Raw genomic sequence first — 144,179 nt, 5'->3', positions numbered from 1 at the left:
TGCTTTCTAGTCCTTGATACATATAAGTATTAATAGGAGATTCTTGACACATAAGGTAATAGAGGTGAAGTATTGAGAGTACTTGAGTATTGACTCTAAGATCAGAGTCACCAGTATTATTAGATATTGCTTCACAAAAACCGATACTTACTTGCCCTAGTCTTCCAATTAATTCCTTGACCTATTTGCAACAAAGCTGCATGAGGACTTCAGGTTTATCTTGAAGTACAATTGAAATAATTATACCAAATGTAATCCTTTTTTGTCCTTTTCAGATTACAAAAGCAATGCATGTACTCCTTGTATTAGTTAGGTTAGACTAAGGTGGGGCAACAAATTTCAAAATTTCAGTAGCGTAACACACCAGAGTTTATTTCTTGTTCATATATCATTGTAGTGCTCCTCTATGCAATAATTCAGGACTGAGTTTCCTTCCATTTTATAGTTTTATCACTCTCATCAGCCTCTTGCAGCCTCTGGAGGCAGCCAAAACTAGAGGAAAGAAATCATGGAAGAGGCCCACCCACTCTTGTAAAAGCCTCAGATGAGAATGACACATTTCATTTCCATTCACATATTTAGCCACCTAACTACACTTTAACCACAAGGGAGTTAGGATTATATAGTCTCAACATATTCATGATGATAATACTATTAATACAAAAGGAGAGAATGGATTTTTGAGGAAAGTAATAGTCTGTTTCACAGTTATCCAACATTGAAACACTATAAAATATAGTTTTAAAAGTAAAAATATCCCTTAAAACCATCCCTCAGAGATAACTACTGTAAATATTTGTTATATATTCCTATGATTCATAGTGTTCATATGCTTAAATATATTTTAAATGAGCCCATATCATGCTTAATAGTTTTCAAATTTACAATAAAATTTAAATTTTTTTACAGTATGTTGAGACAACTAATAGACTTTATCTCCCTCTCCCTCACTGCACACCAGTCACACAGTCTTTTCTTCTGTTTATGGAACATTCCCATTTACTTTACAGTTTTCTTTGCCTGAAACCCTGCAATTTGTTGCAGCAATGGAGCTTTCTCATTCTTCAAAAGTCATTTCCTCAGAGAAGTCTTCTTCAACATTGATCTTAGACAGTGTCTTCCATTCAGTGATCCTATCTCATCAACATACTTAATTCCTTTTTATCTTTTACCACTGTCTGAAATAATTTCCTTTATCTTCATCAAGAGGTAATCTCTTGATGAAGGACCTCATCTGTCTTGTTCAACACTGTTTGTCCAGTGTATACAATGGTGTCTACTATGCAATAGGTGTTGAATGAATGAGTGAATAAATGTTTCTATGGCTGTGTAACAAGCCAACTGAGAATTTAGTGATTTAAACAACAACGATTTTCTATTTCTCATGTCTCTGTGGATCAAAAATCCACAGTGCTCAGCTGGGTGGTTCTTTACTCTCCATGATATTGGACAGGTTTACTTATCTGCAGCTGCAGTTAGCTTGGAGCTCCTTTAAGTTGGCTTCTTATAATGCAGTGTGTCTCTATGTGGACTCTAATCATTGAATAGTCTATCCTGGACTTCTTTACATCATGGCTGCTGAGATCCAAGGAGGAGGAATAAAAGTTGCATTATCTCTTAAGATCTAGTGTAGAAATCCCAGAATGTTATTTCCACTGCATTCTATTGATCTAAGCAAATCATAGTCCAGCCCAAGTTTGAGAAGAGAGAAGAAAATAGACCATATTTCTTGGATTTTATGCATACACAGTGAAGGGAAGAATTATTGAAAGCCACTTTTAATAACCACATACACCAATCTCAATATCTCTGTCAGTTAGGTTTCAGTGAATCATTAATAGTTAATACAATAACTATAGAATAAATTATAGAATAGTTATAGAATAAAATAATTTTATATAGGAATTAGAAATTAAATAATTGTGGGAGAAGCTTGAAAATCAGAGTCTGAAAAAGGAAGTCAGAGGATCAGAGAAGTCATCAACAATCAGTCTGAGAAGCCACACAGACTGAACCCACGAAAGCAGGACCAAGAAAGGGGAGCAGGTTGGAAAATCCATAGAGAGCTTTGTGGGTTCACATCCAGTAGTTGGTAATGGGGCTACTGTTGGTCACTAGGGCCAACAGTCTGGAGAAGAGCTAGACAGAGACTGGAGCAAAGCCAAGGTAGACCCTACCAGCATCTATTTACCTACAGTCCGGGTTTTAAGCTAATGGTCAGCAAGGCCAGCAGTCCAAAAGATGAGCTGAATACACAGTCAAGGAGCATAATGACAAGCTAGAGCCCAACAGGCATCTATATATCTGTCTGTAATTCCAGATAACCATAACAACCTTCAGAAAGTGAAGCTGCTGCTTTGCTTCTGCTTTCCAAATCTCCTACAAATTATTCTTTTGGCCAACTATAACATGAAACCATACATGAAAGGGATGGGGAGAATATAATCAAATTTACACTGCAGAAAGCTCAAAAATGTACTTATTTTTTTCATTGGGCAACATAACTTGGGTATCTTTCAAAATCTATGCATGTATATCTTCCTCATTATTTTTAATAGCTGTACAATTTCTTTCCAAGTTCTGCTATTGCAAACAATGCTGCAGTGAATAGCCTTGAACAAGAATCTATTCACAACTGTGAAAGGGTTTTGGAAGAATAAATTTCTAGAAGTGGAAGTGCTGGTATAAAGGATATAAAAAAATTAAAGCAGATATTGTCAAATTGTCTGCAAACAGGCTGCAACAATATTGTTTTGAAGTCTGCCATAATTGGGTCAGCCTCCCTCCCTTGGATAGATCATATTGTGATTCTCATAATTGCAATAAAAAGGCAAGTGCAAGGCACAGAGGACCAAAGCTAAATTGAATGTCTTCACCTGCTTTTTAGTCCTGATTAAGCATAATGTACCTAAAATATTTGAATATGATCCAATCTAATTTGGTCTTCTCCCTGAGTCTAAGAATCTGCTCCTTTGAAGGGTCCCAAGCTCCAGAGATATTAGAAGGTAAATAAGGGAAAAGAAGGACAGATGCATTGATACATTATTATTTTCCCTGAACAGAGACTGATGTCAATGATGAAATCTAGCCAGCATCCCAGGCTTATTCTCTTTAGGCCTCTACTCAAGCACAATCTCTTTAGACATGCTCAGATAAGATATAAAATCCTTTTCTTTTCCAGTAAGGTAAGTTGGCAAGTTTGCCAAACACTAGAGTGGGCTTTAGATATGTTTTCCACTCTCCCTAACAAGAAAGGTAAAGATAATTACGATGGAGATCTCAATCTAATGCATCTTAGAATCCACTGGGAAGATTTTAAAAATTAGCAATGTCTATGCCCCAGTTCCAGAGATTTTGACCTGATTAGTTGGGATTTTCCAGCATTGTTATTTTCTAAACAATACCCACATGTTTCTCATATGCAACCAGAGTGAGAACCTTTACCTTTGGAAAAAGGGTTGAGTGACTATTGGAAGACCTCACTTACAAACGTTATCTATAGGATTTTTTTTCTAGAAATTAGAAGAAAAAAATATACAACTGGTATTAATTAAAGATTTCCCTAAAAATTTCTCCATAGTGAATGCTCTTACCCAGAGTTTGAAAGTGTCAGTTTCCCCACACCTGAACAACACTAGTTACTAGTAATTATTTAATATTAGTTATTTTCTTTGTTTCTTTTTGTTGAACTAAGTGAAAGCCACCACTTCAAAATTGTTTCAATCTGTACCTCTTGAATTAGTGCTGAGATTAAACATCTTTTCCTTAGTTCATTAGACATCATGCTTACTGTTAATTGTTTATATTTTTGGCCATTTTTTGTTGGACTGCTCATTTTTCTATTATTTATTTGTGGAAGCTATTCATGCAGATATTATCCATTTGTCTTTTATATGTGCTATATACATTTTCCCCAGTTTTTCACTTTGTTTGAGTTTCATATGGTGATATTCTTTTTTCCATTTAGTGTAGTCAAACCTAAAAATGCTTTCTTATTTCTGGTAATGTTAGAAAAGACACTCCTAATCCAATATTTTTTAAAAGACTACCTTTTCTATTGTGTTTATGTTTTAATATTTAATTCTTTAATCTTTATGAAATTATTTTAGTGTAGTGCAAGGAAAGTAGCCAATTACATTAATTAGGACAACATAATTCATTAAATTATTACAGCACAGCCCCATTTTTAGATGCATTTTTTACAAGTTATAAATGTTTACAGCCAGATCATCTAAAATAACACATGTTGATTTTAAGAATCTTAAATGGTTAAATATGGATCATCCTGGCTATCGTCCTGTGACACTCAGAAAAAGAATTTAAGTAAGAAGTGACTTATAATTTTTTCCTTCAGACCGAAATATATTCATTATATCTGGAACTTTTGACACAAGTACATTTTAGAGATATTTCAAGTCCTCCAACTTTGGATTTCAGATTTGAAAAATCAGAAACACCACATTCCGCAGCCATCAATTCTGTACAGTACTAAGGCGATTATCACTGTGATTCAATTATACAAACAAACTCCAAAAGCAGAACATAAGTAAAATGCTATTTTAACTAAAAAATAAAATTTTATAAAAAACAAATACACATTATAATCAATTATACATAATTACTTTGCTTTTTAATTCTTTAGATAAAGACTGATGCTGAAAATATTTTACTTGTGATAAGGCAACCTGACCTTGGCAAAGGTCTCGATTTCCTTATCTCTAAAATGAAGATATATCATAATATAGATTTCAAAATGTTGTTACAAGGATTTAATGACATAATACATGAAAAGTACTTAGCACAATGTAGACATAAAGCTAACTCATTGAATAATTGCTGTTTTTATTTGGTTAGTGGTATCACCTACTACAAATATTATGAGACACATTACCTTTGAATCTTTTTATTGTTTTCATAGTGTTATATGAAAACTCAGTCTAGTCTGGCTTTGTCCCCATTACTCCATTGGTACTGTTTATGTCAAAATCAGCAATAACTTCATGAAACCAAACCCCATGTTCACCTTTTTGTTTATATTTTACCTGTACTTCTGTCTGCTTACCAGACTTTATTCTCCTGCCCTCTTACCTTACTCTTTGTTCTGTCTTCTTGCTACATTGCTATTTCATAGACTTTTCTTCTCTATTGAACTCTAAGTATTGAGATGCTTCGAAGCTCTATTTTAAGTCACTTTCTCAATATCCTCACAAGGTAGTATTTCTATCTATTATAATGCATGGCTCTAAATACCAAGGGCCCCAAACCCTGACTTTTCTCTGGAGCCCTAGAAAACTATTTTCCACCTGGTATCTTGACATGGATGTCAAAAAAATATTTCAGACTTAAAAAGAACTCTTGATACAGCTTTCTAATCCCACTACAACTACTGTCTAACTCCTCCTCACCTCATAATCTAGCACTACAACTTGTTAAAAATAGAAATTAGATCTTGTTTTATCCTTCCTTAAAACCTTCCAATTGGTTTCCATTGCATTTTTAAAAATCCAAATCATTTTCATCAATTACAAAGAACACTCTATGGTCTCCTTCTTCAACATTGTCTAATAACCTCCTTCTCTGGTCCTCTACACTTACGCAACATTGGCCTTATTTGTGCCTTCAAACCCAACATATTCAAGTTTGTTCTAGCTGATGCTGCGTCCAGTTTTCATACACTAGCTCTTCCTGGTTTTTTCTGTCTCAGATTATTTGTCACAACTTCAGACAGGCTTATTCTAAAGTAGCTGCACAGTCACTTTAACATGAGCCTCTTTATATTCATATGAATTATATATTTTTTAATTAATTGCATATTTATTTGTTTGTTTCTTCCACTAATGCAAGCTCCATAAAAGTTGGTATCTTCTAGCCTAGGTTCATGTCTCAAAGAACAAAGCCTAGTAAAGTAAGTCCAGTAAGCTGAGTACAGTAAGTTTTTGTCTTTTTTTTTTTTTTTTTGAGACAGAGTCTCACTCTGTTGCCTGAGCTAGAGTGCCATGACATCAGCCTAGCTAACAGCAAGCTCAAACTCCTGGGCTCAGGCGATCCTCCTGCCTCAGCCTCCCAAGTAGCTGGGACTACAGGCATGCACCACCATGCCTGGCTAAGTTTTTCTATATATTTTTAGTTGGCCAATTACTTTCTTTCTATTTTTAGTAGAGACGGAGTCTTGCTCTTGCTCAGGCTGGTCTCGAACTCCTGACCTTGAGCAATCCCCATGCCTTGCCTTCCCAAAGTGCTAGGATTACAGGCGTGAGCCACAACATCCGGCCAGAATTTATTGAATGGATAAACATATTATCACTCTTTACCAAAGAAGAACTGAAACTAGCAGAAGAGCTAGTGTAAAATATTTCTGGAGAAAACAAGATGAATAAGCACTTTCCCTTTCAATCAACTAATGTTTAATAAATTACTAATTAAGTACAATCTGGGAACAAACAATAAAATATTAGACATGATCCCTTACATCAGTAAACTTTCAATTTAGATGAAGAAACAACTGGATGCATGAAAAGCTAAGTAAATACCAGACAGCAAATGTTAGATACTAGAAGAATGATTGATACAAATAGGAATAAGGAGATCTATACAATATTCCGATATATTTATTTCACAGAATAATTACTGGGAACATTTATTTTTTTTTTCTTCATTGTTGAAATGTAATTGTATTTTTTTAAAGATTTTGATGCCTGACTGGGTATATAACCTGGTAATAAAATTTTAAAAAACTCTAAAATAAACTATGTTAGACAATTCGAGAAAAACTTTTAAAAATATAGATAATACTAAGAAAAAAAAATTAAATTGAAGCTATTTTCAAAGGGATTAAGTGTCTGGACAGACAAAAAACTGCCTTGAGTAGAAATTGACATATTTGGTTGCTCTAATATACATATTTTGGGAATTATTTAGAAGTTGATTATATGTTTTATACAGTCAGAGCAATGTTTGTTTTGTTTTGTTTGTTTGTTTGTTTGTTTGTTTTTGAGACAGAGTCTCACTTTGTTGCCCAGGCTAGAGTGAGTACCGTGGAGTCAGCCTAGCTCACAGCAACCTCAAACTCCTGGACTCAAGCAATCCTGCTGCCTCAGCCTCCCAAGTAGCTGGGACTACAGGCATGTGCCACCATGCCCAGCTAATTTTTTCTATATATATTAGTTGGCCAATTAATTTCTTTCTATTTTTAGTAGAGACAGGGTCTCGCTCTTGCTCAGGCTGGTTTCGAACCCCTGACCTAGAGCAATCTGCCCGCCTCGGCCTCCCAGAGTGCTACGATTATAGGCATGAGCCACCCCGCACGGCTATAGCAATGTTTTAGTCAATGACAATTCATGTATGATGGCATATACAACTATGGTCCCACAAGATTATAATGCCATATTTTTACTTTTTATGGTGGCTTTTTATGGTGAGATATCCTCAAATACACAAATACTTACCATTGTGTTACATTTGCCTGCAGTATTCAGTACAGTAACATGCTGCACAAGGTTTGTAGCCTAAGAGCAATAGGTTATCCCATATAGTCTAGTTGTGTAGTAGGCCATACCATTGAGGTTTGTGTAAGGACACACTATGATGTTCACATATCAACAAAATCTCCTAACAATGCATTTCTCAGAATGTGTCCCTGTCGTTAAACAACACATGACAATAGGTGTGATTTTAAAATAAACAGTTCACTGTCTATTTCTAACTGCAGAGATATCTATCACCAGTGTCACTTCCCCCTCCAAAATTTTAATTTTTTTCTTCTAATGCAACGCTCTCTAATAGTCATGATTTCTGATATAAGTCTACATAATGCAACTCAAATATAATAATATGATTTTTAGAAAACCATAGTGTGGATGGAATTAACAGATTCACTTATCCCTTGTTTCAAAGTTCCGAGGTAATATAAGGTCATAAAATGTCTGGAGAAAATGAAAGATGCTGTTACTTGGGAAAAGGTCACAGAAAAGAAAAATGTTAAGAAGATAAATGTTACCTAGTTTATGATTTTGAAAACAGGCAGCCTGGACATCCACCAACAGCAAGGTTCTGTAATTATTCTGAGAAGAAATGGCAGGGAGGGTCAAGTTTAAGAAGAGTCTATCAGCAAAAGACAACACTCCTCAATTGTCCCTGAAAACAACTAAGATGTAGTCTTGAAGTCATCCTGTATGGCCATATCACCATGGTAACCTCCAGCTCCGACTACTTGATGTCTGCAGAGCAGTAAGAACATTCCTTTAAAGAGAAAAGAATGCATGTAGGTCACACACACACACACACACACACACACACACACACACACATACAATGATGCAAGAGTGGGAAAAGATTCATTTATAGGGAAGTGCAAGGCAAATACTATAGGCATTAAACATTTGGACAATAAAATTGGGAGTATTACTGATATGGCAAGAAGGAAACAACCATAATATAAAATTTTTCTGGATACATAATATAGAAAATCATTTTCCCTGCCTAAAACTAAATCTGGACAAATTTCATTTCTCTATTTCTGGAAGTACAAAATACCTTTTTCAGAAGCCATGCACATCTATTCCCAAGCATGACTGCAAAAGGCATTAGTGAAATATACTCACATATCTGGAAAGCTACCACTCACTCATTGCTAAGAATGCTTGTATCTCTGTGAGAAGTAAGTACAGAAAAATTAACTATAATATTATCAGATACTTGTATAGTGTTTATTTGATAGACACGTCATATGTATTCATTTTCCTAATTCTCTCATCATCCCTAAAGTATAGGTACTATTATTTTTCCTAAATATAGATGAAGAAACTAAAACACAAATAGGTTAAGATATTTTCCCAAGGCCACAGAGCTAATGAACAGCAGATCCAAAACTGAGACAGTTTGGCTCTAGAGTCTTTCATCTAACCACATTAGCAGAATTCCTTTTTCTGTATGTATGAATGATAAAATGCCTCAAGTTTGCTTTTGCATTAGTTATCTATTGCTACATAACAAATGGCTTAAAATGATAAGCTTTTATTATGGAAAAGTTTCTTTGGATCAAAAATTCAGGAGTAGCTAGGCTGAATAATTCTAGCTCAAGGTTTCTTATGAGGAGGTAATTAAGATGTTGGCTCTGACTATAGTTATCTAAAGGCTTGACTTGGGCTGAATAATCTGCTTCCAAAATGGCTCCCTCCTAGCTGTTGGCAGGAGACCTCAGCTTCTTATTGCTTACACTTCTGCATATAGCTGTAGTGTGACCTTACAAAATGGCAGCTGGCTTCTTCCAGAGTCAGAGCTTCTCCTAGAAGACAGAGTAAGGCAGTAGCCAAAATGTCACATACTATATCCTATCACTCTTTAAACATGTCCTATTTGTCACACAGAATGGCATATATTTATGAAAACCATGTAAAGACACATATACTAGGAGGAAAGGATCACAGGAAACCCTCTGGGAAACTGACTACTGCACCTGTATTTGAATTTCTTTGATAAGTTCAAAGCAGTGCTGGGACCAGGGTGAGGAAACTGAGGCATCTGGGGGACAAACTGAGGAAGCACTCATCTTCATGTTCCAGCTCTGAACTTGCATGACCCAGAGAATGAGTACCTCTATATATTTTGTGCCTTAGGCATCTTGTTTGCTGTATACTAGTCCCAGCCCTGGTAAAAAGGATAAACATTTTTCCATATTTTACCTTACTATTTCTTCTTTTAATTATTACAAAATAAGAATCATCACTTATTTACATATAGGAGATTTTATCTCATAATATTAATTGTCTTTAAATTTTAAAAATACTAAGCCTATATTTTTGTCATAATTTTACTGGCATATGTCATCTTTTTTTCTGATACTCATACTTCTATAACTTGTCTTAGAGGACTAGAATACAAATGCTTTTTTAAAAGTGGTCTTGTAACTTGGGGTCCAATGGGCATTCTACATGAATACACTAATATTGTGATATTTGTGTTATATTTATGTCAATTTTTCTGGGGTAATGGTCTATGATATTAACAAAAAAGGTTTTAAATCTCTTTTATCATCAATTATATCATACTTGCAGACTTTGATGTGTTTGCTTTCATTTATCCTATAAAACTTATTTGTCATTTTTAAATATAGGACTGTGACTTTCATTTTTAATTATTGCTTGGCAATAAAAATGAAGACTAGAATTCAATTCTTGAATTTAATTTTATTTAAGTAAACTTTATTTAAAAAGAAGCAAAAATTTTAAGTAAAATTAAAGTTTATATTTATCATATAATCAATAATGTAAAGACAATGCCAAAGGAAAGAATGCATACCTACTCTAATATATCAACTTCTTTTCTTAAACACTTTTTCTCTTATTCATGGTTTAGTTGCACACAATAAGTCATAGTAGAGATACAGTTTGTTTTGTTTTTCACTCATATTCTAAATACTCTATCTGTATGCACCTTGCCACACAATGCTTATAATTTCACATTCTATTTTTTAAAACTTTCCCAGAAAATGTAATCATATACAAATACAGAAAGATTAGTAAAATAATCCATCACTTAGCTTTAACAATTATCAGTCACCTCCCTATCAATCCTAAATCAAAAAATGTGTTGCTGAGGTGTGCTTCACCTCTTCAAACCTCATTAAATTATGGGCCTAGATCTTCAATTTGTGACTTAAAATATGTCAAGCTTTTCCTAACTTCATGAGAGACTTTCACTACCTTTCTGGTTCATTTTGAATAGCATATATCACCAAGGAAGGATATTTTTCATGCATCAGCACTGACAATAGAAATAAGAATGAACCAAACATATTTGAGTTTCCCAAAAGACTAGATTGTATTAGAAAGTTCCACATTATAACATATTTTTAATTAGATGCAAAAGCATATTAAAAGAGTGTGAAAATATTCCCAAGTTGATTTAAAAATAGCAAAGCCTCAAGAATAATCAATTAATGGTGAGTTGTTTATCCGTTTCAATTGCTTTAATCATTGTAAAAACAAAAAGTTATTTTAAAGAAAAAAATACATGTTTGGAAAAAACGATAAATCTGGAGAAAAAACAAAAATAAAAAAACAAAATGTATTTCGTTATCTGAGACCTGGGGAGAAAAGCTATTGACCGCTGAGTTCAATTAAGTTTCAGAGAAGAAAGTCAGAATTAGCAAATCATTAACAGGCCACTCTGGCAAGAAATTAATTTTTGATTAAATAACATGATTATAGAGTGAGGCAGTTTAATTCATAGGGAGATATTGGATGGCTTCCAAATATATTACTTATATTTCTAAGAATTAAAAATACCTTAAAATCAACATTAAATAATATTTTAAACAGCATCAAAATAACAACTTAAAATTGGTAGCAACTAGTGATCTCTGGTTAATACTTAAATATTATGTTGTGTTCAGCAGTGTATTCATACTAGTAATGATGAAGCCTATATTCCGAAAAGTGTTGAAGAAGTAATAGAAAGAACACTGGAAAAGAGCTTAGTAGTCAGGACTACAAGTAAAAAGCTGAACAAACTGAACAGTTAACAACAACCCTTCTTAGATCTGTTAGAGAAGTGGGATCATAAGGCAAACCACTGCCCCCCTCCCCCAATTGGAGACAGGTAGATGTGGAGAGCCACAATTTATTAAGCAGAAACCACCCAGAAGAAACCTCCATGGGAACCAATACTGGGGTAAGAAAACTTGAACTCAGATTGACACATTTCTGGAGGTGGACAAGTCTGAGAGTTAAATTCTCCCAGTGACAGGTGTGCCTCCTCCCTTTTGTGAGTTTTAGCTCTAGGAGCTCCACCAGGTCCTCACAGTGACTAGTGGAGAAAAATCCCCTTGTGCTTTCCACAACGGGAGGGGGAAAAGTAACCATTCTGAAATACACTGGAGCATTCTATTCTTCTTAATAATTGTGTGAGTGTAGGGCAAACAGAAGAACAAAAAAGTGGCCCAAGCAGGGGTTCTAAATAACAGATCAAATTCAAATAAAAATATTGCAAATCTAACACAATTCTATGTATATGAATATATTAGTCAAAACAGATTTGGCTATACTGAGATAACAAGCATTCCTCAAATTCCAGTGACTTAAAACAATAAGTTTTATTTCTGGCTCCATTGAGGGATGGATAGGGACCTTAATTTGCCTTATCTTCATCCAGGAACTCAAACTAGTAAAGCAGACATTAACTGTAACATTGCTGATCATCAGAGCAGAGGAAAAAGCACACTCCAGAAAGTCTCTTACTAATATTTAAATGACACACATCACTACTACTCACACTTCATTGACCAGAATAAGTCACATGGCTTCATTCAACTATAATGAAGTTAGGAAATCCAATCTTATGTCATATGCTTGCAAGGTAGAAAGAAAGACAGAAATATTTGGTGAATAGCATTACTGATGATTACCACAGTGTCAAAGTCAAACTAGTAGAGTATTTTTATCAAGTACTTAGAATCTACAGTCAGAGACAGACAATCAAGGTTGACAGAACATGCTGATATAAGCTCGGTATCTGTGAATAATCATTTTCCATAATGGATATGGAGAAGCAAAAGAAACCAGTTAACAAAAGAATTAAAAAGTGAGGCAAATGTTTAGGGAAAAAGAAAAAAGGACAGATTATAGCTGGGAGTCCAAATGACTTTTTTGATCTTGACTCTAGTCAAGAGAGGTCCTGCTGCCCTTGAGTTCCACTGCATAACTCAACATCTATCATTAAATTTTCTATTTTTATTAAACTCATTCAAGTTGGTGTCTATTGTTTGCAATCAACAGAGTTTTAATTAAGGCAATGACACTAATTAATTTCTTACTATTTCCCTATCAGGTGAAATACAATATAGGTTCTAACACAATATTGAAGTAGTTTCTCTCAAAATTAGTAAGTCTTATGTTATTTTTCTTTCATATAACATTGATACAATTTTAAATTTGGAATTACTATCACAATATTAGAGAAAAGAAGATTATGGTGATAGAGAATTGGGATATTTTGGTTAAAATACTGAACACTATTAATCTAAGTGAATGCCAATGAAAATTAGTTATTAATTTTTTAAAGTTGTTTGCACAAAGTTTTTTGTCCAAAGAGCAACAAAGAAAAACTGGGAAAATTTGATAGCCATATAGAGAAGACTGAAACAGGATCCACACCTCTTACCACTTGGAAAAGTTAATTCAGGATGCATAACAGACTTAAACCTAAGGCATGAAACTAGAATCCTACAAGAAGACGTCGGTAAATCTCTTATAGATGTCAGCCTTGACAAAGAATTTATGAAGAAGATCCCAAAGGCAATCACAACAATAACAAAAATAAATGATTGTGACCTGATTAAATTAAAAAGCTTCTGCACAGCCAAGGAAGCAAATAGATAACCTACAGAATAAGAGAAAATATTTACATGCTATATATCCGATAAAGAGCTAATAACCAGAATCTACAAACAACTCAATTGAAGCAGCAGGAAAACATCAAATAACTCCATTAAAAAGTGGGCAAAAGGCTGGGCGTGGTGGCTCACGCCTGTAATCCTAGCACTCTGGGAGGCCAAGGTGGGTGGATTGCTTGAGGTCAGGAGTTTGAAACCAGCCTGAGCAAGAGCGAGACCCCGTCTCTACTATAAATAGAAAGAAATTAATTTGGCCAACTAATATATATAGAAAACATTAGCCGGGCATGGTGGCACATGCCTATAGTCCCAGCTACTTGGGAAGCTGAGGTAACAGGATTGCTTGAGCCTAGGAGTTTGAGGTTGCTGTGAGCTAGGCTGATGCCATGGCACTCACTCTAGCCTTGGCAACAAAGTGAGACTCTGTCCCAAAAAAAAAAAAAAAAGTGAGCAAAAGACATGAACAGAAGCTTTTCAAAAGAAGATAGACTAATGGTCAATAAACATATGAAAAAAATCTTTAAGGTCTCTAATCATCAGGGAAATGCAAATCAAAACCACAATGAGATATCACCTAACTCCAGTGAAAATGGCTTTTATCAAAAAGTCCCAAAATAATAGATGCTGGTGTGGATTAGAGAGAAAGGAACACTCATATACTGCTGGTGGGAATGCAAATTAGTACAACCTTTATGGAAAGTAGTATGGAGATACCTCAAAGAACTAAAAGTAGACCTACCATTTGATCCACCAATCCCATAACTGGGTATTTACCCAAAGGAATAAAAGACATTTTATTAAAAGGACACTTGTACTTGAATGTTTATAGCAGCACAATTCACAATCACAAAGATGTGGAAACAGCCCAAGTACCCATCAATACATGAGTGGATCAACAAAATGTGGTATCTGTATACCATGGAGTATTACTCAGCCATAAGAAAACGGTGAACTAATACCTTTTGTGACAACCTGATGGAACTGGAGACCATCCTTTTAAGTGAAGTAACAGAATAATGGAAAAACAAAAACCGTATGTATTCATTACTAAATTGAAACTTATAGATCAACACTCATGTGCACATATAGTAGTAAAATTCAATGGAAATCAAGCAGGTGAGAGGAGGCAAAGGGGACGGGTAAATTCATAACTACAGGTACAATGCACACTAACTGGTTGATGGACATAATAACAACTTTGACTCAAACTGTACAAAGCAATTCATGTAACCAAAACATTTGTACCCCATAATATCCTGAAAAGAAAAACAAAATAAGTATAAAAATATATAAAATGTTCAAATTCAGAATGAAATTTAAATTATCTCCAGCAGAAAAAGTGGAATATTAAAAAAAAGTTCCTAAAGTCCTTAATGTGATTCTTTCAGGAATATACATGTCTTTGAATAAAGCCATAATGTTTCCATAAATTCTCAAATTGCAAAGTAACAATTGTAGGAAATAACCCTCTTTTGGTAATTCTGTATACAAGAAAATCATTTGGTTCACATTGTGAAAACATTAGACAATCATGGATGAAGACTGTCAGATAGTCCAAACTGTCAGTTTGGTTTGAACATTTCTGAAAAGAGGAAGTAATTTGCTCAGAAATGCCAAAAATATGCCAGTCACTTCAGTGCATGCTTGAATAAACATGAAACAATATTTGTATATGCTGATTAAAGATAAGATTTTGTAATGGGTTATATGATTCCATTAAAAAATGTTTTCTATTAGTAGGAAAGCCAATAATGCCTTTAAACAGAAAACAAATACTGAAATCTGTTTCTTAGAAAATGTCACATAAATAAGAGTATGATATTAATCACACAAAGGTTAAGTTTAATGATCTACAGTAAAATATATATTGCCTACCAAACAATTGTGATTTAGCAATTTGTCTCCCTACATAATCTCATAATTTTCAGTAGCAAAACATACCCTTCAAACACAGGGTATTTTTCTTTTCCAAATAACTAGAACATTAAAATTGTAAATTTTTTTCTCATTTCTATTTTCTAGTCTGAAGCAGTTTCAAAACTACTGACCAGTGATAAACACTAGCAGACTGAGATCCAGTGGTGAGTTGGCTCTTTGCAATGAGGTCTTATTGATCTATTTTAAAAATAGTTGAATGTCTACTGGGTGCCAGACATTATTTTAAGTACTCAGGATTCATTCAGCTGGGAACATGGTGGGCATGGTCTCTGCTTTGGTAAATGTCATTAACTAGTGAGAAAATATTTTAAAACAAACAAGTAAATATGTGATTAAAGTGCTCTGAATAATAATTAAATCAGGTAACATAACAAAAATATAATGTAGCAATATCCCTTGCCAGGACTCAAATTGGTTGTTCCAACAAACTCTTTCAAGCTTATTTCATAACCTCAATGTTACAGCATTCATTTACCTACACTTAGCATGTGTACATGGTAATTATTTTCCCACACAGTACCAAAACTTAAAATATATATATTTAGTAGCATTAACCTGTTTTTTCCTTAAAATAGAGCAATAGCAGCTTTTTAAAATATTTATTTTACAAATGGAGAAAATGAGCGTCAGGGACCTTGAAGAGCTGGCCCAGGTCTATACACAATGGGACTTGAACTTAGGTACATTTAAGAAAATTTTACTGGGATTCTTTGATATGTCAGGCATATGATAGATATTATAGAAATGAAGATGGTATAGCCCTGACTTGCAAATGTTTCACTGAGAATATGATTTATTGTTCTTAATCCCTGGGTAGCAGCAATCACTGTTCTAAAAATAACCTAGGGGGGAAAATCAAACTCTTAGAAGATGTGAGACTGGAGTCAGAGGCTTAGTGTCAGTCATTCTTCCTTCTGTTTTGATGAGTCCCTCACCTTCTGAAGCCATCGGAGTGGTTGGGCAAAATATTTAGGTTGCCTAGCGTAAAACTTAACCTCCTCTTTTATAATTTACAAAAGTCATCAAAGATGAACAGAAGAACCAAAGGGTGAGATCAAGAGAGAACACTGGCAGGGACTTGGTTGTTTTCTCACGTGTGACTGACATGCTCACATTTGAAGGCTGAGGAGCAGGTTCCCCACAGCCCCAGTGGCCATCAACAGAATGTGCACGATAGAGGAATGACTCTCTTCACCAGTTTAAATGCAATCTGATAAAAGTAGCTTCTCCGGATCACTGATGTGGTGCTAAATGGCTTTCAGAGAATTGGACTTAGAAGGCTAATTGAGAGACAATCCAATAGATTTCCCCAGAGGTGCACTAGATAGATTTTAAAAGTAAAGAGTTGCTGAATTCCTGGAGGTATCATCTTTTGAATGAGATTCAAAATGGAAGTGTCCATGTTGGGGCTAAAAGGCCTAATACTGGCTAAAGTCCACAGAAGGACAGAACAATTAGCAAATTTAGGAAATTGTTCTCATTTATGCCTACAATAACATAGTTAATGTTTACAAATCAAGTTCTTCCTGCTTTAAGGAATTCATTCATGTTTATTAATAAATATAAATATATATTTTTAAAGTATATTTGACTTTATTATACACTATACTTCAGGCAGATCTCTCACATACACATCACTAGATAATCACATAAAATAATATTTACCATTAGAATTAAAAAGGGAATGATTCACTAATTTTTTATATTTATTCTGTATCTCTATCCCCAGTCCCAGAATTATCTAATGGATATAGCCAAATAACTTGGAGAGTATACTTCTACACAGTTATTTTGCACATAGGAATGTGGTCAATGTTCAGATAAATGAGAACATGATCCAAGGATCTCTGTGACAGTTATATTTACCACAGTTCCCTCCATGGCTCCCATCCAATCCTAGCACAGACCAGACCCACATGTGGAGCCTACTGTGCTTGGGGGAAGTATACATGTATGTGCTATTCAGCTGGTACACAGGGGAGACTTGGTTTTGAGACAGCCCAAATGCAAGCCCCCTGTGTAAGCACCTGCTCTCATATTCACGACTAACATGCTCCTCAAATTCAAATTCAGGCTCACTGGTTAAGGCAAAAGGAAAAAGGAGGGGATGGGGGGAAACACTGAGTAGTGATACTTGTTTAATTAACTTGACAATCAATTGGGAAAGTGGAAGAATCAAAAAAGTGAGAATAATGTCAAATTTTAAAAGCAGGCAAAAGAAGAAAAGATGAGAACTTTTAATTTAATTAACATGCTTTTGATAAATCATAAAATGTGTACAGCCACTTGGGAAAACAGTATGGATATTTTTCAAAAAGCTAAAAATAGAATATGATTTGCTCTAGGTATTGCGCTACTGGGTATATATCCAATGAAAAAAAAATCAATATATCAAAGGGATACCTGCACTCATCTATTTATTGTAGATTTGTTCACAATAGCAAAGATAAGGTATCAACCTAAGTGTCCATCAATGGATGAATGGATAAAGACAATGTGAGAGCTAAAAAAATTGAACACATGGAGGTACAGAAAGGAAATAGATAACAGAGCTGGGAAGGGTAAGTGGGAGAGAAGAGGGAGAATGAAGAGAAGTGAGTTAAAGGGTACAATATGATAGAATGAATAAATTCAGTGCTTGACAGCAGAATAAGGTGACTATACTCAACAAAAATGTACTGTACTTTGATGACTTTCACCCTGACTTGATCATTATGCATTATACACATGTAACAAAATTTCTCAGGTACCCCATAAACTTGCACAAATAAAATTTTTAAAAAAATGTGTAATATGCGAAAACTGGCAAAATCATAAGACTGCAAGGGAGTCCAAGAGTGTGTCAGCTCTTCTTCTTGTTTTCAGAAAGGTGAATTTCTAAACTTCTCAACAGAATGGCTTTCTCATCTTTTCTTGAAAAATCTCTAGGGAAAAATGACTTCATAGCCTCCAGAACAGATTGACATAAAAATTTCATGAGGGTAAACCTGATGGTGTTAGATATAAAAGAGATGATTAATCACTGTGCCATTTTGAAACTTAATTTTTCTTAGTTTCCCAATAAATCATTTATAAGGGCTATTTCTATTTAGTTTTTATTTTTCTCATAGTAGAATTGTGAATATAAAAATTAAAATCTATTTTCCTTATAGAAATTTTGGAAAACACTAGAAATTATGAAGAGAAAAATAAATAGTCCATATTACTACCAACCAGCATAATAGCATTAGACTTTCTTTAATATTTTGGTATATTTTCTCCTGATCATTATTCATTCATAAATTTTAGTCAAAATTCGGATTATTTACTCTGTGTTGTATGTGAATAGAGATATGCCTACACACACATGCATATACAAGTAAAAAGTTTTGCATCCTGCTTTCTTAATTAAACATTACATCATGAACATTTCTAAAGATTTTAAATAGTAACCAAACTAAGATTTTTAATAGTGCTATTATATTATATATAATATATATATTATATATAGTATATATATAATTATATTATATATAGCATATTATAATATAGATATATATAATTATATATAGCTATATTATATATAGCTATATATTATAATTAATAAAAGCATATTATATATAGCTATATAATTATAATATAATTATATTATATACAGCATATTATAATAGGTTGAACGGTGGTCCTCCAAAATATATGCCTACATGGAACCTGTGAATGTGACCTGGTTTGGGAAAGAGTCTTTGCAGATGTAATTAAGTTAAAGATCTTGAGATAAGATCATCCTGGATAAGAGTGGAACCCAAGTCTAATGATAAATGCCCTTATGATAGTACAGAGGTGTAAAGATAGAGAGAAGGTGATGTGAAGATAGAAGCATAGATTCCAGTGATATACCAAAAATTGTCAGCAGCCACCACATATTAGGAGGCATGGAACTAACTCTCCCTCGGAGCCTCAGAAGGACCCAACCTTGCCAACTCCTTGATTGAGACTTCTAGCCTCCAGAACTCTGAGAGAATGCACTTTTGTTGTTTTAAAGCGCTCATATTGTGGTAATTTGTTATGACAGTCCTAGGAAAGAAATACACATGTAGCTAGATCATGATTTACTTAACCATTCCTGGACATGAAGAAATCTCTGTTTTTCTTTTCTTTTGCCATCATAAATGATTAACATCTTTGACATTTATTCATTCAACAAATATTTATTATAAACACCAACTACATGCCAGATAGTCTTCCAGATAATTGGAGAAACAAGACATTATAGAATAAGAGAAGGGCTCAGGTCTTGTTAAGCTTACATTCTACTAAGAAAGACAGATTATAACCAACATACACAATAAATACATAAAAAATTAACAGTATGTTAGGAGATGTTATGTGTTAGGAAATAAAGAAAAAAAGCAGAATAAGGGATTTTAGGCTGGAAGGATGAGATTTGCAATTTTAATAGATTAGTTAGGGAAGGCCTTATTGAATGGTTGACATTTGAGCAAAGATAAATGGAGAAAGCAGTGGCAAGTTTGCCATGTAGTTGAGGAAGAGCTTCCCGGAAAAGGCAAAAGTCAATGAAAAATGCCAAAGAATATGTCTTTAGGACAAATTCTCAGAAATGTAATTACCAGGTCAAAGTGTGTGTATATGTTTAAACCTTTTGATGAATATCAAGAAATTGCCCAGAAGACTGCATTAGACCAGACAGCACTGAAAACTCACTTCCCCAAAATTCAAACTACATATTATCCTTGGCTTTAATTGCTATATTGAAAGACAAAAAACAAAAACAAAAAACTTCATTGTTCAAATTGGCTTTTTCTGATTAGAATGCATCTTTTTCATGGATTTAGTAACCATTTGTATCTTTTAAGAAACATCTATACTTTGAAATGTACACTTTTTAAAAATATTTCATTAGGAAGTTTATTCTGTGAAACAAAAAACTTTATTCTGTGATCTGTGATCTTTAATATATTTTACACATTTTTTTGTAGGTTGGAGCTTGCCTTTTAAGTTTGCTTATGTTTATTTTGATATGCAGAAATATTTTTAAGTTTATATACTAAAATATATCCATATTTTTTCTCTCTGATTCACTTTGAGATAATGCTAGATTATTTCTTAACCCCAGGAAAAGATGGAAAATCAAATATATTTTTTCTAATTGTTTTATAAACCTACTTTCAATTGAGAATATTTTATAAGAATACTTATAACTTTTTGTAAAGTATGACAAGGATTTTAAAAGTAGTTAAATTTGTGTTTTCTAGAAAAATTCAAAATTGAATGATCATTTTGTATAAAATATTTTGAAACAGAGGATGAAAAATTCAACAATGATAAAAGTTTATATATAATTCTGGATATTTAATTCAAAATTTAATTATGGCTGTAGTACAAAGAGCATATATTTGAGAAATTTTAGTTTTAAGATAAATTCAAAAACTTTTCTCAACACATTGTTGTCCTTTTCAATATTTCATTTTATTTATATGTTCTACTTCATAATATAGATTACATGTAACAATATCATCAATTTAAATATATCTGTATAGGCATAGCTCAGAGATATCATGGGTTCTGTTACAGACCACCACAATACAGTGAATATCACAATAAAGCAAGTCACACAAATTCTTTGGTTTCCCAGTGCATATGAAAGTTATATTTACACTATAGAGTCATCTATTTCGTGTGCAACAGCATTACATCAAAAAAACCAATGTATATACATTAAATAAAAAATATTTTATTGCTAAAAATTGCTAGTGATCTTCTGAGAGAGTCATAATCTTTTTGTTAGTTAAAGGTCTTGCCTTGATGTTGATGACTGCTGACTAATTAGGGTGGTGGTTGCTGAAGGTTGGGTGGCTGTGGCAAATTCTTAAAATAAGGCAATAACAATGGAGTGTGCTACATTGATTGACTCTTCTCTTCAAGAAAAAATTATCTGTACCATGCAATGCTGTTTGATACTATTTTATCCACAGTAGAAGCACAATAAATCGAAGTGCGATAAAACAAGGTATTTCCAAGTGTTGTTTTTTTTTTGTATGTGTATAGATACATACACACACACACAACAGATAATATATATTGACAACAAACATAATGAAAATATAGAACAAAAATGAAATGGATATATCAAACTCAGAGTAATAGAGTAACTCTGACAGAGCATTAAATTTAACACTAAGCTTCCTGACTTAAAAAATACTTGATACAACAAAATCAGGTCTACCTCTGCTATCACATAACAAGTCACCCACAGGGCTTTTGTAACCTTTGCTTGATTGAATTACTGCCACTGAGAGGTTCAGTGAAGCATTTTCTACTTCATAGCAGACTCCATCATTCTAATATTTATAAATAGCAAAGAGCAGCAGGCTGCAAACAAAAACTACCACTGGAATAACGCAGCTTTCTTAAAATATCCAAGATGAGCCCATTTATAAGTTCCTACTAAATTGTCAACCCCTTTCTAGTTTATCATGTTTTCATCATTTTCTAATTTTCAACATTTTAAAGAAACAAGCACTTTAAAATATTGAAGTTTTATTTAAGATTTTCTTTATATGTATATTCTTGCATTAGAAACTGTGCTCATGTGATCAAATATGAAAAAATGGTATATATTTAATAGCTATTCTATAGTCACTTTCACTGAATTTTTCCTGACTTTGCTTTTCAAAAATAAGTAGGAATCACATTTAATATACTCCATAAATCATTTCATATCTGCATTGTGTGCATAAGCTAAATTTATGCCAAAAATTTCCCTCATTCAAAAGGAAATCCCTAAATTATTTGACTTTTAGAGGGTATAAATATTTAGGCACATTTTGGGGATTTTATTGTTCGTTTGTTTTTTCCTTTATTCACAGTTTTAATCAAGCTTTGATGCTAGACAAGTATTATTATAATTCTATGATACATTTTTCCATAGAAATATCTATATATGTTCTTTCAATCAAAGCTGTACTCTTTTCCTTATTTTAAGATTTAAAACCACTATATATATTCTTTCCTTTGGCAATTCTTTATAGTATTTATATTACTTTCTCTTGTACAAATAGTGTCAGGAGTCACAGAAAACTCAGATATTAATTTAATCATGATAAATAGCTAAGTTGTATTATTTCATTTTAAATAAAGTATAAAAGACAGTGTTTTTTTAAACTTATAATAGCTTTACATTTTCTTAACAAATCTCACAAGATATTTTAAGCACATTTTGATTATATAGGCATAAGCTTTGATTAATAAAGATATCTGAATATTTTGAATTCTTAAATTTATTGCATAAATCAGTAAAAGAATACTATATTTTTAAGCAATTTATAATTCCTCACTAGTAAAACAGTGCTTTGTACTCCCTCTGCTGGCTTTACAAGGGTAGTTTAACTTTAAAAAGACATTTATATATATGTATAATAATTTACCATAGAAAAACAGAAACACTTAGAAAAACATTAAATGTTGCATAATGACTTCAACTATAATAACAATTCAAGTTAAAAACATACTTATCTCCTTTCGGTCCTAAAAAATACAGTTCACATCATAAAGAGTGAACATTGAAAGGTTGTAACAATAATATAAAATCGGAGTAATCAAAACATTGAGGCAGGCACAGGAAAAGATCAATGTAAAGAGTAGAGAATCCAAAAGAGTGTATTAGGAATTTAATAGATTACAAACATGACAATTTAATCAAGTTGGAATGAGGAGTTTATAAATAATGTACACTGACATAATTGGTCATATGTCTGAAAGAAAACAAAAATATACCTCTACCTCATACTCTAAACAAAAGCAAATGCCAGATGGAATTTTGGAACTTTAAATCAAAATAAACATTATAATAATATTTTGAAGACTTTCCTATCTGTAGATGGGAAAGTTCTTTCTAAACAAAATAGGAAATTTAGAAGTCATAAGGGAAAAGAAAGTCATCTTTAACTACCCATATATTTTCATGAAGGGAAAAGATCATAAACAGCATCAAAGGTAAATGATTGGGGCAAAAATTGCAACAGATATAATAGACAAGGGCATAAATTCCCTAATATACAAAAATCTTCTGGTAAATTGGTAAGAAAAAGAAAAAAGGAACACAATAGAAAAATAAGCAAAGACTATGGAAAGGAAATTCACAGAAGAAATTTAAATAGTCAACAAGCATGCAAAATGCTGTTCATCCTCACTAGGAGTAAAGGAAAATGAAAATGAAATGCACAGTGAGGGTTACAGACCATTAATAAGATAGTTAACTTAAGCCTGTGCCAACTGGCAAAAAATTTAAATACAATAATATCCAGCTGCTGCAATCTTTTGGTAATTGATAAAAACAATTGAAAAATTGTGTGTGTGTGTGTGTGTGTACTTGGTAATATCAATAAATCAAATACACACACACACACAATTTTTGATTCTCATTTGGAAAATCTATCCAACAAAAATAGTGCCAATATCAAAGAGCATGCATCTAGTGACACTTAATATATCTGTAATGACAAAAACCAGGAAACAATCAAATATCAAAAATAAAATATGTGAATGAATTTTAGTACAGTCATTCTATTATACAATTATTTGAAGAAAACATAATTAGATATATATCTATTGATTAGAAAGAAACATGTATTGATCATGATGAATCATTATGATAAATCTTTAGGAAAAGCAGTCACAACAATATGCTATTTATATCATTTTTCAAGTTTAGGTGAGCATAAAAGAAGTTGTGGAAGAAAAGGACTAGGCCTTTTATAGTAGCTATAAAGCAGGTAGGCATGAAAAGGGTGGGATTTTAATTTTAACTTTTTATTTATATACATCTTTGAATTTTATACTAGTTAAAAGTGACTTAATATTTTTATAATTTAGCATCTTAAAAATAAAATAAAATTCAAAGATAATAGTTTAAATGAAGTATGCATGTCTTTCAGGAGATAAGGATATTCTATACATTTTAGGTCATAGGCTCTATCTTAATTCCTCTTTGTCTTTCTTTTATTCCCTGACACCCCCACCACCATCCACCTTCGAAGGTAAGAGAAATTTTAACCACTCAGCAGTAATGTGTCCATGAAATCCAGGTAGGGAGAAAGGAGAAGTAACTTGGGAATTTCCAGTGGGGAGTAGGAGGACAACAATGCTCCAATCACACATACCTGAAAATCCCCACAAGGATGTTGAAAACCAGCCTTTCTTCAACCCCCGTAAGGCTTATCTCCTGTTGACAGCCACCAAGCTTTACAGATTAGGTATAGAAAACTTTTTCCCCACTTGCTTTCCACGTGTTTCACAGTGCGCTGGCTGTGATCATAGGGCCCAACAATCCGGATGCCCAAAATAGTTTCAAAATTATTTCAGAAAAGTAGTGAGGTATTTTTTTCCTCAACTTTAGCTGCATATTAGAATCAAATAGAGAACAACAACAACAAAATAGTGTGCTCGAGTTGACTAAATCGAGCTCTTGGAATTAAAAATTGGTTTTCCTGTGCTAGTATTTTTTAAAAGCTCTTCACGAGATTCTGAAGCACAGTGAGAGCTGAGAACCGTAACAGGGTAAGTGCCTCAAGCTTGGTGCTAAGGTGGTAACTGGAATCTATGCCATGCCTCAGCCAGGCAGCCTGAAGGACAGGAAAAGATAATTACATTATCTCTGAGAAAAAAATTTAAAAACCTGCATCTTTATACCCATGGGTGTATTTTTTTTCTTTCCACACTATTTTTAACCACTTCAGTACGAGCGTCCACTACAGTCGACAGCCACAGAAGAATGCACACAGAGGAGCGTCGACATTTATCAAAATAAAATTGTGAACATTTAAAAGTAACATAATGAAAACATATATGCATATGTTACCTATTCTGATTTACAAGTATAGCTGCCTGTAAAGTAAAACAAGCTTTCAGTGCTTTAAAGCTTTCCTCATCACACAAGAGCAAAACGGATTCGTCGTCCATGCACAGCACAAACTAGCATCCAGACTATGAGTGCCGGCTGTGGGCAAGGTTTCCAGGCCGGTGAGCGCTGCACCAAAGTGATTAATAGCTTTATTGAATTATAGTTTATATACCACACATTTATCTATTTTAAATGTATAGTTTGATAAATTGTTAATAACTTTATGCAGTTGTACAACCATACCCCCAATCAAGTTTTAGAACACTTTCATCACCCTCTGAACAGTTTCCTCTTGTCCATTTATAATCAATCCCAGCCCCCACATCCTGTCTGAAACACCCAGTGATTTGCTTTTTGTCTGTATGGTTTTACCTTTCCTAGAAGTTTTATATCGGAATTATACTGTACATAGTCTTTGGTATCTGGTTTATATTATATTTTTAAGGGCTGCATATTTTTGCATATAACAAAGTATTTTCTTTTTTATTACTGAGTAGCATTCTACATTTTATTTATTCATTCTCCAGTTGAAAAGCAGACTGTTTCCAGTTTGGAGCTATTAGGAAGAATGCTGCCATAAACCTTCACATGCAAGTCTTTACATGTATCTATGTTGTCATTGTTTCATTAAGTAAATACTTAGGACTAGACTCACTGAGTTCCATAGAAAGTATATGCTTAAGTTTCTATAAAACTGAATAATTTTGACAAAGTGGCTATACCATTTTACATTCTTACCAGTAACGTGTAAGGGTATTAGGAGACAATTCTCATGTCTTTCATGGTTCTGCAAATTTTGCAAGTGGAGGAATTAACTAATCTTTTGTTTCAGACTATCTTTTTTTAAAGAATATTTGTATACTGAACAGCCTTGAGAGAGCTGACAGCAAGTTTGTTTACTATCTAAAGTCTATAACGTCTCCTTCTGAGGCAATGGTCAGGAAAATTACAAAAGATTCAGAATCACTTAGCTCAGAGCTCCTCAGCTACGATAAAAACTCACTGTGTTCATAGCGTCCACCTGGCTGTCAGTGCATCACCCTGTGAGAATTAGAGTTCAGGGAACTAGTGCAAAAAAATAATACTCTGGCTACTGCTATTGTTGTAAATGATAAAATCTTCTTTGTCTCAGAGTCAAGAATCTTGGGTCCTCTGTCAATGTCCATAAAATGTGGAAGCTAACTTGTTAGCTTACAAGTAGAGTAAAATCTCAGACCCTTTACAGTTCTTGATAGAGAGTTCTAATTTTTCCATATCCTCATCAACCCTTGGTATTATCCATTTTAACCATTATAGTAAGTACGGTTTTAATTCACATTTCCCTAATGACTAATGATAATGGGTATCTTTTCATGTGCTTATATCCATCCAAATATTTTCTTTGGTGATGAGTCTATTCAAACCTTTGGTCTCATTTTATATTGGATTGTTTGTTTTCTTATTATTGAGTTGCAAGCATTCCTTATGTAGTCTGGACACAAGACTGTTATCAGATACATAATTTGTATCTGCAAATTCTTTCAGTCTGTGGTTTGTGTTTTCATTTTCTTAATGGTGTCTTCCAAAGAACAAAAGCTTTTAATTTTGATGGTCATATTTATCATTTTGTTGTAATATCTACGTAACCCTTTCCTAAGCCAAAATAACAAAGATTCTCCTATATTTTCTTCAGAAGTTTTACATTTTTAGCTTTTACATTTAGGCCTGTGAGCCATTTTAAGTTTTATACAGGTCAGGATTTTTTTTTTTTCTACATATGATTAACCTTATGGATTCACCACCAAGTATTGAAAAGATAATGCTTTTTCCTATTCAATTATGTTAGCAATGAAAAAATTGATCAATTTTATACAAGGCTCTGTGTCTGGACTCTATAATGTTTCATTCAACTTTTTGTGTACTCTTATGCCAGTATCACATTGTCTTGATTAATGTAACTTTGTAGCAAATTTTGAAATCAAATGGTTTAAATTTCCAATTTTTTTTGTTTTTCCAAATCATTTTGCCTGTTCTAGGTCCTCTGCATGCTATTCTGTTTTAACAGAAGCAGCAATAGGTCAGTTCAGGATTGCAGGTTGAAGTTAAAGTAGGAATGATGTTCAAAAAGATTAAATAAAAAGAGAGGTCATAGAGTATGTTGGACATTAAGACAGGGAACATGTGTACATGAATCTGGTTTGCATAGGGTCAGTAAGTTATATCCCAGTTGTTACATCAATGAATAGCAATCTGGTTTTATGGCCTGATCTCAGAATGGTGTCCTCTCCTCTTTCTGATAGTTTTGGTTGCTCTAATAAATTAACTACTGCCATTTGGTCTTATGAGCAACTGATAATTTCCTATTTTCTTTCAAGTGTTCTTGAAGGTTCTCCTATATACTACATGCAAAAAATTAAGTCAGTCTCAGAAATTCATTGAAAGAACTGTACCAGGTAATCATTCCAGAAATAGACTCATGGATACAGGCTTTTGACACTGCTCAAATTTCAGACTGCACCAAAAGAGTGAATTATGATTTCCAGGAATCATTTTAGCCCAGAAGCAAAGGTTTCAAAAACAGATCCAGAAGCATAGGAATTACATAGAATCAAATACACTAATGAGGTGTATTAATTGTGGTTATTTCTTTTAGCATATTCTTGGTATTATTTCTAGAACTCTATTTTCTGATGGACTTTTAAGGAAGCCTTTCCCTTTCTTATTAATTTATCTCTAACCCTCAATTTAGTGGACTATGCTTTTGTGAACTGAAGTGAAACATTTTTTAAATATCTGATTCTTGATGACCTCTGAAAATTCAGAAACAAATGCTTTCGCTGAGCCTTCTTACTATTTATGACAATGCATTTATTTCATAGTTTCAATAAGAATACATCTTTCCTTTTACTATAACACATTTGACAAATTGGGAGTGCAAGGAAAGTCATACTAGATAATTATACTTGATAGTAAGTTTCTACATCTCACCTTTAAGGAATAAGTGTTTCACTTCACAAATAGAACTAATACTCACAATATCCTCATACCAAACTGGACTACTGCCTTATTATATGACTTACAAAGTCCCAGTCCCACAAGCGAGAGGAAAAGTCACTTCCTGATAGGCCAGAGATCTTAGAATATTTGGGTGGTCTTGAAGAGAGAAAAATTCACCCAAATTTATAGACATTGCAAGAAATCTTACACAAAAAGACCTTTGTCTTTCATTTTCTAGACTCAAAATAAAAGAGCAAATAAAGAGAAATTTAAAAGTCCAACTCTATATTCCTACTGAAATTTCCAGACTAAAGTTAATTTTCTAACCTTTATTTTCTCAACCCTAAATGCTCTTTGAGGCTTGAATTAATTAGTAATTATCAGTGTACCTATGTAAATAATCAAGTCAAAACATTATGAAGCCAGATATTTTTGTGACTTGGAATAATATTTGGAGATTACTTACAATCATAAGAGAGGGACACTTAAAGAAAAATCACCCAAAGTTTGCAAATAAGGCAAAGAAAGAGCACCATATCTTTTCAATGTCATATTGGGACATTGTTTAATAAATGAACCCAAGAAAGATTTATTTATCTAAGGGAATCAGTAATTCTCTTTTTTCCTTAAATGATTATCTGCTACTGATTAAAAAACAGATTGCATGATTTTACATGTTAACTTGTATATTTGTATCTGATATTTTCTTTCTGTAGAAAATATAACCCCAGAAATTATGGTTTAGTATGGTACATGACATTAACCAATTTTGTATCAAACTGGCAAACTCATTCAGTATTATTTTCCCATTGACAATAAAACTCTTATTCCTTTGAACTAACTTAGTTTTCCTGCTAGTTACCTCACTGAGGAACTAAATAAATTTTGACAGCTGAAGTGCAGTGGCTATTCACAGGCACAATCATCGCACCCTACCGCCTGGAACTCCTGGGCTCAAGCAATCCTCCTGCCTCAGCCTCCCAAGTAGCTGGGAGTACAAACAACCATCACTGTGCCTGGCTGATAATACATTTTTTTTTCATAATTAAAAAAATATACTCTGACATATCCATGGTACAAATCTGTTAAGAAACCTTCCTATAGCTAATTAAGAAACTCATAGAAATCTGTCTGTGGAATTGATAACTGAAATGCATTCATTCATTCATTCAACCAGACAATCAAAAAATATTTATTAGCATCTACCATGCACAAGGCTCTCTTCTAGACATTATGGATAGAGTGACAGACTATTTCCCTGCCTAAAGAAAACTGATAATCACCTGAAGAGGTATATAGCAAACAAAATAAATAAGATACATATCAATTAAATTTGTTAAAGGATGATAGGAGATGTATATAGAGAGAAAGGATCACAAGTTTACTTATAATAATGATGACTGGTGATCTTTAATAAAGACTTTAAGTGAATTAAGAGAGTGAGCTATTTGACTACCTAGTATATGAATGATCTAAAACACTAATTCTCAAACTTTTTGATCTCAGTACCCCTCCTCTTTAAATTCATGATGTATTAAGAAAAAACCTTTTGTGATGCACACACATATCCCCCTCAATATTTACTGTATTATAAGTTGAACTATACAATTTTAAAAATATTTATTAAAAATAACCCATTACATAAAAACATAATATAATTTATGAAAAATAACTACATTTTCCAAAATAAATAATACATAGTAGAAAGGTAAGATAGCTTGAGCCTAGGAGTTTGAGTTTACAGTGAGCTATGACTGTATCACTGCATTCTAGCTCTGGTGACAGAGCAAGATTCTGTCTCCAAGAGAAAAATGACATTGTTTTACATTTTTGCAATTCATTTTCTTTCCGTTAAACTTTTTTTAATTTCAATATTTTTAGGGTATACAACTGCAGTTTTGTTATATGGATACATTATATAGCAGTGAGGTCTGAGTTTTTAGCGTACCCATCATCCAAATAGTATATGTTGTACCCAAGAGGTAATTTTTCATCCCTCCCCCACCCCCAGCTCTTCCATTGGAGTTCCCAAAGTCTATTATTCCACTCTGTACAACTATGCATAGGTAGCTTAGCTTTTACATATGTGAGAACATGTGGTATTTGATTTTCTATTCCTGAGTTACTTCACTTGGGATAATGGCCTTTAATTCCACCCAAGTTGCTGCAAAAGACATTGCATTCTTTTTCATGGCTTAGTATTTCATGGTAAATGTGTGTGTGCATATACACACACACACGTGCACATATATACACACATTTAGTATCCATGTACACTTAGGAAAGTTAAATCAACTTAGGTTGATTGCATATCTTTGCTATTGTGAATTGTGCTGTGATAAATATATGAGTGCAGGTATCTTTTTTATAGAATGACTTTTTTCCTTTGGGTAGATACCCAATAGTGGGATTGCTGGATTGAATGGTAGGTCTATTTTTAGTTCTTTGAGAAGACTCCATACTGTTTTCCACAGAGGTTGTGCTAATTTACATTCTCACTAACAGCATGTTAAGAGTTCCTTGCTCACCTCATCTGTGCCAACATCTATTGTTTTTTGACTTTTTAATAATGGTCAGATTAGAGTAAGATGGTATCTCACTGTGGTTTTCATTTGCATTTCTCTAATGATTAGTGATGTTGAGCATTTTTTCATATGTTTGTTGGCCATTTGTATATCTTCTTTTGAAAAATGCCTGTTCATTTCATTTGCCCACTTTTTAATGGGGTTTTATTCTTGCCAAGTTGCTTGAGTTCCTTGTAGAGGCTACATATTAGTCTTTTGTTGGATACATCGTTAGCAAATATTTTCTCCCATTTTGTAGGTTGTCTATATACTCTGTTAATTGTTTCTTTTGCTGTAAGAGGTTTTTAGTTTAATTAAGTCCCATTTATTTATTATAGTTTCTGTTACATTTGGTTTGGGGGTCTTAGTCGTAAATTTTTTGCATAGGCCAATGTTGAGAAGAGTTTTTCATAGATTTTATTCTGGAGTTTTTATGATTTCAGGTCTTACGTTTACATCTTGAGTTAATTTTTGTATATGGTGAGATAGAAATTCATTTTCATTCTTCTTCATATGGCTGTCCATATGGCCTACTCCAGCTCCATGGCCTGGGTAGGCAGACAAGCAATCCACCTCCCTATCTCAGCACTATCCAGGGATTGTTGACTTTTCAGTTCAGATAGACCCTGTCATTTTCCCTGGGCCCTTAATGTAGCAGAGAGCCATGGAAAATGCTTGTCCCACAGCTGTCTGCCCAGATGGCCTCAGGGCAAAACTTCTCTCAGCCTGAAACAGACAGCTTTTCTGCTCACCTGTGCTCCTCTGCAGGAAGCTGCCACTCCTTAAAGGGAGAGACCTGGGCTCTGCCCTCTGTGCAAGCCCAGGCATAGTAGTCATATTGCCAGTAGGTTGCAGCCATTCCTAAATGCCCCGGAATGACTGTCCCCTGGAGCGCCAGTGCCAGCCCCCTGCAGGTACAGCTGCAGCTGCATTGGCAGCGGTGGGCAAGGAGGAGAAGGAGAAATCACTATCAGTAGGTCCATCCCCAGGCACCTGTGCTACTTGGTCGCTGGGACGAACTTCTCTTCTCGTGTACAGAGCCCAGCATTGCCCCGCTTCTCCACTGGGAGGAGTGCAGACGCCATCACACAAGCAAAGAATTCTCAAATGGAGGAGAGTATGCACCCTGGTGTCTCCTTTGTCCCAAGGGTTACCCTGGCATCCTGCACTCTCATCTCCCCTATAGGCAGCCTGCCCTAAGTGTTAAAACTCTGGGAATCCTGCAGTCCCCCTGGGACCTTCTGGCCTCTTGTGGCTGCTGTAGTCCAAGTGGGTGCTGGGGAAGGTTAGTGGGATATATAAGGTCTGATATTCCCTAGGCATTTTTGCAGAGCAGCTGCAAAAATGCTGCCTCTCTGGGTAGGAGGGGAAATGGGCATCACGCTCCATGCAAACCTGGGCTCAGTTAGCACAGTTAGTGGGGATGCAGCCCCACTGGCCATCCCTCAGCACACCTGTGCCATATTCCCCATGGGAACAGTCATGTCTACATCTGCAGTAGTGTGTGGTGTGGGGAGCAGAAGTCTCCGTCTCCACATCCCATTCCATCCCACCCCTGCTTCTTGTTTTCTAAACCTTCGGCTCACAAGCTGGGAGCTCTCTGGCGAAGGAGGGCTGCATGCACTCTGGTTTCCTTTGTCGCAGGGGGTGCTCTGGCACGCTGTACTTCCCCTTCCTCTAGGGGCTGCCCTCCCTCAGGGTAAGAACTCCAGGAATCCTGTAGCTCCCTGGGTCCCCTTGTGGTTGTCACAGTCCAGGTGGGCGCTGGGGGATGTTTGTGTGGGACCAGTGATGAAGAGACAGAATGGCCGAGACTGCCCGGGCAGGACTGGGGCTCACAACAGGCGCCCGGCTTGGGTGTGGGGGCAGGGCAAGCACCCCGCGCGGCCTGGCAGCCTGGTGCTCTGCCCTTAAGAGGTTCCCAGATTGCCAACCACTGCAGCGCTTGGGCTGGCGAGGGTAGAGGGGCCCTAGAACAGTGTGGGAGAAGCAAAAGAAACACCTCCACCTACCTTTTCCGCCGAACTCGAAGCTCCTCGGGGATCGATCTTTGCCCAACTCTTTCCTTCTTGTTCTGTGCTCCAGCTTCTTCCTGTGGGTCCTCCAGTAGGTTCTGGCACTCCTCCCTCAATATTCCACTTGGGCCATGCTTATTATTCTGTAACTTTGGTTCTTCATTCTGAGGAGAACCGGTGCCCGGTGTCTCTATTCAGCCATCTTGGAAAAAAGCACAACTGTCTTTAATGTCAGGCTCACTGAGAGACCGTGGGAATTCCACATACGCACCTGCATTCAATCTGTTGAAATACGTTGTTTTGGTTGAAGTATAAGGAGAAATCTCTGCTTCAGACAGGTAGCTGGGAAAAGAAGAATTATTTTTATAATAGTATTTTCAGATAATTCGTTTAATTTTTAATGATGGCTTTATTTAGCAACCAGTTTTCAAGATCCCACACCTACCAGGATGGTGACCTCCTCAATGACATATTTCTTAGTACCTTGAGAAGAAGTAGTCTCAAGTATCCCTCTTTGTGGGATAGTGAAAAGAGGTTGAGCAGATTCATTCCAACATTTTTATCTTTTTGAGCCTTTGGACTTCTTCCTTTAGGGAATGCCAACAAAGTTCAGACATTTCCACTCTATAAAATGTGGGTTGATGAGTCCAGGCTTGGGTTAGCTAACTTATCAGGTTATTGATGTCTTCCCCACGTTCATAAGCTAAAACATTAAATTCCATACTCTGGGTGGATGCATCCTGACAGTGAATTCAGCCCAGCTGCACTCTACATTTTATCCTTGGTCTAAAATCCACTCCCACACACATTCTCTTACTAACACAGATTGGTAAGGTGGTAAAATCCCCTGGGTGTGTGGGCTATCTCCTCCTGGAGAAATCCTTGGACTACTTTTTATCCATTCTAGGTTTGAAAGCAATGATAGGTGGGTTGTGAGAAGAAACAGTTTGTGAGGCAAGTGCAGTCATTCGAAGGCTTTTTACAGAGGAGCTTCGTTCTTTTTTTTCCTAAATGTCTTATATTTGAGAAAATCGATGGTGAGAGTAGGAAGAATATCAAAGTTCTTAGCCTCATACATGCTACTCAGACATCCCTGTTTTGTGGGATGGTGCCCCCCACACACACCCTGTGTAGGATGTCATTTTACTATTTCTCACCAAATATAAATTGGAGAATAATCTAAAATTCTCCCTTTTCTACTGCATCCCACTTCAATTAATTAAATACCAAGTACTATTCCTATATACATCTAAAATATCTTCTCTTTCCTGAAACACTGACTGCACATAGTGTGGCATCATAGCTCAACATACGTTAAATCATAAGTATTTTAGAATAACATAGATTGTATATATAGAGAAGCAGGAGAGGAAGTTGGAATAGTAAGAAGGATACAGGTCATGGAGGTTCTTTTATTTCATAATAAGTTTATTTTCCTTTAATTTATAGCAAAAGAAAAAAATAGAGATACCATAGCCCTTTATATGTCCATATTATTTCTGTTTTTCATTTGAATGCTCAGCTTGAGAAAATGCATAAATTAATACAACATCAGTACAAAAGACATGAATTTTAATATACAGCACATCCAGTTACAGCACAACAAAGAGAATTAAGAGAAAAGCAGCTATAAACATTCAGCTGCAGAGTGTAAGCAACCTCATGCTGTACCTTTAAAGCAGTGGTCCACAACCTTTTTGGCACCAGGGACCAGTTTCATGGAAGACAAATTTTCCATGGACTGGGAAGCAAGGGAGGATGGTTTCGGGACGATTCGAGTGCATGATATTTACTGTGCAGTCAAACCTCTCTGCTAATGATAATCTGTATTTGCAGCCACGCCCCTACGCTAGCATCAGTGCCTCATTTCCACCTCAGATTAGCAGGCATTACATTCTAAGGAGCGTGTGCAGTTTACTGCAGGGTTCCCACTCCTATAAGAATCTAATGCCACCACTGATCTGACAGGAGGTGGAGCTTATTCCTTATGGGAGTGGCTGTAAATACAAATGGAGCTCATGCTCACCTCCTGCTTTGCAGCCGGGTTCCTAAAGGGCCAGAGACTCTTACAGGTCCCCGGCCAGGGATCTGGGGTCAGCAGCTTTAAAGAATGCAAATTGTAGGTCTTCATCTCATTTTAGAAACCAAAATTCATTATATTAAGGCTCAAGTCCAGGCACAGTGGCTCACCCCTGTAATCCTAGCACTTTGGGAGGAGTTTGAGATCAGCCTGAGCAAGAGCAAGAGCAAGAACAAGACCCCCTCTCTACAAAAATAAGAAAAATTAGCTGGGCATGATGGCTCACACTTGCAGTCCCAGATGCCTGGGAGGCTGAGACAGGAGGATTGCTTGAGCCCAGAAGTTTGAGGTTTCAGTGAGCTATCATGGACACCACTGAACTAGCCCCAGCCACAGAGCAAGTCCCTGTCTCAATTTAGGGGAAAAAACAACAACAAAAAAAAACCCACTGAATCTATATTATGACCTGGGAATTATAAACTTTAACATGATTCAGGAATCATGTGGACTTGTTGAATTCTTTATTTTGATTAGCATCACTGAGGAAATGTTAAACTCCATTACATGAGATGGATAGGGCAAACATATCTAAAGGTTTCTCTACCTGAACTAGTGTACCATTTATTGACTATAAGTGTCAAGGTGAAGTATGTCTATAGTTCTCTCTACCTATGCTGTATTATCTATGTATTTTATATTAACTATAATAAAATACATTATACATAGTACATAGCTTTGTATTAACTATAAAGTGTGAGGGTGGAGTATAACCATTGGTCTCCTATCTGGGTGGTAGTAACAGTTATTAATATAAAGTGTGGATTGCTGCATTATTTACAAATTAAATGAGTTAATTTCATGGATCTTGTTCTCTTTTATCACCTGAAGAGATCCAGAAAGTATCATTTTATTACACTTTATTTTTAAAAATAAAATATGATAAAAAGTAGCCTTCTGTGAGAACTCTATGAGAAAAGCAAATATCTGAATAAACTGTATACAAGATGGCCCACCCCTGAATTTATTTATCCTATTTTTCTTCATTCAGTATCATACCTCTAGCTCATTTACATTAATTCACAAACGGAAGGCATACTTCTCTTTGAATAATAATCTGTACTATGGGATAGAACAGACAACTCATGATGATACTTGTCACAAGCTCACTCTTCACTCACTTTTCATTGTTCAGTTGCTAGAAAAAAATAGGCCTTGGAAACTTTAGCCTTTATAAAGCAATATAGAATAAGAAATCTGTAAAACAAGAATAGATGCTAGGTAGAATGATCACTTTGCCTTTCTTTCCTAAGCTCCATAAAGGATTCTACAGGCCAGACAGGTTTTAATAATTGTCTAGCTTTGGTTCAAAGAGACCGTATCTCTTAGAAAGAATAAATGTCATGTGTTCTAAGAAAATGATTTCTTTTTAAATGTCAGGGTAATTGCTGGAGTTTTCTGCTACTCTGAAATTAATCACTGCATTGTTAATGTTTCTTTACATGCACAGGAAGGGAAGAAAAGAAAAAATACATAGTCTAGGGCCCCATTTTCCCGATAACCTCTGCCCATGAAGCCCACATTCTTGGGTTCCTCAATATGAGTTTCCATTTTTTTTTTTTAAGACTTAAGGCACTTAATCCAAAATATCATCTTGAGATCTAACACTAATCTCTTTAAATAAAACAAAAAAGTATTTTCTAAAAGAAGATTTTCTTCCTGGAAAATCTGGATAAATAAAATAAAACCCTGTATAGAACTGAAAGTTTCTAGAAGCATACTATCACATATTAGACATTACTGAAAAGGAGTGTGGAAATTATTTTCCCTCAAATTAATTAGGAAATAATTAATATTATTTCTCTTAAAAATAATGGAAATCACTGTAGCTTTTTGATAATGTAATTAGGCATTTTTATCTTTCAATAAAGCTACATAAGAAAAGATTGCAAAAATAATCATTTTTTTCACTTTTTCAAAACTACACAGTACTATTTTTCTACATTTCCTTTTCACTGACATTATTTGGGCTATCCAAGAGAGTTTTTTAAAAATCTCAAAAAGAAACACTTTGCAACATCTACCTGGTATATATTTATGGTGATAATTAATATGATAAAGCTTCCCAAATACTTAGTTTAACATGAAATGTGTTATAAATTTCCTTAGTGATATCTTGCATGAAACAGATATATGTAAAGGGAAATCCATTGGAAAAAATGTTTAAACATTTATATACACAAATTTCATTTTTTTTTTTTTTTTTAAGAGATGGGGTCTCACTATGTAGCCCAGGCCAGGCTGGCTATCCACAGGGATGATCTTAACTCATGATAGCCTTGAATTTCTGGGCTCAAGCGATCCTTTGGCCTCAGCCTCCCAAGTAGCTGGGACTAGAGGCACATGCCACTATGCCTAGTTTCATTACATTGTCTTTCATTTTAGGATAGTCATAACCAAAAAGTCAAAATTTGGAATTAATTAAAAGATTATGGCTCAACATTATAAGAATATATTATTTAATGACTATAAATCATTAAAATGTTCAGTTAATTACAGTCATTCTCGTCATACCCAACTAAATCAGAGTTGAGAGGCCAGGGTTAAAAAGCATTGCAGGCACATAACATTGCTGTAGAAATTTTATTCTCTGCAAGTTCAGTGGCTGAAACTGCCCATTGTAACCTGAAACTAGTTTTATCTATAGCTGCTAACTTGATGCAACTCCAGGACTAATTTTGCCCATCACTGTCACCCACTAATTGGATCCTGCCAGCTTCCCAAAGTTTCACTAATACCAGTGAAACTTCTCAGGACCACACTTAATATTCCTCTTTTTTATAAACCCTCCAACCTTCTCTTTGTTCTTTGGACATACTGAGTCTGCATGCATTCCCCAAATTTCACATCTTTCTTGCCAGATAAAACATTAAATTTAGAGATTCATCTCCACATTCTTATTTTGATGTTGACATTACTATAGTAAGTAGAATATAAAATACTATATTATCAATATATTGGGAAGATGTGTACCAATGTATTAATAGTTCATAACTCTAAATAATTTCTTTTTTAAAAATATGCATTTTCATCTGTGACTCTAATATTTGGAAAAATATAATATCATATACATATACATTTTTAAATATATTGCTACTCACTCTATTCTTTAGCAAATTAATACCATACAAAAATTTCTGGGTCACTAGATAGCTAGAGAGAATCCTTTTGTGTATGCCTTTGATATTAGAATATAATAAAAGACAAGTCTGTATAGATATATTTTAGGTACAGTTTATTTGGAAATATATTACACACTAGTTCGGTAATTTTTAAATTTTTTTCATTCTTCTAATTGTAAAATGAGTCACTGGCTTAAAAAAAGCTCCCATTAAGAATGGCTTGTATCAAGAAATCCCAAAACAACAAATGCTGGTGAGGATGTGGAGAGACAGGAACACTCTTACACTGCTGGTAGGAATGTAAATTAGTGCAACTTCTGTGGAAAAGAATTTGGATATACCTCAAACAGCTAGATATAGAAATATCATTCGACCCAAGAATAGTATTGTTGGGCATCTACTCAAAAGAGCATAAGACATTCTATTATAATGACATCTGCACCCCAAATGTTTATGGCAGCATAATTCACTATTGCAAGATCATGGAAACAACCCAAGTGTCCGTCAATTCATGAGTGGATAATTAAAATTTGATATATACTCACAATGGAATACTACTCAATTCTAAGAAATGACCGTGAGCTAGCACCGTTTATGCTATCCTGGATTAAGCTTAAGCCCGTTATCCAAAGTGAGGCGACACAAGATCAAGAAAATGGGCTCCACATCTACTCGCCTTCAAATTGGTACTGACTGATTAAAACTATGGTGGTCAAATGGTGATAGTGCCCACCAGGCTTTGGGGCAGGGAGAGAGACACATCTTAGGGTTGTGGCGAGCATTGTGGGGGGAGGGCAAAGGGAATACCTCTAACCCTTTGTAGGGAAAGATATACAAGGTAACCCAAAAGGTCAAAAAAGGAAAAAAAAAAAGAAAACTTTTATTGGGTGGTGGGCAGATGGAGCGGGGAGAAGGGGAAGGATATATACTTACAAAATAGGTGTGATGGGCACCACCTAGGGGTTGGACACGCTTGATGTTTTGGCAAGGCAAGGGGCAGGGGGAGGAATGGCAGGGGCAATATATGTAACCCTAACAATATTTGTACCCCCATAATATGACAAAATAAAAGGAAAAGAAAATAATAAATAAAAAAGAAAGAAAAATCAGTACTCAATTGGAAAAAAAAATAATAATACTGATGAATTTTTTGAAGATGCAAAAAGAATGGGGGAAACTATGTTCTGAATTAGCATAATATTTTCACATTTTTCTGAAAATGTACATTTTTTAAAAGCTTTGTATTTCTTATAACTTTTTAATACAAACTTAGCCATCATTTTGTTTTTATTAGTGTGATTCATATCAGATAGTCCTGGCTAGCGGCCTAAACCTAGATACTTTGTTCATATTGGCTTTTATGTTGGCATATTGGTAAAACTGAATAAGGATGAAAATTCACAAGTGGATAATACAGGCAAACAGCTTCTCTCTTTCCCCACAAAAGAATGACAGATTGGGGGCTATCTGAGGAGGAAATGTCTAATGGTAAAAAAATAAAATAAAAAATTCTATAAAATAAGGGAAAAAAAGCTCTTGTTAGATAGGTAATCAATGTTATTCCCATTTGGAAACAAGATGCTTGAATCAATTGGGGTACTAAGTTTGAAAATTCTGTACACAAAGAAAACATTTTGAGAAATTTAATTTGGATGAATACTGTTCTATATATGAAATATATTAATCCTCGCTTACACATAAATTAATTTATCAAATATGATTCTGAGACATAAGAAATGATAATTTCAATTATAAAATGGCAACAATAACATTTATTAGAACGTTGTTAAGGAAATTAAATGAGACAATATATAAAGTTATTAAGGCAGTGTTAGACATTACTATTTTTATCGTCACTATTATTAGGCAACCAATCATAGGATTGCATGGAATCATAGGGTTTACTAGGGGATTAAATGAGATAATATTCATAAATATCTTAGCATGATGCCTGGTACTTATAACAATAACATTAATGATAGCAATTTACTTCCGAATATGTATAGTATCAAATTACTAGTGTCTCAATCCCTACAGGTTCCTTTAACATATTTCTCTTTCATGACCCCACATTACTAGTTTGCTAGTAATTGGCCTCAAAAATGCCTAAATACCCTTCATGTAGAAGTATCTGGTAATTATATTGTGAGAGGAAAAGTAATGTGTTTAACATTCCGCAAAGTATTTCCAAAAATTCAGAATGTCTGAGCTCTTAGCTTATATTGATATAAAAATATATTTAGAAATCTATATTTAAAAATGGACTTTTCTGGTGAACTTACATTTTTACTTTTTAAGTGGTATCTGCATTAGCCTACTAAAAGAAATCTCTGAAATTAAATTTAGAGGAATATAAAGTCTGATTTGTATCATATACTTTAAAATCTTATTTTTTCAGTAATATTAAGTGTCTAAAAAGATTTTGGAAATACAGAAACAAAGATGGATAATTTAAATATTGGCAGATTTTATCTAGAAGGCATCTAGCATTCTTAAGTGTCATTGGAGAATTTGTGTATGCTCCCTTAATGGTTATAATTGCCATTATTAACTGAACAGGTTTATATCCTATGACAAAGACAATTCTGCATGATTTTAAATTTGGCAATAAAAATGTTATTAAAGATTATTGATATAGAATATAATGTAATTAAGATCTAAATCACTTTACAGGTAATTGCAAATGGTTCATATGTTCATGGTTCAAAAACATATATACTTTTTTCTAATGTTTTTATTTTTTACCTTTAATTTTTTCCTTACAACACAAATCTTGTCAAGGAACCAGCCTAACTCATCCATGACATATTTGATGGAAAACTTTGGCTAGCTGACTGTATTTCATTGCAAACATGATAATTAAATCAATGTGTAACATGTCAAAGACAAAAAGAGATATACAATATTAATAATAGCTAACGCATATGAGCATTTAGTATGTGTCAGTTGCTGTTCTAAGTACTTTGCATGTAGTAAATTTATCCATTTAAGTCACCTTATGATGCATATACATATTATTTCAGGTCTATCATCTCTTACCTACAATTTTGAAATCCAAAAATCTCTGAAAACTTTGTTTTCTCTGACACAGGCAGAAATCTGACCTGAATTAACATGAAGCTATTTATATTCTTGAATTATCCCTCTTAGTTTATTTATTTGCTGTAGCAATTTTAATATGCTTCCTGAGATCCTTCTGTGACTATTATATAAATATATGGTGTCTGCACTTAATTACTTTCTAAAATTCTAAACATTTTGAATTCTGAAACATCCCCAGACCCAAGGGTTTCAGAAAATAAGTTATATCATGCTCATTTTACAGAAGGGTAAACTGGGGCACTGAGAATGCAAATAATTTTGCAAAGTCACACATGTAGCAAGCAACTGAAACGCAATTCATTTTCATTTAAACATTTAATATGGTTTTAAATGTTTCTCTTATCTTCTTTCCCTTTCCCTTAACTCTAAAATCTCAAACATGGAATGTTAAATGTAACCTATACATATGTGTCATTTTGAAAAGAAAAAAAACTAGAAAAGCTTACTGCTCCCAGTGTAGCTAGCTAAAAAGAAAAAAGAAATCATTTTATCTTCTAGGGAGAAGATCATATTGGTCAGCCAGGATACATCAGTTGAAGCTGGAACATTAATTTATCTGAATGTTTGTGTGCCATGGTTGCTCCAACAGGGTGCCAAATGTTGTGCCAGCATTTACTGTCAAAAAAAAAAAATCACTGAACTACTATATAACAATCAGTCTGAAATGTGGAATTACAAAGGAGCAAGAAAAGCTTTCAAAGGGCTTAAATACATCTGTCTTGATTGAAATTTCACAGATGGAATTTCTAGAGACATCCATATAGCAGCTTGGTATGGATATTAGGAAACTGAGTTTCTGTTTCTAGCTCAGAAATCAAATTGTTATTTGATCTTGAATAAATAACTAAGCAGTATTTTACTGCATATTTTGCCATTTCTAAATTCTCAATTATATTTAGAATTCTGTTTCCATATATTCTAAGTGGAATAAATGTTCATGAGTACAGTTGATTGAGCTATTTTTAGGAAAGCCTAAAAGTATTATTGTTATTTCAGTATCTAATCCTGAAGTTGTATGTCTGAGTTTCACAGTATCAGAAGCCAAACTCATATTTGTCATCTGCAGTGTATCCCAAGAAAAAACATTTAAACTAGTTATCAAAGTCTTTAATAGTATTTTTTAAAGTGACAACTGAATAATAATTTTGTAGTCACAACTCTAAACTTAGATTCCATTCTTAGTCAAATTGTAAATGTGTAAGTTAATAATTCAAGGATATTTGTTGCTATCACATTCTGCATAAATCATTAATGATGTTTCTCAATTTCAGTAATTATTGAGACAGCAGAATACTACATACTAATAAACTGTGTCAATCAACAGCAAAGAACAGTTCTCACCTTTCACATTAGATAAGTGGCATCTAATTTCCTAGAATAGTACATTTGCTATTATTGCTAAGACTTCCAAGTATACAAAAGGGTTGTAGGTATGACTCAGGTGGATGGCCCACTTTTTAGTCCACTAATATAAAAACATCCCTATGAAATCAAAGAATGTGGATAAGTCTTTAGAGTTGATGATAGAGTGTGCTTTAACAAATATATGAATGTCCAGAATTACAAATTGTGATTATTCATATTGCGGAATACATCTCAAAATATTTCTAAAGGCCAGCCATAGCTTGCTATAAATTGCAAGCCTCACTTCTATGATTCAGAACTCAGAATTTTTGCATAGCAAAATAAATTTTCCTAGAAAAGTGATTTGTAAGTAAGAATATAATGAATTAATTTAGCAGTAGTTTATTATATTTTATTAAGAAACACAATGATTGTGAATTTTTATAACTTAAGTAGATACACTGACACTACACCAAATTGTATATAGATCAGAACAAAAGAAATCCAAACTACTCTTCTCAACATACCAGCATAAAATGCAAGTCATACAAAAATGCCAATGCTTTTAAAAGGAATTTATTCTTTAATCTACATTTAAAATCACATAAATTAATCTTTGAAACCTACAGCCATGGAAATTAAGCAGAATTTCCAGAAGATGTTTTCCTAAGGATGGCAAGAGGGCTTAGATGCCATTAAAGATGCACTTAACTTTCTCCACTGCTGTGAAGATAATTTGAGACCTACTCAGATGTGAATCCAACAAACTCAACATTTTTTGACCCAAGCCAGGTTCTTCTACTAGCTACTCTATTCCTGGTGTAATAATATTTTACATATGTATATACATGCATTAATACATATGTATATATTATGTAATAAAAGATCAAATATTGGAGGCTTCAATAAAAGAAGTTTGGAGGAGGCAAAATGGAGTAGGTTCTCTATAACCCCAAGATCATGAACTATCCCTATTCTATATTAGGAAAATGAAGTTTTTCAGTGATGTCCATTAGATGGCTATATCTTGGTTTGTGGATTAAGTAAACACTAGACCAGTTGGATTGTTTGTGTTGTACCCATTTCAGTATTAGACTATCTAAACTCTCCTGTGTGAGTTCCTTAATTTGGGATTTTGGCATTTGGCTGATTCTTTCAGGGCAAAGTTCATCAGTTCCTTCTTGCAATTTTTCAGCTATCCCAAAGGAGAAAGTTTGACTATACCAAATTCAGTCTACTCTAGAATAGAACCATCATTTAACTGTCATCATATTATCCGAGGTTTAATATAGAACTGGCTTATTGAGATAATAATTTTCTGAAAACTATACAATCACATCGTACATATTACTATAAATACAACTACCAGTAGAAATTTTCATTGAACCAACCAATCCTTCTAGCCAGTAATGAGCTTTGTTTTGATGAACCAAATATTGCTTTGCCATCTCTAATGGATTCTGCACAATCTGCAAGGTGGACATAAGGCAGGCTAAATTACTAAACCTAGCCAAGTAGCAGGTAACATCTGATAAGCTCTAGTTCCACAAACCCAATATATACAGGAAGGAGTTAATCAAAAATCAATCTTAGGAAACTTATACTAAAGACCTTCTGGTGTTAATTGCCTCCGTCATTTTGATACTATTTTCCATCTCTCAAATATTGCTGAAAGTTACACATATTTGTGATGACCCCATCTCTATTAGTATTTTTATCCCTAAGATTGATTTACAGTAAAGGCTGTACCCACTCAGATCCCATGACCTGTGTGGTTTTTGATCAGGTAAACCTTGCCTCTATAGAGAATTACAAGGTTTCACAAACCTCACGTGGATTATGGTCATTAGGGACTAAAGCAATCACAGATGCCTGCACATAATAACTACAATTACAAGGGATTGGTAGTATTGAGATATTCTCCATATCTCAATGTACATTACAAGGAAAGTTCCCACATGCTCACAGCCATTGTTGCAATTGCAAATACACCAGCTAACTGCAATCATGTATTTTGCATAGACAGTACTAATAACTGAATATGGTTAAGTTCAACTATGCTGAGAAAAATGAGTGATTTCATAGTATTTGAGCTAAACCACCAAAGAATATTAGAATGATAATTATAAAGAGAGAAAAGTTTTCAAAGAAATTCATTCTACTGTATTTCACTTTGTTTTCTCAGACACAGGAGATGACATGGTTTAGGGTTCATGGACAGAGTGACTGATTGCCTTATGGAGTTGTCTGCTTCTGGAAACTCTGATGTAGCCTCAGTTTAAGATCTCTTATGAGTGGAAATCCACTGATTTGGGTTGGTAGTTTGTTTCCACAGTGACACATGAGCCCCTAGAAGGAACAGAAATGGTCGTCTAGCAATGTTATAAAACATTTTTTTACATTGATACACGTTAAGGGTTGAATTGTGTCTCTTAAAAAAGGCACATTGGAGTTATAATCCCCAGGACCTCAGCATGTTACCTTATTTGGAGATCGGTCTTTACATTAGCAATAAAAATTATTAATAGGTCATTAGGGTAGACCCTAATACAATGACTGATGTCCTTATAAAAGAAGGAAATTTGTAGACGGAGACATGCACACAGGAAGAACACCCCATGTGAAGATTGGAGTTATGCTGCCACAAGCCAAGGAGCTACTACAAGTTAGGAGAGAGGTCTGGAATAAATCTGTCTCTACACCTTGATTTTGGATTGCAGACTTTTGGCCTCTAGAACTTTAAGACAATAAGTTTCTGTTGTTCTAAGCCACTCATTTTATGGTACTCTGCTATTGTACCCCTAGGAAACTAATACAATATGCCTTCTAAAAGACACACTTCCTGGGCTGGAGGTCATGCTAAATTTTATAAGTTGTTTCCTTTGGATAAATGGATATGACTGAGTAAAGCAGGTTGGTTCCTGACAGCATTCAAGTAGATCTGCATGTAAGAAAACAGAGATATATTTTTTTTTTTATTTCAAGAAGGGTTACAGGTATGCCCTTCCCCTCCACAATGCTCACCACATCCCTCAGATGTGGGTCTACCCCCACCCCCAACCCCGAATCCCTGGTGAACACCACCACCATTTGAGCATCATTGTGTTAATCAGTCAGTACCAATTTGATGGCGAGTAAATGTGGATCCCATTCTTCTGATCTTGTGTCACCTCACTTTGGATAATGGGCTTAAGCTCAATCCAGGATAATATAAGCAGTGCTAACTCACTGTCATTTCTTAGAATTGAGTAATATTCCATTGTAAACATATACCAAATTTTAATAATCCACTCATGAATTAACGGATACTTGGGTTGTTTCCACATCCTTGCAATAGTGAATTGTGTTGCCATAAACAGAGATATTTCTTAGTGAAGCTGTTCCCAATGGCAGAAGGCAGGTTTCATAATCTTATACAAAGTCTGTGTGAGCTCTGAGGAGAAGACTGCATGGTTACTAATGATAATCACAAAATTTAGACCAGGGCAAATTGTGTGTTTATGAAAATTCATGCAGTGTCATATTTAATGTCTCATTTACTCTCTGTTTTTCCTTGAGACTAGAGTAATACTGAAAGTGAATTTTCTTTGTTAATGGAAGGATCTAACAGTTTCCTTATGACTGTTCCCATAAAATGAATTCCTCCATTTGGGAATGTGAAATTTAATAGCATTTTAACAATTGTGACAATGTTAGCCCTCCAGCAAGGAAAAACCATTTATCCAGCCAGAAATTTTAGCAACAATAATTAATGTGTATACATAGCCTAAAGATTTGGGTAGTTGTATAAAGCCCATTTGTAAATCCTCAGAAGAGTCTTGACAAGCAGGACTGAAAAATGTCTCATCTTACAGATTTACCTGTGCTATGCTTGTTATCCACCATTATTTATTTGATGCAATAAAAATTTGTTTTTTCATTCCATAATGTGAACAATCAGAGTAATTTGACCTTGCTTTATTGGTGGGATTTTGGTGCTATAAGACACCAATCCCCAAATCTCCAAAATCTATCTTTATGGAAAGAAGATCCCTGTGATGGCCAATTTTGTCTTTCAGAAGGTTGAGCTAATCACCATGGGTCAACAATAGCCAGCTTACACTCAGGCAATTATTCTTCCAAAGGTTTGGTTGGGATGGATGTCAACTTGAAAGCATCCTGTGTAGCTGGGGTGGTAAAAGCAGCTCATTTAGCATGTAACACTGCAAGGGGACTGCCCTTGGCTTTTGGTTTGCATATGAACTCCTGTTTTAATAACCATGATCTCCTTGTGAGTTTTCAATAGCTTCCACTAAGTCATTGATATCTTTTCTACTGGGACTCAAAATACATGAAGAGGTCATAAATCCTTTCAGTTTTCAAAACATTCCACAATCATGAACAATTCTTAAAGCATATCTACTCTTTTATCTTTTGCCACAATACAGGCTTTATTCAGAGCTATTAATTCAGCTACCTGGGAAGACTCAATACAATATAATAGAGCTGCTTTAATGGCTGAATGTTCAGTGGATACAAAAAAGGGAGGATGCCATTGTCATTTTTTAAAAGTAAAATACATCTATAGACCATATTAAATCAGGATTAACAAAAAGGGTGTCTGTAAGATCTGACCAGAGTATGCTTAACCCCTGAGTTATTGCTATAATCAAACATTTCACCTGCTAGCTAAGAGTTGAACAATGTTAAATACTGATATATAAAAGAAATAATAAAATTATTTCATAAATGTAAAAATTGCTGATAGATATGTTGAGTGTTGCCTAGAAGTAACAATGACTGTACAGTAGGTGCAAACCATAGAGTTAGTGAAAAGCAAACACCATAGCGGCAGAAGCTTCTACCAGTTTGGCAGCTGTTGCCACCTCTTGCAAACATGAATATTAGGCCTTAGTTACCAAGCCAAGAGATATGCTAACTAAGGCAACAAACAGGCTTCTGGTGAGTTAATTCTCCCAATGCATCATTTTATTTTTCTTGAACAAAAGAAAGAAGGTTTTGACATGATTAAAAATAAAGTAGGAGGTTGTTGAAGACAGTAATTAAAAGAGGAGAAAGCTTTTTCTACTTTTGCATCCCATGAGAGAGGTTCAGGAACTGTCTTAGTAAGCTCATGAGACGATGGAGCAATTAAACAAACAAACAAAAAAAGGTATTTATTGCTTGCAATAACCAGGAAACCCAAAAAACTTTTCATTGTCTTTTATTTTAGAGCTTTATTAAAATGGAATTATCTCTGTTACAGTGCACAGAACACTCCCATGTGCTGATAGATCATGACTCAAATAATTTGTTCAGTTTCTTCACAAAATCACGACTTTTCTTTCAATTCCTTATGTCTCTTTTTAGCTTATCTTGAAAGGAGATATATGGAGTCTTCTTGTGAACTACTTAGATCAAGAGGGCACAGCAATAAATCATCTACATACTGTAGGAGAATGAACCCTTAAAGAAAAATAAAATTATTTTGTTTAGATTGAAAAAAAAAATAAGAAGGAGTATATACTACAGTAGGCCCCCCTTAGCCACAGGGGATATGTTTCAAGATCCCTAGTGGATGCCTAAGACCGTGGATAGTACTGAACTTCATTTATGTTTTTTCAATCTGATAACCAAGATGGCTACTAAGTGACTAATGGGCAGTAACAGGTGCACACTACTTGGATACTCTGGACAAAGAGGTGATTCACATCCCAGGCAGGACAAAACAAGATGGTATGAGATTTCATCACACTACTCAGAACAGCACACAATTTAAAACTTATGAATTATTAATTTCTGGGATTTTTTATTTAATATTTTAAGATTGCTGTTGACTATGGGTAAATGAAACTGGAAAGCAAAACTGAGGGTAAGGGAAACTATGTTATAATCATCCACATATGTTGTTAATTTTCCACAAAATAGCAAACAAATATTAACTGTCTTTATCTACATGTCTACTCAAGAAAGCTGCACATAAATATACCACTATGAAATATTTACTTCTTCAGCAATTAGAGGACAGGACACTTTCATATGGGGCACTACCAGGAATCTAGGAATCACAATTTTATTGCTTACTCTGCGTTCTTGAACAAATGGTAGCCTTTTCTGATAGGCTTCTCAACTGGCTATATGGGAGTATTGCAAGAACTGAGATATAATCATCCTTGTGTTTACAAAGACTCAATAACTGGTTTTATTTCTGAAATTTTTTTGGGTTTGTGTGGATATTAGAATGACCTCGGTGGGAGTTTATGAGGATTCACTTAAACCTCAGTAGGTCAATTTCAAATATTCTGCTCATGTCAGTAGAATCTTTAGCCCCAAAAGTATAAGAAACCTGATCTAACAGCACATCAGGAAAGGCCACTACATGCACTGGAAATACTATAATTTGGGTTATTTTAATGTAGTGCCTTCTGGAAGACATTTAATTTCATATTGCTGTAAGTCTCAGTAAGTTAGCTGGAGCAAAGGCTCACAACTGAAATTGGTAAAAATAACGAGAATGGTAAGATAATAGGTTATCAGTGTTTGCTGGAGACACTCTTCCCAGTTATTTCATTGGTACTCTGAAGAACAGTTTGGGATTAAGTGGTAAGATGTTAGGTAGAAAAACAGCATGTGTATCCACTAGGATTTGGAAGACCTACCCTGCAAATAGATATAATATAGGAGATACAATGGGATACTACTGAGGTCCTTGGAGGGGTGTCATTGTTGGACCCCTAATAAACTACTTTCTCAGTTTTAGCAGGAAGCCACTTTTCCAGTGCCTAATCTCTTTATAGATGTTATATTTCCTAAAAAGTTAAATATCCACCTACCTTGGGACTCAACCATTCCACTTCTAGGTATTTATTCAAGAGAAATTAAAGCATATGCCCATAAAAGACATATACAAAAATGCTCATAGTAGTTTATTTGTAAGAGCCAAAAACTGGAAACAACCCAAATGACAATCAACAGGTGAATGGATAAACAGATTGTTGGTATATCCATACAACAGAATACTCAGCAATAAAAAGGAGCAAGCAGTTGATAAATGCAATAACATGGGTGAATCTACAAATAATTATGTTGACTAAAAGAAGCCAAAAAACAGTGCACAGTATATAATTCCAATTTTATAAAATATTTTAAAAAGCAGACTATATAGTGACAGACATCAGAGGCTGCCTCTGCCACTATCTGCTGGCTCTTTTGGAGAGCCACTGGGATGATCAGTTACAAAGGGTTCTGAGGAAACTTTTGGAGGTGATAGTGATGAGTAGGTGACTGCAGTGATGGTTTCACAAGTGTATGCATGTGTCAAAACTCACCAAATTGTACATTTTAAATATGTCCAATAATACCACACTGAATCTGTTTATAAATCTGAGTTTCACCAGGCCCATAAGGTGTACATTTCCACCGTAGGGCTCTCTATCAACTCTGGATGACGCAATCAAGTGGTCTCAGTGGGAATTATCCAAATACATAAAGACCACTCATCGTTAAAATGCCTGCAAAATGTCAGTGTCCCACATTTTAGTATAAATCTTCCCCTATGCAAATTCCTAGGAAGAAAATTAAGTCCATATATCAAGTTACCTTTCAAGTTAATGTCCCAAGACTAAAAAATCAAAACCCAGAATCAAATTCCTTGCTGTCATAAGGTAAAAGTCTAACTAAAGTCCTTCCCAGATTCTTATTTCATTCACTCACAGCCAGAAATTTTCTTAATGCCTCAGTGGATTCCTTCAGCAACTGCAGCCTGGGTGTCTTTTTTTGGGATACAACTCATGCAACACCTCAAAAGTTAAGTGAATTCAACATCAAGTCTATGGTGTGTCTCAATTTACAAAAGGTCTAGAGTTAATAAATCAGCCAAGATAATCACAGCACTTGGTTCACACCCAGCAAATTTAAATGGCAGTTATCCTGAACAAAATTATGCTTCCAGAATCCAGTAGTTGTGATTATCAAAGACAATATATAGCAGAAACTCTATAATAGAAACCCACGGATCTGCAGGAAGGAGGATAACTGGTGACAGCCTTAGCTTCAGCAGCGTTCTAGTCACATGACCTGCATACATAAACTAAATGGGAAGAACTTGGAATCAAGAGGGCAAATTTATCACCATGCATCTACCATGGCACACCATTATCTTACTCTTTCAGAGAATGGCATTTGAAACACTGATGCCCTCTTACAAAGTACAGAATATGCAGAGATGCAGTCTCAATCACCAGTTCTCCTTTGACCTGGTTCTTATCCTTCTCATCTAGTATGTTCAAAATCTCTAGATTCAACTTTTTCTTTTACACTGTGTTTCAATGACTGTCATGAACAATTTAGACCTTGAGATTCTACAGAACTCTGTATCCCATACATTTGCCTTGACGTTTAAAAGTAGCAAATACTGATATAGTCATTGATGTCTAGTATAGGTATTAATATTCTTTTTCTCCATTAAATTCTTACCTCAAATGAGATTGCTTTCCAATGGCTTAGCAGCACTTGACAAGCCTGTTACTCACACATGCATATTTAAGATAGGTCAAGGTCACCATGCAGCAGCCTGCACATACCAGCATCATTGTTGATGCCAGCATAGCCAGTCACCCGTTAATTCTCACCTTGGGTTGACATCTGCTGAGGCCGCCTAGGAGACCAGCATTTGGGTGAGCCCTACTTCCACATTCTATGCCTTTGTTGAAACCTATGTGTCTCCACCACCCCAGTTCCACACTGCTTCTTTGTGGAGGCCTGCACACCTCTGCTATTAAAACCCAGTATTGCACCCTGCCTCTATAGAAATTACCAATTTCCCGTGGACAAAGCTACCCTAAGTTTCAGGTCAAAATCTCATGTGCCTTAAGGCTTAAAGTCTCGTGCCTAAACTGAAGCAATTAAAAGCCTACTGCACACTTACAAAAATCAAATTAAAGGCCCTAACAAAAGGCTCTACAAACTACTGAGATTGAACTCCCTGCATATATATTAAAGTCTGAAGCCTGAAACCATCAGCTCTGGCCACACCAAAGCCTTTCCGCTTACATAATGTGCTCCCTCAAATTTTATTCCTGTTTTATTTCTTAATGAACTGACACATGCAGCACAAATTTTTAGATACATTCCCTAAAACACTGGCCTCTCCCCTGCTGTGTCCATCGCCTTCCACCATTCATCAAAAAAGCCTGTTCTTTACAATTTACAGTGTGAGAACAGCAAGCAAGAGTACATGCACTCTGCTGGAAACCCAGGTCTTCCTCTCAAACTTAACATTTGGATGTCACTCTACTTCTCTTGGGCAGAATAAGTGGCACAGGTAGTTAAGAAGACCATGAGGCTGATGGTGCCCCCTCCATATGGAAGGAAACAAATGAGTTATCCCCCATACATAACGATAATATACATGTTTTTGTAACTAATTTTTAGATATTTAAATATCTAAACTTCCTTCTCTTTGTAATTTTCCTCATGCTATCTTCACCTCTAATCTTAGCCTTGAAGGCTTTTCTTACATGCTATTTTACCCATGAAACTTTCTCTGATTTCTTCTACAAAATCTCTTTCTTCTCTGAGGCCCTAGTCCGATGCTTTGTAAAGTGCAGTATAAGGACCAACCACAACAGAATCACTGGGGTTGCCTGTTAGAATTTCCATTACTGAGCCCATCTACATTATCCAAATCTATGGGAACAGGGAGCTAATATGTGCATTTTAAGAAGCTCCCTGGGTGACTCTTTGTTGCATTAAAGTCTGGACCTTTTGTTTTATATATGACTGTCACCAATTATTTTTTGCCCTCTTATGTCATTATTTGTCATTTACTCCCCTGTAAAAATCTTGATTTTTTTTTTAAAGAATAACTCCTTAACATGAATCTTTCACACAGTAGCTGCTTAATAAGAGTTAAAATATACTTAACTAATTTTCACTCCTTTCTCAAAAAGATTAGATCTCCTTCCATGTTAAGGAGATAACGCATGATAGAAGCATGATAAAGCATGTCATGATAAAGCATCTAGAAGCACAGACATAAAATCATTATGAAATAATTTATTGAAATATTTACTGTGCATCATGATGTATTGTCTTTGCCAATATAGCAAAATTTAGACATTCTGGGCTGCTTATTTTAAATGCAATATAGTGTATTACAAAATTCCAAGTGTTGTTTTTCTATGCAATAAAGAATACATTCAAGCTAGGTATGGTGGCACATACCTGTAGCCCCAGCTACTCAGGAAGCTGAGACAGGATTATTTGAGACTACGAGTTAAAGGCCAGCCTGGGCAAGAGAGTGAGACCAATCTCCTAAAAAAAAAAAAGTAAGTTCAGTGTTCCCTAAGCACTTTCTATTGAACTTTTGCCTTAATTGCAAGGCAGGAGAAACAATTATTTCAGTAGTTTCCCTCAGCTCACAGAGTATCAACAGGGATGACACAGTGACAATGTTCTTACAGTGTAGGGTCCCACAGGATCTCAAAATCTTAATTCTGGCTGTGACACTGCTGAGTTTCCATCATCATTTAAAACATCTTACACGAACAAGCTATGTACTTCCATTTAAGGGAATGTTTATAAATATCAGATTCTCTGAGTTCATAAGCTAACTTGCTTTACAAAGAACACCCTGTTATACTGTGAAGGCAGAAGGTTATTTCAGCACCCAAATATCTGAAAGGTCTATCTGCCTGTAACATGTACTTAATTTTAAATAAATAAATAGATAATCCAAGGGGAGTCTTTGCCTCCTTTATCATTAAAATGAATTTCAAAAGCATATAGCTGATTATTAAATTGAAATTTTTCACTGAAATACTTCATTAGAAGCTCTGCTCCCTTATTTTGAAAACATTCTTCAGGACAACCTTCCTTCAGAGGCAAACAAATAAGAAACACGTCATATTATGTAGAGTATATATAGAAAAGTTTCTTTTATAAGAACAAAAATATTTAGACATTTTATATTAGTAGAGTTCAGCAATATAGTTTATGTTGACAAATCAAATTCATTGTTAGGATGTACCTATTACACATACAAAAGAAGTCAAAGGGCAGCAGGTATGTTAACCTCTGAGGAAAAAAATATGATTCAATTTTTTTCTTGTATTTTTTGAAGAAGATATTCCATCTGTAAATTCAAGTTTGGTTGGCCCTTTTTAGTCTTTTTACTCAATATTTTGAACACTTCCATTTTCTTCTTTTTGTAGCGCCTTTGAGCTTCTTCTCTCTCTTGTTTTCTCCTCTCAAATTCCTGAAATATTAACAAATGTAGCTTTCATTAGTAACAAACAGTAGATATAGTTTAGAAATTGTTTTGAAATAGCTATCACCATGCAAATACTCTTAAGATTTGTCTCTTATATTTTGCAAAATGTGAATTCTTTCCCACAATTGAAACAGCGTATCCTCTTTGCCTTCACACTATAATGATACATGTTCTAACAGAGAATAATGTAAAGTTATTAAAGTTTTAATCATTTGTATGCAAATAAAACTAGACTGCAAAAGAGAAAATAAATATATATATATAAAATGATGTTATTTGATTAAATTCATTGCAGAGGCAGAAGGGCTTTTAGAGATTATCTATTTTTCCACATAACACTAAAAACATCATTTCTAGAAATCTATATCTGATATTCTTTTTAATTTTCCATCTGACTAATTTATAGGTTTAATTCAAAAAACACTTGATAACTATTTACTATATATGGACAAAGCATTCTGCCAGGCATTATGATTTTGAGCATTTAACAACTATCATGCTCATTTGATTTGCTAAGATAAACACTCAAGTTTGAGTATAAGGAAAAATAACTCAAAGTTAAATATAGACCTGAAAAGCGCTACTTGAAAGGTACGACAATATCCTTACTAAATTACGTATAAAAGTGAAACAGAAGTTCTTAAATAATGTAATACGTGTACTGTCTTTCAATTCTTGTAACACATAGACTCAAAATGACACAGCCTTACACAGCATGGTAACTTATAATTTAAAAAGTGCTTTCGTACATACTTCATATACATCATATGTGAAATTATAGCATGTTCCATTCTTTTCAAACTTTTTACACTAGGTTATGTTTATTTTACACATGAGGAGCTGATGCTCAGTGCTATTGAAAGTGACTTGCTCAAGATCCTGAGTAACTGGTACAGCTGAGTCTCGTATCTATCTAGATGTTTTGAATTCGAAATCTCTTCAATTTTCCATGATGCTATGCTGCATCACTTAAAATTATATTCTCAAATGGCACAGTATCTTATTATTTATTTTAAAAAATGCATAACAATCTGTGAATTTAGCTATATGGAGTCAAGTTTACCCCGAAGAAGTTTCTCTAAACAAAGTAAAAAAAAAAAAAAAAAATGTAATATCCTTAGCATCAGTTATAGGTCCTTATTTAACTACTACTCTTCACAATTTTGATTTCTCATGCGTAATGGTGTTGGCTTTTATAGTAACATTTCAAATTTGTAAGTTCTAAGAAACTATTAATTTTAATGATCACAAAGCCCTAGTTCTATAGATAGGAAATTTTTTTGTTCTACTCATTTGGAAAAAGTCTAATTCTAGTCTATAATTCTGATCTTCTGAATGATAATAGAGTGGCAACATTTTGCTAAGTTAAGCTAGTGGTTTTTTTATTAAATAGACAAGACCAACTCTATGGTAAAAATTTTCTTTTAGCACCTCTCCTCTGGCTTTTACATGCCTCAGTGTAAGATCATGAAAATCATCTGTATTTTTCTTAGGTCAGTGGTTTCCAAATTTTATTATACATAACAATCTCTTGAGGCATGTGTTAAAAGTACAAGTTCCTTGACCATACTCTAAAGAATATTGTCCCTGATGCTCATATTATTAACCTATGAGCACAATGTTTAAAATCCTATTCTTTACCTACCGTGTTTCCCCAAAAATAAGACCTACCCATAGAATAAACTCTAGCAGGATTTCTAAGCATTTGCACAATATAAGCCCTACCCCGAAAATAAGACCTAATGATGAGCGTGGCTATGCAGCATATCTGCACAACCCATGCATTTTGTCTCGGAGCGGTAAAGATGACAAGCAGGTTACACGGATAAGAGCTGCTCATTTAATGAGAGCTCTATTGCTCGACATGAGAGATTGGGGCCAATTGTTCTAAATGAAATAGAGTCACAAGAAATTCAGGATGGAATTCAGGGTTTGGAGAGTTATGATCATGTTCCAGAAGACGACTTAACTATATTTGAATAAATGTAGATTGTTGTACCATACTTAAAAAAAAATAACACATTCCCTGAAAATAAGCCCTAGGGTGTCTTCTTGAGGAAAAATAAATATAAGACCCTGTCTTATTTTCAGGGAAACATGGTACTAGCATTGCCTGAGATAAAATGAACAAATCAAGGATTTTGAACATAATGCAATTCTCCCCCTCTGTTCAGACCATTCATTTATTCAACAAATATTTACAGAGCTAATACTATGTGACCAACAATAAGAAGCAGAGTAGGCATATACATTTAGGAGAAATAAGAAAAAATATAGCTAAATATTTTTAAAGTATTAATAGAACTTACTTGTTTCTTAGCAGCACGCTTAGCTTGTACCTTTTCATATTCTTCTTGTGCTTTTTGATTTGATGTTTTCTTTTTATTTTGCTTTGGAACGTTAAAGGACCTTTATACAATAAATTAAGACAAATAAGTCACAAGGATTAAAATGATTTAATCAAAATTATGGTGCAATTATGTTAAATATAGCACTTACACAGTAAGACGTCATAAAGTAAATTAACTGAGGGGTGGAGAAAAAAGAGGGAAAATAATAATAAAATGTCCAAATAAGATACTAAAAACAGTTGTAGCTTTTAAGATTATAGATTAACTAAAAGGTGATAAATGGAGATTCTCAGAGAATTACTTCAATGAGTGAATAGACAGGAAGATTTAAAGGTCCTAAAATGTTAAAAAATAAAACAAAAAAGAAACCACTCTATGAATGATAGAAATAAAAGATTGAAAGATTAAACTGAAGAATTATTATAGAAATTATGAGCGTTCATGAATTTTAATCTCAGTGTTCTTTGACTACCTTGTCACTATTCCATTTCATCTGCTGTAGTCGTGAGTCACCACACCTTGGACCTTAGTCCCCATTTAGAACTGTTCTAGCTTGAAGTACTTCTCACATCTCTGAAGATGTTCCTCTTGGCAAGGCTAATCCAATCATTTAGGATTTCATCTATTTCCTCAGGATACCTGATTCAATAATAACCTTTTCTCTTTTCATTATATTCATTCCATAACCATAATATATTTTAGTAGCTCCTTTCTCAAAGTAAACAAATGCATAAATTACCCATTTTTAGATTATATGTCCCCTCTAACTACAAATCTTGTTCCCCAACCTCTCAGTCAAGTTTCTAGAAAGAACAGTGAATTAATTGTCACTTCTCATGCACTCCTTAGTAACTTTTTTTGTGTCTGATGTCTGTTCTCATCACTCCAATCAAGGTGTCCATGTCAACACAGTGATGACCTTGTAGTCAAATATCATGATCAGTGGAGACTTTTCAGTATCTTTTAACTGTCTACTCACTATTTTTGAAAATTTCACTCCCTTAGGTTGGGTGATATTCTTCTCTCCTGATCCTTTCTGATTGCTCCTTCTTAGTCTGTCATGCTAGAGCCTCTGTCTTCCTCATTCCAAGTTTTTCCCCTAAGGTACAGGTGCTTCCCTTCTTAGTCTCCATACTCTCTGTCTTTGGGCAGACAGATTCATGACCAGGGCTTCAAATGCCACATTTATGTATGGCTGAAAGCTTAATCAAGGTTTCTACTGAAATTTTTTTCTCCAAAGTCACCAGTGATTGCCTAGTCCACAAATCCAAAGACTCGTTCTCAGTTGTTTTCCTTGAACTCTATAGTACAATAGTGTTCCCCTTATCCATAGTTTCACTTTCCATGGTTTTAGTTACCTGCAGTCAGGTATAGTCTGAAAAATACTAAATAGAAAAATTCCAGAACCAAATAATTCATGAGTTTTAAATCATGTACCACCCTGGGTAACATGATGAAATCTTGTGCTGTCCCACCTGGGATGTTAATCATCTCTTTGTCCAGCACATCCAATCTGTATATGCTACCCTCCCGTTAGTCACTTAGTAGTCGCCGCATTGGCTGTCACAGTATTGCACTGCGATGTTCAAGTAACCCTTATTTTACTTAATAATGGCCCCAAAGCACAAGAGTAATGATGCTGATAATTCAGTTAAGACAAAAAGATGCCATAAAATGTTTTAAGTGAAAAGATAAAAGCTCTCTACTTAAGAAAAAATTTGTATGCTGAGATTGCCAAGATTTACAGTAAGAACAATTCTTCCATCCATAAAATTATGTGAGTTTTGCTGTCATACTTCAAACTGCAAAAGTTATGGCCATGGTGCATGATTTAATATGGAAAAAGCATTAAATTTGTGATTAGAAGACATCAACATAAATGTGTTCCAACTGATGACAATTGAATCTGGTACTATTCAAGGTTTCAGGCATACTGGGGGTACTTGGAACATATCCCCTGTGAATAATGAGGGACCATTGTATTTGATTATCAACTACCCTTCTTCTCACAACTTTCCTCTGTGGACTTAGTTGTCAACTGTATTTCCCTCTTTATCTAGTTTTGAGACGTTTCCTTAATTTCTCCAATGATAAATTTTTCCTGTTTTCACCTCAAAATAAAAAGCAATATTTAAAAATGATTTTTTACCTTCTCTTGTCTCACGATTTAATCCTCCTTCACTTCAATCATCACTGGGAATGACTCAAATCTACATTGCTAGTGCTCAACTTTTCCCTGTGCATTACACTCATTATTTAATAATATCATGCACAAGCCTACTGAAAACACTGAACTTTTAGTGTCTCTGCCTTTATTTTCAACTATGTTTTCCCTGGGGTCCTTTTACTAGCTCACTACTTTAAAAGATAAAATTTTAGTGAAATAAAAAATTAAAGTCCCAAGTAACACCTGGCTTCTTTTCAGTTTAGATCTTAGCATGTTTTTTACTTGAAGTATGTGCAGTAACAGTTTTATAAGATAGCTCTTAAAAAACCAAAGTGTTATGGAGCTATGCGCCACCCACCCCCTTTTCTTTTTGGAGACAGGGTCTCGATCTGTCACCCAGTCTGGAGTGCAGTGGTTTGATCACAGCTCACTGCAACCTCAATTTCCTGGGCTCAAGAGAACCTTCTGCCTCAGCCTCCTGAGTAGCTGGGACTACCGGCACGTGCCACCACTTCTGGCAAATTTTTCTACTTTTTGTAGAGAAGGGGTCTCACCCTTGCTCAAGTTTCCTTCAAACTCCTGGCCTGAAGCAATCCTCCTGCCTCAGGGCCTCCCAAAGTCCATTTGTTTTTTAATTACAACCCATTTCCAGTCTTCTGCAGAAAATCCAGATTAATAATAAGAGTAGCAGCAGCAGCTACCACTCATAAGCACTAATGAAGTATCTTACACCTTCTTAAGTGTCTCATATTTAATTCACTTAGTCTTTACAACAATGTCATAAAACACTTAGGGAACACCACAGTTTATGGGAATGATCCATTCTGTTCTTGTGCAACATGGTGGCTCTGAAGTACACACTTATTACAGTATTATTGTTCCCATTAGAGAAAAGGGTGCTGGGGCAGCAACACGTCATGTCTGGCTCTAGAACTCAAGCTATTAATGGCCAGACTTATAAACTTCTCAAAAATTATTTAAAAAAAAAATATAATAAAAGTAGTTAGCCATGGTCCATGCAAATTACATGTACTTGAGAAGCAGAAATCCAAGTCCCATATCTCTTAATTCCTATTCCATTACTTTTTCAATTAAGCTAAACTAGCCTACATTGGTTATTGAAGCTAAAAATAAAGTCTCGATGAAAATATGTTCACCTAATTACACTGACTTATAAAATACATTAAATGAGAAAAATTCCAATTCCTAAATAAATTGTCCTATAATGCCTTTCATAAAATAAAGAATTTCAAAAGAAGAAAATACATACTTTACTGTCTTGCTACATTGTTTTTCTGGCTGAGGCTGGTCAAAGCTATACTGGTCTTCAGACAAACACTGGTCAATGCTATGCTGTTCGTCAGGCAAAGTTTGGTCAACTTGCTCTTCTGACAAACGCTGGTCAACTTTTCTTTGTTGCTTCCTGAGTCTTTCCTCTTCAGCTAAGTATAGATGTTTCAGATGATCTGGGTATCGATCTTTGAATTGGGATTCCTGAGATATTTGAACCTTCTTTTTCCTCCATAGCAATTTCTTGTAATTTTGCTGAATCTTCAGTTTCCTCCGAAATGCAAAGCCTTGTCCTACATTGAGGAATATTAAGTCAAAATTACTTTCACAGAAAATAAGTTGAGTGAAAAATGAAGTCGTTAATTAGGAATGAAAATCTTTTTACATCATCATGTACAAAATCTTTTTACATCATTTTACAGCATTTCCAACGCTGGGATTTTTTTATGTTTTGCTTTAAAAGATTATTCCAAGCAACAAATTTGAGTTGATAGATTGAAAAGCAAGTCGACCCTTTGCAAAACTACCAGGCTAACATTAGTCGTGCAGATCATCTCAAAGAACAATCATGCAAATAAGAATCTTAAAGAAAAACTGACTAGTTGAGTGTTGCACAACCTGAGATTTACAACTGTACCCACAAATCAAAACAAATTCCTTCATTCATCTAAAAACGCTTAATCAGGTTCTTCAAAAAAATTTAAAGATAGAAAAACACGTTATTTTATGTTGGAGAAACTTATATATACAATTGATTTTTCGAAAATACTTCAGCGTAAAAGAAGATGGTGTATGACTTCTTGAACAGCAATTATCACAAGGCTGAACTTATTCAACATTTATATTATACATTCCATATGCGATCTGAGGAACTTTACAGACAAAAAGAAAAACATAAACTGGAACGAAGACGAGGAAGAACGAGTATTTGTAATCAGCAAAGCTTTGGGGCAGTGTGTTTCTGACATTGTCCTCTCTATCCTTTACCGTAGTACAGGCGCAGATACAGATAATAATACATTCAGAGGACCAGTAGACACTCTCTGCTTACAGTGTCACAGGAAAAATACAGAGAAAAAGAGTTCTGATGAAATAATGGGGCTAAGGCAGGGAAGACGTTTAAAACTTTAAAGCTAGCAACGCTGCCCTGTCTTCATCTAGAGCTCTGCGAAACCCACAGCATCAGTGAACTTAGGACTGGTTTCTTCTACCCCAAGTAGGACCCAGTCTGTTTCCGAAACCCTTCTTCGGAGCTCCGGCGGAACACGTACACTGGGAATTGGCAAGCTTGGACCTATAAATGGCTGCTTTTTTACATACCTTCCCGTACGCTCCCCACGAAGGCTTGAGAATAGTTAGGCCGCCATATCCTCTGTTTCACATTCTTATTCCTGAATGCGACCGAAGAACCCCCTTCGCCACGTGTCCCCAAACCCCCGTTCCGCTGCCACTGTGCTAGCTTCACCGGCGCCATTTCCGCAGACCAATTCCGTCGCCAGAAAAATCACAACAGACGCTCCCAAAATACGTCATCAAACTCAAGCAATCGATCGCCTCAACTCGGACCTCTACTTATCTGGCCTGTGCTACTTTGGGTCGCGCTGTTGCCGCACAGCCATGTTTGCGCCACCTACAGCCCCGGAGGATGAGCGTCATGGCTGCTCCTGGCCCTCTCCCCGTGACCCCGGAACTGCCCACGCTGCGTGCCAAGTTGCAGGGACTGCTGCGGTTCTTGAGGGACGCCTTGTCCATTTCCAATGCACATACGGTAAACTTCTACACAGAGTCCGTGTGGGAGGAGCTGGTCGACTTGCCCCCGGAGACCGTGCTGACAGCGCTGAGGAGGTCGGTGGCGGAGGCAGAAGCCCGGCCTTCCGAGTCGCGCCCCCTAGTGGAAGCAGAGAAGGGATCAGGTGAATGGCGGGCAAGCGGGCGGGGCGAGGCCGAGGAGCAGGTCCGGGCCTGAGAAGCGTGCCCCCTGGTGGAGGCGCGCCGGAACTGAGGGAGCGGCGGGGCCACCCGAGGCGGGGCGGGGAGGCACGTCCGGAGACCTGGAGCGTACATGATAAATAAAGCACTGTGTCTCATAGATGAGTCATAAGTGGTAACAGATCAGCTTTATTCAGGTTCAATTTTATCTTATGAATAGTAAGCACTCCTGAATTGTTTATTTTTATCAAGTTTATTTTTTATTTAACAAATCAATTTCTAAATTTGTTTCTTTGTATATTTTTGTTTTCCCTCAGATTAAACTATGAAAGGGATCTGTTAGAGTTAAAATACTGTGGTTAAATTTTTCTATTTTTACATTTAATTTCATTTTTATAAATAACATAGTTAAATGTGAACATGCTTTTGGAATGGTTAAATGTGCTTTATACATTCAATGTGATGTTAATATTGGTACAGTAAGGACATGCATGTCAATTTCTTGTTAATTGTATCTTATTTTTTTCAAGAGCATGGTTTGCATATTTAAATAGTATTTTTTTTCATTTAATGTGCAACTGTAGATTAAGCTAGAATAGCTTAAGCAAAAACTTTTCTAGTAGCTAATTGGATGATATAAAATTCTTTTAAGAGTATATTTTCTTTTTTCTTTCCTTGGTACATTATAAAATTATGTATAGACTCAAACATTAATAAAACTTATCTCACCTTTAATTTTCAAAGTTCAGTAAGACCGACTAACTTTTGGTTAAGCTGTATTAAACAATTATCAAAGAGGGAAGCCAAAAGTTAATTGTTGTTACAGCCAAAGCCTTAAAATGTTTGACTAAATTTGTATTGAATAAAAGTAAATTTCCATTTTAGAAAACAAATTCAATTCAACCAATACTTATTGAGGATAGTGCTGTGGGAGTTTTATCGATAAGGAAAAAAATTAACTGTGATGCTATCGCAGTATCATTGATGAGCATTAATAGGGTTTGAATTACAGCAGTGATAGGGGAAGGAGGTTCCAAAGGAGAGACACTTTTACATCAGGATTGATGGGTAAGGCTGGGCATGTGGATTGAGGGCACAAGAAGCACTTAAGATAATGTAAAGTGCACTGGGTGAGTGATAGGCTATTAAACATGATAGAAAATAGAAAAGGGAAAGGTTTCTTTAAGTTCAATTTTGAACCTTTTGAATTGAAGACATCTGTGGGACATTCATGTAGCAATGAATACAAAATATTTCTGTCTTTGTGAAGATTATTATTAAGAGGGCACTGTTGATTTATTCTTGAATTACTGGACCATGGAACGGATCTAAGACTGTGATAATTACAGTAGTGACCTTTCCCCTAACCCCTGTAACACAGTTAAATCTCAAAATTTAGCACATAATTACATTTTTATCTTATATCTCATTCTAAATCACTCTTTTCTTTTTTCTTTTTCTTTTTCCTTTATTTATTTATTTATTTCAGGATATTATGAGTGTAAAAACATTTTGGTTACATCTAAATCACTCTTGTTTCATCCTGAGATTACAAACATTTGAGTTGAGATGAGGTTTTATGTCTAACAGGTTCAGCAATCCTACTGAAGTCATAGTGATTACTACCTTCACAGAGTTTTAGGAGATTTTGTTTCTCCCTGTGTATGTAGTTGATGATGCTACAGTAGTAAGTGTATTGAAAGATTGTTGTCCTTCATTCATGCTGTGTGCAATGTATTATTGCTTTACAGCTTGGCATGAAGCAATAGGGTTATTTTGTTTCTAGATATTGACCACAATAAAATCTTGTAGAAATATTTTGTTTCCTTTCCAAAGACTTATTCATTATTTTATATATTACTTTTTAATTTCTTGAAACCTTTTAAGATTACTTCTGATGGAAAGGGAGGTGTTGAGGGGAGTGAAGAAAGTAGAAGAATTAAAAAAATAAAGTGAATGTGAAATGCCTTAAGATGCTACCATGTAGTGACCTCTGCTAGAGGAAATTCTTGCTGGACTTGGTTTTGATGGTCAAATCTGCCTACTGCTTTTCTTTATTGCTGTTTTGCCTGATTTTCTTTATTGTCCACTGTTCTTACTACTGTGACATGATAATGGAATGTGGGAATTAAGAGCTAGTTATGAAGTTAAACTGCCTTGGTTCACCTGCCCTGCTACCTAGTGTTTGTGCAAACTTGGATACATTACAGATTCCCTAAGTCTCAGTTTTTCCTCTGTAAATGGGGATAAGAGCACTGTGTAACTAGCTTATAAAACTATCATAGGAAAGGTAAAGTGTGTTAGCAGTAATAGAGATGAGTTATTGTAAACCCTGACAGTACTCTCTTCCTGAAAGTTCTGTGTAACATTCAAGTATGATAACAATTATTTTTGAAATTTTATTTTTATTTATTAATTGTAAATATATACTCATTGTTTTTATTTTTGAAATTTTATTATGCATTTTTCTACCTTAATATTTTCATAATCTAACGTGTGTATGTATATATATATATATATATATATATATATATATATATATATAACTTTTCTATCTTTTCTTGCACATTCAAACAACAAACAAATAAAATGAGCTTAAAGATATCCTGGTCTCACATTTATAGAAAATAACCTCCCTTGCCTTTTTCTTCCCCTTCCTCCCTGATGTCCAATTAACCTGTTGTATAAGGAGCTGTCTTATAATCTATCTCATAAGAAACCTCTGTGGAATAGTGCTATGGGGTGCATAAAAAAGTAAGACTGTAAGTAATGACTACAAGTAAAGCATATAAGAAAGCAGAATTGGAACTTCCAGTAGAGGGAGATATGAGCCAAATAATCAAGTCACACAATATGCAGGTGTAGACAGCAATTCTGAAAAGAAAACTTTCCCTATGTTAAAAATTTTAATAATTAAATAAAAGTTAAGTAGCATGGTTTCTATTTTGCTAGTTGCCAAATCCAAACTGATTATACAACTACCTAGACAAGCACTATGAGGACTATTAACACCATTATCATTGCCCCCTAATTTTCTCACATATTGTTTCAGAAATTGAAGTAAAACTAGATCATCAACACATTTCTTTCTCTCTCTCTCTCTCCCTCCCTCCCTCACTCTCCCAATCTCTAAAAAAGCAAGTAATGCAAGTTGTAGTCTTGGTCACTCAAAAACAGTATAGCAGCTATATTTCTGTGAATCAAAACTTTTTTTCAGAGTTCTAGACTGTGGTGAACTAGTGTTAGCCCTAAATAACATAAACTATTGGACTGAATCAGAACACCATTCTTTTAAAAAAAGTAATCATTGTTGAAATGATAACATTGCAATTTAGACCTTCAAATTAATGAAGTTACTAGAAGGCCTATGATTGAAAACAAATTAACAGCATTTAATTCAAGTTGGATTGGAATTTTTTCAAGTATTTTCAGTAGGATAGTTAAGTTGATTTGAATCTTACTTTTCCAACAGAAACATCACATTTCTTTCTGTTGGCAACATTGTCCAATAACTGGCTATTATGATGGTCCCTCTGCACTTTGAGATTTAGTACTCTTATTCTATCACACTCTAAAAAATTGCTGCCTTGGAACCTGGGGATGTTGAGACTGCCCTTAAACCTGAGAGTCTCACTTAATAGTTGACTGAGTTTTCCCTTTTGTAACATGCCTAAATATTCTGAGCAGATTTTATTACTTTGGCTGGGTTAGTAAATTCAGTTTGTAAAATGTCCACAGAACTTCATATAATACACAAAATGTATCTTAAATAAATTCACTCTAGCAATTTTGTAATTTAAATTTCTATTTAGTTGATTCAGAAGTGGAAGTTGCACATCTCTTACAATTTTATTCTTAATAATGAATTTGGTAAACATACCCCTAACTTAATAGATATTAGCTTTAAAAATATATTAGTTTAAATGTGTATTTTTTTTTGTTTTAGAATTCTGCACACCTTCATTAGTTGTCTAGCTTTCAAGTTTTGTCAAGTAGTATCATTATTCTTTTGTTTAAGTATATTTTTATAGCAAAAGTAACTATGGAGGAGCAGCTATGCAAGAGAAGACTTCATACCATATAGTATGGGGGTTTTTTGTTTGTTTTTTGTTTTTTTTTTGGTAGAATCAAAATTGGTCCCTGGATTGCACTGTGCTTTTGTAGTTGAATGTTTTACATGCTTCATTTAACCACTGGATGTGTTTGTTTGAATTATTAAAAATATTAATAATTTTTAGTGAATGGACTTAACTGTCCAAAGAGTTTCTTTGAACCACTGCAGTCAAATTGGAATGCCTTCTTTTAACCCTCCTAAATAAATTAGCATACCTTAAAAATGGCAATAGAAAAATAAGATTGAGCAAATCTATAGTGTGGCTATGTGTATCCATCAGAATAGGCAGGGTTACGCTGCAGTAATAAGCCTAACAACTCAACTAACTGAAAGCAGTGAAGTTTGCTGTTATATATGCTGTATGTCCATTGTAGTTTGAGAGCAATGCTATCCTTGTTGCAGTCACTCAGGGACTCAGGCTGAAGAAAGTTCTATCTTGACACATGATTCTTCAATTACAGAGCTGGAGAAAAAAAGAATAGTGAATCTTCTGATACTCTTAAAACTTTTGCCTGAAAATGGTACAGTTCACCTTGGCAAGATGTAGCCACACCTGAGTTCAACACTGTGTGTGATCCTCTTACAGTGAAGGGCACTGGATATTCACAGTTTACTATTTTATTTATTTATTTATTTATTTGAGACAGAGTCTCACTTTGTTGCCCAGGCTACAGTGAGTGCCGTGGCGTCAGCCTAGCTCACAGCAACCTCAAACTCCTAGGCTCAAGCAATCCTACTGCCTCAGCCTCCCGAGTAGCTGGGACCACAGGCATGTGCCACCATGCCCGGCTAATTTTTTCTATATATATTAGTAAGCCAATTAATTTATTTCTGTTTATAGTAGAGATGGGGTCTCGCTCTTGCTCAGGCTGGTTTCGAACTCCTGACCTTGAGCAATCCGCCCCACTCTGCCTCCCAGAGTGCTGGGATTACAGGCGTGAGCCACTGAGCCCGGCCAATTACACTATTTTAAATTCATGAGCATTTGGCATATTGACAGTTACTATACTAAACTTATAGAATGTCTGGTCTAAAACTGAACATGGTAAGAACATGAGCTGTTTTCACTAGATCATAACCTGATTAGTTTTAGCACTGATATTGATAGTTCATTGAGTGCATGCACATACCACACACAACATCCCACCCTCTGCCAAGTCTTATGGTCCAAATGATACAGGAACAGCTTTATAGTAACTTTTATGCCACTAGAGATATTACTGTTGTTCCACATGCAGTGTGGACAGGGAATTACAGTGTTGCATGGGCTGATCACCTTTAAATGCACAGTTGTGGGTCACCCAGTACTGTTCACAATTTAAAACTTTATTACTGTTCAGATTTTAATCTTTCTTTTTTCTTTCTTTCTTTTTTTTTGTTTTTTTTTTTTGGTTATTGGAACCAAAAAAAAAGGCCTAATTTTAATTTTAATTTGGAGTTTAAATATATAATTGTATAAAATATTGAGAGAAAATTTGCTGCTACAAATAGCTAATTATTTAAATAGTAAATATTAATGGAACCATTAGAGATATTGCCAAATTTCATACCAAAATGAAAATATTTAAAATTCAGTGCTGTTCATTTATTGCTTTTTAATATCATACAAATTAACTATTAGTTATTTAATTATGACTAAAGACTCTTTTTTAACCTGACTTCTTTTAGGTACGACTGATTTTCCCAAAATATTTTGTGAAACTTCTCAGAAGCTGGTGAATGTGGAAGCATTTGCTTGGGTTGCAAAATATTATTCCATACAAAACTTGGAAATATGTACTCCTTTTGAGCAGCTGCTTGCAGCCCTTCTAGGAAACCAAAAACAGAGAACTGGTATGTGTATTTGTGTGTGTGTATGTATGTAGATGCTTAGAAGCAATATATTGTTCATATATGAATATCTTTCCAAAATATCCTTAATTTATTGTTAGACCTTATATAATATGGGCTGACAAATAGCTTATGCCTAGAAAAGTAGATTTTTCTCTTATACTACATTAAACAGTGACTGAGAGATCTCTACATTTTTTCCTACATTAACTCCTGGCAACCTGTACTTAAGATAGTTCCTGCCCTTCAAACACAGTAGGCTACTATAAATTACAAAATCCTTACGTTTATTTTTGTTATAGTATGCTAGTGTTCTCCATGGCCTGTGCTTTGGGAGGAAGGTAGGAAGAGTAGAAGGGTAGTTGGGCTTGTGGGGGAGAAACATGAGTGTCAAAGAGTAATGATGGTACAAATTTGATTTGATTTAAGCTTTTTTAAATGTAAATTTAAATAATTTGGTTAGTAACTACTGTATTAGACAGCACAGGTAGTGAAATGACTCTTCAAGTTTTTTTGCTCATTTTTCTGTTGGGTGGCCTTTTTCTTATTGATTTGTAGGAATTTGTTTTTTTTTTAATTCTTAAATATAAGTTTTATATAGATATGTGTATTGGAAATACCTTCCCCCAATGTGTGGCTTGCCTTTTTGCTCTCTTAACGTTGTCTTTGATGAAAAAAAATTCTTTTGTAGTCCAGTTTATTAGTCTTTTCCTTTATAGTTAATTGCTTACTGTGCTAAGGAAAATTTTTTAATTATAATGTTCTATGAATCTTTTCATTCTATTAGTTCAAATTTGATGGTTAACAGTTAAGATAATAGAGATGTATCATCCAGACACAATAGAATCTCTATATTATTTTCATGCTTAATTTAAAAAAACATGGACATCAACTGATACTTTATATTAAATTTTGCTTCATTTATGGCAGTATTTTAATTTTTATTTTTATTCAGGTGAAACTGTGAAGCCAATTGAGTTTATGAATGTGAAAAAATCTCATGAAGTTCAGGCAATGTCAGAGCTGATCAGCAGCATTGCTGCTTACTATGGAATAAAGCAAGTAAGAATATTTTCCCTATATTTTTAGGTGTTAAAACTATTGCCATTCGCTGGGTGCGGTGGCTCACGCCTGTAATCCTAGCACTCTGGGAGGCCAAGGGGGGGCGAATTGCTCAAGGTCAGGAGTTCGAAACCAGCCTGAGCAAGAGCGAGACCCCCATCTCTACTATAAATAGAAAGAAATTAATTGGCCAACTAATATATATAGAAAAAATTAGCCAGGCATGGTGGCACATGCCTGTAGTCCCAGCTACTTGGGAGGCTGAGGCAGTAGGATTGCTTGAGCCTAGGAGTTTGAGGTTGCTGTGAGCTGGGCTGACGCCACAGCACTCACTGTAGCCTGGGCAACAAAGTGAGACTCTGTCTCAAAAAAAAAATGGCTATTTTTTGGTATCTTGCAAATTCCATTTTTTCCTATCATTATCTAGTCTTTAAAATGTTGTTAAATAATAACATCAGATCCTTTAAACATCAGATCCTTTAAATGTCAGATTTTTTAAACATATATTTTCATTTCCCAGTACACTATAATTATAACAAATTTATAATCAAAAGACATGACTGTTAATGTTTTGCCACAAATTACTCTTTTTGGAGTGGATGGAAGTTAAGGGTAATTCTCTTTGATATGTTGTCATTCCAAGTTGAGGCAGCATTATGAAGATGACACTTTGCAAAACTGTTGGTTGCTAGATGTTTTCAGTATATTGGTTCCAAAGCTGTGTTCTGGGTCACCTGCCTCACTATAGTAACCCAAAGTAATTATGTTTTTAGGGCTTGGATTCTTTCAAAGTATATGACTCATGATACATTCCTATTATGAAAAATAGCTTTTATGAAAGGTAGTGATATCTGAAAATAAAATTAATGATTGTCCACATTGGCTTATAAAAATAGTAAGTTATTTTTCTTATCTCTGGCTTATAAAAATAGCAAGTTATTTTTCTTCTCCCTACAAGATCTGTGGGGATAATGGGAAATTTTCCCTTTTGTAATTTTTTTTTAGTTATTAGAATCTTTTTAGTAGATTCACCCAGAGTTGTGGAGAGTTTGAGGATGATTAGAAAACTGATAACTTGCAGATCTCTAGGGTAGGGGCTAGAGACAAGAGAGAAGATAATACTAGTTTTCAATCTTTTCTCCAGAGTATCATACTTAAGCAGTATCTATCAGTATCAGTAACAGGCTCACAATTGCAGTGATACTCAGCTGGAGTAGAAGGGGCAAGTACCCCACCTCTACCCCCACCCAGACCTTCCCCCATGGTGCCATATCAGAATCTTAGGGGCAAGTACTGTTTCTGAATATTTGTCAGGTGCCTGCCAATATCCATTAAGAGTAATAATGATGGGAATAGATTCCAGAGGAATGCATCGTTTATTTAGAGGTAAAAGAGGTGTAACAAACTCAATCAGTTTAGGCATCAAATTAATAACAGCAATTCCACTGGAGGAACAGAGCCCTGAGGAGAGAAAATTCAGATAATAGGTAGTCAACTAAGTTGAGTAGAGGTTCTGTGCATGGATGGTATTAATCCAGTCACAAAGTGGAAGAATGTGATAAAGATCCAGTTCTTAAAGGAAGTCTGGTCTGAATGAGGCAGAGTGACAGAGACCATAAGAACTGGACTCAAATTTTATATAGAATCTAAGACCAAAACCCATTCATTTAGTTTGGGAAAACAATGCAGAAGCAGGGAAATATAGAAGTGGCACAAAGAATAAATGTATGCTTTGTGAAAGGGATTTCAGGTAGTATTCCTGTGGCCTTAATTTTACAGATTTTTCATTATAAATATTACTGTGTAAAATACATTTAGTTATCAAATATTATTATTGAATCCTAACCTATTTCTAGCCAATATATAAAATTATTCCATAATCCCAACTTTATTGAGCTATAAATGAACTCATGTTAATTGAACAGTTGGAGTTGTGTTAGTGTGTGTGTGTGTGTGTGTGTGTGTGTGTGTGTATGCTTATGTAACCTCCACAATCAAGATATTTTATAATGTGCTATCTACATTTCTTCCCTTTGGGTTTTCTCTGACTGCTAAAGCAAGTTGTTCTTTGCTAATTGTTCTTTGCTACTATATTGTATATGTTGATGGTTCATTGTTAATTTACATTGACATTGTACCCTGACACATTGCTAAATTCACTTACTGTTAGCTTTTTTGTACATTCTTCAGGTTTTTCTGGAGACACAATCATGTCATCTATGAATAAAGACACTTCTTTCCTTATGTTGTTTATGTCTTTTACTTCTTTTCCTTGACTTATTATGTTGTCTAGAACCTCTAGACAAATGTTGAATAAAAATGATCAGAGTGGTTGGTTTTTAATAAGAATCAAAAAATTAAAATTAAAACATAATAGGTTGTGTAAATTATACAGCTCATTTGTTTCCTTGCTTTTAAAATAAATCTAGAATGCTTTCTGTTATCATCTGATTAAAATCATTTAGTTCATTCTGTTTTTCTTACTTTAGGTAATTGACTTGGGTTCCGGTAAAGGCTACTTAAGCTCCTTTTTATCCTTGAAGTATGGATTAAAAGTTTATGGAATTGATTCCTCAAATACCAATACTCATGGAGCTAAGGAAAGAAACAGAAAACTGAAGAAACATTGGAAACTCTGTCATGCTCAGGCAAGATCAGATGTCAATGGACTGACATTAAAAATGAAAAAAGAAAGGAAAGTGCAAAATGAAATTAAATATAAAACAAAGATCCAGGAAGAATGTAACAATAGTCTTGCAAAGCAAGAAAAGATGTCTACCTCAGAGTTTTTGCCAGATTTTTCAGGCTCTGTAATTTCCACCAACAGAAAACAAATGGAAAACCTATATTCTCAACCACATCAAGAAGAAAATTTGTGTTTTGAAAACACCTTTTCTCTTATAGACCTTTTCTCTATTAATGCTGTTGAGTCTACTTCTTCATTGCAAATACCCAACAGGGAGATGTCTGAAACCCATAAAGAGAGAAGAAAAATGACATCAAAGTCAAGTGAATCAAATATATATTCACCTTTAACCTCTTTTATCACTGCTGATTCAGAACTACATGACATTATTAAAGATCTAGAGGTGATTTTACTTTTGAATTACTTAATTTGATTTATAAAAATGCTCTAAGACATTGAATTTAATTTTAATCATAGCTTAAATAAGATGTGTATCTTATTTGATCACATTAATTTAAAGACCAAGAAAATAAAATCATAAGCATGCTTTTCATTACTCCTACAGCTATTAAAATCTGACAAGAGCACATTCCAGAATAATCTCTATTCATTTTGAGCCTCCTAAATCAAACAGAAGTACTAGCAGACAAGCTATAGTGAGCTAAGTTCTCATTTTGCAATTTAGGAATTAAATTAAATTAATTACAATTAATTCCAATCCAAGAAAACTTTTTTTTTTTTTTTTGTAACAAGGAAACAAATTTATTGATTTTAAAAGACAAGACACCATTTTGTTTTGAAAAACACAAGAAAGCTAGCCTGAGTTCAAGTCTGAAATATTCAGAAAAATCCTACTAATATCTTTAGTATGTTCCAGTCATTTGTTTAAACAACACACTAAAAGTTAATATATATTTTTATAATTATAAAAGTTCCCCAGTTATTGTACAGTACACAATACAAATCGCCCACAAACTATTATTTAGCTCCTGCCAATTTTGAGAGGACATGATATACTAAAAGATTTAGCATTTCTCACAAAAATCACATCAGGAAATACGTATTTACAAAATCAAATACATTATACAAAAAACCATCACATGTTATTCGGTAAAGATGTTTTTAAATAATTAAAAAGTTTATTCAACTGTAGTCCAAAAACTGGAAAAGAACATTACATTATCTCACACATACAATCTCTACAAAAGTTGCTTACCTCATTTACATAATATATTCAGTCATTGTAAAATAAATGTTCAAATATCTCCTAGTGTTACTATATTTCTGTGCTTGTGGGACTGAATAATGTAATCTGCCACTTACTAAGTGAAATTTAAATGATGGCACTTAAAAAAAAATACAGTATCTTAAAAAAACACAATGAAAGAAGTTTTACCTAGAAGGTACGAAAGCCCTGAGTGATAGTGGAATTACTGATTGGTAAGCACTACAATTAGTATTTTTGAACAAATGATTGCCTTGTTTTAACCTGCTAAATACAATTTTAAATGATCTAACAAAGGAGGTATTGAATTTTATTAGTTTAAAAAGCATCTTTTGTACCAAAGCAAATTTTTTTCTCTACTCATCTCCATCATCAATTTGGACCTATGGTAGTGACCAATGTGTTGGTTACAGAAACTTTAAGTGAGTGCCTTGAGAAAACTTGGAAATTTGTGCCTGAGGTGGTAAACTTTTAATTAGGTTAATTGTAGTGCTTACCAAGAAAACTTTTTAATTTAAATTTAAAGTAAAGAGGTATCTAGAGCAAAGTTGTGTCTACAATTAGATTTGGTAACCAAATTTGCAATTATCAAGAGTAGCTTCAAAGTATTCTTCACGGCTTGAACTTTTTAAAAATTTTAAGTATGTCAATTTATGTAGTAAAGGACAGTAAATCTTAAAGTCTACATTGTATGTTAAAGCAGTATTGTAAAGGAGCTTCTAGAGAACACTTGGCCAAATTCATTGTCTCAGAAAAAGATAGCTTTTGGAGTTGTGTTATTCTACCCTTCCTATATTTTTTAAGAAGTTCTTCCCCAAAGAACTGAATAAACAAAAGATACCATAGTTCTTTGTAAATTTAACATTGTTTGAATAGTGTTTTGCCATTTTTAAAATGGGAATTTTTTTCCATGAAGTGGGAAGTGTGAAAAAAAAAATTAATAAAATGGAAATTTTTTTCCAGATATTTTTAGATTTAGGAAAACTGGTTAGTCCTTATTAATTGTTTTTCTTATATATGAAATCAGTAATTAGATTATTCTGAACTTTTTTTAGGGTTAAATCCAATTACTTTAACTTAACTTTTAAAAATATAAAACCTTAGTGTATATTGTTATTTTTTAATTTTCTCAAACTTCCATTGAAAGTATATAATCAAAACTATATGCAAATTCATTACCATCTAAAATAAGATAAAGATGGAAAAATGTTTCTTGTGTCCTATAGTGAACCAGCACTTTAATAACCGGAATAAACCAATACCTCCTATTCCTGTTTCTACCCTTACCCAATACTTAAATATGTTACTGTTAGGATAATATGATAATTACACATTTTTGTCTCCTAGCTTGTATGTGCTAATATTATCAAGTAATCCTATATGATGAATACAATAAAGAATGAGATTTGAATGTCCTTAGAGTTAACTTTAGGAAGAGCTAAACTAAGCTTAAAGAGAGAAATTTATACCCTCTGTGCATATATGCATTTGTACCCATTGTTTATTTGTGTGCAGTGTGTACATTTAAATTAGTCTTTGGTTAATTAGAATAAACATTTCATAGGAGAATTTTTGTATAATATTTATGTTATAAAATTTAGAATGAAAATTTTCATATTGAATCTTTCTTTAATATAATTGATACAGTGAATAAGCTAAGCTTTCTGGTGTCAGAAATGCCAACTTTACACCAATTATATTTATTTTTTATAACAATTTTATAAGATATTTGATGGACAATCTGTGAAGAAGTGAAATCAACAAAAAAAATTGACTAGTATGGTCAAAGTGTAATATAAATGTGTCTCAAATTACAGGTTTATCTTAGTAATGCATGCTGCATTTGATTAGTCTAATCTTTACTTTGCCTAGTTGTTAAGCAAATATTAGTTGTAAAAGAAATCAAAGAAAATACAAATGGATAAATAACTGAAAATACTGAAAAAAACTCAAAAGTGATAAGAGAGCACATTTTTCCTATAAAGGAAATATTCATTATGAAAATAAAAAAACATAATACTTTCTAGGTAGAGTTTAATAATTATAAAAGGCTTTATATATTTTAATAGGCATTTAAATTCTTCTCCTGATGCCTGGTATGATATCCTAGCTACTCAAGAGGCTGAAGTAGGATGATTGCTTGAGTCCAGAAGTTTGAGGGTATAGTACATATGATCCTACAAATAGCCACTGCGTTCCAGCCTGGACACATAGTGAGACCTTGATTCTAACAACAACAACAAAATTAAATTTAAAAATTAAAAAAAATAAAATCTTCACCTGGGTTGTTTTTTAATCTACCTTTTAATTGTCAAAGTTCACTTTTTCTTCTTGTCTTTAAAGGATTGTTTGATGGTGGGTCTACACACTTGTGGTGATCTTGCTCCAAATACTCTGCGAATATTTACTTCCAAGTCTGAAATCAAGGGAGTTTGCAGTGTGGGTTGTTGCTACCACCTCTTATCTGAAGAGTTTGAAAACCAAACTAAAGGTACAAAGTAACCCTGTAGGTCATAATTTTTACTTATTTGATCATAATGGCTGTTTTCTATTTCTCCTCTGTTTTTTGGCCATTATTATGATTTGAATTAACACTTAGGATAGCATCTGATTTTCTTGCAATTTTAATATTACAATGTATTCTATGTATTTTATTATAGTTTCTTTGGTCATACAATGGTCTTAATGAGTGCTGAAAAATTTGCAAATATTTAAAAATTTTATGTTGTCTGATTTTATAGAACTATTAAAAAATACTTGTGAAGTATACGGTTAGTGAGATAGTAAAGCTAAGTTATTTTGTCATGAATTAGAGTTTCAAAGTTTGCTTTTATTTCCAAAGCCGCCTTCATTTCTGAAAGAATATTGATATTTCTAAAAAAAGTTCTTAACTATATTTTGAAGAGTCAGCATACTAGGATTTTAGAAAACTGCAAAACTGTGTGATTGTGTTAAAATAGTCATATTTAAAGTATACTACCAGAATTGAGAAGGTGCCTGCAGAACAGAATACACAGTAGTATGGCAGGATTTGTAGTAACCCCCAACCCTTCATTCAGAGTAACTACTAAAATACCTGTTTGATCCATTTTATATGTTAAGTCTCTCTATAACATGATTTCAAAAACCATTGGTTCAGATTAAATGGTTATTTAAACTATTAATATTGACAATTTTCTTTTATTTTAGTTTAATAACATCTTTATCCGTGTCCAGTATCCCTTGCTAAGAATTTTAGGTTATGAACATTTAGGTTACTATTCTTTTGTATACATAAAGATGATTTTAGTTGATCTTTTCTCAGTTTTAAAACCCAGAAATTTTGATTATTTTTCATTAGTCATATCTAGGAGGTAGAAATTATAATTGTATATTTGTATTGGAATGAGGTAAAACAGAAGCCATTCTTAGAACTGGCAAAGATTTATATGAAATAAAGTTAATCAAATTAGAATTATTTTATGTCAGAGTTTTGAACATTTTATTTTAGGAACGATGCATAAAAGTAAAATCATGAATATATAGATATAGAGCAAGAGAAAGAAAGCCAATTGGCAAAACGTTAATAGTTTAATTTAGAAGGGGAATATATGATTGTCATGCTATTATTTACCAAAGTTACTTTCTAAGTACAAAAATTTTCAAGATAAAAATTAGGGAAGAAAATGAACCTAAAAACAGAAAAAAAATATTTCTACTTAACTATATACTAAAATATTTACATTATTTTACAGTATTTTTATATCTTTCTAAAATAAATGGAAAAAACCCTCTAATGCAATCACAGTTTTTAAAATATTAAATGGTTAATATTTTCCTTAATCAGCAATAGCATAAGATTCTGTGTAGGGAAATGTTGGCATTGGGGGTGTATTTTTTGGTTCCTAGTTCAAGAGTTTCGTTTTCTATAGGTACAATGAAATTCAGTTTAATAATTAGCTCAATTTGGGGGCAGGTGTAGGCCTTTTTTATGTATTTAAATTAAGAGATTCTGCTCTACATTTTAAGATTTTGAATTTCAGCTGCCTGCTTCCTCCTTTTACTTCATCATCATTGTTCCCAACAATGTCTTCCTATTCCAAGGTGCCTCCCTCTCCTCATCAGGCAAGTACCATCTTAAGACTGCCATCTCTGGGTCCTGCTATAAGCTATTAGCCATTACTCTGTACCATCATGTCTCAGACGTAGTCTCAGTACTTCTCCACCAAGGATGGGATCCTCTCTCTTTGGTAGTGCACTCTACTCTCTGTCACATCCTTTTTTCTACAGTCCCACCTTACTCTCCATCTGGGGTGATCTCCAGAGCTCATTTTGCTGGTTTGGGATGTTTATTTCCTAACTTATATTTTAAATCAAAGTTGATTGTGTAGGTGTGAGTTGTGAGTAACTTGATCTCTCCTCTGTCTGGTTTTTGTCAAATATGTAAAGAGATTCCGATTTAGGTGACCATCATTATTTTGTGGTAACCAGAAAACGTCATTGGTGTACTTTTCATCAGATATCTGGTTCTTCAATCCTGTTCTTAATGGATTGCTCTAAAGAAACTGCTTGCCAGATTTTAAAAATTTAAGAAATTAACTAGTTACTCTTTTGCCAATCCATTTTATATCAGTCTTCATGTACCTTTTCTAACGGATTATTGCATTAAACAGTTAATAAATATTCATTGCCATGCATCCTAATTAAAATGAATTTGAATAGGGCATATTAGATAGAGGTCCTTGAAAAACGTGAAGGGAGAAGGAAGATTGGTGCCTCCACATATCCAGTCATTTCCATTTCTTTCCTTCTAAGGAAAGATTTGATAGATTGATGAGCTTTGAGGATATAGATATTGGGTTTTATTGACTTTTGTATCTTCAGAACTGAGCACATTGACTCAAACATGATTGATGTAGATGGAGTTTATATAATGTGTGTTGAAAACAAGTGACTAGGAATGGGGGGGTGGAAATCACTGTTTCCCACCTTGGCAGCTGCATTTCACACGATTAAGAGAGGTGCATTGAACAAACATTTATTGAGCAGCTGCTGGTTTTAAGACATTATACTTGGCACATTATGTATAATAATGAGAAATGAGGGAGCAGCTCATAAAAAGTTAATTCTTTGGAAAAGAGATAAGAAACTGAAATAGATGACAAACAAAGTTCAGTTGAACAAATACTCATCGAATGCCAACTGTATTCAACTGTACAGTAAGTGGTGGTGCTAAAAAAATGTATGCACTATCATCTTCACTCTCAAAGGATTTTTTTAAAAAAGCCCTCAATCCTAGGAGCCAGATAATCCTTCTGAGTAACTTAAAATATTCTTTTGTAAAAATTATTTAGAATAGAAAATTCAGACAACATAGAAAAAAATGAAAATACAAAGTTCCCAGACTCATACTGATTTTTTGTGTATCTTTCCAGGAAAAGGTATGCATACACATGTAACACATTCTATATTCTTATATGTTTTGGGAAACAAATATATGTACTGTTATTGCCTTACTTTTTTATATAATATATTTTGATAATCTTTCCATATCAGCACAGAGAATGTTGCCCTAGTCTTTTCAACGATTGCCAGGAATTTCATATATTTTTTTCACTCCTAAATAGTTAATATTTTTTTCACTCCTATATAGTTAATATTTACTTAAAGCAATGGCATTTTTTTTTAATAAACCAGAATTTAGTAAACAGATGATCAGTTCAATATAGAGTTTGGAGAGCACAAAATATGGTACCAATCTTCATCTGTTTTTTTATCCTCAAACATTAGTTTCAAAATAGTGAGGTAAGTGCTTTAAGACAGTATATTGTATCTGTCCTCTTATAGCAGAGTAGCATGTTATCTCAGCCTATGAGGATTTGAGGATATGTTTAGTTTGGTGATAGATACCCAGGATGTCCTGAAAGATGAGTAAGAAGTTAATCGGACAGGGAAGTGGGAGGAATATTACAGGCAGAATAATAAAGGCATGGGGAATGTTTGCAATTGTTTCCTTCTTTTTGACTGTTATAGTCACTATTTCTCTTCGTAACTGTCTTTTCTTCTGTTATTCTTCATCATGTCTTTCTCAGAAACAATGATAATGATAATCCTAATGCTCATTTCACTGAGTAGAATGACACAATTTTTAGAATGAATGAGATTTCCTTTCTCATTTCAGTTTACACCGTAAACTATTTCCCTAGAATCTCTTCTTGATTCACGTAGTTTATTTACTTACTACTTGGTCATTCATAAAATAATGTTTGAGTCTTCTGGAGAAATTAGTTGAACAAAATAGCTCCAAATTTTTGCACACTAGAAATGAGAGTCTCTCAGGTAGCAGTTTCTCAAACATCAGTTTTGGATCCTGCCTGACTAGAGGCGGTTTCATATTTTCTTCTCTAGAATGGAAGTTGCTGTTATTTGCTGTGGGTTGATAGGATGTGGCCCCAGGATTCATATAAGAAAAAGTGTTCGGAAGGCTTGTTAGAACAGTGACTGGCAACTACAAATAATCATTGGCATAGTCGATTCATGGAAAGGTCTTCCTGTCAGAAATATCGAGAATCGTTGATGTTACCAGGTAAATAATGCTAGGCTTCAGTGGGAAAAGCTAATAGCAATATCTGTGTTATTTGCTTTCCTGATACATACTTGAAATGAACAGAGGGTTGAGAGTTTTGCTTGTCACAAAAACAAGGAATAAGCAGGAAGAAATAGGACTGAGTGATATGATGAAATGGGTGGCTATGTATGCAACATGAGTGCCCTCAAATACTTTAGAGGTCAAGAAAAGAGTTTGAAGGCCAAGAGATAAGAGAAATATGTAGAAAAATAAGTGATAGGAATAATAAAACCAAACTTGGTTTATGTTACAGTTTTGCCTAGCCCTGGACTGCCATATTTTCTCCTCTCAAAAAACAGATGGAAAAGGTAATTTACTCCCTTTTCTCTTTCTCACACTCCATCCCCATTTTTCTCACCTTGTCCATGCTGTAGTAAAACAGAGAAGATATGAACCATCTCTTATAATTTTTATATCAGTGTTTCTTAACTCCAGGTGCCAGCCGAATCAAATTTGGCACTTTTAGTATATGGATGATGAGGACCTGCCTCTGACCTTCTGAATTATAATCTGCAGGTTTAAGACTTGACTATAAGTATTTTTAAGAAGCTTCATATTTAATTCTGATGAACAGCATGGTTTAAAACCAGCTATTTATTATGGTTATGAAAGAAGATAAGCAGAATTCTGGAGGATGATTTATAGAAATTTGTTCAAGATTATTTATAGTTATTTTATCTTCTCCCATGCAGAGACTTAGGTGGGCTGTAGTGAAGTGTCAGTTTGCAGATCCAAACCAAAAGTTGAACTCAGAAGAGCCCAAGAGGGTACATTAAAATCCATAATGGAGAAAGCTGGAGTAGCTAGCTCAAAACAAAGTTCTTGAAGTACAGAGCTCAGAGTGAAAACCTGAGGAAAACAAACATAGATCCAAGAGGGCGGGAAACTGGGTCATAAATACAGAATAAAGTTAAAGCTTAGAGGTTAGACAAATTCAAGGGAAAAATCTACAATAGAGTGTCCAGGATAATTATTGATTAGCAGATATTGATATGTGGGCCTAGGTAGGGAAAGGCAGACAATGGCAAACAGAGTTTGTTTTGGACTATCTAGCAGCAACTATTTTGATAGATGGAATATGGATGTAGTCTTATTTTGTATGTACAATGTATAGTCCTAGTATTCCTTATTAAAATATAAATTTCCCACTATATGGTTTGATCATTGTATAAAATAACTGACTTGAAAGGGATTTACATATACAAGGTTAACATATTTCCTATCATGTGTCAAACACTAGGTTCCATGGAGTCATATATGGTCCTATATGTGATGTGTCCCTCCCTCATATCAAACATCTACCCCTCACCCTGACTTTATTTGCACAGTTGTATTTAAGTTTGAATTGGGGCAGTGGTGTCCTTTGGGATATAAATTTCAGTTATTAATAGCCCAACATAGTATAGTAGAAATTCTAGTATGTACATGGCAACTTTTTATGATAATATTTACTATGTAAACAATATGTGTTTTACATGACTATGTTTACCCAATCCGATATGGTAGACCATAGAAGTGGTCTGCCATGAACGTCAGTTTTCAAAAATACATTAAAGCTCTATGAATACTAAATTTATATCATATGTTTCAAAACTGCATTTAAATATTTTTACATTATAAGCCAGCAGCCTCTAGGAGAACAAGAAATACTAGTCTTATTGCAAGAAATAATAGTTTTATTGCAGTATTTTACAGAATATACATTTTGACTAATGTTTTAGTTTTTGACCTAATATTGATTATCATAATTAAATTGAAATGTTCATATTATTTCTTCTATTAGAATTTGGAGAGAGAACTTTTTTTTTTATAAATGTTAGTATAACTTGGTTGTTTTTCTCATAAAGGTAGAAATAGGCTGTAGGAAATACTACTAGTTACCAATTCAGATTCACACATCTCTTCTTCCTTACTAAGGGAACCATGATTTTGTTCAGGAATCAGTTATCCCAGACATTGAGCCCTTTTATAGCCTCAGAAATAGGTGAATTTCAATGACTCTAAATGATGGCAATTGTATTTATTTAAGAATGGATATGAGACACAGTTCTTACTAATAAGACATGAGATAGACTTACCTCCTAGGGATTTTTTTCTTTTTCCCCTTAAAACTGAATATGAGACAGAGACATTTTTTTTCTATCTCTGGATTTTGTCATCTGTATGTGTTTGTTTATTTAGCCTAACAGTTATCTATATCTGCTTATTATTAACTAAAAATGTATTCTGTTAGAAATCAGTCCAGCCTGAGGGATGAACCTTATTTTACTATAAATTTATATGATTATTTCAGAAGCTTGGGAGTACAGGAAGAATAGATAAAGAGCAGCGACCCTAGAGAGTCATGTCAGGTGGTTTCATAGAGCTTCTTCCCTGGCTTTAATAGGAGTCCTTACTAGGAGCAACCTTTGTCCTGACCAATACGTAGCCTAGTATCAGGGAGTCTTTTAGTATTATTAGTGTACTGTAGATCTGCAGAGTCAAATGTCAGTGGTTTAACCCTTGAAAACCCGTATCCTTAACTTCATGTTTACCTCCAGCCTTAATGTGATACAGGGTAAAGAGATGATTCTTCCATTTACTTTTATTTTCTTTTTTAACAAAAGTGGAGGATTGCAAATCATCTTTTGGTGACATCTTTCAATATGGTGCTGCCATTTTTATATCAGAGAAATTTGTCATGGTTTATGATACCTATCCTAGTATAGATCATTTCTCAATTTATGTCACCCATTGGAATCTTAAGGAAGAAGGTCATATACTGAAATAGTTGTCTTCACTGTTGTCGAGGTTTAAAAATTGGTTCCATTGCTTTAAATTTACAGGTCCTTCATCTAAAATGGTATTTGAAGGTTAAGAAAAACATGTTGAGTACATTGTTTGAAAATGTAACATACTGTTTAAATAAACTTAAATTTCTAGACATTTCAGCTATTCAGTATATAGTATTAAAAACTGCTAAGACAGCATTAGCTAGTTAATATCAACACTAAACCATGTATTATACAGAAAGTTATAATTAATTTCTTGATCAAGTAAATAGCAGTGAATTAATCCTATCATTAAAACAATGCATACAATTGCTATCTTTTTAAATATCTGATAGTATTTTCTATCTATATAATATATGTTTTATTAAACATTTATTAAATGTTATGGCTATTTAATGCTGGGAGTTTGGAGGATATTGAGTAATAAAGCATGGTCTCTCTTTTCAAAACAACATGAATCTGTCTTCCATATCCAGCAATGTGGGAGATGAGATTTTTCTGCAGGTCCCTCTTACTGTAGTTCAGCTAGATCCTGGCTTAATTAGAACTTTTTTTTAAGCATTGCTGAGTCTACAAAAAAACAAGGGAAATCTCCGTGGATCAAGAAAGCTGCACTTAACGGGTACACAAATGCTACTTTTCCTGGATGTGCAGTAGAGGCCAAGCATTGAATTGAAGACTAATTCTAGCCTTCACCTGTTAGTAAGAATAGGGCCCCTTAAATGTGGAAAAGCTTGGGTAGTTTAAGCTTAGGATCTGGGTAGAGAAATTGACTTTGGCAGAGATTAAGACAGTCCTGGCACTGGTAAGTTTATTTTCATTAATAGTGGGTTAAGACAACTTCCTAATCTCTGCCTCCCTCTTTTCAGTTTTGGACCCTATAACTTGTTCACAGTTGAATAAAGTAACTGGTACTGGTTTACTTCTCTGGATTATGGTAAGGATGAGGTGTCTCTGAGTGTCCCAGATCATGTGGAAGTACTCAGTCTATGTCTTTAAAGGTAGTATTACAGCCTTAAGTCCTCTATTTTTTCTTTTACTTCAGTAAATAATACTATTGATTATAAGATAAATGTGGCACCTCCCACATTTTATAAACTATCTTTTTATATAGATATCACATGTTTTATTTCCTAGGATTAAGATACCATTAAATTGGCATGGTAATAATGCCTGTGTCCTGTTTTAATTTCTCCTTTATGTTTTGTTTTAATAGCCTAAATCACATAATTAACCTCTTTTTTTAATTTATTTCTATTTGTGTGGGCCACATGTGCTCTGGGGAAAAGGAGATTGAGAAAGTTCAGGATAAGCTCTACCTGTAATGTAGGAGGCATGTGACTCCTAAGGAGTCACATCTTGGAAAGAAAGGTAGTTGTTAATCATACCTATATCAGTTTTAAATACTTGTGGATACAAATAATAGAAACTGCATCTAACAGTGGCATAAGCAATAAACTCATTTAATTACCTCATATAACCAAAAATTAGGAGGTAGCAGTTATAGAATTGGTTCACTGGCTCAGTTATACTGGGGCACTAGGTTCACATTTAGGGTTTCCTCGCAGGTATACGAGGCAATTGTTGAAGTTGTAAGCCTCATGTCTTCATGAGAAGTGGGCATGAGGTAGAGATTTCATTCTTAAGCATCTTTCTCTTTTGTCAAAGAGGAAAAAAATGTGTCCCCAAATTTCTTAGATTCGCTTCATGCTTCATTGCCTGGATATGTTTCACAGAAAACTTCTAGCTGCAGTGGAGTCTGAAAAAGTGAATATTTGACTTTTTCAGCCTCTATTGTGAGGCAGGCAAAGTAGAAAGGAGTAAGAATGACTGTAGAGTAGCCTGCTGTTAATAACAGCATTTTGTGTTTTTTTTTCCTTCTTCCTTTCCCCTCCTTTTCCTCCTCCTTTCTTCTCTGTCTCCTGTCTCTTTGTGTTCTGTTTTTGGAGGCTGAAAAGAGTAACGTGAAAGCACTACCTCTTTAAAAAAGGGAAGTGGGGATAATCTCTTTGTACATTCTTGTGCTTTGGCATCCACTACATTATTTAATCGTGGTCAGTTTGGTATTTATTTTTCAATAGACTCTGAGTTCCTTTAAGGCAAAAGCTTATCTTTATGTTTTTCTTTAATGCCTAACACTCATCATAATGTGTGGTATATAGCAAGCACTCAATAAAGGAATAACATATGCAATTAAATTATAAATTTAAAAAAAAGTGATTCAGCAATAGTTAAAACTAAAGAAGAAACAAAGGTATTTGATGAGACATTGAGAAGAAATAACTGTGTTGACATACATAGTTTGAGAATTTAAGGTACTGGGCTGGCTTTGCCCTTCTTAGCAAAGATAAGAAACAGGCTAGAGAAGGTTTACATTCCAGCAACTGCTAGAGCAATGATGAAAGCACAGTACCTGGTGAGACGGGGGTCTTATTTAACTTTAAATCTACATAAACTCAGATTCTCTTGTGATCATAAATTATAATTCCTCTCTTTGGTATTTCTTAAGAAAGGAACAAGAAGCTTCCAAATATTTGCCTATTAACTACAAAGGTTTTATTTCCTCTCCCAAAAATGTGATTTTTTTAACCACAAAGTATGTGATAACCACAAATGTTACAAAACATGTTTATAGAAGTAAATTATATTTGTTCTCTTGATTATAGTAGTTGTCTTACATTTTTTTGACTCAGACCCATCTTAAGAAATACATTTTACATCACTACTTAGTATACACAGAAATAAATAAAATTGGTGCTTAAATTTTACAAAAAAGAACTTATTACTCTTTTTTTCTTTTTAGGTAATATTTGTTCTTTAATAGGTATTTAATCTTACAACACACAATGCATGCTGGCAGTTTTATTCCGTTCCTTTTTCTTAAATTTTGTAAAATGTTGGTTACAACCCACTAAATTGATTTCATGACCTATTAATGGGTTGTGGCCAGTGATATGATGGTAAATGTCTGAATGAAAGTCCTGATGTATAGCATATCCATGGTATAAATATATCTAGGTTGGTCGATTTCAAGCTCACAATCTGATGTCAGTAAATGCTGAGTAGGTAAGAGATGCACACAGTCAGCTCTCTGGAGCCAGTAAGAGCTAGCTCTACCAATCCATTGGCTATAACCCACAGTTTGTAAAACATTGCTATATATTAATACATTTTGGTTTGTTATGACTAATTGAATTTGCTCATTTAAGCTACAAATGACCTTGTCTGTGTGCTGTGTTAAACATCTCAAACAGTATCTAGTTTATAGCAGATGCTGAATTCATATTTGTTAAAAAAGTGAGTTGCTTTATTTTGACAAATACAGAAAAAAAAATTATGTCCTCCTAAGTTTGTTTCTTTGTCAGTCATCCAACTTTTCACATAAGGACTTCATTTCTCAACAGAATCTCATAGAGATTTCTCAGATTTGTAAACTTTTTGTAAGTTGAAGAAAAAATATTTTACTCACTTATCATGGTGCCCACTACATTGCATGCTCATTACAAGAATTTTTTGTAAGAATTTTAGCATAAAATTTGAGAAAATACAGTTTTAAAACAAATTATGTGATTATGTTTCAAATAATTCCTTGAAGAAAGGAAAGCTTAAAAAACAATTATAAGTGATTACATTTTAAATTAGTTCTTTCCAATGAGCTCTCTTTAAGCTTTCCTATAAATCATTAGTATTTGATCAAGACTCTGGAGATGGGGACTTGAAAATTGTTTAGCAACTCCTAATCTAAAACCTGAAATTACAAAAACATAAGATCTATATAGTAACAACTACCTCAAGCATTGAGAATATCAATGAACATTTATTTAACATAAAATATGCTGATATTTAGTAGATACTCAGTAAATTGTGTACCCACCCACTGCCCACTTTGCTAGATACTGAGGGTCTCTAAATGAAACAATTTAAAGAAATGTACAGTGTAATAGATTTTGTTACAGATAAGAAAAAACAGTTGTAATATAATGTGATAGGTGCTGTTAGCGTTATGTATACATTACATTGGAAGCATGGAGATAGTGATTTATGAATGCCCAAGGGAGTGCAAAGACATTACACAGAAGTGATCATTTGACTAGAGTTTTCATTCTATCTCTGCAGTATTGTAGCCTTGAATAGATCAGTTAGCCTTTGTGGATCATCTATAAACTAGCGAAACAAGAGAAAGTTTAAATTAGATGATCTGTCCGTTGTGGCTTTTTTGTTTTGTTTTGTTTTTGAGAGAGGGTCTTGCTCTTTTGCCTGGGCTAGAGTGCAGTGGCATCATCATAGCTCACTGCAACCTCAAATTCCTAGGCTCAACCTCCCAAGTATCTGGGACTGCAGGCCCATGCCACCATGCTCAGCTAATTTTTCTACTTTTTATGGAGACAGGGTCTCACTGTGTTCCTCAGGCTGGTCTTGAACTCCTGGTCTCAAGTGATCTCTCTGCCTCAGCCTCAAAGTGCCAGGATTACAGGCATGAGTCACCATGCCTGGCCTGTCTCTTATGGCTTTAACGATATCATTCTATGACTTAAATACAGCTTTCTAAAACATGTGTGTTATTTAAACTGAACCTCGTTTATATTTATTGGGATGTTTATATTTAGTTTTACATAAGTAAGTATTCTGCTTTCCTGCTATGATTCTGTATTTGAATGATAATGTGAAGATTTTTAAAATTATACTTTTAAATCTATACCAGTATGATAATGGCCATAAATGTTGTTTTTCCCAAAGATTTATATGTTTGGTTTTTAAGAAGTAGAACTATCTAGTAATAATTCATAGCAAATGCATCTTTAAGTATTCATTTTCTTAACTATCAGTATTAATAGTTTTTTTTAGCTTTTTCAATAATCCAATGAGAACCTACTAGGACATATCTCAGCCTGAATAAAGTTTCTAGGGAGGCTACTCTAGGTATTGTTCTTTGCAAGCTTCTAGTAGATAAGTAGACTTTACTGCCAGGCTTATAGATTCAGCTGTTTATAAGCTTTTGTTACAATATTATTTCTCACTGTTCAGCTGGACCTATGTCTCAGAAAAATTCTTGCCAGTTAATATGGGATGAATACAGAGATTTCTAGATGTACTTGGCATTCTTTGCACAATCACCTCACACTGACAGCTGTATGTGATCTTCAGTCAGGCAGCTGTATGTTTTCTAGAATGTTGCCACTGATCTTATTTTTGCCACAGGGCATCTTCAGGCTGCCTAGAAGTAGTTAGTAATGGATCTTTAGTACATTTTGCTTCTTACTTTCTTTAATTTTCACCTCGTTATTTTTTGTGACTAATATAAAGTGGTTTTGAAGCTCATGCCCATTGGATGTATTCAGCATAGAAAAGTTCTCCCTGTGTTCATGGTAAATAAAAGAAGCCAAGAATGTGATTAAATCTAAAATAGAAAATTAATATAGCCACTTAAAAGGCGTAATAATAAAGAGAAAGAGTTTATGCTTTGGATATAAAGTGAAACGAAAGCAAAGCTGACAGAAATTCTTGTCAGAGTTGACTATCAAACTAATACAAAACAGGCTTTAAAAAAAAACTAGTTTACAGTCTACTAGTTTTATGTATAAATCTAGATTTGGATACTATAGTGCAAATGACCTTGAAAAATATTTTGCTATGGTGTTCTCGCATTCCCCCCTCCCCGTGATAAATAGATTGTGAGCAAGTTGTCTAAATTTTTTTTATCATAAGTCTTGTATAATGAGTGAAATTTTCATAGGTATGAAGTTAGAACATCATCAATAATATTAGCATAAAGATTGTTTCAGGTATTCCATATGTATCTCATTATACATTGTTTTATCAAGAGTAGGATGTTACAGCAGAGAGAAACTGCCATACACAATGAGAAACTCTGTTAGAGAGCTTCTATCACAGTGTTTCCCAAACCAGTGCAGAGTTTTCCAGTACAGCAGCTATAGACTTTGCCATTCTATAGTTATGCCTAAAAATACTAAGAAAGTAGTATCTGAACTGACTCATTAATGTACATATGATTTTATTAAAGAAGCATATGTGATTTTTTTGTTTTTGTTTTGTTTTTTTACTGGACATTTGTTTTCTTATCCTCTTACATTACCTTCTTACATTCTGGTGAAAGCAAAAAGAAAGGACCAGTAGGGGCTCAGCCCATATTTATGGAATGGATAAAAATTCAAATGCACATCAAAAGCGCAGTGAGATATCACCTCACATTTTGCTAAAATGACTGTTATCAATAAATAAAGAACAAGTGTTGGCAAGGATGTGAAGAAAAGAGAATCCTTTTACACTCTTGGTGGGAATGTAATTGGTGCAGCCACTGTGGAAATCAATATGGAGGTTCCTCAAAAATTAAAAATAAAATTACCATTTGATTCAGCATTTTAATTTTTGGTTATCCAAAAGAATTGAAATTGATCTTGAAGAGGTATCTGCACTCCCATGTTTATTGCAACATTATTCATAGTGGCCAAGGGAATCACTTATGCGTCTGTCAGTGAATGAATGGGTAAAGAAAATGAAGTTCATATATACAATGGAAGATTATTCAGCCTTGAATGGGTAAAGAAAATGCGGTTTATATATACAATGGAAGATTATTCAGCCTTGAAAAAGAAGGATATCCTCCCATTTTCAACTACATGGATGGATTTGGAGGAAATTATGCTAAGTGAAATAAGCCAGACAAAGACAAATACTGCATGATCTCACTTACAAGGGAAATCTAAAATAAGCAAACACAGAAGCAGAGAGTAGAATAGTAGAATAATCAAACACAGAAGCAAGGGCAGGGGCCAAGGAGAATAGCAATGGCGAGGTGTTGGTCAAAGGGTACAAAGCTTTCGTTATACAAAATAAATTAAAATCTGGAGATCTACTGTATGGTATGGAGGCTATGGTTCACAGTACTGTATTGTATATTTAAAAATGTGCGAAGAGGGTAGATCTTAAGTGCTCTTACCACAAAAGGAAAAAAAGAAACAGGAGAGGGAAGAAACTTTTGGAACTGATAAGTTTATGGCATTGCTAGTGATGATGGTTTGATGGTTTCACACATGTATGCTTATCTCCAGACACATCAAGTTTTATATATTAGATGTTTATAGCTTTTTGTATGTCAATGATACCTCAGTACAATGGTTTTAAAAAAGGGAAGGAAATATATATATCTTAGGTACAGATTATTCATTGAAACTAAAGAATATTTAGCCACTAATACTTACTTGCACATACTAAGTACTCAATGTACTCAATGATGATATCTAAGATTGAAAATCTATTTTATCAAAAGGCTAAAACAGAGAATATAGTGTGAAATGAATCTAGTGAGGTAGGCACGAGCAAATCATGTAGGATTTTGTCAATCATGTTAAGGAACTTTAAGGAAAAGTCATCTGATCCCTCATGACACAGAAGTTTATTTAGTGGAACCTACCCCAGTTGCATTTTCTTTTAAAGCATTTTCTTGTTTTCAAGTTTTTAGTTCTGTTTTACTTTTTAATCTAATAGAAACTTATGTTTATCTCAGTTTTCTTTTCATTGTCACAATTATAAAATTTAAGTCTGTTTTCCATGCTTTAATTTAAGAGAGAAATTGATTTCTTTTCCTTTTAAAAAAAACCCATGGAACTAATAGTTTGAACATTAGCAAGTTGCGTCTGTAACTCTGTGATTAGGGCTGTAGATATGTGATTGATTTTTGTTGTTGTTATTTAAGTCATAAGTGCAGTTGAGCCAAATCAGATCATAGTTGAAAATATTATAGCTTCCTAATATAATGAACAAATAAGAACCTATACAGGTGTTCTTTTTCTGAAAAAGGAACATAGTGGCTAAAAAAAATGATGCTTCAACATTGTTAGGCATGAATTCACATTGCTTTATAAGTTGCCAAATGTCATGTTTAATAAGATACTTTTTTTAAAAAGTCAGGTCAGCAATAAATGATCAGTATCTCATTCCTTATCTCCCATAGTTACGCTGAACATGAAGAGTATTTACATTTTAAATTGCTTTTGCTAAATCTTAGAGAAATCGTTTTGTGTCAGTATCAAATTGGTTGGTATCAGACTTGGAGCTTAAACACAAAGCAGCTGTTGTTGAGCAAATACCATATTCATAACATTAATATGCTTTCAGTTAATGAATGAACCACTTCCATCACCACTTCCATGTTTAACTACTGTTTGACTTTCTCAATGACTAATTTGCTTTTTCAATAGATTATTTACTTTAACTGAAACAGGAAGAATTTTATTAAAATAATCCACATTTTTCCATCTGCAGAATGTACTCAAGAAAAGTGGGGATTTCCAATGTGCCACTATTTAAAAGAAGAGAGATGGTGTTGTGGTCGTAATGCCAGAATGTCAGCATGTTTGGTATGGTTATATTTTTTCCTTGAGTAAGAGCTGTATTTAGATGTTGCAGAATTTATTATTTTTGGCTAATATCATGCAGTAAATGCCAAATTTTGCAGAATAATATCATCAATAATACTTTTGTGCATTGCTAATTATGAAGAAAAATGACTTGCCCTTCCAACATCGTCAACTCTACATGTAGTAATGTAACAAATTTTTATATATGATTATTTCAATTATTATATAAAATGTACCAAGTTATAAACAAAGAATTAGTTCAGTACTTTCTTCACAGCTCTGTGATGTGTTTATGTTTGTTTGTAGCAGATCATTTGATCTCCTGAATTTTTATACAATGGGAAAAATATTATTAAATATTAAATATTATTAAATATTAAGCTTCCTGGGATATGAAGTAACTATCTGATTAAATAAAACCTCAATTGTGCCTGATTCGACAGGTATATTTATGGCTAGAACACTTTAGCCCATAGTGTTGTCTGTTCATGGCACTATGTTGTTTTTGTTTACTAAAAGACAAAATAATATGTTCGTTAAAAATTATAAGAAAATATGTTAAAATATAACATATAAATATATCTGTATATTTGTATATATGCGTAATAATAGCATTGAATTTGATTGTTTTGACTGTACTAAAAGTGAGCCAGGAATATGTCATTTCATTTTTTTCCTATAATCTCCTTCTGAAATTCAAGGACTATATAATTGGAATTCACATTCAAGGATATGTGTTTGTGTATATGACACACATCTATTATAAATCAGGCCTAAATTACGCAAGCATACTAGTTAACATTCTTTAATGATATTAACACTTTTAACTGCATAAACTTACATGTTTATCAATTAATCTTTTTAAATGTCACTTTTACAAACCCTTATGCAATGTGTTTATAAAACTTATAACATAAGACTAAATATGTCAACAGTCTGTCTTGTTTTTTTTTTTTTCTTAAAGGCATTGGAGCGGGTTGCAGTTGGCCAAGGGGTGAGTAAGAGTGTTAATCCAAGTGATGAACACAATCGTTTTTCTTTCAACTACTCTTCATACTTGACCTGCTGATGAACTTAAAACCTGATGGATTTTAATAAATATCACCTCTACTTGTCACTGCTGCATATTGAGATTTATGTCTTTTCCATAAGTTTGCTTTAAAAGAGAAATGAACTTTCAGAGAGTAAATTGAGCTTTTAGGAAAATTTCCACATTATGCTCTTATACTAACCTCTCATTTCCTCCTATTGTGCTAAACGGTCTGTAAGTATTTCTAAAAAATGCTGCTGCTGACAGTTAGGCTTTTATGGGCTTAGTTCAAGTAAAGATAAACAAGTTATAGTATTCAGTATATTATTATTTTCATTTTGGTCCAAAACACATACCTCAATTGGTTGGTTGACCATTATTGACTTGATTAGTCATTAGTTGCAACAGCCAAATGGTTTTGTATATATAAACAGAAGTTAAATATAATCCCCTAAATATCCATATAATTGTCTTATCCTTCATCTTATCTTCATGAAACATATTAGGGGTTTTTTAAGAGTTCTTATTTGAAACTTTTCCCAAGATTTCTTCTTGAATTTTTAAAAATAATATCAATAACAAGTGTCATTTACTGAGCACTCACTCTAGTCCAGAAACATTTTGTATGTTATTATTTTTTAAAATGTATTCACTATGCCTATCCAAAAATTGATAAAAACAGATTCTTTTGAAGGCATTGACATTAGAGCATATGGTTTAAGTTTGTGGAACTTTAGTTGCAAACTGCTGGTTTGCATCTTGTGTTCATCACTTACTGGTTCAATGACCTTGGGCTCGTGTCATAATTTCTCTGTAGCTTAATTTCTTTATCTGTAAAAATAGAAAGAAGACTAATAATAGTAGGAGTAAGAATACCTTTCTCATGGGATTAAATGAAAGAAAAATGTAAAATACTTATAACAATGACTAGGACATAGTTCTCAATAAATGTGAGCTGTTATAGGTAACTAATAGTTATAATCGTGAAAACATTAGGTAAATCTAACAGAGAGCTTACTAAAGTACTATTCAAAGTTTTTCTCATCAATTAAGATAATAAATACATAATACCATGAGATATGTGGTATAAATATCCATTGATATGCAGGAGGGCACTTTAAGGTAGTGAATGCTGGGATTTGAATCTCTGATGCTGGAGTTCAAGCTCTTAACTACTGTACTACATATCAGTTTAATGGTTCTATAAGGGCCTGGAAAAAACCTTTATTGTATTAATAATGCCCAGTACATTTGTGTGGTGTTTTTGAATTTCCCAAGCTCATGCTTATAGTCAATCTTATGAGTTGAATATTATTCTAAACTTAAATGAGAATGATACACAGCAGAAATTTAATGATGTGCTCTAGCTGCCCTAATTAATTGCAGAGCTCCTACTTCCAGCTTAGTGCCCTTTCCACTAGACCTGTAAAATGCATGTCTAATACATATGCTTTAAGGATGTACACTTTATGCATTAGAGTGTTAAGTTGATTTATCACTTGTGAGGGAAAGAAAGTAAACTCTGAACCACATCTAGTTTATTCCTGGAATAGTTGGGCACAGGCTGCTCAGGAGACGTTGACTCCCTTCCCACTTACCCCCATGTGTATATACCAGGATGGATAGTCCTAGTTATTCCAGGAATGTGCATTTGAAGGCACTTTATAACTCTCTTCTCTTTCTCTTAGGAAACTGCTGTAAAACACTTACATACTCAGAGCAACTTGGGAATGATGATTTATTCTATCCTGCTGTATTTCTCTGTGCATTCCATTTCTGCATGTTCTCTTGCTTAAAATGCATTTCTTCATCTTTTTAAATGTCTTTTTTATAGTTTTTAATAACAATATAAATTTCATTTATTTCTAAATTTTCTTGGTATCATTTTATATAATTTTTTTCAAAAGCATGAGAAAGGAGAGTTTTAACTATTTTTATAAGTTTCATATAAAATTAAAGTATTTATTATAGCTAATCAAACAAAAGTTAAGAACTTGGTAAGCCATTTGTAGTACTAATAGTAATATTTCACTTCATGCAATAGTGGATTTGCCAAAATGCCTTGAATTTCAGTAGAACATTATAAGAGTGGGTCTTAATAGATGAAAAGGGATTTAAACATTTTGTGAGAGAAATGAAAGGATTTTCAAGGAAATAAGGGACAGATGATAAAGTAGAGATTTGGGTACTGTGTGTAGCAAAGAGTTTCTTAAATGATAAAATCTCAAATGAAAATATGTATAGAGATACAAAATTTTAAATGAAATGTTTTGGCACAATTTTCAAAGAAAAAGTTTTGAGATCAGTAGTTTTTGTCTCAAGTGAAGGAGTTGCATTTGGAAAGAGATTTCATATAAGAATTATACCTTGGAAGGTTATAAGTTTTAGGATGGCCATTGAAATCTGTGTGTGAGTCTACTTTCAATGAGTTATTTTAGGACCTGATTTGGGGACTGTGGTATTCATAACACCATTTCTGTTTTGTTTTTGCTGATTCATATTTTAATTATAGCTTACATTGACTTAAAATGTATATACAGAGTTGTAAATTGTCTTCCAAAATAATAATACATAGGTAAAATCAAAACTACAATAAACTGATGTCAAAAAACCTACCCTAAAAAAGAAACATAGTAATATGGAATTGCAAAACAAGAATAAGAGAAATGTTTACCCATAAAATCTTATATGCAACATTGATGTACCATTTAAAAAGAATTTTTATTGTTTTTTTAAAATTTAAATAGATTAGAGTTGGGGGTTACAGGTGATTTTTTTTCTTACGTGGACGAGTTGATTCATAACACCGGTTCTTACTAGAATCACCATGCCCACTATTTCTATCTTCTAGTGGGGATATAACTTGTGTTCTGACACAGTGCTCTGTTAATATGCTATAAGTAAGATATTCTCCAGTGAACTAAAAGTGCAGTGCCATCAGGGAAAGACCCAAGAAATGATGACTGACCCTCAGCCCCCAACTTCTGTTTTAAGTAGTCTCAGCACCTCAGTGTGGTAACTTAATGTTGGATGAGGGAGAAGGGTAGTAGAGTAGATTTTCTGCCAGAGCATATAGATAAAATTGTATTTTGTTATAAATTCTATCTGAATTCAAACATGTTTATTCTAGTTGGAAACTGATGAAAATAACACTTTTGGACTCTGAACAAAAATGAAGTAGAATAGAAGTTACAAAAAGATAACTCAGTGGATATATACATTCCACTGAACTGTCTTTAAAACTTGACCAGTCTCCAGTTTTTAGTTTAACCCTGATTAACTTCTCAAAAGTATGCAGTATTATTGACCCCTCTTCATTCTTACTCATTTTTCTTTTTTTTTCCCCAATATTAACTTTGCATGGAAGATGGGTTGTTGCTGCTAACATTATTTTGTGTGTTGGGTATCCTGTACCATCAACATCAAAAGATCTGTGAGGATGGGGTGGGGTTTTGGTGACTTTTATAGTTTCTTAAAGAGTGCCTCTTTTGTTGCTGCAGTGAAATGCTCTTTGTTTTATAAATATTAATAGTTTTTCACCTTCTGCTTCTTTGAAACTGTGTTGTGTCACTGGGCCTTCCTCTTCAGCCATTCCTTCTTTCCTTTTGAAAACGTTTGAACCTTCATGGAACACTTCCCATCTCTCTTTCCCCTAGAAGAGAAGCCTTGCCAAGAATGCAATCTCTTATCCTATGTCCTTTCCAGGCCTCTACTTTTCAACTCTGCAGTAGCCAGCCAATGCCATCTTTCAGACCTCAGACATATCTTTAGCATTTCTTTACTTAGGATAGTATCCTCTCTTTCTTGGTGTGAATCGTAGTTGATATTATCTTTATTCTACTGCCATTAAGACAAAACTGCATTCTCTTCTTTTTTATTCATGCCCTTCCTGACTCTTACAGGCTCCACAGCTGAGTGGCTGGTCTTGAAGTTTATTTCTGCATTTTTAACTAATAAACACTCCATGTAGGCATCAGCCCATTTTTCATTGATTATGACTTTTCTTCCTCATTCACTACTATTTCTCTTGTGGTTTCATCTGTTTTCTTGCAGAGTTACTTCCACAGTGAGAATTAGCCACAGGGTAATACTTTAACTTGAAATGGAAATATTGTAGTCATCCTCTTTATTTAGCAACAAAGTCAGGTTTCTGACATTCACTTACAGTTCTGGCTCCCTGGTATTGATTTAATTTCTGTTTTTTATTTGTTTCTTGTGCTCATATATGTCTACATTTTTTTCAGCTGTCTACTGAGTCACTCTTCTATCGTGCCGTTCTTCAGGATATTATTAAAGATTGTTATGGCATCACCAAATGGTATGAGGATTTTATTTTAATAAGAATAACTATATTATAAGTGAACTGACTTTTGGTCTTCAGGTGAATTTATGCAGGGTCACTGTTATTAGTAGAAGAAATATGAATTTGAACATAATAAGTAAATAACAAAGAAGTATGCAGCAACTGTATCTTAGGTTAATCGTCAAAATGGAGGCTCTAATGATTTCTTTGTGTTCTAAAAGGTTGTTGTAATGTTAAAGAAATATATATAAAATGTACTTTAGGATTTTTAAAGTATGGAAATGTTTTATATAAGTAATTCAGTGAATATATTATCAAATCAGCAAGAGTTATATTTAAAATGGTTCACAACTAGTACAGCATAAACACTTTACTATTTAAACAGGTATTGATTATAAACAACCAGTAAGCCCATTCATGTCTCTATTGGTAGAATAGTAGCCCTGCATATGTTTCATTTTGTTTCTGTTGTCCCCAGATAAGGCACTCCTTATACAGAGAAGCAAAGCATAGGAGAATTTTTCCATAAGATTGGTTCAACACTGTTGTACTCAAGCATACATTTGCAATTCTGGCAGGTTTTACAAATATCTCCTTACTAATTACAATATTAGGATTATGATATCCATGTAGTTTAATTGGATTATTTTTCAAATTAAAATAGGGCAATTTCCACGTTCTCAAAAACCAATTCACATTAGAGATAAAAGAGATTTTTAGATTAGCTATTATTCCCCTATAAGACAAAAATATGTCATTTTTACTGATAAAACTTCACTACATACAAATATCTACATACTGTTGTTTTCCACTGTCATTTCTAATTAGTAACTCCCATAACTGTATCTCAATCTCCATTCTCTTTTCCATATATTTACAAATTTTCAAAATATCCAAAAGTGAATTTCTCATTTTCTCCTGAAAACTAGCTCCTCTTGAACTCACCCCAGCATGTTAACTGACCTGTTGAAAAAAATACATTCGAATATTAACTGCTTGCCTTCTTTAAAGACCTCAGATCTGCTCATGTGTTGTATTACTTTCTTAATGACCTCTTAAATTTGTCTCCATTCTTTTCTAAACTTTTCTTCTCACTTAAAAACTCAACACTTTCCAACCCTCCACCTGCCTTCCTTCCTTCCTTCCTTTCCTACTCTGAAGGTAGATGATTATTATAAGACATTTTATTCTTGAGCCTTATTGACCTGTCAGCCACATTTGACAATGTTGATAACTGTTGTTTTCTCTAAAATCTCTTCCCCATTAGCTTCCATTATGCTGCATTCTTCTGAGTTTCATTTTTTTACTCTGAACACTCATCTGTTTTCTTTAAGAATTGTTATTATTCCATCCTCTAAATATATCTAAGCACTCCTTTCTTTTATATGCTGCTCCAGTCTCTTTATATTTTCTCTTTCCCTTAGCATCCCTTGCCATGAATAACTTGAGTAACTAGCTCCCACCTCTTTTTTAGAAGTCCAAATTGGCATTTCTCATTTTTATTTGAACAGCTTTATTTAAGTACCTCACAAATACGTCAGATTCAGCTACATCCAAAAATCAAGGTGATCGCCCCAGTCATTTTTTTCCTCTTTCTGCCTTCTGATAACTTCTTTTGTCATTTCTGGAAATGACATGACCATTATTAAGCTTTAAAGATATGTAAATTACATTTGATTCTTCTGCCATCATCACACCACATATGTATTATTTGACAAGACTTGCACGTGTTATGTTTTTTAATCCAGCAGTTATTTATTGTGTGACAGACCTCCTATCAGGGTATGGGGATTCTGGATTCACAGGACATGATGTCCACACAGGAACATTTTATATTCTAGTCAGAATGGCATGTGTAAAAACTAAAGAAAACGATACATGCCCACTTCCAATAACAACAGTCTAGACAATTAGGACCAACCCTACTTCTGAGAAAAGCTAAAAATGCTGTAGGGGTTTGTGTGTGTGTGTATGTGTATGTGTGTGTGTTTAAATTTGTTTTTAATTGGTTTGAGAACATCAGAGACCTGTCAAGAAAGTTAAAAATTATAAGGCAGATAGCTAAGAGAAAATGGAAACCAAAAGAAGTAAGCCCAGCTTCTAAAGCTGCATTTCCCCAGAGGCATCTGCTAGTTCTTGAATAGGCAGCTGTTTACCAGTCAACAGAGAGGGTAGAGAGGTCGAACACAGCTTTAATGCAATGACAGTTCTAGTGAGACAGAAGTTCACGGTCTGTCTTAGATGAGAGCTCAGAAGTAGGCCAGGTAAGCCACTAACACTTTGAGTGGCTAAAGTATGTCCCTAAAAGTTCTTACTTGTAAGAGTGAGAGTGAACAAGAAATAGAACAGTTCTATAGTGAACTAAAGCTCCCACTTTGAATCATCTCAAGCTGTGATTAAAATATTTCATATATTTGCTTCTGCCAGCTGCCTGCAAGAAGCAAATGCTCTCTGGACAAAAATAATATAAATCTGAGCCTCAAATTATCATTATACTTTGATATAGATAGCACCTGGCAGTCAATCCAAAATAACTAGCCATATAATGAAAGAAGACAGCATGACCAAAATCCAAGATAAACTACAGTCAACAGAAATGGACCTCTAGGAAATCCAGAGAAAGGCTTAAAGTAACTATATTTGACAGACTTCCTCTTTGAGAAAATGGAATAAATGTACTTTTCTCTATTTTTCCTGCTACATACCACTAACTCCCCTGAACATTATATATAAAACAAACATAAAAGAAAACTCTGAAAGGTGAAGAGAAAAAGACAAAAACTGTTTAGGGATCTCAGGGTACAAGGAATAGCACAGTATAAGTTTTCTTTTTGCCTCATATAGGTCAGAATTAGAGCTGGAAAAGCTAACAATCCAAAAACACCAGTGGGCACAGACAAAAAAAAAATTCCCAAACAAAAGCCTTCTGTTCTGGAGAAAAGAAGCAAATAACATATGAAGGAGCTCCAATTCATCTGCCAACAGACTTGTCAGTGGAAACCATACAGGACAGGAGAGAGTGGGATGACATATTAAAAGTGCTGAAGGAATTAAAAAAACCTTGCAACCAAAAGTATTGTAGCTAGCAAAGCTATCCTTGAAACATGAATGGAGATAAAGACTTTACCAAAAAACAAAAGCTGAAGAAACTCATTCTCACCAAACCTGTCTTACAATAAATGCTAAAGGGAATTCTGAAAGAAAAGGACACTAATGTGCTAAAAGAATATCATCTGAATGTTTAAAACTTATTAGTAAAAGTAAGTACACAGGCAAATGCAGAATATTCTAATACTGTGTTGTTTGTATACTGCTCATATATCTAGTATGAAGATGAAAGGCATGTAATCAATAATAATAATTACAGCAATTTGTTAAGAGGCAGGCATTATAAAAAATAAATTGAGACAACAAAAAGTCAAAATGTGTGGATGATGGAATTAAAGTGTAGAGTTTTTTTAGTTTTTTTCATTGTTTCTTTGTGATCAAAGTTAATTTGTCAGTTCAAAATAAGTAGTTATTAGTATAAAAGGCTGATTGCAACCACAGGCAAAAACCTGTAATAGATACAATAAAAATAAAAAGGAAAGAATTAAAATATACTACCAGAGAAAATAAAAACCACAAAGGAAGACAGTAAGAAAGGAAGAGAGAAGTTACAAGATAACTAGAAAACAGGTAACAAAATGAAAGTGATAAATCCTTACCTATCAATAGTAACATTGAATGTAAATGGGACTAAATTCTTCAGTTAAAAGATACAGAGTGTTAGTTATACTGGTATACTAAAAAAAAAAAAAAAAAAAAAAAAAAAGATAGAGTGGCTGAATGAATTAAAAAACAAGACACAACTATGTGCTACCAGCAGTGATGCTAGAAGTGCTCCCAAGAAGCAGAGTAAAGTTATTACAAGAAAAAGAAGTCTACAGCTGTGGTTGCCCATCATTTCAAGGTAAATGAATCCAGTGTAAGGACCATTGTAAAAAATAAAAAGGAAATTCACAAAGCTATCACTGCAGCTACACTAGCAGCCACAAAACCATGCATGTTTTGCAAAGTACAAATTTGTGTTAATTGACTTTCTGTGTTTTTGGTAAGGATTCCATTCAAGAGTATTCTATTAGTAGTTAAATTTTGAGGGAGTCAAAAGTTATATGTGGATGTTTTACTGAACAAGGGGTCAGCAGCCCAACCTCTACATTGTTCAAGGGTCAGCTTTACTGATATCAGATTAAATAGACTCAAGAATACAACTATAAAAACAGACAAGAAGGTCATTATATAATGAAAAAGGAGTAATTTCAGCAAGATGATATAATAATTAAAAATACATATGCATCAAAAATAGCACCAAAAATATAATGCAAATGATAGTAGATCTAAAAGGTGAGTTAAATTACAATACAATTGTAATAGGGGACTTTAGCACCCCACTTTCTATTTGGACATATCATCCAGATAGAAAATCACCAAAGAATTATCTATTTATAAATTAAATTTATAAAACATTTCTGCTGAAGCATACATATTCTTTTCATCAGCACATGATACATTCTTCAGTATAGGTCTGTGTTAGGCCACAAAACAAGTCTCAAAAAAGGCAAAATCATTCAATCATCTTTTCTCACCACAATAGAATAAAACCAGAAATCAATAACAAGAGGAACTTTAGAAACTGCAAATACATGGAAATTAAACAAGACTAATTGGTTAATAAAGAAATGAGGAAGGAACTTTTTAAATTTCCCGAAACAAATAAAATGTAAACACAACATACCAGACTCTATGGGATGCAGTGCAAGAAATACTAAAAGGGAAGTTCATAGCAATAAAAACTTACATCAAAAAAATAATTAGAAAGTCTTGAAATAACCTAATCATGTACATCTAGGAACTAGAAAAGCATGAACCAAACCCCATGATTAGTAGGAGGGAAGAAATAATAAAGATCAGAGCAGAAAGAAATGAAATTGAGACTAAATAAAAAGATACAAAAGATCAATGAAACAAAAAGTTGGTTCTTTGAAAAGATAAAATTTACAAACCCTTAGCTTAATTAAGAAAAAGAGAGTATACTCAAATAAATTAAGTCAGAAAGGGAAAAGGAGACATTAAAAATGAAACTACAGAAACCCAAAGGACCATTAGAGACTCTTAAGAAAAATTATATATACACAAACAAATTAGAAAATCTAGAAAAAAATGGATCAATTTTTAGACACATACAACCTACCGAGATTGGAACATGAAGAAATAGAAAGACTAATATTGAGTAATGAGATCAAAACAGTAGTGAAAAAGCTCTCATCAAAGAAAAGCCCAAGATCAGATGGCTTCACTACTGAATTCTACCAAACATTAAGGAAGATCTAATACCAATTCTATTCAACTCTTCCAAAAAAATTGAAGAGAAGAGAATACTTTCAAACTCATTCTGTGAGGCTTGCATTCCTCTAATATCAAAACTAGACAAGAACATAACAAGAAAACTATAAGCCCATATCCTTGATGAACATAGGTACAGAAATCCTCAACAAAATACTAGCATATCAGATTCAACACTGAATTTAAAAGATCACATGATCAAGTGGGATTAACTTCAGGGATGCAAAGATGGGTTCAATGTATTCAATAAAAGTGATACATCACATTAACAAAACTAAGGACAAAAACTATATGAGCATTTCAATAGGTGCTGCAAAAACGTTCATTAAAATTCAACCTCCCTTCATGATAAAAACTCTCAACAAACTCAGTATACAAGGAACATATGTGAAAACAATGAAGGCTATTTATTATAAACCCATGGATAACATCATACTAAGCAGGATAAAATTCTCTAAGATCTGGAACAAGACAAGGAGTTCTACTTTCATCACTTTTATTCAGGACAGTACTGGAAGTTCTAGCCAGAGAAATTAGGAAAGGGAAAAATTTATAAGAGACATCCAAATTGGAAAGGAAGAAGTCAAATTATTCTTGTAGACAGGTGACATGATCTTCTATTTAAAAAAAGCTAAAGACTCTGCCAAAAAACTTTTAGCACTGCCAGATTTAGTGAAGTTGCAGGATACAGAGTCAGCATATAAAATTAGTAGCATTTATATAAACCAGTAATGATCAATCAGAAAAAGAAGTCAAGAACACAATCCCATTTACAATAGCTACCAATAAAAAAAAAAAAAACTCAAATAAATTTAACCAAAGAAGTAAAAGATTTTACAAAGAAAACTAAAAACATTGATGAAATTAATTAAAGAGGACACAAAATAATGGAAAACATCCCATGCTCATTGATTTGAATAATTAGTATTGTTAAAATATCCATACAACTCAACAAGGGTGAACTGTACTTAGGTAAAATAGACTTCAGGTATATCTACAGATTTCATGTAATCCATGTCAAAATACCAATGACATTCTTCACAAAAGTAGGAAAAGCAATCCTAAAATTCATGGGGAACCACATAAAACCTTGAATAGTGGAAGCAATACTAAGAAAAAAGAACAATGCTGGGGACATCATGGTATCTACCTTCAAAGTATTCTACAAAGACATGGTGACCACAATAGCATGGTACTGGTATAAAAGCAGACACATATACTAATGGAAGAGACTAGAGAACCCAGCAATAAATGCATATGTTTACAACCAATTTATTTTTGGCAAAGGCACCAAGAACATACATTGGGGAAAGGACAGTCTCTTCAATAAATAATGCTGAGAAAACTTTACAACCATATGCAGAAGAATGAAGCTAGACCCCTACATCTCCTCATATAAAAAATATCAAGTCATAATCTGTTAAAGATTTAAATATAAGGCTTGATGCTATGAAAAAACTAGAAGAAAACCTTGGGGAAATGCTTCAGGACATTGTTTTAGGCAAGAACTTTTTGGGAAAGACTTCTAAAGCTCTGGCAACAAAAGCAAAAATAAACAAATAACAAATAAACATCAAAAGTGAAACAGTCAACAGAGTGAATAGACAAACTATAGAATGGGAGAAAATATTTGTAAACTATCCAACAAGGGATTAATAAAATCTCAGGAACTCTAAAACAGCAAAAAACAAATATTTAAGAAATGGGCAAATGATCTGATTAGACATTTCTCAAAAGCTGACATACAAATAGACAACAGGCATATTAAAATATGTTCAACATCACTAATCATCAGGGAAAGGCAAATCAAAACCACAGTGAAGGCCGGGCGTGGTGGCTCACACCTGTAATCCTAGCGCTGTGGGAGGTTGAGGCGGGAGGATCCTTTGAGCTCAGGAGTTCGAGACCATCCTGAGCAAGAGCAAGACCCCATCTCTACTAAAAAATAGAAAAAATGTAGCTGGACAACTAAAAATATGTAGAAGAAATTAGTTGGGCATGATGGCACATGCCTGTAGTTCCAACTCGGGAGGCTGAGGCAGAAGTATTGCATTAGCCCAGGAGTTTGAGGTTCCTGTGAGCTAGACTGACGCCCTAGCACTCTAGCCCCCTAGGGAACAGAGTGAGACTCTGTCTCAAAAAAAAAAAAAAAAAAAAAAAAAAAGAAACCACAATGAAATATCATCTCACTCCAGTTAAAATGGCTGTTATCAAAAGGACAAAACGTAAGTGTTAATGAGGGAGCTTACACACTTGGTGGGCATGTAAATTTGTACAACCACTATAGAAAACAGTATGGAGATTTCTCAAAAACACTAAAAATAGAACAGGTATGGTGGCTCACACTATAACCACAGTACTTTGGGAGGCTGAGGCAGGTGTATTGCTTGAAGCCAGAAGTTTAAGACCAGCCTGTACAACATGGCAAGACCCTGTTTCTACAAAATATACAAAAATAAAAATTAGCCAGGCGTGTAGGTGCATGCCTATACTCCCAGCCACTTGGAAAGCTAAGGCAGCAGGATTACTTGAGGCCAGGAGTTTGAGGCTGCAGTGAGCTATAATCCTTCCACTGTAGGAAAAAAAGTAAAAATAGAACTACCAGATGATCCAGCAATCTCACTACTGGGTACATAGCCAAAATTAAGGAAATCAGTTTGTGCATTCCTGTGCTTATTGTAGCACTGTTCACAATAGCCAAGGTATGGAATCAACCTAAGTGTCTATCAACAGTTGAATGGATAAAGAAAATGTAGTATATACACACACTGGTATGTTATTCTGCTATAAAAAAATGTCATTCACAGCAACATTGATGGAACTAGTGCACATTATCTTAAGTGAAATAAGCCAGGCAAAGAAAGGCAAATATTGCATATTCTCACTCATATGTGGGAGCTAAAAAAAGTTGATCTCAGACATAGAGAATGGAATGGTGATTGTCAGAGTCTGCAGAGGGTAGGGGGAGTGGAAGGAATAAAGAAAAGTTGCTTAATCGGTACAAAAATACAGTTAGAGTAAGTTCTAGTGTTCAATAGCATAGTAGGGTGACTATAGTTAATAATTTATTGTGTATTTTAAATTAGCTAGAAGAGAAGATTTGGAATTTTCTTAATACAAAGTAAATGTAATACATGGTAAATGTTCAGGTGATAAGTATTCTAATTACCTTGATTTCATTCTTACACATCATATGCATGTATCAAAATATGCAATTATTATGTATCCATTAGAAAAGATTTTTATGAGGAAAATGTAAAAAACATTACAGGACTCCTAAATAAATGGACAGATGTAACATGTTCATGGATAGAAAAACTTACAATTTTAAAGATGTCATCTTTCCACAAAGTGATTGCTAGATACATGCTATTCAGTGCAACTAATGAATATCCCAAAAGGATATTGTGTGTGTGTGTGTGTGTGTGTGTGTGTTTAGAATTTGTAAAATGTTTCAAAATTTATATGGAAGAGATAAAGGCCAAATAAAGAAAGAGAAGATACTACTCTAGAAGAAAAACGAGTTTGAGAGTCTTCTTTCACTATATATCAGTACTTATTTTTGAGCTACTGTGATTTAGACCAGCAGTCCCAACCTTTTTGGCACTAGGGACTGGTTTCATGAAAGATAGTTTTTCCACAGACGGGGAGTGGGGTGAGTAGGGGGCAGGCAGAACTCAAGTGGTGATGCAAGCGATGGGGAGCAGCTGTAAATACAGATAAAGCTTTGCTCACTTGCCAGCACTCATCTCCTGCTGTGCAGCCCGGTTTGTAACAGGCCACAGACAGGTACCAGTCTGCAGCACCGGGATTGGGGACCGCAGGTTTAGACAATTGCCAAATCAGCCTGCAGAACTAAGTAGAGAATGAAGAACCAAATCTCTGTTAATCTTTGGAGAGATCATTAAATAGTGCTAGGTCAGTAGTTGCTTATACGATATATTAATTTTCTCTGCTACTATAACAAATTATCATGAATTTAGTGGCTTAAAACAACACAAATTTATCATCTAGAATTCTGGAAGTCAGAAGTCCAATATAGATGTCCTTGAGCTAAAATCAAGATGTCAGCAGGGCTACATTTCCAGAGGATCTAGGGGATACTCCATTTTCTTGCTTTTGACAGCTTCTAGAGGCACTTTGCATACTTTGGCTCCTTCCTCCATCTTCAGAGTCAACAGTGTAACATCTTTCTCAGACTCTTCTTTTTCTACCTCCCTCTTCCACTTTGAATGATCTTTGTGATTACATTGGATCCACTTAGATAATTCAGAATTCATTTTATTTCAAAGTCAGTAGATTAGCAGATTTCATTTCATATGCAACATTAATTCCTCTTTGCCATGTAAAATAACATTCACTGGTTCTAGGGATTAGAATGTGGACATCATTGGGGGACAATGCCCTCCACCATATAGAAAAAATTAAATCAGATCCCTACTTTATACCAAACACAAAAATCAATTCATAGTGGATTAAAAACTTGTTTATAAAAGACAATACTGTAGTACCTTTAGGAGATAGTACTGAAGAATATCTTTATGACCTTGGGATAGGGGAAGATTTTTTTAAAATTAAATATAAACATGTGAATCTTAAAAGATTAAAAATTCATACACATTAATATGAAGAAATTCTGCTTTCTGAAGATGTCATTAAAATCTTAAGGGTGTAAAAACACTGACAAATGATTAATATCCAAATGTTGTAAATTCCTACTAATCTTTGAGAAAAATTAACCAATGTAAGAAAAATAGTCAAAAGACTTAATTAGTCATTTCACAAAGAGAATTTCAAATGGCCAATAAACATAGCAAAAATTAGTCATCCAGGGTGTAAAATACAATCACAGTGAAATATTTTTATAATTATTAGATTATCAAAAATTTTAAATTTTGACAAGATCAAGTGTTAGCAAGAATACAGAATAGCTAGAATCGTCCATATCACTGGTGTAAGAAAAAAATTAGTTCAACACATTTGAAAAAGTTAACACTATGTAATAAAATTGAAAACACCTATATGCTTTTTCTGAGCAGTTCCATGCCTAAGTGTATATCCTAGAGGAAGTCTTATACATGTGCTCCTAGAAACTTAAACAAGAATGATCAATAGCAACAATGTTTATAAGAGCAAAAATCTAGAAACAAATTACATTAATAGAAGAATGGATAAATTGTAATATAGTGATAATGTGAGGTATTAAACTGCAATAAAAATGTATGAATTATAATGACATTATTCAACATGGTTGAACTTTATGAATATAATTTTAACTAAAGGAAGTTTCAGAAAAATTCCTATAGGATGGTTCCATTTATATAATACAGAAACCAGCAAAACTGAATAATAAATTATTTAGGAGTATAAATACATGGTAAACAGGAAAAACATGAGAATGGTAGTAAACACAGTAAGATATAGTATCATAGTTTTCTATGGTGGGCGCAGTAGGGACAGTGGATTAGGCAGAGTGATGAGATAGGGAAGAGGACATAGGGAAATCAATGTATTGGTAATAATGTATTTCTCATGTTTAGTGTTAGGTACAAGGGTTTGTTTTATTGACATTCTTTATAGCTTACACATATTTTATAAATGCTTGTTTGTGTTCAGTATCAATAAAATTTTAATCTTTTTTCAGGGTATAACCCAGGGTCAGTTGAGCCACATACCATATTCCTAGTATCTAGTTCAGTCGCCTCATTATAGTGGTAAGACAAATTAAGATCACAGTGGTTAAAAGCTTGTCTAGGCCGGGCGCGGTGGCTCACGCCTGTAATCCTAGCTCTTGGGAGGCCGAGGCGGGCGGATTGCTCAAGGTCAGGAGTTCAAAACCAGCCTGAGCAAGAGCGAGACCCCGTCTCTACTATAAATAGAAAGAAATTAATTGGCCAACTGATATATATATATAAAAATAATTAGCCGGGCATGGTGGCTCATGCCTGTAGTCCCAGCTACTCGGGAGGCTGAGGCAGAAGGATCGCTCGAGCCCAGGAGTTTGAGGTTGCTGTGAGCTAGGCTGACGCCACGGCACTCACTCTAGCCTGGACAACAAAGTGAGACTCTGTCTCAAAAAAAAAAAAAAAAAAGCTTGTCTAAAGTCACACAGCCTGAAAGAACCAGACTAGGACTAAATCCATAGTCTGGAATTGTTTTTACTATCTCATGCTTATTTTTATTGGCAAATTTTCATTGGGATATATTTAATATGAGTTGAATTGCATGGCTCTTTGTATTGGCATTGTAAATCAAGGTTAACTTGATTGGAATCACCAGCCAGCAAGGGCACTAAAGACAAAAAATAAGATCACTTAGTTCTTTTCTATTTTGTTTAGTTTATTTTTCCTGTTATCCAAAATAAATTGTCTTTAAATGACATACTGCTTTAGAATACCTGAAAGTTTCTTTGTTTATATAGCCTAATATTAGAAGTAAACCTTTTTCATGGACTTAAACATAACATTTTTACTTTATTAATTATAATTGTATAACATAAATTGCCCATTTATGCTAAAATTTTAAAAAATATATTTTATTATTAGTCCTTGTCTGGAAATTTTCTAAGAGAATAAAATGCCAAAGAAGGAATTTTATGGGGTAAAAATCTCTTTTAAAACTACTTAGAGAGCAGGGAAAATACTGTATACTTTATTCACTTTATTATTCTCTTTCATAATGAGAATTTTATATACAGCTACACAGAAATATGTAATATTTTGCTATCCATAATTATGAGTTACCTAGTTACCTTTAATTTTTAATTTTGATTTTGTTGTAGTCAAATAGGAAAGTGAAAACCTAGATCTTAAAAACTGTCTCACATAATTAAAGCTAATCATTCAGTCCATGATGGTGGTCAAATGACAATTAGAAAATCTGGATCATTTAAATTGAAAAGTAATTTGAAGTTTTTTTGGTTCTCCCTTAAGTGATCATCATTTTCAGCAAAATTTTGTGGTGCTAATCTTTCAAATTTTTTGGTATGTATTAACATATAAAAGTCACAAAATAATTAATTTCATATATATTTTGTGATGATGGAAAAATTGAATTTTGGTGCATTCTGTCCTGCACATGCTTGTTTTCATTTATTTAGTATACGTGTATTTCACCTTTTTCTCAAATCTACTACAAAAATCTTTGGAAAGCGCTACGAGTAAACTGTGCTCTTACAATTGTATTTTTGAAAAAGCATATGGGTGATGTTGGAGTCACTTGAGTAGAATTTTAATTAGATCTGGTGCATTCACTTTTATTAAAAGAAAGAATACTAATTCCTTTTTAGCATGCTGACCATGCTTTATTCTGACAGAGGGGCCCCTTTTAATCTGTTCTTAACTTCCCATCGTTTATCTTTCAGAAACAGTCATGTCACTTTTCTAACTTTCAAATGCTTACTAATTCTTCTTCTTTATACACCAAAACTGAAATATTGCTATTATGGCATTCAAGGCCATTTTAAATCTGTCATTAATATCTATTCCAGCTTAATCCATCACCCCATTCTTCCTCCTCTGCATACTGAGCAGCTGTCCATGCACACTGTTCTGGCATATCAGGTTATTCATCATTTTCCATGCAACTATTTTTGTGCCTTGTATGCTCCCTTCGAGCTGTTCTATCTACTTGGAATATTTTTCCCCTCGACCCACACATTTGTGCCATCCTTTCTTCTTAGGACTTCTGGCAGGTGAAATCCTGGGTATTCTTTAAAATCCAGATTAGAATACATCTCTGTGGTAGCAGTCGTTTTTCCTTTTTGCCTTCTTCTCTCCTCCGATAGTACTTAAGCTGTGTTTCACTGCTATTATTGAACCTAATACTACAGTTAATTGTGTTTCTATTTCTCTACCACTTTGTGAGCTCCTTGATGGCCAGTTTTCATTTTTATTAAATGAAATAATGTATCATAGTGGTTAAGAGTGCAAAATCTTAAAATATCCAATCCTAATTTTACTTTGCCTGCCATCAGTAGTGCACCCAATTTACTACTCTTTATTGAAACACTTTTTTCCCTGATATTCTAGGGAAATATCCTCACAAGACACTTTTTTTTCTGTTGTTCTTTTTTTAGTTTATTTTGCTGATTTCTCTTCCTCTTTCAAACCTCTAATTGTTGAAGTGCTTTTTTCTGTCTATACCTGCTTGCTAGGTGATTTCATCCCATGTTATGGCTTTAAATACTGCCTTTATGCTGTTGAACCCCAAATCTATAGTCTGGTTAATGACAACCTTCCATTTGCTCAGGCCAGAAATCCTGAAGGCATTCCTGAATCTTCTCTTTCTCTCACTGCCTAAATCCAGTCCTTCAGCAATTATAATCTCTCCCCTCAGAATATATCTAAATTTTTAGTACTTTTCACCGTATTGAGGGCCAACATCCTGATCCAAGCCACTACCGTCTTTTACCTACGTTATAGGTGAAATTATAATAGTTTCCTAATTGGTCTCCCTGCTTCTGCTTTTGCCCTTATAGTCTATTCTCTACACAATAGCCAGAGTGATCCTATTAATATTTTTAAGTGAGCTCATGCTCACAATCTTCTAGTGACTTCTTTTCACCTCAGAAGTAAAGCTAATATTTTTACTATGACCTGCAAAGCCTTATGTGATCTGGGTCCTCATTTCCTCCCTGACCTCATTTCTATTAATATCTTCTTCCTGTTGTTTATGTATGCTCCTTGATGTTCTTTGAAAATGCCAGAAACACGTTTTCTACTCAGGGCCTTTGCACATGCTCTATTCTCTTCCTGGAATGCTCCTCCTGAGGTATCCTCCTGGCTACCTCACTCTCTCCAGTTCTTTATTGAAAATTATCATTTTTTGATTCATCCACCATGCACCATCACTGCCCTCTAACGTATCATATCTGCTTTCTATACTATATCACTAGCTTCTCTTCAGGTCTTTTTACTATCTATTATACTACATGTTTTAATTATTTGTGTTTTTATTCATCCCCCAATTCACATGATTTTTTTGTTTGGTTTGTTTTGTTCACAACTAGTGGTGAACCAAATAACCTGACTCCAGAGTGTTTTAGAAAAACGTTTGAAAGAGGAGAAATTAGACCTTGATTATTCTATAATGATGTTCTCCAGATTGTTGTCCTGAAGAGCTTTGATTCTATAAAAATACTTTGGGAGAAAAGAATTTCTTAATAAAGTGAATGCTTCATGTAATATCCTCCTCCTTAAGATTCCCACAGCACATTCATATTTTAAAGATTCCCAGTAGTTTGGTGAAAGACAACAGAGTGTCACTATAAAGAGGATAAGCACAGGAGTTGTGTGGCCTGGTTGCCTGGTTTCTACTCCCAGTTTTTCCACTGTGTAATAGCAGTATGGTCTTGAGCACATCACTTAACATCTTTATGCTTCAGTTTTCTCAGCTGTAAACTGAGGTTAATAACAGTACCTACCTCAAAGGGGTATTTTGAAAACTACTTTATTGTCTAGAAAGTACTTAAAACAATTCTGGGAACATAGTAAGTGATTGTTATTATTGAAAGAAATCTATTAATATTTAACCTATTGAAACAATACTTATTTGTTCACAAAACCTTTCTTCACCCAAACTATACATTCACAATTAATTAATACTCTGTACCACTAAGTATTTTATACTACTTTAACCCCATCTGAAAAACACACACACAAAAAAATCATGAAAAGAATTATTCTAACTCCTCCTAGGATCTCATTTGGAATATAAGTGATTATTTGCCTATCAACTCCAAAGGAGATGACAATAATAAAATAAAGTTCTTTATATGGTTTCTTTAATATCACAAAATTGTTGACAGTTAACTATAAAATACTATGGAGGATTCTTCTGAAATATTATTACTTTTTAAAATGTTAATATTTTACATCAGCTGTTATAAGCCCAGACATGCATTAAATCCCAGGAACATAGTACAATATCTTTTTGCTTTTGGCAAATGGTCTTTGCTCACCTTTTACTCTTTTTGTCATGTGCCTTTAATGACAGAATATTCTGTGCCCATAAGGCTTTAAGTGTTAAAAAATATTTTTCTTCTGGACTGAGCTATTGCTACTTGTATATTGAGACAACATACATAAATTATTATAAATTTTTATTTTAAATTATTAAATATGAAGGGCAAAACTTTATTGGAATGTATCTCCTGTTGAGATGGTTGGAAGTGACCTTTATAATGCCTTTAGTAAAAGAATTATTTTTTCTTTTTGATGTTTCAGAGGATTTTATACCTCATAACAATGCAGCATAGAAGTATGAGTGACAAGTATGCCTTACCTCTGTCAAGCTAAAGCAGAAGAGCTGTTTGTGAACGGAGATGAGGAAAACAAAATCTAGAACACAGGCATATTCTCAGACTGATGAGTTTTAGGAAAGTGGATATAAGGAAGTAGATGATCTATAAATTGATTTCTTTAAAACCATAGCCAACTGTATACCCTTTTGAAAGTCTTTGTAGGCCTCTAATATATACCTGTATGAAGACCACTGTTTTAAATCACTGCAGTTAACCTATTACATTCCTTGATTAAGTGGCCACTACATATTTGTACTAACAGTAAGTAGAACCTATTGTACAAGTAATAGGTAAAACCAAACTTTTAACAACTCAAGGTACTTATTCAAAAATACCAACACACTGATATTCCCAAAATAAATATACCTAACCTAACATTTCTGTAGGAGTTAACAGTTTACCAATATTCTCCACATACATTATCTTCTTTATATCTTTACATTACCTTGTGAAATAGATGCTACCTCTGTTTCACCTCACTGTTCTCAATGAAGAAATTGGAGCTCCAGAGATAATTTGTTTACAGAGGCTGGAATTTAGATCTTCTGACTCCTAGTCCAAGTGTTTCTTTCCAGTATAACACTATTTCAAAGAGAGTGTACTTGATAAAATTAGAGCATTCCTGGAGCCTGTCTAGAGAAAGAGTTCTTAGTGCCAAAGAGAACAAACTTTGCATTGTGGTCTGATTCTTTCTCTTACCCTGCTGTCATTGTCATGCTTATTGGACGATCTATTTTGTGTCAAGCATTGCCCTCTGTGCTCTTAGGCACTGTCTGAGGCCTTACAGATAATTTGTCAAATAATTTATGGACTCTGCAATCAAAGAGCTCACTCATAATAGAGTGACAAAGAGATACCTATTAAGAAGAAAACTCTTACACATTACTGGAGATGTTACTAGAGAATCAAAAGAATAATACCATTATCTTTGCAGATAATTTGTCAAATAATTTATGGACTCTGCAATCAAAGAGCTCACTCATAATAGAGTGACAAAGACATACCTATTAAAAAGAAAACTATTACACATTACTGGAGACATTACTAGAGAATCAAAAGAATAATACCATTATCTTTCTCAGTAGAGTAGTAAGCAATTTTGGGAACTACTAGTCCAGTGGTCTTATTCTAGCAACAGTACCCATTGTTTAGGATGGTGCCCATGCTTTCTGAGCCCAATAACCAAAGGACTCATAGTTTAATGAATAAGAGAATTTATATAGAAAAATCCATACTAGACAGTGGCAACATAGAGTGGGAGTTGTGTATTACAAAATTTACCCTTTAAAAATCTGTACATTCCCTGCAAAGCACAGTATATATGCATTTATATATAGCTCAATGTAGAAATATAAATGTGTAAAATGTTTAAGTGCATATTGTTTGCCTGTGTATAGTATAAAACACATAAGTAAAATACTTTATAATACTTTTAACAGCATATCAAGTCAATATATTGAATTCACATAAATTATTATAAGATTCAGTTCTTCTCTATCCTTTGGTCATGTGACATCCACCATAAAGTAAATGGTTTTAAGATATGGGATCATAGGAAGGTTTTGTTTGGGAGTTTTTTATTTGATTATGTTTTCAGAGAGAGAAACTTGAGCATTTTCATATGATGAGAATAAAGACCTGGTGAGTAAAGAGAATTAATTTGAAGATATGGAAGAGGAGACAGGAGGAGGTGGCATACATATTCCTGATCTAATGCATTTTCTGACAGAAAACATTAACATTCATACATTGCTTAATGATGGTATTACATTCTGAGAAATGTGTGGTTAGGCAATTTAACCATTGTGCTACCATCATAGAGTGTATTTACAAAAACTTCGATGGTATAGCCTACTACACATGTAGGCTATAAGGTATAGCCTATTGATCTTCGGCTATAGAACTGTAGAGCATGTATTTTACTGAATACTGTAAGAATTAAAACATAGTGATATGTATTTTTATATTTAAACATATGCAACCATAAGAAATATACAATGAAAATATAGTATAATCTTATGGGACCACCATGATATATGTGGTCTGTTGTTGACAGAAACATCTTTATGTGGCACATGACTGTATATTAACTACATAAATTATATTAGCTAATGAACAGAAGGATTTTTATTTTTCTTCATGCACTTCAACAAAAATTAAGACAACAGTGAATCTGTGATGTCATAAAATTCAGACTGTCAATCTTTAATGTTACATAATGAAAAGTGGAATTGGCACTTAATATTTAAAAGACTGTTATCTTAATCAGGCACCTGAGAAGACCATAATGCCATAGAAATGATACTCTCATAAAATTCTAAAGCATATCAGTTTTTTTTCATAGCAAGCTCTCTCACAAAAAAGAGTGACATTATTGAAAAATATGCCCCACATTCCATTTGTGAATAATCTTATGCTGCCCCTTTACTTTCCATGTAGAAAAAAGTTTAAAGATTCTTTGGCCTGCCTCTTTTTCTCCAGTTTCTTAATTAGTAAAATTGCAGTAATTATTTATAAAACTGTAGACCCTTCTAAAGGCTGATGAATGAAATATTCTCCTTTTCTTGCAACTAAAGAAAGAGCAGATTACATTCTGTGTCATAAACTCACTTCACAGATGTTATTTTTAGGAAGGTTACTTTGTAAAACACCCAGACTTTAGGGATTGATCTCATGTCCTACAAAAGTAACTTTTAACTTCTGAAAGTTCTAAATGTCTGATTCGTTATATTTAATAATGTGATGCTTTGGTAATAATATTAAAACTGGCATTTCTGTTTTCTGAACCTTATCTTTTTTCATAAACGCAAATGAAATCATTGGTACTTTTCACTTATCCCAATACTATGAAAGTAACAAGACTAATTTTTTCAAACTTCTTTAGCAATGGCACTCTATTTTCAAATACAGTCTTATATATATTCAAATAAATTCTGTAGATTTTAGAAAAGGACTTATTTCTTACACAGTTATTCTTTCATGTTTTATGGAAAATTATAAGCCCTTAAAATACCTCCTTGGAGTTCTTAAGAAACACAATTTAGAGATAAATTGTTATAACCTATTTTTAAATTTTATGTGTTAGCCTAATTTTAGTACATTAACTTTATTCACTTATTTTCTCCATATTGCTATTCATAGTACTATTGGAAAATGAGACTTTTGAAACTTAATCCCTCCTCAAAAAAGGCTTCCTTAGTCAATTCCAGGTAGTTAAAGCACTCCCTACTTTGTGTTTTCCTCTGCAATGTTTAAATTGCTCCACCATCACGTATTTATCATATTGTATTATACATTTCTTTACCTCTTTTTTTATGAATTGTGAAAGATCTTCATTTATAAATTGTGGGTGATTCTACCCCTAGAAACTCAGCACAATAACAGGAAAATAGCCAGCATTTATTGAATGTTCGCCAGACATTGAGCCAAGCACTGTGTATAGAAGATTTTGTTATCTTCAGCCTCATGAAATACATTTAACAACACCATTCTACTGATGATCACAGAGAGGCAAAGAGGTTACATCTTTAAATAGTGGTAGATTGAGGATTCAGGCCATTTCAGTCCTGAGCTCAAAACCCGTGCCAATCACTACACTATTGTACATATGCAATAAATGTTTTTAAAATGAATGTATAAATGACATAATTAACATGAGTACCATTTGGACAGAAACCACATACTTCTGACTGGTCCTAACTGTTGGTAAATTTGGGCAGTAGGTCTAGCAATAAGTGACTTGGAAAGAACAAATCTCCTCTTACAACATGTCCATCCCCTTATATAATATTTTTAATTATTAGAATTTTTAGCATCCCTTCAATATATGTACTAAAGCAATAAAACTCCTCTTCCTTGAGTATAGCAGAAGGCTCTATACATAGCTTTTCTATAAGAGTAAATACTCACACTCTGGTAGAGTGTCATGAAATCTGCCTGCCTCCTTCTGTTTACCTGTAACACAGAGGTGGCTGTTTTTTATCTGCAGTTTAACAATATTGAGTATGAATCCTATTCAAGTACAATGCTCAAGGTAATAATGACTGGTTAATATCCTAGATTTGGAAGTCAGATGTGGGGCAGCTTACTTAACCTCTCCTTTACTTTAAAATCTTTAAAGTGGAGATAATAATGGGATCTACCATGTGGGATTGTTAGGAGGATTGAATGAGTAAATACAGCAAAGGACTTACAAATCACTAGCACATGGTAAACATGAAATAAATATTAGCTGTTATTATTTGTATTGTTTACTTTGCACTTTTTCTTATATATTTGTTCAGTAGTTCTTTATATATTTTAATATACTTATTTGCCTAATTAAGCCTGCCTATACTCTTGTCTACTTGATTATAATAAATACACCTATTTACTATATAAATACATTTCCTCTTATAGTGTAACTAGATGTGTTTCCTTCTTCAAGCTGAGAGATGATTTATTTAATTATTTAATTCATTTATTGAGATCCTGCTGTGTAAGGTACTGTGCTAGGTTCTGAGGATATAGTCATGAGCAAAAGAGGTAGAAACTCTGTTCTCCAGCTACTTAGAGTAGTGGTGTCGGACATACTGATACATTTCACACCTCTGTTGATAAACATTTTTGAGCATTCATACAAAAATGAATAATTATTTATAAGTAATCTACATGTCTCTCTGCTAGTGTATTGTATAGATTTTACAGTGAACTCTAAATTAAAAAGATAAAATAGAAGTAAAAATTCTAGTATTCTTTTTCCCTTTGAGTGTGTTCACTCCCTTTGAAGAGTTCACTGGCTTAAATTATCAAGGGAGAGACAATCAGAGAAACAAACAAGAAGGTGTATATGAAGGAAAGAGTCTCTGTGTCAGGAGCCCATTTTCATCTGGAAGGCCAGAGAAGACTTCTCTAAGAATAACATTTGAGATGGACTCTGAAAGGACGATTTGGGGCTTCTGAAAGCAAAAGGACCGAGAGCAGAGTGTTCCAAGAATAGTGTTTGTAGCTAAAAGCATGATGTGTTCAAGAAACTGAAAGAATGCCAGTATTGCTGAGGAAGCAGTGTCATAAAACAAAATCTAAAGAGAACCAGATCATACAAGGATTGTATACTATGTTAAGGATTTATATCTTACTCCTAAAATTCATGGGAAACTCTTCAAGAATTTAAAGAGGAGAAGTAACACGATCAAATTATCACCTTTCTAGTTCTTGGTGATATTTTTCTTCCTAATGGTTATTGCTAAAAACAGGTTTGAAATAGTACTTATTAACAAAGGATTTAAAGAAAAAGTCTTATGTAGCAAATTACTGTTTAACCCACTAAAAGGAATTTTATTATAATCATGCTGTGAGCCTATGCAACAGTAAAAAAATAGTGTATTCTGAAAAGGAAAAGTAAGACAAGGGCAAATTAAAGTTGAAAATGTTTCTCTTATTTTCAAGCAGCCTGAAATATAAAATCCAGGAAACAAGTTAATACCGCCTACACTTACACTATATTCTCTCTTATGCTTACAGTGGTTAGTACTTACTTTGGTTCTTTTAACTCTGTAGTCAAAGAAAAATTTAGATTATAATTCCAGTAATGATAAAAACAGCAATAATGATAGTAACAACAACAGTTCACATCATGGCGTAGTTATGAGCACCTTTTATGTGTTATCTAATTTAATCCCCATAGTGATTCTACTAAGTAAATACTATTGATATCCCATTTTTATAAACAAAGAGCCCATAGATGATAGAGCCAATCCGACCGGAAGCCACACTCTGACCTACTATTCTATTCTTTCTCTCAGGAGCTTACTCCATAAGGCAGCGATAAATAGTATAGAATGAAAATCAGAATCACCAGATCATGGAAAAGACTTAAGTGTTTGTTTTAAAAACCTTTTTAAGGTGAGGAACAATAAGTTAATATAAAATGTCATCTTTTTCTGGCTACAGAGTTAACTCAGTATTCTGTGATATATAAGATGTACATATCTATTGTATGATATTTGTCATACATAAGAAATATAAGTATGTGTAGGATCTGAGAATGAAACAGAAACCCATAATAATATAGTTTCTGCCTCTTGGAACCTGTACCCATTCAAGTGACTATTAATTCAAGGCAATGATAAAATAACAAATGATAGAAAAAGGATAATGGCTTTGTAAATTCAAAATTAGAGAATATTATTGTTACTCATGTTACCAAAAAGAACATGTAAATTTGCACTTTATCATAGGATGACTCCAGTTCAGCTAAGTTGGAGAAAAGGAAAGAGTGGAGAACCTTGTAATTCATTAAAAGGTGACTGTGTGGGCAAATTCCCTAAGGCAGAAATGTAGAGGACAGTCTGAAACAATCAGTGTCCTCATCTAAGGAAAAACTGTAAATTCTGGAATGTAATGGGAGATGAGGTTGGGAAAATGTGGTTACAGTGGGCCCTGATTGCTTACGGAGTTTTAAGTTCATCCCAACCCAAGAAATGGGATAGGTATTGGAAGCTTTTCAAGCAGAAAGTAACAAAATAAAAAATATTCTTTTCAGAATATAACATGTAGGTAGAAATGAAGGAGAGAGACTTCAGTTAAAGGTTTTAATTAGGAAATAGTTGCAATAATCAGGACATGAAATAATGAAAAGTGGAATTGAGGTGGCCAACTTGAGATGTAGAAGTATTGAAGAAATACTTTTGGGATATATTTTAGAGGAAGAAATGATAGCATATCATACTAATTGTTCAGAGGGGTTAATATTTATACTGCCAAGAGTAAATGAGGCTTTTTTTTGTTATTGATAACTTATAGGTGGTAATTTTCTTATCCCTTTGATTTTTACATTATGCCTAAATTGCAACCCAAATTGTGAGATATGATTGTCTATCACTATATTGTTTAAACTCAAAACCATCTTATGATACTTTGTTCAAACTGTATTAAAAATCTGCAGGGCATGAATGAGATCTAGTCAGACCCAACTCAGCATATCAATCTTGGTCAATGCCTGGCATTGAAGTTCTCTTTGCATAGGTGTTGAATTATTGCCGCTAGTAGCAGGCATTGCAATGAAATGTGCACTGTAATATTGAACCAGTAAAATTAAAATTTGTTTTGTAGCACAATGGAAACTTTTGAAAGATCTATAGTTCCTTTTTAAAATGAGGCTTTATTAATGCTATAATAGGTTTAAAACCTCTAACTTCTTTCTTGTAGTATTGTCTTCATAATACTGTTTTTCATTGCTGTATGTTATAGGAATTCTCAGAAGCACATCCTGAAATACTTTATAATATGTAACTTAAAAGTATTCACAAAAGTGTTATTACGTTTTGATCACATCTGGATCTTGTGCCATATACACAGAAGATATTTAAAAATATTTCATGAATAAATTTAAAACCATCCAAAATTTAAATTGGACAATTTATATATTTTTTAATTTCAAAGTACTATGGGGGTACAACTGTTTTTGGTTACAAGGATCGCTTTGGTAATGCTTGAGTCAGGGTTATAAGTGTGCCCGTCACCCAGATAGTGTTCATTGTACCTGTTAGATAGGTTTTTGACCATCCCCTCCTCCCTCCTCTCCCCTTATTGATTTCCATTGGTTATACTTCCCTCCATGCACACGTGTGCTTATTGGTTAGTTCCAATTTAATAGTGAGTACATGTGGTGTTTGTTTTTCTATTCTTTAAATATTTCACTTAGGATAATAGTCTCCAGTTCCATCCATATTGTTGCAAAAAGCAGTAAGTCATCCTTCTTTGTGGCTAAATAGTATTCCATGGTATATCTATACCACATTTTGTTAATCCAATTTTAAAAAATTATTCAATTTTATTTTGCAGTGATCAGCATGTTGGTAAAATTTATTCCAAATGTTCTTCCTTTGTGGATTATGTCAGAAAATCTCTAAAGAAGCTTGGATTAGATGAATTCAAGGTCAGTATATGGTTACTCACTATCTTCATAAAAACAGAGGAACTTCTATAGGGTAATGAATCAAGATAATAGAAAATAATCTGCCTTCTACTTTTCTCTCATTTGTAAAAAAAAGCCTAAATTATTAATCTGTTGAAGCGAAACCTCCATCATCTTTATTCCAGTTTATCCTTCCTGTCAATGTAGATAGTTTGCTGTATGCCTCCAGAGAAAATCCTCGTTTAGGTTTATTAAGTTAAAAATGTGCCAATTCACAGATCAAAATAGAATTAAAAAATGAGACAGCAGTGCAAATCGGAATTACAAGTAAAGAAAGAATAGTTTTAATTTTGAAATGCATCTATATACAACTTGTACAACTAATCAAAATTAAAAATCTGAAATTCAAAAAGCCTTTGAATAGGAGAATCTTGGAAAGTTGTAACATCACAGGAGGCCCAAGCTAATAGTTAATAACATGTTGTTGAAGGCAGAAAGTGAAGCTGGTTGACTAATAGTAATATATATTCTAACACTGAGAAAAATATAAATTCTCAACATGATTTAAATGAGTCTTTAACTAAAATATTATATGTAACTTGAGCCACTCTGGTATTTTGAATTGATTATAAATTGAAACAGAATAAAATAGGTAGTTAAAGAAATGAAATGGATTTCTTGAAAAAGTTAGAAAGACAAAGTTAAGTTATATCAAAACTAAAAAGTATTATTGATTGTACCAATTATTCATTTAATTCCCAGTTCCTTTATTACTTAAAGCAATTGAACTAGTACTAATCAGTTTCCTTCCTGGTAAAATGGGTATAGGGTTTAGGACGGATTAAATTAGGCAATATACATAAAGCTCTTAACATAATGTTTGTACGTAGTAAATGCTAACTGTAAGATACTCCTTTTTATTATTGTAATCCCTGTATATGTACTGCTAGTAATAAAACAATTGATACAATTCTTATAAATATTTCTGTTTACTCACTAAAACAAAGACTCCTAATTTTGCATAAATAAATGAAAATAGACATGATTATACTAGTTATTTCTGAGTTTTTTAGAAAATGTTTTTAATACATCAAACTGATCTTACTTCCAATTAGTCTTAAAAATTACAAGACATACAAAAAGGAAAAAACACAGTTTGAAGAGACAGAGCAAAATGGATCAAAATGAAATTCAGAAATGGGAAGGATGTTGGAATTGTCAGACCAGGAATTTAAAACAATGATGACTAATATGCTGAAAGTTCTCATGGTTATAGTAGACAGCATGTAAAAGAGATTGACAATGTAAGAAAATGATAGAAATTCTAAAAATTAAAAGTATATGCTAGAGATCAAAAATACTGTCACAGAAATGACGAATGCCTTTGATGGGGGCATTAGGAGACTAGACACTGCTGAGGAAAGAATATCTGAACTTAAAATATAAAAACTGAAAAGCAAAGAAAGGTAAGAGTGAAAAAAAACAAAACCTCACAGTACCCAAGGACTGTAGGACAACTACAAAAAGTATAGAATACACATACGGGATTAATAGATGAAATGTTTGAAGCAGTAATGACAGAAATTTTTCCAAATTAATGTCAGACACCAAACCACAGATCCAGAGAGCTCAGAGAACACCAAGCAGAATAAATACAAAAACAAACAAACAAACAAAAAAACCCTACACCTTGGAAGATTTTTTTCAAACTACAGAAAATCAAATGTAAAGAAAAAGTACTGATAGAACTTTTTTTCCACAGGTAAAACACATGTTACCTATAGAAGAACAAAAATAAGAATTACATCTAGATTCTCCTCAAAAGCCATACAAGCAAGGAAAGAGTGGAGTGAAATACTTAAAGTGTTAAGAGGAAACATAGAAGTGTGTACTGTGTAAAATTATCCTTCAAAAGTGTAGGAGAATTAAAGACTTTCTCAAAGAAAAATTGAGGGAATTTGTTGCCAGTAGACATGTCATGCAAGAAATGAAATGTTAAAAGAAGTTATAGATCCCAAGTAGGATCTATTCCAGGTATGTAAGTCTGGTTCAACATTCAAAAACCAATTAAGGTAATTCATCACAACAGGCTAAAAAAGAAAAAAATCACATGATTACATCAATAGATAAAGAAAAACATTTGAAAAATCCAACAACTCAGTAATTAATTAAAAACTCAGTAAACTAGGGATATTTGGGGACTTCCTCAATTTGATAGAGAATATCTAGAAAAAACTATAGCTAATATCATACTTAATGTGAGAAACTTAAAGCTTTCCCACTCGGATCAGGAATAAAGCCAGGATGACCCTTCTTACGACTTCTTTTAAACATTGTATTGAAAGTACTAGCTAGTGCAGTAAGATAAGAAAAAGAAATAAAAAGTATAGAGATTGAGAAGGAATAGAACTTTCCCTGTTCACAGATGATATGATTGTCTAAGTAGAAAATCTGAAAAAATTCACAAAAAACACTTGGAAGTAATCAGCTATTACCACAAGGTCACAGGATACAAGGTTAATATACAAAAGTTAATCACTTAACCTATATACCAGCAATGAACAGTGGAATTTGAAATTAAAAACAATGGCATTTATATTAGCATTCCCCCAAACATGCAGTACTTAGGTTTAAATCTAACAAAATATGTCCAAAACCCATGTGAGAAAACCTACAAAACTCTGATGAATAAAATCAACCAGGAAATGGGGAATTAGGTGTTTCATGTTTATAGATAAGAAAATTCAATATTGTCAAGATATCAGTTCTTCCCTAATCTATGGATTTACTAAAATCCCATTCAAAATCTCAGGAAGTTATTTTGCTGATACTGAAAAATTGACACTAAAGTTTATATGAAGAGGCAAAGGAACCAAAATAGCCAATACTATATTAGAAGAATAAAATGGGAGTAATGACCCTACCTGACTTTAATATTTACTATAAAGCTACAGTAACCAAGACAGTTTTGTATTGGTGAAATAATAGACAAATAGATCCATGGAATAAAATAGAGAACTCAGAAATACACCCACATACATATAGTCAGCTGATGTTTGACAAAGTACCAAAGGCAGTACCATGCAGCAGAGTCTTTCCAACAAATAGTTCTGGAACAATTGGACATTTACACACAAAAAAATAAATCTAGACACATACCTTACATTTTTTACAAAAATTAACTCAAAGTGAATCAAAGACCTAAATGTGAAATACAAAACTATAAAATTTCCAGAAAATAATATAGGAGAAAACCAATATGACTTTGGGTATGGTAATGACTTTTTAGATATAATTGATAAGCTTCATTACTTCATTAAAGTTTAAAATTTCTGCCCTGCAAAAGACACTGTCAAGAGAATGAGAAGACAAGCCATAATTTTTTAAAAGATATTTTTAAAGATATATCTAATAAAGCATTATATTTAAAGTATAAAATTCTTAAAACTCAGCAATAATAAAGCAAACAATCTGATTAATAAGTAGGCTATTAAAGACCTTATCAGATACCTCATATATATACAGATGGCAAATAAGCATGCAAAAAGATGCTCCTTGTCATATGTCATATGTCATCAGGGAAATGCAAAATAAAACAACAATGAAATACCACTACACGTTTACTAGAATGGCCAAAATCCAGAGCACTGACAACAGATATTGGTGAAAGTGTAGAGCAATAGGAATTCAATACTGTCAAGATCTCATTCATTACTGATGGGAATGCAAAATGGTGCAGCTACTTGGGAAGATAGTGTGGTGATTTCTTAACAAAACTAAACATATTCTTATCATACTATTTTGTGAAAGGGCTATATGATGCAAAGCAATCCCCAAAAGCAGAAGTTGAGAAACCAAAAAAATGATACAGGCAAATCTAGTTTGTCAGTAAAAGGCAACAAAATGGTAGATTTATTGGGGAACTTACAGACAGAAGCATGATCTTGGGCAGCAGAAAGACAGGTAGATCTCCACATTGCTACCTCTGAGACCCAGGGCTTATATACCTTAGGGAAAGGGTACCCATGCTTCAAAAGGAATGTACAGGACAATTAAAGCTGACTCTTCAGGGAAAGGCAAAGATGCTATGTGTGTCCTAACCTAAAATTTGCATAAGGGAGGAATTTGTGGTCAGTATGGGTTTATGATAACATCAAGGTTGTCTTGGCTTGCACAAGGAACAGTATATAAAGTAGAAATCTTGGAGGTATTCTTGGGACTGGGTTTAATCAGAAGTCATCATGGTAGATTAGCATCCAATATGGAGTGACTTTAATCTCCATACATAAGATCCAGCAATCACATGCCTTAGTTTTATCTAAAGGAATTAAAAAACTTATGTCCATACAAATACCTATATGTTGATGTTTATAGCAGCTTTATACATATTGGCCAAAACTTAGACGCAACCAAGATATCCTTCAGTAGGTGAGTGGATAAATATACTATGGTACACCCATACAATGATATGTTATTCAGCATTAAAAAAAATGAGCTACCAAGTCATGAAAAGACATGGAAGAACCTTAAATGCCCATTACTAAAATGAAAGAAGATGTGTGAAAAGGAGAATTCAACCATATGCATTCTAAAAAAGGCAAAACTGTGAAGACAGTAAAAAAACACTAGTGGTTCCAAGGGTTGGTGAGGGTGAAAGGGATGAATAGAAAGAGCACAGAGGATTTTTAGGTAGTGAAACTATTCTATATGTCATTATAATATTGGATACATGTCATGTATTTGTCTGAACCCATAAAATATATGTTAATACCACCAGGAGTATAAGGTATAAAAGTAAACCATGGTTTTTGGATGGTAATGATGTGTCAATGTGTCAATCAACTGTCACAAATATGCCAGTCTGGTGGGAAGTATTAATAGTGGAGGAGGCTATGCATGTGTGGGGACAGGGTTGTATGGAAACTGTACTTTCTGCTCAGTTTTGCTGTGAACCTAAAACTTTTCTAAAAATTAAAGTCTGTTTAAGAAAAGAAAGCACTTATGGTAGGTACTGTCTTTATTCCTGATTTAATGGATCTAGAAAGAATCTCAGAATAAGGCAAGTCATTTTTTTTTTATTATTTATTTATTTTTTTTTGGGGGGGACATGTGTTAAGAGGATGGGCAAGTCATTTTTCTTGTTCAAGGAGCTACCAAGTGATGAAGGTAGACCTTGAATATAGCCTCAACTAACATCAAAACCTTAACTCTTTAACTACCACTAGTGAAATTAAAAACAAAAGAAAAAAGACTATGTAGATAAGTAGCACCATGCAAAAGGAAAGTCTTAAATGAAATGATTACTTTTGTTAACTAATAATAGTGATAATAGTGCCCCACTGATTTTTGTCATAATACTATTTAAGCTCATTTTTAAAAAAATATGTTGAATAAAGTGGGTTATAAAGAAAAGGACCAGGAACCCAAGCTGGAAGACATTGAGGGAGGAGGTTACCAAACAATATGATAACATGTGGAAAAGCGTTTGCTGGTGAAAGAAAGCAAATAATTGAGGTTTTTTTGTTTTTTGTTTTTTGTTTTTATGGTGGGGGTGGTTAACTTTAACCCTCTTAGTGCGGCGGGCCAAAATATCAGCTTTTGCGTCTAGGGCGAAAAGTGCAGCCGATATTTTGGCCCACCACACTACACTAAGAGTGTTAAGCAAGGGAAATTAAGAGTGTCTATCAGTCCAGTGTGGTTGGAAATAGAAAAAGTTATTAAAACAAAAGTTATAGTTTCAATAGAATACAAATATCTTAATTTATTCCCACATTATGAAATATCAGTGCTAAAATGAAAGTTTTAACCACAAGCACAATAAAAAGAGTTGTATATTATTTTGTTTCAAAGAAACAAAATATAAGAAATCATGTTATAAGAAATCATGTTAAACATGTGGAAATAAACAACATTCCCAGACAAATCATTATTCCAAAGGAAACTAGAGCTGCATACTTAAGTGGCTCACACATAGCTTAAAAGATTAATTCATAAGTCCTATGGTCAGTTATGAAAGACAGCATTAGATATTTCTCTTAGAGCCTAGTTTCTCAAATTCAGCATTATTGTTATTTAGATAGTTCTTTGTTGTGAGGGGGAGTCCTTTGCATCCTAGGTGTTTAGCAGCATCTCTGGCCTCTACCCACTAGATGTCAGCAATAGCACTCCAGTGGTAACAATCAAAAAAATTAAAAAGAAAGTCTCCAGATATTGCCAAAATTATTCTCAGTTAAGAACTACTATCTTCGAGCATTTGTGATCTTAATGATTCCATTTGCAGTCATCTAACATTCCCATTATAAACTCCATATTTTTAAAAAGTATTATTTTACATGTTCATGTTATACCAAGAGGTGTGGGGAAAGGGAGGGGGATCAAATTCCTTGCAGACACTTGTTAGGTGATAATAATACAAAATTTCCTGCTCTCAAGAAACTAACATTCTAGTTAAGAAGAGAGAGAATCTCTGTTATTTTGCTTCCTATCAAAAGGCAGGTTGAGGAATTTGATATTTGAAAGTGATTTTTTTAAGCACAATGCACATAAGCCCTGGCTGGTCCCAGAAAGTCCTGCTTTACATTTGTTATATTTCCCTAATTAATAATACTTCCATTTCACTCTCAAAAGTGTCCCTGCTTGGAAAAAAATTATATGGTCTTCTTACTTTTAAGGGGCATACTATCCCTACATAATTCTAGAAATTCAAGCCTTATTTCTATAGCAAATCAGATCATTAAAAAACTGTACTTCTCTGTTTACACCCCTGTACCTACAGTAGTTCATGCCTATAGGGTTGTATTAATCAGAACTGTGATTAAATAGTTTGCATTTATTAAGGTTTAAAGAAGGAAGAAATGTATTACTTGGCTTCTTTGATTGTAAAAAATAATGATTGTTCAGGTTTTCTTAATAATTGTTGGGAGGTTATTCCAGGAATACATATATAGTACTTATAAGAAAGACTGGAATCTGTCACCTTCACAAGAACCCAGAAAAGAGATGTACAGCCTGGGCTCATCAGAATGTAGTTTGTTAATTGGAAGCAGAATTCAGAACAGCCATACTGACAAAGTTATTATTACTTTCTCGGCAATAGTGCTTGCCATTATAGTGATAGAGCATCATTGTGGTGATTTAGCTCCTGAACTACCAGCTAATTCACTCATTCTAGAGAATCTAAGTCATTTTTCTCTTACAATTTTTGCTATTGATAGGTTGTTTATTCATGACTTTGCTTCCTACCTCCAAGAAACTTGGCCTATCATTTCCAGTCCCCTTTCTCCACACATACACACACACACACACACACACACACACACACACACACACACACACTTGAAAAAGTTATAGATGATTTATTTAATCTTTATCATACCTAATTGGAAGGGTTTTTGTTCATCCCACTTCATTGGCAGGGCCACTACATAAAATATACAATTTTTGCTCTGCACAGGAACACCTAGCTGACGGCACAATTGAGAACTAAAATTCCAGCTCATGTTCCTTTTAAAACAAGTACCTCCACCAAGGACTACATCCACCCAAAGGAAAGTAGGGGGTCTTTTTCTAATTTCACAAAGACACCAAGTGGCTTAGCTGTAGCCCTGTTATAAGCCATAGAAACCCTAAGTGTAATAAGACAAGAGAGGTAGAAGAGGAGCAATGTGTGGCTTTGGGAAGACCTTTGTGTGTAAGTTGCATCCTGTGACTCCTACCCCAACCAGTGATTGGGCAGGGGCACATTAAAATGAGGCCTGTCGTTTGGAGGCACTGTGAGTCAACCTGTTTGGTACAAGGATATTTCTGGACATTCAATTAAGACATTATTAAGAAGCTTTTATACTAAGTTATGGTATATAACAAGCTACATAATAAATTTCTGTTTACTTTTTCATAATAGGATGGTCTCCAAAGAACACTCAACTTATTTCTTTTTTGCCTTATCTATCAGGAGGTTAAAAGTTAAATTTATGCTTAATTCTAACAACTGTCTTTAAGTTATTTTGGCATCATGTTCTTCTCCCTTGAATTATTTACCCTTGAGAGCTTATTTTACTTTAATGGTACTACTGTTGATATATTTATGCCTTATATTATAATCTACCTCAAATTTTTCTTGACAGTAAGCATATTATTATAATTTTCTTATAACTTATGATTATATGGATTTGAAGCAATTAGATTTGGCAAAAGTTAATTATATTTCTTTCAAATTATGACCAAAACAATTTGCCAAAATTATGTGCAAAGCCTAATAATATTTAATGCCAAGTGCCCAGAAGACAAAACAATATTTTCATTAAGCAATAAAAAGTCTCATGTAATATAAGTCTAATTATATAAAACAGCCACATTGCATATAAAAATTATCTTTATTCTCCCAGCTAACCACAGGGAAATTTGGGTACATAAATGCCTACCTGACAACCAGTAGCTCTAGGGAAGAGTAAAAGATATTATCATTCAAAGAATAGGAACAAATAAAAGGAAAACACATTATACTGTTTTTTTATTTAAGGAAGAAAAATAAGCTGCTAATTGTTTTAATAATACTGCTGTTAATATATTAGAAAACATTAATCTCAGTGTCACACTGTGTTAGATTATTAGACTTATTCAAATATGTAAGTGTTTTATTTAATTCAAATGTATATGTAATAATTATATGATGTATTAATACTTATTTTTAGAATACATAAGAGCTGAATATAATATTTTATATGTGGATTCGCTGTTCAAATAATAGCAGGTTCCAGTTTTATTTCCATTAGCTAGCAATTGAACAAGTATAGAATAGAAAATATGAGAACTTTATACATTTTCCTTTTGTTCTTGTTAAGAAAACCTCTATCGTATTGCCCATAAATATCAAGCCTAGAAGATCAGTTCAGTTACATGCAAAATTTCATCATTTATAAAAGAAAGACACATATGTCACCTTTGTTCTATGTACTCCGCAAGGTCCCAGTGACACCAGTCTTTGGATAACTTCTTCTGTCAACCTAAGAATATCAGGACCACTTCAGCCTCTTGCCACTGGCTTTGTCTTCCCTGGCTCCTTTGACAGGATCAGCTGATGGCCTTACCTGCCCATCTACCTACTTCATTTCTTAAGCCAGTTATGATCTAGCCAGGAATCTTTAGTCCCACCATCTAGTGGTAAGAACTTAATCAGTTGCTAACTCATCTTCTAATCACTTTTGATAACATATGATGTGGAGAGGATCTCTGAACAACTATGTCTCTTTCATCCACTCTTGTAACCAACTTCCCCTGAAGTTACAATATGGCCCACCTTTGCTTATTTGGACCCCTAGATCTATAAAAAATAAAAATAAATAAATACATAAAGAAGAGAAAAATGTCCCATGGAAAAGAATTTCAACTATTTTATGTAAGCTATTCCACCCCCAAGAAGATGGAGCATACCTCCCCACTACTTAAGTGTGGGCTGTACATGATGACTTTCTTCCAAAGAGTGTAGTATACGAAGGGTGGGAGAAAAGATGAACTTTACAGTGAAGAACATTATCTGACAAACATTATCTCAGCCAGGTACTCAGGTCAACATCAACAGTGATAAGTCATGTTGATAGTATGTACTCTTGATACGATGTGAGGAACATGACACTCTACTCTTGTGGTCTTTCTCTCAAAAACAATATCCCCCATCTGCCCATGAGAAAAACATCTGAATAATCTATGTGGAGGAATTTTCTACAAAATACCTGACCAGTACTCCTCAAAACTGTCAAGGTTATCATAAACAAGAGAAGTCTGAGAAACTTCAAAGCCAAGAGAGCTAAGTGCAATCTGGTATCCCGCTTGGGATTCTAGAACTGAAAAAGGACATTAAATAAAAACTAAAGAAATCTGAATGCAGTGTGGACTTTAGTTAATGGTAGTGTATCAACATTGGTTCATTAGGCTGGGCTCAGTGGCTCCCACTACTAATCCCAGTGCTTTGGGACACTGAGACGGAATGATCTCTTAAGGCCAGGAGTTCAAGACCAGCCTTGGTGAGACCCCATCTCTACAAAAAAATTTTATAAATTATATGGGCATGGTGGCATGTGCCAGTAGTCCTAACTACTCTGGAGGCTGAGACAAGAGATCACTTGAGTCCAGTAGTTCATGCTTACAGTGAGCTATGATCACTGTACTCCATCCTGGGTGACAAAGTGAGACCCTCTCTCTAAATAAATAAAGATATCATAAGATGTTAATAAGAAGAAATGGGCATAGAGTATGTGAAAATTCCCTGTACTATCTTCAAAATTTCTTTAAATCAAAACTGTTCTAAAATATGTTTACTTTTATGCCCATCAATCCAAGAATGGATTAATAAAATGTGGTATATGTATACCATGGAGTACTATTCAGCTCTAAGAAACAATGGTGATATAGCACATCTTATATTTTCCTGGTTAGAGCTGGAACCCATACTACTAAGTGAAGTATCCCAAGAATGGAAAAACAAGCACCAGATATATTCTCCAGCAAACTGGTATTAACTGAGTAGCACCTAAGTGGACACATAGGTACTACAGTAATAGGGTATTGGGCAGGTGGGAGGGGGGAGGGGGGCGGGTATATACATACATAATGAGTGAGATGTGCACCATCTGGGGGATGGTCATGATGGAGACTCAGACTTTTGGGGGGAGGGGGGAAATGGGCATTTATTGAAACCTTAAAATCTGTACCCCCATAATATGCCGAAATAAAAAAAAATTAAAAAAAATATGTTTACTTTTAAAAAAACAATATGAGAGAAGCTAATGCTTATTGAAACTTTGCTTTGTGCTAGGCATGGTGCTAAAAGCTTTGTTTATATTGTCCATCAAATACTAAGGATGGCCTTATAAAATAAGTGATGTTATTTTCGTTTTATAGGTGAGGAAATTGAGACATAGGTTACATGGATTTCTTTAGGCCAAAATCTAGGAAATCAGGGAAGAAGGATTCCAATTCAGGCTGTCTAACTCTAGAGTCCATGCTTCTGTCTGTTATAATTATATAACTTAACAGACATTGAGCACAAGAAAAACGCTTGTTTGGCACTTTTCCAAAACTCATGCTCATCAGGCAAACAATAAACCAATAAGGAAGAATAAAAAGAAAATTCATACTTGTCAGTAGGCAAAATAAGTGCACTTCTAAAACAGATTGAAGAACTGAGGTTTGAAATAAAGGCAAAAGAAATGCAAGGAACGTATTGAAGAGTTGAAAAAGAGATGCTTATATCCTGAACTTGAACTCTTGAAACTCATGCATATAGGATGAAATTGGTCAAGTGTATGAAACATGTTGAGTAATAGAACATCAAACACATGGACAATATTATAGAGGGGTGGTAATAAATCTAAAACACCTGAGCATGATTTTTATTTACTGTTTCTCACTTCAGTTTGTCTTTAGGACTGGATATCTCCCTGAACATTACTCACAGCCCACTAAGTCGGGGCCTTACTTACACATCTTAACTCATACTAGTCTCTTTTTTCTAGAGTCTCTAGGAGTTGGGCAGCAGGGAACAATGGAATTCATGATCAATCCTCCCAGCTGCCATTCACCATGTACTTTCGACTTACAACTTTTCATATGTGTCAGGGAGTGCCTCAATTCTAATGCCTTTCTTTATCTCCAAGAAGTTGACCCTACCTACACTCTCAATGGCTTTAACAATAAATAATGCCATCTATAAAATGAGACCATGAATATATGTATCATAAAGATTGATGTTAGGATTTAATGAGAGTGTTTTCATCTTGAAATTTCCTTATAATTTCTATGTTCTAATGAAACTGGTTTTTGAGCATTTCATTTAGTAAGTTAATTGAAACATCAAATAACTCCTTAAGCATTCAATTTTTCACTTAAAAATGTATGAATACAGGGTTGGACATAGTGGCTCACTCCTGTAATTTTAGGACTTTGGGAGGCTGAGGCAGGAGAATTAATTGAAGCTAGTAGCTCAACACCAGCCTGGACAACATAGCAAGAGCCTGTCTCTACAAGCAATTTAAAAAATTAGCCAGGAATGGTGGTACATGCCTGTAGTCCTAGCTACTCAAGAGGCTGAGGCAAAAAGATTACTTGAGCCTGAGGGGCTTAAGGGTGCAGTGAGCTATGATCATGTCATTGCACTCCAGCCCACTTCAGAAAGTGAGCCCTTGTCTCAAAAAAAAAAAAAAAAAAAAAAAAATACATTTGTTCCTGGGTATCCACAGGGAGTTGGTTTGGGTTTTAGGACCCTCCAGGTACAAAACTCCACAGATGGTCTGACCCCTTATATAAAATAGTATATACTATTTGCATATAACTTGTGCATATCCTCCCATATACTTTAAATCATCTCTAGATTACTTATAATATCTAAATAATATAAATGATTGATTTTTATGTGTATTGTTTTTTATTGTTGCAATGTTATTCTTTATTGTTTTTTTCCAAATATTTTCAATTCATGGTTGCCTGAATCCATGGATGCAGAACTAATAGATGCAAAACCCATAGATACAGAGGAACAACTGTATATTTTTTATTGACTAAATTCTTGGTGTAAGAACAAGGCCATTTTGTTTTGTTTTTTACACACAGGTTTGCATATGATTTCACTGTTTAGAGTTCTACCTTGACTTCTTTGCATCAAACATAGATATAATGCATAGTCTATAGTACCCATCTTTGGTTCACGTAAAGTAAAGCAACAAGCTTTTATTATTTTTAATACGAGTCTAAAGATGGTATTCTCAATTTTCTTTGCAGAATCACTCAAAAGCAACAAATAGAATGAGAAATAGAAACACAAATTCCTTTTTTGACAAAATCAGAAGGCATTTTAAATTTAAAATTATGTGTATTTTGAAATACAATGAAAATGAAAGAAGGATCCAGAAATATTCCAAGGAGAAATGCCCAGTTTTACAGATTATAGACAAAACCAGCAATACACAGTTCCCTATGCTGGCATATACCGAGCAGCAAAATCAAAAATCTTTAGTTTGGAACAAACAGCTAATAACCAGGATGGTGCTTCCCAGGTTGGCACAATGGAGGAATAAAGAGTATGGAAAACCCAAGAAATCACAGTGAAAAATCATATTTTTAGGAAGCAGGGTGGGTTGTCCTGCAACTGCTGATCTTAGGCAAATAGGGGAGAAGATGATTAAAAGTTGTAGTTCACACACATACACAATTTTGTGAGATGAGAGTTTTTGCTGCCTTGAAGTACAAACCTGGATCCAGTCCAAGATATTCTACTGCAAAAGTTTGGACCAGGAAGGTACTCATTTAATTCAAAAGTGGGCAAAATTTTAAGAAGGGCAGGGGTGTTTAATCTGCATGTGTTCTGTAGCAAAAGAGATTTTTTTCTGGAAAGCTTCATGCAAAATTGGATGAGACAAAGCCTTACTTTTCACTGTTACCCTTTTGTACTTTTTAAATTCAAAAGAAACTTAGTGCAATAATGAAAAGAATAAAAGCTTTGAAAAAATAATAAATTAATTTGCACATTTGCAAGGAAATATGATTTCAGATTTTTGGCTCATTTTATCCAGTCCTTCATTCATTTTGACCATATGTAAAGTGACATAAATTTCTTCTGGTGACTTTTTTTTATCAAGCCTTTCACAAAGGCATTGAATTTATAGAAACAACTTTTCTTTTTGTTTTAATATTTTATTGGTTATATAATGTTTATTTATATTGCAGGTTTGGTATCTCTTACCTGAAATGATTGGAACCAGAAGTGTTTCAGAGTTCCGATTTTTTCAGATTTGGGGATATTTACATTATATGCTGTACTTAATGGTTAAGCATCTCTAATCTGAAAATCTGAAATCCAAAATGTTCCAATAAATATTTCCTTTGAGTGTCATGTTGACACCCAAAATGTTTCAGATTTTGGAACATTTCAGATGTTGGATTTTCAGATTAGGGATACTCAACCTGTATATCATTACAATAACTGGCATAACAAGTTTAGAAATAAATACAGTTGACTCAGTAAGCCTAAAGCTCACCAGGCAGTAGCAAAAACATGTAAGCGAACTAAAGGTGGCCTGCTAAGTACAAGGGCTCAACATACTATGGGTATTTGTTTTAGAGAAAAAACAGAAAATAATACTTGTTGATGGATTTGCTAAATGGATGCCATTATTGTGTTCCTGTTGCCTTTGAATTCTTCTCCAGGATATATTGTCTTAAATATAGTGTTTTAGATTTTAATTTTAGTCAAAAAATGTTTATTGAGTTCCTGCTATGTGCCCCATGCATAGTAACAGTAAAAGTAAATAGTTTATCACTAGCTGTTGAAATTAAACAGTATTAATAGGATGTTATTGGTGATTTTATTTATGATATGCTGAATAACCTATATCAGTGCAGATTTAAGTGAATTTGAAGTTGTATCAACTTGCTTCATGCATATCTTATAGAAAGCTCTTTGGACACATGTGGTTGTCATGTCAAATTAATGTCTTGTTTATTTGACTTTAAGAATATGTTTGATAAAGAAGAATACTTTTTAAACTATTGTTAAATTTATTGTTATTTTTTTTTATCTTGAAGCTGCCAGAAAAAATTATAATGAACTACTATGAGAAGTATAAACCTCGAATGAATGAGCTGGAAGCTTTTAATATGGTAAATCTCAGAGTTAAGCATATTAAATTGGATACCTTGTTAGACCTGAATAGGGTCCTATTAAATTTTATTATGGGGCCAAGCAATCTATATTGTTTTTGTCTTACTATAGAAAAACTGTTTTGGATCATTTCCTATTTCAGAACTATATTAGGTGTCAGTAATGTAATAAAGAGAACACATGGTAGATTTCTCTTAAAGTGTATTATAAATGCACAAAAAGAAGTTCAGAGTCCTTTGAACACATATTGGTCTCAATGCAGTTATTTCACAAGCATTCCTTTTAATGAATTTCATTTTTAGTACCCCTTTAAAAGCTTTCTGTCACATATGATTGCTTGTTGGATTCTACCTCAAAGTGACTTAAAGAACATTCTTTTCCTATTATTATTAAAGAAAACCTTTTGATCTCTGCAGTATTCATTTTCTGAAGATGTACATGAGTACTGGAGATTTGGCTTATATAAAATTCTATAGATACTTTTCTTAAAAATAAGTGTTAAGGAAATAAGCTAGTCTTTTTTTTTTTTTTTAAGTACCACCATACTCTTATTTTTTTCTTTTAGTTGAAAGTTGTTCTGGCTCCTTGTATAGAAACATTGATTCTTCTGGATCGACTTTGCTACCTGAAAGAGCAGGTAAGTTATATTATTTTAATTGCATAACAAATACCTTTATCAAATACAGTAATATGTATCCACTTATATTTAGGATAAGGTTCTTTCACATAAAACTAGAAGGAAAATTTTTTTTCATATTTTCATATTTATTCATTCCATCTCTCTTTAAACATACAAACATATGTACAACAGATGTTTTCAGCAAAGCTGTTTAATAAAGTTTACATTCTTTTAATTGTATGGTAATTATTATGCATAGGCAATGAACATAAACCAATATGATATTATATAGCTAAAATTAATAAAGGCCAGACATAAAAGATATTATATATCCATTTCATTTTGTAAGAATTTGCCTTTTAATTCACTTTTGGATTTTTGGCCTTATGGAGTCTACAGCATAGAAACTTCTTTTTAATCAATGAAGATTATTTCTGGTTTTTCACAATCTTATTTGTTTTATCTACGTTGAATGACAAAATGTTGTCTTTTGCGTTGTCTTTAGGGTAAATATTTTTTTGCAAATTCTACTCTGCACTATGTTTAAAATAAAGTTTGGTGAACTGTAAATTAAATCCATTGATAAACCCAACCTAACATTTCCACTGTACACCCCTTATTTAAAAAATTTTATTTTAGGCCGGGCGTGGTGGCTCATGCCTGTAATCCTAGCATTGTGGGAGGCCAAGGCAGGCCAATCGCTCAAGGTCAGGAGTTCGAAACTAGCCTGAGCGAGACCCCGTCTCTACCAAAAATAGAAAGAAATTAATTGACCAACTAAAAATATATATACCCAAAAAAATTAGCCGGACATGGTGGCTCATGCCTGTAGTCTCAGCTACTCAGGAGGCTAAGGCAGGAGGATTGCTTGAGCCCAAGAGATTGAATTTGTTGTGAGCTAGGCTGATGCCAAGGCACTCTAGCGTGGGCAACAAAGTGAGACTCTGTCTCAAAAAAAAAAAAATTTATTTTATCTTAAGAGATTTACTTCTTCTCAACAGGCTACTTGGAACAAATGAATATTAATAAATGTTTGCTTTGTTCTAATTTGTGTTTTCATGAAGAAAGGCAATTTTTAAATATTTAAATAATGATGTACTTTCCCAAGCTACTAATTAACTCTACATCACTGGAAAACTTTGGTTTCCAAGTTGATAGGTGACCTATTTTACTGGATACCCATTTCCCTTTTCAAAACAATTTTCACTGACATAAGTACAATAGTGAACCAAAACAGTATACACAAAGATTTATAGGTTGTAATGAAATTATAGAAATCACACAAATATTAATTTTTAATATATTAAATAATATAAAAGGAATACATATTTATGATAGAAAATTTTAAATATGGAAGAATATAAAAATAAAATAAGTAGTCGTAATCCCACCTTTTAATGTTAGCTATTACATTTTTGGTATATTTTTTGATGAATCTCTCAAATATATATATGTTATGTGTATATGCACATTATTTGTACTTTAGTTAAAATTGGAATAAAATTATAAATACAGTCTTACATCTAATTATTTTATTTCATTTAGAATTTCCCACCTCAGTAAACATACTACAGAAAGTGAATAATATTTCATCATAAAATAATTTATTTAATACCCATTGTTATTGGCCACTTCTAGTTTTTCATGATCACAGCAAAGACTAAGGTTGTCATTCACTTTCTATGTACATCTTTATTTCCTCAACATAAAGTCTTAAAGGATAAATTGTAAATATTAATTTTATTCAACAAAAAGTAGTTTTCTTTTATATAGTTTGTTTTTTCTGTAGATTTCATATTACAATATATAATCTGACTCATCTCTCCTTTTTTTCTTCAAGAAATGGTTGTATATCTAAATTACTTATCAATTTGCAGGAAGATATTGCATGGTCTGCACTTGTGAAGTTGTTTGATCCTGTGAAATCTCCCCGATGTTATGCTGTTATTGCTCTGAAGAAGCAGCAATGATTTCAATGGAAGCTAATTATTAGATATGTCTGTGTGTGGGGCCTGTTGCTGAGATTGCTTTTCGAAACATTTATGTCCTATTATAAAAATATTTTTAAATCATTGCTATATATTTTAAATAAATAATAAAATAATGGCTATCAATAGGTCATAATCCATTTTTCTATTGTCATACATTCATAGAATAAGAACCCATAGAAATATTTAAAAAGGGTTGAAAAGTGTTGATCCACATTCCTAAGTTAGTATGTCAATAGGACATTGTAATCTGACTCTTAATGCCTGTTCAATATTGGAGACCCTTTATATTTGCTACGTATCACATTTTGCCATCTCTTGACTTAAAAACAAATGAAAGGTACAGGTTGGTGCCTAAGATCATTTGCATTTTCATTCACATTTTTAGAAGGGTTTTCTGTGTTATCTGAAGGGAAAAGTCTATATTTAAAAGAAAGAAATACTCAGGAAGCAGGTCAGAAATTAAAAAGTGCCTAATATAAAGCATATTTTACCACTGTGTTTAATCTAAGTTACATGGGGTAATAGTATATGCCCTTAAAGAAACATGCTTCTTATAAGTGAGATACTCACTTTAGGAATTCTTGGGGCTATTTACCTTACTAGAATAAAGTAATGGGGTGGCACTTAATGGAATTACCTTTTGCTCTGCAAAAAGCCAATCTGAGTAAAGCAAGAGTGAATGAGAGGAAGCCAGCACCCTGCCCACTGTGGAACAAGTTCCTTCCATTAGCAGAAAACTTGAGGTTTCTAATGTACACAAAAGAGATGAACAGCTGGGATAAAGCTTCTTTGATGCTCAGCTATAGAAAGATTCTATAAAATTTTCCAAAGCAAAAAAAAAAAAAAAACAAAAAAAAACCCTGCTTTTTAGAGTCTATGCCCAGATGAGAAGAATAATGAGAAGAATGTAAATACTGAGTTTATAGCCAACATATAGGTGAATAATCAGGTTCTTTGTATGGCTAGCACAACATAGGCAGTCCCCAGGTTACAGATCACCCAACTTACAGTGTTCCATACTTATGAATAGGTTCCCAAGTCTCCCTATAAGGATAATTTATAATTAAATTATTAAACTAATACTTTGAGAACTATTAATAGTTTCTTCTGCGCATGCAAACAAACATACATAGCATAAGTGGTCATTGATGCAGCATATTTACACTAGCAGCCATTTATACAGTCACTTACCCACACCATCACTTTCATCTTAATTTTTTTGTTCAGTTTTGTGAATCTATGTTTACCCTGTGACCATGCCTCCAAAGAGAAAGTCCACTGCAAGTCCAGGTGAGCCTGCAGCAAAGAGAAAGTTTATTACAATGGAAATGAAAGTAGAAATAATTAAGTGTTCAGAGAAAGGCCAGATGCCATATTTCATTGTGAAAGCAGTAGGTTTGAGTTACTCAACTATCGGAATAATTATAAAGGATAATGTGGGAATAATGGGACGTGTGAAAGGCAGTGCTCCAGTGAAAGCATCGATTATTACTAAGCAGCATAGTGGATTAATTATTGAAATGGAAAGGTTATTGTCGATTTTGTTAAAGATCAAAATACACGTAATGTTCCTATTAGCCTAGTGTTGATTTAACATTAGGTGAGCGTCAACCTTAATATTCTTTTTTGAAATTTCTCCTATCTCCTATTGAAACTTATGAGTTTGTTTTTATGCCTTGTTTGTTTGGATTAAAAGAAGCACAATATTAAATGGTTTCTGTAATTTATTATAGTACAGGGGTATTATTACAGTATTACACTGCATTATTATTAGCACATAGGAGCCATTTTAGTATTGTTATTATTATTATTACCATATGTGCTCTGTTTATCAAGGATCCGAGTTACATACAAATCCAACCTAAAGATGTTCTCAGGAACATATCTTGTCTGTAAACCAGTAACTGCCTGTGCTGGAAATATATGCCATTTTTTAAGCTTTATATTCTGAAAAATTTCAAACATATCCAGAAGTAGAGAGTAGAATATAAAGAATACCCATGTACTCATCACAAACTTTAACAATTATCAGTATTTTACCGATCTTGTTTCAGCTGTATACACATAAACATGCACATGTACATTCCACCCATACCGACCCTAGCTGAAGAATTTTAAAGCGAATCCCAGGCAGTTTGTTATTTCTCATAAATACTTTAGTATACATTTCTAACAGCTAAGGATTTTTTTTCATAATAACATTTATATTGTTCCCATTAAATATCTGCAATTGGTTTCAAAAGTCTTCTATGTCAGTTTCTTCAATTTGGAATCCAACCAAAGTTAACACATTTGCATTTGGTTGATGTGTCTCTGAGGTTGTTTTTAATATATAACAGCTTCCCCTCCACTTTTTAATTTCATACTATTTTTATTTTTTTAGAAACGAGGTTATTCATGCTGTAGAATTTTTCACTTCTGGATTTATCTGATTATATCTTCATAAAGTCACTTAATATACCCACCCATCCCAAGTATTTCCTATAAACTATTAGATCTAGAAACTTGATTATATTCAGGTTATTATTGTTTGTTTTTTGTCTTTTGGCTAAAATACTTCATAGTCTGTGTTATATACTTTCTATCGCATTGCATTAGGAGGCACTTCATGTTTGGCTGCCCCATTATTTAGTAATACTGCTAAGATTGATGAGCAGCTTCATTGTTATAAGCCTGATTTATCCAGTATAAAGGATCCCCATCAACCTTCCTCTGAGTGGTTTTAGCAACTAGTGGCAGTGATTGAAGGCCAGAAGAAAGAAAGAAAAGAACCACAGACTGTGAGTTGATTTGTCATATTCATACTGTATGGCTGATGGCTGGGAATCCTCTCTGGTTTCAATTTGTCTGTTGCATTAATTCTTGCTAAACTGCCTTTTTGTTTCAGCATGCTGTGATTTCAGATCTCGTATCGTTTGCTATATGAGTAACTATCTCAGAAGGAGCAAAATACCTTTCCAGCCTACTTTCTTTTTTTTCATAATTTTACTTTCTATGTAAAATTTTAAAATCTTTCCCTGATATGCAAATATTTATAAAATATCAATTTCTATTTATAATGAAGAACAGCTTTATATGTATAAAGCACTGTTTAGTATAGTGAAGTAAATTACAACTGTTTCATCAGCAAGAAAACTTTATAGTAAATTCTCTATGTTTTAAACAATTGTCAGAAATACTTACCAGCTAATGTTTTCCATTTTAATTAATCAGTTAAATACATAACTCACACATTGAATCACCATGAGAAAACCTACATGATCATACTGAGATGTTAACATTTCAACAGGAAACAAAGAAATAAGATACTTTACCAATACAGCTTTATAGACATGAATCCAGTTATAGAGTTTGTAGACTCCCGTCTCATAAGAACTGCTCTTTGAGAACTAGCTTACAGTTTAGTTAAAGAATGTGGTATTATACATTGGCACAAGCACCAATTCTGACAGTTACTCTGGTGAGCTAGAGCAAGACCCTTAACTTCAGTGCCTCAATTGCAAAGTGGGATTTCATTTAATATTAATTTTATAAACATTTATTGAATGCCTACCATTTGTCATATTACATCTAAGCATGCCAGTATGGAGACAAACAACACATACCCATGTCTTCCAAGAGCTCACAGTCTAGGGAGAAATATAAACAATGAAATTGCTAAATATAGTAGTTACAATAGTTAAGCTCAGAGATGAGAGGTTCAGAATATAAAATTCTTCAGGGTGTATTCAGATCAATAGACAAGAAAAAGAGGGACTCAGTAATGTTAGTATCATCGTTTAAATTCTTGTGAGTTAAATTGTGTTGTGTCATAAGGTAAGTCACTTAACTGTTTAGTGTGCCTCAGTTTTCTCCTTCGTAGAAAGAACATAAGAACTTACTCATAAGGTTGTTATGAGGGTTATATGAATTAATATATGTTATTGAACTTTCCCCAAACTTCTCTAAAGAAACTATTAATAAAGTGAACTAAGTTTATTAGGACTTACTGTAGTAGCATTGGACATGGTTTGACAGTCTTGAGAGTATCTCTGAAAGGGGAAAAAGGGGAGGACATTTATAGGATTTGGAGACTTGGGCTGAAAGGTGAAAAACAGACTGGGATTTGAAAAAGTTCATGACATGAGAGTTTAGGATTAGTATATATAGCAATACAAGGATCTTGAAGCAACTCTTGATAAGTAAGCTCTTGCTGGATAAGTGAGCTCTTTGCCAGGATGAGAAGATTGAGATAAATTAATATATGTGAATTTCCTGAAACAACCAATGAAGTTATTTATTGATGTACAGTCTTACCTTTCCTGGACAAAGTTTTCCTATAACAAACAAATAAATCATGTGGACACAGGTGGTTTCAGTTCTTAGACACAGTAGCTCGGCATGCTGTTGCTGAGGGTTCAGTTTTTAATGTAAAGCACTTAATTCTTGGCACATAGTGCATAGTATAAAAGTAATGGTTGTGTTTGTTAAATATCCTAGAGAGACAGAAATGGGAACTTAATCATATGTATAACACTGATTTTGTAGGGGGAAAAAATGTGTTCTAAATTCTAATCAAATAATTTACAAATGAATTTTTAATGTCCCCATTCAAAATCTGGGAAATTATTCACATTTAAAAGTAGATTTGGTTATTGGATGAAAAACCTTATGCTATATACAGTAGTTAGAATTCATAGTGAATTTACTTGCTGAGATAATCTATTATGTTCAGATTATTATTTATTTCTAGCATAACGATTTCTATGTACTGCGTATTTCTGTCTTTTTAGTGATTTCTCTGTACCTACAGGTGTAAATTCAGAGGCCGGTACAAAAAGATCTTTCGACATGTATCTGAAGATTGTTCTTTGATCTATGGTTCTAACCACTGTGCCTAATAACAATTATTATGTATTACTATTAATATATATTATTATTATACCTTTTTAACATACAGTTATTCCAAAGTCTTTTTCATGAGGCATGAAGTACCATCCTTTTCTAGATGGTTAATGAGCTAAATTGACTGCTCTTTTTTTGTTGTTTGTTTCCTGGCTTTCTACTCTTTTCCTCCATTCTTTGAAGTTTCTTTTTAGAATACAAGGAAACACATTTTATTTAAATCTCCCCAACTTTAATTCATTGTTGTAAAACCATTTAAGAATAGTCTTGCCACCAGTTCTTTGTAAATGTGTGTAGCCCAGAGACATGCTATTACAACAGATGCAGGTTACTGAGCATGTAATCTTAAATGTACTATTAATGATCCTGCATTAACAGTTAATATTCAGAAAGTCTAATATCAATAGAAATGATTAAGGAACACAATTAAGGCTCCTGGAATATATCCATGTGTATCTTCCAAAAAAGGACTTTACTACCATTCTGCCACTCTGAAACCATGGTGGGTTATGTTGCTCAAAAATTATTAGGCATATTTCTTTATCTAACACCTAGCACAGTACCTGCAACATAAAATACTCATGATGACTTTGTGCTAAATGTATTTATCGGTTTTGCTTTAAATCATTTATCAACACATCCTATAGAAAGTGACATCTGATCATTGTCTGTCTTCATATGCTAGCAAATATTGATTTTTGATTAGTCCTGTTCCTAAGCACTTTACATGTATTAACTGCTTTCATCCTCACAACTCATAAAGTAAGTCTGTCATTATCCTCATTTTACAGATTAGGAAACTGGTGGAGGTAAATATTAATCTTCTCTGAAAAATTATAACATCATTCTAAGCCTCACGTTGTTTCTACAAGCAATTTTTTTAATGTCTAGCACTCTAGCAAAAATGACCTGACATATAGAAAGTCTAAGATGAAAGAAGCTACAGAATAGAAAGAATCACAAGGCTTCCATATAATTGTGTTATGAGACATAGGGGATAAAAGACTGAAAATTTCAATAGAAGGCTAGAAATCATAAAGTATCAAATGGAAATTCTAGAATTGAAAAATACATTAGCCAAAATTAAGAATTTAGTGGATACATTTTATAGAGATTAGACACAGCAGAAGTGTGAAATAGTGAACTAGAAGGAAATTCAGAAGTAAGTATCTAGAATAAAGTACACAGAACAAAGAGAAAAATTAGAAGACAGGATAAGACATACAGAGAATACACTGAGAAAGTCTAACATAAATATAACTGGAGTCCCAGAAGCCAAGGATAGAGAGAGTGAAAGAACTAATATTTAAAGAGAGAATGACTAAGAATATTTTAATATTATTAAATTAATTTTGTGAATTAAGGTGAAAGAGACAGCTTCAGACAACAAAAAGAATTTTCATCAGTATATCTCCTCTAAAGGAAATACTAATGGGTGTTCTTCAAGCAGGAAGGAAATGATTTCAGATGAAGGGTTGTAAATGAAAAAAAAAAAAAGACCAAAAGAAATATTGATACATAAAACAGCAATAATAATGGCTTGGAGCGGTGAGAAAGGTATATAGAATTGAGGTAATAAACATCAGTGGCATACAGGAGAAAATACTATAGTAAATGAAATTAAAATGTAACAAGGTTCATTTATGTATTTATTGCCTTGGAAAAAAGTGATAATGAAAATAAATATCAGACTTTGATAAGACAAGATTGAGTGTTGTAAAATACTAAGGTAACCACTAGAAGACTTAAAAAAAATATACCTTTCAAAATAATAGAATAAAAAGAATTAAATATTCTCAACAGGGTCACTCTATGAGTGATCAGAGCCCTGAGCAGTTTTTTGGGTTTTTTGTTTTGTTTTGTTTTGCTTTGTTTTGTTTTGTTTTGTTTTGTTTGTTGCTGGATTCCTATCTACACAAACAATGTTGAGTCACCCAAAGTTAGCCTGACTACACCATTATGACAACTCAATCTTGCAGGATCCCATGGAAGAAATATAGTGTCAGCCAGCAGGAGCAATCTGCTTACCTGGCTGCTCTCCTGGAACTGTGCTGCCCAGCTGTGGGCCACAAATTGACTTCATATGAATAAGTCTCAGAATTTTCAGGGACATCTGATTGAGCCCACACATGGTTAGAGAGTAAGAGGTGAGTGACCCAAAGGGCAGAAGGACCACAAGAGTTCTAGTCTGAACTTGAGATACCCTACCCAGATGGCACTGTCAACCCAATTGGGTGCAGGCACCAGAGAGGACTCCAAAGCTCAGGAACCTTTGAGGTGTGGGACCCAGAACAGGGGTGCCGTGCTTGCCCAGATCTAAGTGTGATACTGATTCTCAGTTGCTCAAGAAAAAAAAAAAAAAGGTAGTAAAAGAGAGAGAAAGAAACATAGAACAGTATAGAACAGACAGGACATCTAGAAAGCAAATAATACAATAGAATACTAGACTTGAACTCAGATATATCATCAATTCCATTAAGTGAAAACTAAGTCTTTCAATTACAAAACAAAGATTGACTTATTGGAAAAATAAAGCCCAACAATATGCTATTTAGAGGAGACATCTAAAACATGAGTACAGAAAGTTTAAAATTAATAGGAAAGAAAAAGGCATATTTGCAAATATTCATCAAAAGAAAGCTGTATCAAAGGCAAAATAGATTTTTTAAAGTATTCTTAAAGACATGCACTTTTAATACAAAAAAGTTTTAATTTTCTAGGAAGATACAATAATTCTAAATTTGTATCAATTAACATAATCTCAAAATACATAAGGCAAAAATTAGCACAAGTACAAGGAAAATAGATAAATCTACAGTCATTTTCATGCTCCTAATCAGATGTTAAAAACAAAGTATAAAGATACAAGATTCCAACAACGAAGTAAGTAAAACTGACCTAATGGATAAATATAATACATTGTACCCAACCATTATAGGGTATGTAATTTTTTTAAGCACACATTGAACTTTAAAAAATTTGACCACATGCTAAACTTTAAAGCAAATTTCAATAATTTCAAAAGATTGA

At 33.7% G+C, this 144,179-nt stretch overlaps 2 protein-coding genes across 4 annotated transcripts; one reads left to right on the top strand and one right to left on the bottom strand.

The window, feature by feature from the left end:
• Positions 1-47,613: 47,613 nt before the first annotated feature.
• CCDC59 (coiled-coil domain containing 59) lies at positions 47,614-61,097 on the bottom strand. Its single transcript, XM_012749539.3, has 4 exons — positions 60,806-61,097; positions 59,466-59,778; positions 55,987-56,086; positions 47,614-53,662 (listed from the first exon to the last, which is right to left on the bottom strand). Exons 1-4 carry the CDS (start codon positions 60,957-60,959, stop codon positions 53,501-53,503), a joined length of 729 nt encoding a protein of 242 aa, XP_012604993.2. The 5' UTR covers positions 60,960-61,097; the 3' UTR covers positions 47,614-53,500.
• A 5-nt stretch (positions 61,098-61,102) lies between these two features.
• On the top strand, positions 61,103-143,513 carry METTL25 (methyltransferase like 25). 3 transcript variants are annotated; one of them, XM_012749536.2, is made up of 12 exons: positions 61,103-61,398; positions 67,197-67,361; positions 68,314-68,420; positions 70,910-71,509; positions 74,675-74,822; positions 89,993-90,087; positions 91,052-91,081; positions 95,362-95,435; positions 118,933-119,026; positions 133,580-133,654; positions 134,221-134,292; positions 136,152-143,513. In XM_012749536.2, the coding sequence occupies exons 1-12, from the start codon at positions 61,131-61,133 to the stop codon at positions 136,242-136,244; spliced, it is 1,821 nt and encodes a 606-aa protein (XP_012604990.1). In that variant the 5' UTR covers positions 61,103-61,130; the 3' UTR covers positions 136,245-143,513. The 3 variants fall into 3 exon arrangements, with proteins under 3 accessions (XP_012604990.1, XP_075863246.1, XP_012604987.2); XM_076007131.1 differs by lacking the exon at positions 133,580-133,654 and having other exon boundaries at positions 61,131-61,398; XM_012749533.2 differs by lacking the exons at positions 133,580-133,654; positions 134,221-134,292; positions 136,152-143,513 and adding an exon at positions 120,768-129,473 and having other exon boundaries at positions 61,131-61,398.
• Positions 143,514-144,179: the final 666 nt, after the last annotated feature.

Source organism: Microcebus murinus, chromosome 10 (assembly GCF_040939455.1).
Source record: "Microcebus murinus isolate Inina chromosome 10, M.murinus_Inina_mat1.0, whole genome shotgun sequence".
Lineage (NCBI taxonomy): Eukaryota > Metazoa > Chordata > Mammalia > Primates > Cheirogaleidae > Microcebus > Microcebus murinus.
Note: the sequence above shows the minus strand (reverse complement) of the source record. Positions and strands in the feature narration are given on the sequence as shown.

Excerpts from the sequence above, each read along its gene's own strand:
- CCDC59 (XM_012749539.3), bottom strand. The coding sequence starts at position 60,959 with ATGGCGCCGGTGAAGCTAGCACAGTGGCAGCGGAACGGGGGTTTGGGG. Across the intron at positions 59,779-60,805 it reads CGTGGGGAGCGTACGGGAAG|GACAAGGCTTTGCATTTCGG; the intron begins GTATGTAAAAAA and ends TCCTCAATGTAG. Across the intron at positions 56,087-59,465 it reads CAATGTAGCAAGACAGTAAA|GTCCTTTAACGTTCCAAAGC; the intron begins GTATGTATTTTC and ends TATTGTATAAAG.
- METTL25 (XM_012749536.2), top strand. The coding sequence starts at position 61,131 with ATGAGCGTCATGGCTGCTCCTGGCCCTCTCCCCGTGACCCCGGAACTG. Across the intron at positions 133,655-134,220 it reads AGCTGGAAGCTTTTAATATG|TTGAAAGTTGTTCTGGCTCC; the intron begins GTAAATCTCAGA and ends TTTTTCTTTTAG. Across the intron at positions 134,293-136,151 it reads TTTGCTACCTGAAAGAGCAG|GAAGATATTGCATGGTCTGC; the intron begins GTAAGTTATATT and ends ATCAATTTGCAG.